Consider the following 134,729-nt stretch of genomic DNA (forward strand, 5'->3'; position numbering starts at 1 on the left):
GGACTGCAGGATCCGTGAAGGTAGGGACTGGATCTCCCTTGGTCACAGTCAGATCCCCAGCTCCTGGACCACAAGGTCTGACAAAAGCAAGCATTCAGTAAATGTGTTAGAAATCCACAGATTCCGTGCCAGCCCCTTTGCCAAGCACCAGGGACATTGTTACATAAGACATAAGGGGAAAGTTCTCAAAGGCACATGGGATCTGGAGGGTGGTTAAGGGGAGTCTGTGTCCATTCCCGACTTCGGGATTTGGTGACCAAATCCTCCTGGAGGGCAGGGTCTAGCTATGTGGTTTCATACTATATTCCCAGGGCCTAGACCAGGCATGGTATACAGTAGGTGCTTAGTGGATACTCGCTGAGTCGATGAAATGTGGGGTCTAATTCTGCTTCTGCTTTTTTTTTTTTTTTTAAGATTTATTTATTTATTTGAGAGAGCGAGAATGAGAGAGAGCACATGAGAGTGGGGAGGGTCAGAGGGAGAAGCAGACTCCCCGCCGAGCAGGGAGCCCGACGCGGGACTCGATCCCGGGACTCCAGGATCATGACCTGAGCCGAAGGCAGTCGCTTAACCAACTGAGCCACCCAGGCGCCCTAATTCTGCTTCTGAAGAATGTTTTCTTCAGGCTGCTTCTCCCTCACGTGGTAACCTCTAAGCTACATTCACTTAACATCTGTCAAATGAATAAATGAAGTTATAGGTTGGGAAGGAAAGAATTGTCCTGCTCAGTGATTTCCACCCCTTGCAGCACATGTGACTCGGCTGTGGAATTTTCAGGAAAAAAAACCAAAACCAGAACCTCCCAAAAGAGGGGGGAGCTTCATCCGAATCACAGTTTATCACCTTCTGACCCAGGCTTGTGTACTTCAAGTGATTTCAAGCCCAGCCCAGGGTTGAGACTCATTATTGAGGTCACTGGTGGCAGAAAGAGATTCTGGCGCTTAGTCTCCAGCCGGTGCCCGTGGCAGACATCAGTAATTGATCTCAGGTCTCAGGAGTCTTAACTGCGCCCTAGGCAGCCATCATCAACCAATCCATCTGAGCTGTGGGAGGAGCTCAAGGGGACAGGAGCAGGGCACGGTGCTGCAGTCCGTTCTCTCTTGACACGGTGAACCTGAACCTCTCTGGGACTTGTTCCAGGCTCTAGCCTGGAGCACCTCTTCGAGGAGCCTGACTTGGTCTCCCAGGCGGCCCCTCCTCTCGTCCTGCGCCCCCCTTCACTTCCAGACACCCCCTCCCATGGCGACTCTGAGCCTCCTCCAGTTCTGTCCCTGCCACAGCCCACGTGTGTCAGACTGCTCACCTCCACGCAAGCCTCCATTGTGGCATGTGGCGGAGGCAGGTGGTTCTTGCCCACCTTTCCCAGGCAAGGGCTCCTGTCGTCCCCCCTTCCACTTGCCACACCCGCTTGGTCTTCGTGCCCTGCCCACCGAAGTCGTGTCCCCCCTCATCCTGGGCACCTGGAACAAATACCACCAGGGCTTTCAACCCTCCTTCCATGAGGGGCCTCTTCCACCCTCCTTACCACCGTCCGTACCCTCCCTTCTCCAGCCAGCTGAGGGCTGGTACTGCCACCCACCGTCCCAGCGGAGGAAACTGAGGCCCGCAGAACCCAGAGGCCATAGGATCAAGCCAGGCGCTCCCAGACTCCCGAGCCCACCCATCCCCAGGCCTCCCCCAGGACCCCTGACCCCAGCCCCATCTTCAGTTATGCTCGCCCTCTTCTTTCCCACCAAGTGTGCCCAGAGCCCAAGGCAGGTACCAGGAGGGGCAGGAAGACAGGACACCAGCCCTGAAGGGAGAAGGGGGCAGCAGAGTTGAGGAGGAAAAAGAGAGACTCATGCAAAGTGTTCTTTTTTATTTTCTTTCTTAGGCCAACTGCAGCTTCCGACCACAAAACCTCAAAGCACTACAGAAGGAGCAGATGTAGGGGTGGGTGCAGGGATGACCCTCTGAGCTCCAGGGCCTGCGGTCTATCCTGAGAGGTCAGGGCTGCAGGAGGCTGGGTGGGGGTTGGGGGGTGGGCCGGGGTCCCAGCACTGGAGGGGAAGGAGCCCACCCCCGTGGAGAGAGCAAATCTCAGCAGCTACATGTGCTCAGAGCTCGGCTGGAGGACAAGTGGGAACGACAGAAACCAGCCCCGTGCCTCAGCTGGTCAGGATATGGGGGACCAGATGCTGACCCCCACCCCTGGCAGCACCCACAGCAAATAAGTCTGTGTCAAAGAGTCTATGTTTTGGGGCAGAGAAGGGGCACCTTTGAGGGGCTTAAATAAATGGGTAGGAGGCGAGGGATGCAGCAAGAACAGAGGGGGACTGTCTGGCCAGCAGGCCTGGCCTCAGGGACCCAAAGCAGGGCTGAGCCCGCACTGTGGCTTGGGGAGACTCCTCTGCGGGAAGGGAAGGGAGGTCTCACAGCCAAGGTCTCAGCCCCACCTCTCTCTCTGGGCTCACGCGCTAGAGGGGCGCGGGGGTAGAGAAGACGGGGCAGGAAGACAGGTGCCAGGGGGCTGGGTGGGGCTTAGCGCAGGTCCTCCTCATCCCCCTGGATCGTCTTCTTGATGCGAAGCAGCATGGTGGTGAGCCACTGGTCCAGCCGGGAGATGGCATCGTACTCCTTCACCTGGGACACATGGGGAGGGGAAGGTGACAGTGGGGCCAGTCCCGTACCTGGTCCTGGCTCCCTGGCTCCCTCCTTGTCCCCAAGCCCAGAGTCTCTGGTCCCCAAATCCTCTACATGTGTCCCAGCCCGCCTCCCTGAGGAGGAGCAAAGGGAGGGGGCTCCCTCTAAGGCTGCCTTGAGAAAAAGAAAGGATGCTGCAGCATAAAACGGTCCAGCTTCCTGTTTCATGGGTGGGAAACAGGCCTGGAGATGTGAAGGCCTATTCCAAGCGCCACGGGGACGGGGCCAGAGGGAGAACCGAGCCCTGTCACCCTGCCCCGGCCCCGCTCCTCCCTTCTCTGTGGCTGAGCTTCCTGACGTCCTGCCACCGTCCGGGGCAGGATGGACTGGAGGGACTTTGGTCTCTGTCATTGTTGGTGGTGTAGGATTCCCGAGGGGCACCCAGGAGACAACACTTGACAGATGCAGTCTAGACGACTGGATTAGGACTGGAGCTGGGCCCAACCAAGTTCCGGATTGTTCAAAAGAGAGTAAGGAAAGGGAGACACACCTCTGTGGGGTGGTTCTACCAAGGAAGCTGGTGCCGGAAGGGGCCCCCCCCCTTCCACAACTCGTCTCTCTCCCTCCCTGCTCCTCCCAACTGCTCACCAAGGACACTCACTGGTGCAAAGACCTTGGCCTCCAGGGACAGACAGACATCAGGTCTGCCTCCCAGCTCTGCCCCTAAGGGATGGAGGATGAGTCTCCTCACCTCCCCCCAGTGCCATCATCTCTAATAGGGGGAGGACACCTCCCGTACCTCCGGGGCTCCCCGTGAGGATCCTGGAGTGACTGGAGAAAGGGATTCACAGCCAGGACGGGGGTCAGAGAAAGGGTGGGATTCATGGGAGAGTGTGTCTGTACAGGGCGCCCCCCACCCCTGCCCCCAGCCCCGGCCACTCACCGCCTCGGTGTAGCTGTCAATGTTCTGCTCCTCATGGGCATCTAACAATTTCTGCAAGAAGATGGCAGGCAGGGGTCAGGGACCAAGGCTGGCCTGAGGCCTGACCTGGATTAGACCCACACATACACCATCCTGCGGGGGGCAGGTCAGGGGGCTCCCGTGCTGGGAGGGAGGAAGGGGCTGGTTCCACCCCTGCCCGGTGTGTGTGTGTGTGTGCACGCGCGTGTGCATGCTCATGTGAGAAATCACACTGCCCCTACCTCCATCACCACCTGAGCCTTACTTCTCTCATCAAGAAAACAGAGGCCCAAATGAGGGAAAACAAAACAAAACCAAAAGACCTTTAAGAACTGCTGTACAGGGCGCCTGGGTGGCTCAGTTGGTTAAGCGACTGCCTTCGGCTCAGGTCATGATCCTGGAGTCCCGGGATCGAGTCCCGCATCGGGCTCCCTGCTCAGCGAGGAGCCTGTTTCTCCCTCTGACCCTCCCTCCTCTCATGCTCTATTTCATTCTCTCTCTCAAATAAATAAATAAAATCTTTAAAAAAAAAAAAAGAACTGCTGTACAAACCCTGATGATTATAGTAACCAGAGCCCAAGCCTCCAGGTGCCCCCCCACCTCCAACACCCCAGTCCTGGCTGAGCCCTCCAGGCCCAGAGGCAGGGAAGGGGCAGGGAAAGGGCGGGGAGAGGGCTGCAGAGCGCCCAGCACTCACTTTCATCAGCGTGCACTCCCGGGACCCAGAGAACGCGGGGAACAGCTCCTCATACTTCTGGACAGCAAGCTGGACATCGCCAGGGTGGAAGGAGGGAAGGGGACAAGCTAATGAAGATGGGCCACTGGAGCCACCGGCCTGGCAGCCAAGGGGATCTGAGACATGAGACATCTGGCCCCGGTCAGCACCCTGCGCCCCTCCCCCAGCCTCCAGTGTCACCTGGCTTTGTGCCTGGAGGGCACCTCTGTGGGGCTGTGCCCAGCCAAGCCTGCTGCAGAGACAGCTTGTGGGGACGAAGCAGCTGGGGGGGGGGGGGTGTCTCCCAGGCCAGTGCCCACGGTAGGGGGCAGATGACAACTGCCTCGTACGAGCCCATCCTACGTGCCAGGGCTGGTGCTGGGCGCTTCCCACATTTAACCATCACGTGGACCCAGGGAGGGTCGAATGACGGTGACCCCTATTCTGGAAGTGGGGAAGCGCACAACGACCTGCTCAGGGCACAGGGTACATGGGGGCGGGGACGCGAACCGGCCCGACGCCAGAGCCCAAGCTCTTACCCACAACGGGAGCAGGGGTGGTGGAGGGCAGTGCAGCTGGGGCCCCGGCAACGCTGCCCCCAGGAAAAGTCCAGCTCCCCCCTGGGCTGTTCCCCACCCCCTCGCCCAGCACGGACCCCTCTCTTGCCAAGCAGCCCTGAATATGGGTGGTGTGGGCGTGCATGCTATGGTTCTGATCATGACACTGGGAGTCAAAGACCTGGAATCCAGCCATGGGGCCTTGAATAAGGGTCTCTGGTCTCAGCCTCAGCGTCCTCATCCGTAGGACAGGGGACAGTGACGCTGACCTCAAGGAATGCAAATAAGGATTCAAAACATGCTCTCACTGAAGACAAGGCCTGGCACTGAGTGAGCCCGGAGCTGGATAAACTCAAAAGCGGCAGAGACTGGGCAGGTGACACCAGGGCCAGGAACACACCAGTGAGAGCACGCATTTCCTGTCTGCAGCTGTCGGGTGTCGGACGTGAGGGAGGGGCTCACCCCTATTAAGGAGTTAGAAGGTGACTTGGCCTAGTGATGGACACCACGCTCCGAGGTGGTCCCTGGGAGGTGGGGGAAGCTCTGGGCGGGCCCACGGGGCCCCAGCTCACCTTGGCATTGAGCATGTCGATGCAGAAGTGGCAGAGGGCCGCCTTGAAGAAGTAGTCCTTGGCGCTGTACTTGAGGAGGGGGCTGTCCATGGCGTTGGTCCCCACCTGTGACCATGTGGAGGCGGCACCATAAGCTTGGGGCAGGCAGCCAGAGGGCCAGGGTCACTGCCAGGCACCTGGGGGCCAGCTGGGAGCCACATGTGTGTCCCGGGGGGGGCCCTGCTAACCCGGAACCCCAAGGGCAGGGAGGCCAAGGACCAGCCCCAGGGAAGTCAGCTGGTGGTGTGTGGGCAGCCAAGGCCCAGGGTATGACAGGAGATGGGTGTTGCCACAGGGCTGAAGCCAGGTGTCCGTAGGCCCCGAAGCACCCACGACGCTGGGGAAGAGGCGGCCCCGCTGTCAGGCCCCATGGGAGGCTGGCACGCGGTGGGCAGAGGGACGGCAGGCTGCGGGAACATGAGAGGTGGCGCCCGCCCCCCTCTCCTCCAAGGCCAGCTGCCTGCCTTTCTCTTGGCCAAACTGAACCCACCAGGACAGCCTGGCCCGCCCAGCCCTCCCCACACAGCCCAGGGGAGCCTGCGCACCCACGTGACGTTCCCTCCCTGTCCCACCCACCACGTTCGGGACCATGCTTCCTGGCCCCCTTCCTGCAGGCTCCTCAGCTACCTCCGGCCACCCCAGGCCTCACTGATTCATTCCCTCCAGGACCCTGGGCCTCCCCAGAAGCTCCCTGTGAGAAGCGTATAGGGAGGGGGCGGTGAGACCGTGTGGGGTCATGGGTGGATAAAGGTTTAGCCAGCAAGGACAGGATGAGCGCCAGGGAGGTGATGGAGGGAGGCATGTGACAGAAGGCAGGGGGAGGGAGCATGGTGCAGACGTTGGGCGTGGCGCCCTCCCAGAGAGCAGGGCTCTGAGCCCCACCTGTCCCCACCTGTTCATAGATGTCAACAGCCTTCTGATACTGCTCCAGCTGAGCGGCATAACCAGCCACCTTCAGCAGACACTTGTTGGCTGAGCTGTGTGGGGTGGGCGGAGAAGACAGAGGTCGGTGGTGGCCTGGGGCTTACTGGGGCCTGGGGAGGACAGGGAGAGGGGAGCCTGCGGCCCGTACCTGTTGGATTCTTCCCCTTTGTAGTAGTCTGCAGACTGCTCGTAGTGGGCGATTGCCTGGGGGAGACACGGGGAAGGGGCAGAGGGCAAGGAGGTGGCAAGGTGACCGCTGTCCACCATGGGCCCGACCCTGGGGCCTTCACGCAAGTTCTGCCAATGCCCCACGCCCCTCTTCCAGTACTCAGACACCAGAAACCTCCCAAGTAGACAGAGCAGAGAGATGAACCCCAGTCCGAGGGGACCGGCCACTGTGGTCCTCCCCCACCGTTGGCCAGGCAGGGCCGACGGCCACTCACCTTCTCGATATCCACCAGCTCTGTCTCATAGATCTCGGCGATGGAGATGTGGTGCTTGGCCGCGATCGTGAATCGGCCCTGGGTGGGACACAGGGAGGGGCCCTCTGTGACAAGTGATGTCCCCAGCGCCCCACCCCAGCCTGCTCTTGCCCTTCTGGGTCCCCAAAGCTGGTGGGTCCCTGCCCCTTAGCCGCACCAGTGAGGTGTGCACAGAGGGTACCGAGAGCCAGGGGGGCATAGGCCTTTAACAGGAGGCTCGACTGAGAGGCCTGGGTCCAAGTGCCGCCCTGACGGGTTGACCCTAGGCACTTGCCTCCCCATTCAGCCTCCGTGTCCATCCTGTCCACAGGGACACGGGCAAACAAGGCAATGCCAAGGTCATGGGGGCACGGGTACCTGGTGAAGGGCCCGGCCTGGGGAAGCATTTGACAGATGGCCCACAGAGGTGGAAAGACCAGCCTAGAATTGCCTGGTAAAAGCTCTGGAGAAACCAGGCTGACGGGTGGGCATCCCTACTGCAGAGGGGACAGCCTTTCTTGGCCTCCCCCTGGCCCCCAGTGTGGCCATGGAAGCCGCCCCCGACCCAGGCCAACCCCCAGCTTCCCCCATAGACATGCACAGTTCTCCCGAAGGAGGCCTGGAGCTCCCAGAAGGGCTGAGCACAGGCCACCAGCCTCCCCGCAGTGGGTGTCCAGGTGCCTGGCCCTGCCGAGGGACATCAGGAAAGGGCGAAGCTCTGGGCTCAGCTACTCCTGTTTGTGGCCATGTGTCCCTGGGCAAGTCACGTCACTTGTCTGGGCCCCCCTTTCCTGTCACATGGGCGAATGGCAGGGAGGATTAAACCGCTAGCACTGTTCCATCTAGGATACTCCAGCATGGCCTGGGACCTGGCAGGGGAAGGGGTCCGACGAGACAGAGGCAGAGAGTGAAGGGCAAGTGGCAGAGTGGACAGGAGTCTGGTCCTGGCTCCCTGGCGGAGCTGCCCCTGGGCCTCCCCTATTATGGGGGTGCTCCCTGGGGCGGGGCAGGGGCTGGCCCAGGTGACCAGACTCCCGCAGCTCCCACTCCCCCTCACGCCTGCTCTTGGTGCCGAAGCTGGGACGGCAGGCTGGGGCAACATGGTGGGGCAGGAGCGGGGACAGGACGGGCAGCCACCCTTACCATGTCTGTGTAGATCTCGATTGCTCTCATCAAACAGTTAATGGCCTCTGGGGAGAGAAAAAGGGAGGTGTGGAGGAGAAATGAGAATGAGAAGTCACCTGGGCAGAAGTCAGGAGAGGGGGAGGCAGGGCTGTGCTCCCGTGGCTGGGCGGGGAGCTGAAGGGGTCCTTGAGCCGCAGGTAACGTGCTCAGAGCGGTGGATTGCAGGCCGTGACTTGCTGAGGGCTGTCACAGCGCCACCGCCTTCCCGGCGGCCCCAGGGACGGAACACAGACCGACAGCCAGCCTCCCATGGGCGTTCGGAGCCAGGCCAGCGAGGGCCCTACCCTCCACGACAAGAGGGGCTGGCAAGGGGACAGGGGGGACCAGAGGGGGCCGGGCCTGACATGTGAGGAACGCCCAGGTTTCACCGGGGCTCTGGCACCTCGGCACTGCCCCACGTCCCCTGCACCTGTCTGGCCTCCGTCTACAGCAGGAGGGGGCTGGACGCCGGGACACCCAGGTCCCCTGGGCTGGAATCTCCATCACGGTCTCCTGCCCACGTGTCTGCGTTCAGCAGAGCCCTCTGTTCTTGTCCCTTCCCCTGCCACCGGTCAGCTCCTCAAACCACAGGTCCCCCCAACACAGCAAACACCAGGAAGGCCCACGAGAGAAGAAATTCGGCTACCTTTGTGGTACTACCTCTTCCAAGACCTGAAATTTGGGTATGGCTTTTTTTTTTTTGACACGTTATTTGGAGGAGAGAGAGCAGCACGAGTGGGAGGCATTTTCTAGCAGACAGAGATGAGCTCTCAGGGTGGATTTTTAAAATGCATCTCCGAGGAAAAGGTGTTGGGGGAGGTGCGGGAGGGGAGGACAGAGAGCCCGGACAGAGCCAGGACTTGGGCTCTGAGCTGGGGCGGGGCTGCCAGTTCATCCTGCCGTCCAGGGCATCCAGCAGGCTCCTGGTCTGCCCCCCGGGGTCCCCACAGTCAGCCAGGCCCGCTGGGTGGAGAGGCCACGGAGAAGGGCCGCAGCTGGTACCTGCTCTTATGGGGCTGAAGGTCTCACTACCTGGGGTGGGGGGGGAACGGACATGTGAACAGAGGCTCTCAGCCTCGGACCTGTGGCTGGGCCTTCAGGGAGTCCACAAGCCCCCCTAAATTTACATGCGAAAGGTGGGTGTCTGTGAGCCCTCCTCTGAGGGAGGGAGGGCCTATAGGTTTGCTCCAATTCTGAAAGGCCTCCGGGGATGCCAGAAAGATTTAAAGAATGTACACCATTCGGTCAGGGTTTTGAGGCTGACAGCTGGAAGCCCGGGGCACCAGAGAAGAAAACAAGGTAAAGAGGAGGCAGAGGGAAAGAACGCACACAACAAATTATAGCCGGAAGACAGTCCGCTTGAACACAAGCACGTATTTTGAAACAGAGCATTTCTGAACTGATGAACCAGCAACGGGCTGGTTGCAAGAGGACGATAAGGCTGGTAAGGAGCTCGGGGGCTGGGCTGCAGGGAGGCGCCTCTGCACATCTAGCCCTGCTCCAGCCTCCATGCCGGTGGGGGGTGGGGGGGCGCCCTGTGGCCAGCAGGGAGACTCACCGGCTCCCTCTTCTGGGACGCCGGGGAGCCCCACCCGGCACCTGCGCGCTGAGGTGGCCCAGGCGGCTCCCAGGGAGATGAGCAGGGCCAGGAGGGGGACAGGCTGCGAGTTCCTCTCTGGCAGGACGCACTCTCCCACAGCGGCCGCCCCAGGCCTGCGGGGCCCCCCTGGCGCCGGAGCGCTGTTAGCACGGCATGGCCCTTGGGAGAGGCAGAGGGGGCAGGAGATCACTCCCAGGCAGCATCGCGGATTCACAGGGTTGAGTCCCCCTCACGTGGGCTCCTGGCTCGGGGACAGCCCAGCAAGTGCTGGTAGACCAGCCGCTGACACACGGGACACGGCAGGCTTATCTCCAGTCACCAGGCCCCCGGGGATGAGCGGCCAGAGCACCCCTGGATGAGATCCAGCTCTCTGCGGTCCAGAGCGGGGAGGGTGCTGGCTTAGGCACACTGGGAGCCGTGCAACCCAGGGCCCTCGCCCCACCTGCTGGGCTCCAGCGGCCAACGGGTCTGGCTGCCGTTTCCCACATCAATCCCAGGACTCAGCCCTCCTGGGTGCAACGGGGGCACAAGGCAGAGTCCCACAAGGAAGCGGACTGGGTTAGAGAACGCTACTGCCGCGTGTGGTTCGCAGGAGGCGCCCAGGAACGCGCGCATGCAGCCCAGGGCCCGGCTCAGGTGGCTGGGGTTAGAGGCCTCCCTGGCCTGAGTCCCTCCAGAGCAGCCGGTGGAGGCTGGGAAAGGCTGGGAAAGGCTGGGAAAGCCGGGAACCACCGACAGCTAGAGGCATCACATACCCCCCCCCCCCCCACCGCCCCCAGTCCACCATTCCAGGCAGACTCGCAGACAGAGCACGCTGACAGGTGCCAAATCCTTTCCTTCTACCCCGGCCGGCTCTGGCAGGCCTTCTGTGCGGGCTGGGCACCAGCTGCCTCTCGCGGGGAGGGCCCTCCAGGACTCCTGGAGGAGGTGGTGCTGACCCAGGACAGAGGCCTTCCAGGCGGCCGAGGGGACCAGCAAGGCCCCAGGGAGCTGGCCACCTGCTTGGGGAAGCCCGGTGGGGTTCCGAGTGGGCCCTCCAGCTCTGTTTTACAAGCCGAGTGGCCAAGGGGAGGAGGCCGGGCCTCTGATGGGGGCCACGGGCCACCCCTCATTAGAGATCTATCGCACGCCAGGTGCTGTGCTGGCCAAGCCTGTGCTTCTTCTCACACGTGGTCTCTGCCTTTACCAGACCAGGAAACTGAGGCCCAAAAGATGAAGTGATTGCCCGAGGTCACAGGGGAAGAGGCTCGGTCTAGACTCAGGAGACCACACGGAGCCACATGCTACATGAACCATTACCTGGGCGAGGAGTCCGTGAGGCGACGGTGCTGGGTCACTGCCCCGGTGCCCTCCCGCCCGCCCCCCTCAGCACCAAGAGCCTGGTGCTCCACCCAACGCACCCACTCCGGGCTGTGCCCAAAACAGGCTCCTCTCCGGGTCACTGCTCCTCTTGCTGCCTGAAAGGTCCTTCCCACCCCAGGCCCACCCCTCCCTCCCTGCCTCAGCTCCCGGGGCAGCAAGCCGTGCTTGCTGATCCCTGGAGACACCAAGCCGGCCTCTGGGGCCCCATGATGGCCACGTCAGCAGACCCAACGTGAGACACCCCTCACCCTCCGCACTTCCTGAGGCGGAGCACAGGGCCCCAGCACCCAACACACCCCCTGCAGAACCCTGCCTTGAGCTGGAAAAACTCAGGTCAAAAGCCACCGAAGGATTAAGGACGCACGCAACATCCCAGACGCAACATCGAGGAGCCGGTTGGGGGCCCATCCGAGGGACGTGCTCGGGTTTGTTTGAAGAGCCATGAAGGCTGGCACTCGACTTCTGCCCCAGAAACGAGTCCTTCCGGTCACCCCAGAGCAGCACAGACACTAGGGCGGCAATCCAGGAAGCCCAGTTCCCCAGGGAGCAGAGGGAAGGCTGGTGGTGGGGAAACGGGACACAGACGTCCCTGGGTGATTCGCGGTGGCCCTGGGTCCTCCTCACATGGCCGACACGGCCTGCTGCGGCCCACCCCGCCACAAGGCCTCCCCTCTGGTTCTCGCCGAGCCTGGGCCCACCGCGCGACCCCTCAAGCCAACCTCCGTGGGACACCCAGCTACACAGGCAGCGACTGGTCAAGTCTGGGGACACAGAGAAGCTACTTGGTCTACAGAGACCTAATCCCTGCCCAGGAACGACAGGTCGGTCCCCAGTGGTGGTAACGGATCCGCCAACAACTCGCCAGCACCAGGACGGGAACCGGTGCTTACCAAGCCTCGCAAACACCTCGGTGCCCAGCTGCAAACTGTCCTCTCTTGGGAAGGGCAGGTCTTTGTTCCAAGATGAGGCATCCCCCCCTTTTTTTTTTCTTAAAACATTCATGTATTCCCTATTCTCTCATGAGAGAATAGTAACAATAAATGGTTACCTAAAAAAAGTATCTTTGCTTGCTAAAATTAAAAAATCAGCAACCTGTGTCTGGCAGCGAGATGGAAAACAGAAATTAAAATTCCAGCTCCCTGAGACCCAAAATTCTGGTACCCACCGGGCTGCGCTTCTGCTTCGGGATAAGCCCGGTGGGACAAATGGTTTTCTCACCATGAGTCAGTCCCAAACCGGGCTTTTCTCCCCAGCGCTGCCTCATTTTAAGTAACTTGTTCTCTGGCAACTCCCATCTTGGGCTGTGTTCTGATTTCCCCCCCAGGGTGTAGGGAAGCCAGGTTAGGATAATTTCCGCTCCTTTTTCGGCAGCAACTCCTACCTGGCTGGTCTCAGAACCCCCTCCCACCCCCCTCTGCATGTTAATTCTGACAACAGAACAGATTTTCCTCTCTCCTTGGCATGCGGTGGGTCTGCAATGTAACTCCCACTCCCAAATGCTCCCCGGCTCTGGGAGGGAAGCGATCAGCTGCGCACACAAAGTAGCAGGGGGAGGCGGAGGCTTGGAGCGGGATGCAAATGCCAACCGGAAGGGAGCCAATTTCGAAGTTCAAGCGCAAGTGTCTCCCTGCCAGCCTGTGGCGCGTGTGTCCCTGGGGAGAACCGGCGCCTCACGGAAACCTGAGGACTTCTGTGGAAAGTGCTCAGCCGGCCCCCGAGACCCGTGGACGCTCACCTTGCGGGTCAGCTTTCTTGAAAGCGTTGCCGGCGTCCACAAAGCAGGTGGCCGCGTCGTGTTTGCTCTGGAGCTGCAGGTGCAGCCGGGCTGCCTGGCAGAAAGCGTTTCCGGCAGCTGGAACAGAGAAGAGCGAGCTCAGCCTTAGTGGGGCTCCGCTTGTCAGAAGCCACCCCGACGCTGGCCCGGGAGGGGCCTCTCCTCTCCTGAGAGTGCAGAGGGGGCTGGAGAGAGGAAGGGACTGGCCTGGCTCGGGGGGGGGGGGGGGTGCTGACGTGAAGGCCTCGCCCTGTCCACCTGAGGCCTCCTGACTCCTGGGCTGAGGCTCCTGAAGGTCCACGAGGTGGACACGGAGGGAGGAGGAAGCTGCCTCAGGGAGAGGCCCCTGAGCCCTGGGTATACAAAGAGAGAGCCAGGTGGGGGCCAGCTAAGATCCCATGGCCCTAATCTCAGCCTCTGCCAGTATTTCCAGGGCCACCCACTTCTAAAGATCCAAGGAGAAGGCAGACGGGGCCGAGAACTATGCAGGATACAGAAACTATCCCCAGTTGACCCCCGCAGTGGCCCCATGGGACAGCAGGAACTTGAGCGCACGGGGACAAGTGCCACTGGGCAAAGGGCGGTGCAGACCACATGGGAAGCCCAGTTTGACCAGTACTTGGCTGCAGGCGGTCATCCTGCACTGCTCCCAAGCCACTGTGGTCACCTGTCCGTCTCCTAAGTTGCCTGGCAGCTTGCAGAAGACAATGACCTGGCTCCTGCTCTGTGGCTGGAGAGCAGGGGTGGGACGGTCCTGATCGGAAGCTCCAACGCCCACCGCCAGCTCAGCCAACCCCCACCTGAGGCTCCACTGGCCTCCGTCCTCCTCCAGCCGCGTCAGAATCACAGAGTTCCGGAGCTGGAAGGAGACCAGAGGGTCTGGCCCCCTCCTGGAACTTCAGAGCAGCAGGAAAGACAAAGCAGCCCAGTTTCCATCATGTATGATTTATTACTTTTAAGGGCTCAAACGTGAGTGCAAAATTCCCAGAAAAGCAGTATTGTTGGGAGAAAAATGAAACACGGCCCTGGATTTTTGTTTGAATAGTTGGGGGTGGGGGTGGGAAGGAAGTAACACACTTTAGGGGCAAAGCGACATCTACGTGATTGAGAATTACTCTTTCTCTGATGGCGCCTTCTTAGTTTGGGAGCACGGAATTATACAGGGCACGTGGCTGTGTGCCCTATCTATTTGGTGAAAGCTCAGGAAAAACCCTTTTAGTTTCCAGGAAACTAAAAGTGTTCTCAGAAAATGAGGAGACTCCGTCTCACCGGGGCCTCCACCCTCTGCCTCCAGGGTCCCATTCCAGGCTGTGTCTCCTTCTGGTCAGAAAGTCCCTCCCAGGGTCCCAAACCCGTCTTTGCTGTCTTTGCTCCATTTCCTTGATCCAATCTCACTGAGGCTTGAGGCCGAGTCCTGCAATCAGCCCTGAGCAGCTCAACGCGCTAGATTTTCAAAGCTCTCCTCCAGGCCCTCAGGCAGCTCCCGACCAGCTCTTCCGGCCTCTCGGGCCTCTAGGAGCCCCTCCCTGCCTCGGTGGAGCTGGCCCAGCGCCAGTCTGACCACAACCTCGAAGCCAAGTCAGAGGAACTGCGACTCTGGTCTCACTCCGCCCACCGACATAGGTTCTGAGGGTCTCCGGAGGCGCATGACCTGGGATGGGGATGCCCTGTTCCAGGGGGAGGCCCTTGCAGCAGGTTGTGACAGTGTGTGAGAGCACAGAAGGCTCCGGCGGGCACCTCACAGCCACTCCTGCAGTTTGCTAATCTGCCGACCAGGGTCCCGGAAGAGCTCTCCTTGCACCCCGACGCGGGGAGGTGGGCTCGCAGGCATGACGAACACGGAGCTCGCGGCCACCACGTTTACTGAGTGCTGGCTGCCCCCAGTGGGGATGCCTGATCTCCATGAATGCCCACCGCGGCCCCACGGGGGTGGGACTGCCGCTGTCCCCGCTGTCGGACTCAGCAGGAGTTGGATTGGGAAGTCACCTGCCCGGGGTCCCACGGCCAGCCTGAGCCGTGCCACGAACCTCTGTCACTCCAGCAGCAAAGGCCCTGCAGCCACACAGAGGCCGCTCCGGACTCGGAGCTCTGCCTTCTGAGTTCTGGTTCTGTCCCTCACCACGGTGGCACCTCAGGCCCGGGGCTGAGCCAAGCCTCAGTCTCCAACAACGGGCATGTTAACAGTAGTGCCCCGACGATTCCATTCAATGCGCATGCTTGGCACTTAGGGGCGCGCTTGATAAATGGTTAAGGTGACTGCTGGAACCACGGGAATGGTCCGCTACGTCCAGCATTCAGACCTGATAAAAGCAGTAGGGAGGAGTTTCTGGGGAAACCGGACACTCGGAGTTTAAGGAGAAACCCCTCCAAGAGCTATCTGGATTCACTAATCTATTTATCCTTAGAGTCCTCTCGCCAAGGCCCTGTGGCCCAAGTAAAATGACCCAGTGGGCTCGAAGCGAGCCAATGGCAGGCCGACGGGCTTCCGGTGGCAGAGATGGCACGGCGAGCCCCAGAGCCAGGCCTTCAGGACTGGAAGTCAAGGGAGAAGAGGAGAAAGGAGCACGAAGGGGTTCTAGCAGAGATCACATACCACTCCAGTTTTTGGCCATTTTGAACATGTTTGCTGCTCTGGTGTAGATCTCACATGCTTCCTCTATTTTAGATGAGCCTCTGGGGAAAGAAGGGAAAAGGAGATGAGATGCACTAGTCTGGTAGTGAGGAGCAAGCCAGCGTTCTGTCCTGGTGACAGTGGAGATGTGCCCCTACCCCCCATAAGGCCTCTGTGAAGCCCACTGCAGCCCAGGCCTCTGCTGAGGGTTCAGGGGAGACCAAACCTGCGGCCCCTGCTCCCCCCACCCCCGGCACAAAGGCACACTCAACGCAGGCTGGCTGGGCCCTCCCTGGGGAGGCCTGGGTCACCCCCACTCCGCGGGGATGGGGTGGGGGAGGGGGAAGACTTCCCAACCTCCCAGTGAGCCCGGCCTCTGACGGCCTCTTCCATTTCTGCTCAGTGAATGCTGGTTCCCAGGCTCTATGCAAATTCCCCCACCGCCCCGCCAAGAGATTGCAAAGCATTCTGGGGGAGGAGCCCAGCTCTGGATGACTTGTCCATTCCCCAATGCCTGAAGCCCGTGCCTTACACGCCGCAGGTGTTCAGGGAAGACCTCTCCACCATAGGAGTATGCCGTTACTAATCCAGGACGGAGCGGATATACACAAACAACTAGACTTTCTTCTCTAAGGTGGGGTCTACAGAACTGTGGGGCCAGGTGCAAGAGACAAGATTTCCTCACCCTACACTCCTCCTTTGTACTGTCTGAACTTTCTTATCTTCTGCCTATTTTATCTGCTAAAGTGTATTTATATAGAACACAGATAAGATATATTTGTCTTTTTAAATATCAGGATTTACATTTGGTTCTATGGTCCAGCAGTGAGTTACATGTCTAGCCATCTACCGCAAGAAACTAAGCAGAAGCGGTATAAGGATGTTCAGTGCAGGATTATTTAAAATGGCAAAACTACCTTCAAAGAACTTACTGTGCCAGAGTAGGGGCCTGAGAGATACGCAGCAGTACTTAAAAAAAAATCAAAGAGCATTCTGCTTAGGCAGCTTTACTCTGCCCTCCTGAGATCTCCAAGCGGTGCATCGGAAGCTCTTCCGGAACTGGGGGGCCCCTTCATGAGTACCTTGTCTGTGAGTCCCCACCATGTCTCTGTCCTTCCACCTCCAAGAATGCAACCCGCCTCAGCTCATGAGCTCTGTGGTCTCTGCAACTGTTCAAACACCCATGGCCCACATAAACCAGTAGGAAAAAACCCTACATGCTGAGTTCTACCAAATGGATTTCGGATCCTCTCTTCGCTGACATCAATCAGTGTTTTGTGTCGAACGAGGAGAAAAGGGAGGCATTTTCCAATAGAAAGCCAAACAAATCATCGTTCCTGTCCCCCCGACCCATGTCCACTGGCCCTGGAAATCGGCCAGCCCCCGCTGCAGCTGTGGAGAGCCTCCGGGATAATTTTGGGAGTCGTGTTCACAGCGTTCCTTCCTTCAGTCCATTCCTTTGAATCACTGGAGCTGCTAGTTACAGTGATCACACCAGGTCCCCCAGGCACCCTCCTGGAAGATTTCACTCAGTAGGTCTGGGTGGGGCCTGGAATAAGGCTTTTCAAACAATGGGCCCAGATGAATCAGAAAGCTCAGGTGAGTTTGGGAGGAAAAAGCTGATGTAGACCCACCCCAGCGACCCCTTCAGGCTGTTTCCGTTTGTAAATATACCCCAGGGCAGGCCAGCTGGCTGGCTAGGACTGGAATCTCAGCCTCATGAATCCACATCACGGGAGCTAAGTTTCTTCTTAGCTGAAAAGTCTCTGCCTTCTGGGGCTGTGCTGATGTGGTCTCCCCTACCCTCCGCTGTTCCACAGGAAGTGGCCCCCTGGGGAATGCACTCCTATGCTCACTCTGCTGGGTCGCAGGGTCTTCCCTGGCCAGCCTCACCCCAGCTGGCCCAACACACCTTGGGCTCGGGGCCCCTGCTTGGAGTGACCTCTTTAGAACCCACTCCTGGCCTTGGAGAGGTGAGGAACTTCACAGGCAGTAGGGGGGGACGTTCTCTAGAACGTTCTCTGACTTAAAGGGGATGGATGCGTTCACAGACCGAAGTCATGTCTCCCCGCTCCTTGGATCCCCTAGCTCATCCTTCCCTTCCTTGTGGGAACAACGAAGTCCTATCCAGATTGAGCCAGTCTCTGAAAAACCTCAGGCTCCTGGATGAGCAGAAACGGCTTGTCCCACCGAGAGGCCCAAAGCGGGGTGATCGACAATGAACAAAGTCAGCCCCAGCTGGTTTGTTTCAGCTCGGTGGGACAGTGTGAACACAGCACACAAAGGCTGTCAGCTGCCGGGCTGCAATTCTGTGATCCCAGGCCAGCCCTGCGCTGGGTCAGTGATTCTAACTGCAGAGTGGGAAAACCAGAGGGATTAATGTCTGTTCAGGCCTGCCTCCTCCCTCCTCTCCGGACTTGGGTCCTGGCCATTTCCATGCCAGATGATGATCGGGGAATCTCTGGAGTTCCATTGTCTCCTTTAAGAGATGGGAGTGGAGTTCCCAGAGGGGGACAGGTGACTCGTCCTGGGTCACTGGCAGATCTTGAGACAGAAGCCCTTCCCACATCCACTCATTCACCTGGGGAACAAATGTGAGCATTTATTACGTGCCAGACGCTGCAGATACTAGCAGTAAACCATGGAGAAAGACCTGGCTCTCAGTAAACAGGAAATCAGCAAGGTGATTTCTGAGTGAGTAAGCACTGGAGGCCCTGGGGGAAGAGGGGCCTCTCTGGATGGGCAGATCCAGGCCGCCGCTGTGAGGATGTGACAGTCAAGCTCGGTCCTCAAAGACAACTAAGGAGCCACCGACAGAAAGAGGGAGGAGCACTCCAGAGGGCAGTCACAGCATGTGCAAAGGCCCTAGGACACCAACAGGCGTGGCCAGTTCAGAACAGCAGCGCCCCGGCTGGCTCCGGTGCAGGGAAGGGTAGGAAATGAGGCCAGAGAGGCAGGTGGGGGACCCCCATACTGGAGGCCAGGGGAAGGGGTGAGGCCCTATCATACCATAACAGGCAGGTTTCTGCCAGGGCCAGCGACCAGAAGGAGGAAGTCCCCAGCTCCAGTGCTCTACCAAGCTGCCTCCCCGCAGGATAAATCTGCAGTTTACCACAGGACTTCTCCCCGAGGTCAAGGCGGCTCTCAGAGCACTCATCGGACAGTGGCAAACTCCCTTCAAGGAAGAAACCAGGCCTCCTCCAATGCCTCCTGCAGGAGATCCAGAAAAGCTAGTTGGGCCTGCCTCTCACGAAGAGCCCAGTGGCAGCACAGGCGACAGCTGACGGTCCCTCCCCCACTGACCTCCCCCGAGCTGCCTCTGCTTAGCGGCTCCAGCTCCGAGTCAGGCCGGGAATAGAGGGAACTGGTTTGGGCCAGCCTGGTGCAGGGCTGTCTATAATTACCCACTCGGCTCTGCTTTCTGCCCCCTCCCCAGGCGGAGGAAGCAGTCTCAGGGCTCCCAGGCACAGCCACCAACCTCCAGCGACTGCCATATGGAGAGGCGCGCGCGGTGCCAGCGACGCACAGACGGCCCGGTGGGCCCCGGGCCAGGGGGGTCTGCAGGGCAGAGTCTCAGCCTCCCTCCCTCCCTCCTCCACCCCCTGGGCACCTTCTGGCTCCCGGAAACATGCCACCCGGCCCACCGGCACTCTCCTAAGGGCTGCAAAGGGCAGGGCGGATGGAGTGATTCCCATTGTAGGTCCTCGACCCTCCCTGGCCCTCCTGTGCCTCCTGAAGGCCGCAGCCACTGCCCCTCAGTCCTGTCCTGTTTCTCTGCTTCTCCAGTGTCCCGGGTGGGCAAGAAGGGACCCCAGGGCCTGTCCCACCCTTACCGTGTCTCAACATTCTACCCACCTCCTTCACGTGATTAGAATGGCCTGGTAGGAGCGCAGAGTTCTTCACAGTAACGCTCTGGGTATTACCCCTGCTCCACCGAGGAGGAAGCTGGGGCTCAGAGGGGTTAAGGGGCCTGCCCACACTTATGCTGCCAGAAAGTGGCAGGGCCCAGAAACAGGACTCAGGCCTGGAGATCAAGTGCTGCCTTGCGTCTCACTCACTCAGTGACCTGGGAAGCTTCCTTCCCCACGTCCAAGGGTCTTCTGGAAAACGAGAAGGTGGACAAGGTCCCTGCCTGCTCTCACCTCTGTTCTAGATTAAACAGCCAACGCTGTGCAGATTTCCCTCCCCTGATGAGCAGACGCTGCTCTCTGCTGGAGCTGCGCTGAGCACGCCCTAGGCAAGGGAGGGAGTTAAACCAGCCCCCCACAGAGGCCCCTGTCCGTGCTGCAGGCCGAAGGAACGTTAGAGAACATGAAGGTCCACCTGGCCCAGGGAGCAGGCGGCCACCAGCCCTCTTCCTCTGCTGACTGCACTGAGCTGTCAGAGAGCTGCGGGATCCCCCGGCATCTCCTCCCGCACCCCCTGCAAGGCTAAGCCCTTCACCGCCCCCCCTGCTCAGTAGTGCACCCCCTCACCCCGGCCTGATGGGTATGGCCTCCTGTGGGGCAGGGCCTGGGCGCCCCCCCGCCACAGTGTGCACACAGGCCCCAGGAACGACTGAAGACTAAAGTTGTTATGCGTTAACGGCTGGGTTCTTTTTTTTTTTTTTTTTTTAAGATTTTATTTATTTATTTGACAGAGAGAGACACAGCGAGAGAGGGAACACAAGCAGGGGGAGTGGGAGAGGGAGAAGCAGGCTTCCCGCTGAGCAGGGAGCCCGATGCGGGGCTCGATCCCAGGACCCTGGGATCATGACCTGAGCCAAAGGCAGACGCTTAACGACTGAGCCACCCAGGCGCCCCTAACGGCTGGGTTCTGCAACCACCCCAGGTCACTCTTGTGACACTCTCGTGACACGTCTGTAACGGGTTTCTACAGAACAGACCTGGGGGCCAAGGGAGGGGCTGAGGCCAGTTTCGGGCACTTTGATAACGGCGTGACTTCGGGCTGGTGATCAGCAGAGCCTCAGTTGCTTTATCTGTAAAATGGGAGACAGGAGCCAATCCGGGAAGCAGGCTGTGGGGATTAGAGAAGACGTATGCGCCGTACCCAGCACGAAGGGCAGAGCAGAACAGGTGCTCAAACGGCTGCTATTATGTGAAGGAGGAGAAACATGCTCTGAGGGCTGCCGGCCACCTGGCAAGGGGAATTCTAGAGTCACGAGGGCTTGGTGGAAAATCGAGGACTGCAGTTAGGCCTGGGCTCGAATGCAGGCTTGTGGCTTGCACGTCCCGGGTCCCTCCGTGACCCAGGAGGAGACGCCGTCCCTGGTGGCGCTGCTGGGGGCCCTCGCAATCTTGCAGGTAGCACCTAGGAGAGTGTCTGCCCCATGGCAGGCGCTCAGCTTGGCTCTTATCAGGCTGGCAGAGAGGGCATGTTCTAGAACTGTTTACCTATTTCCACTCTCAGCATGAGCTTTATCTCCCCTGCCCCCAGGCTGGCGAGGTGGCACCCTCCTCTGATTTCCACAGAGCCCTGGGCCTCCAGCCTCCCCACCGCCCTTACTACATCCTGCGGACAGTGCTTATTTCTGGGCCACTGCCTTCCTGACAGTAAGCTCAATGGGGGTGGGGAGGGGGCACGCCTGCGCACGGTGGGGTGGGTACTCCTCTAGTTCTCCTACTGATGCCCCTCCGCACCCCAACAAGATGACTTCACTGCAGCTCAAGAACTGAACGCGTTTCCTTTCCTTAATAGATGTTTCCGAAAGACCTCGGTCTCTCAGCTGTCCTGTCCCAAACAGGAGCACTGGAAGCTCTGTACAACCAGGCGGCAAAGTCCCCTCCATCGAGAAAGGCAGAACCCTGGGACTGCAGCAAAATGATGGCCGGGGTACCCCCAAACCTTGCATCCCCTCAGGAAGGGCTCCACTCTGACACTAGGCGAGGGACGCCCGAGTTTTCAGCCATGGAGCCTGGCAGGGGCAGGGCGCTCTGAGTGGCCACAGTGATCGCCGGAAACAGGCGGCCGGTCAGGTTGGGCTCGTGCAGGCTCTGCAGTGGAAGGTGGTCCAAAGCACAGCTGGAAGCTACGGTTCCCACACGGGGCTTGGCTAAGGGCCCACCCACCCTACCCAGGCAGCCATTCTTCCCCTACAAAAGCCAGCCTCCAGCGCTCCTGGGGGTTGCAGGTGCCTGCAGGCAGTTTAAACAGGACCTGATTGGTCAGGACCTGATTCCATCTTTAGGAACAGGCTCTCGGTCTACGGAACACCCTATCATCCCTGTTTCTCTGGCGCCTCCCACCCAACTTACAGTAACAGCACTTAATGATAACAGTGAGCACTTAAATGCTTACCAGGGCCGGGCGCTGTGTGCTCATCACTTCACAAGCACGTTCTCCGTTTCTCTTTAGGACCACCCCATGAAGTAGGTATTACTATGATTTTCATTTCACACATGCAGAAACTTCCTATCAACGTTGGTATCCAAGTGGAAAAGTTTTTGTCTTGGATGTCGGTAGGCGGGGGTTGGGGGGTGAAGGTGGAGGTGTCAGGGATGAGGACAAGCCCCAGGGAACACAACCACTGTTTAGAACTCGTACCATTCCAGAGGGAGCACAGCGGGGAAGTCTGTGGATCCATCTGAAGCCTCAGGGCAGGAAGAAGAAGGCATACCTCCCCTCCCCTTTCCTGCGGTTTCACTGTGCTTTACTCAGGAACTCTCCATCTTTTTGCTTCCAGAGAGAAGTCTGGGCTGCCCACCCCCCATTCCCTACAGCTCCCTGCCGCAGGGGCATGTGCTCTGGCTGGGGACTTGAGGGAGGAGGAGGGAGCCAGAGGGAAGGTACACAAGGAGCTCGGATCTACTAACTGGCTGGTACTGCCTCCCCCGCGGGCCGCTGGTGCCCAAAAGTCCTCTAGTGTCTGGGAGCCCAGAAACAGTGAAGAACAAAGAAGGCCCTAACATCCAAGGATTCGGGCTTGCCCCAGATCCCAGGTGGGCGCTATCCTACTTGGCCCTCTGACATGACCAGAGACCTCTCAGTTTGCAAGGTTACTGCTGAGGTTTCTGAAAGGGGAGGGAAAAGCACGAGGGACAAGCTGAGCCCCAACACTCCCTTCTCCGGTCCCTGAAGCCACTGGGGTCTGTAAGAAAAGGCAGCTGTGAGATGCTGAACACATGAAACCCCAGCTCCAGAGGGGAGGAGGTGCCCGGAGTGGCTGCTGGCCAAGAGGAGTCCTCTGGGCTGACCTGTCGCCACACTCCCTGCTCTCAGACGGACAGGTTCCCGTCAGTACCTCTGCCCTCTGCTCTCGCCTTGCCCACTCCCCTCTCAGCACCATCTCAACTGCTTTTGGAGCTGGAAGGGACTGGGATGAATACACCGGCTCTTTCACTTAAATGTCTGGAGAAAACTGCCATGTGGGGCAGGGAGGGAGGAGGAGTTATAGGGTAGGAGCCCCCTGAGACACCGAAGTCTGCCAACATCCTTCCTAAGTGTTGTGTCCAGAAATGGGCACGAGCCTCGGGGAGAAATGAGTGTGGCAGCAAAGACAGCTCTGGGATCAGACAGGCCCAGGTCTCCCACTTACTGAGGAATCAGGCAAGCAAGTCTGTCCACCTCCACAGGGATGTTGTGAGGATTCAATGCAAGGACACAGGTAAGGTGCCTGAGCCAGGTCTGACTCAGAACCAGAGCACTTAATAAATATTATCTGGTATTACTACCATGACTGCCTTCACTCTCCCCCCACCAGCTGCTGCAGTCCTTTCCAAAAGGCCAATGGGAACTCTCCAAGAACGGCCCTGTTATGCACTGAATGTGTCCTCTCAAGATTCATGTGTCGAGATCCTAACCTCCAAGATGACAGTACGCGGAGATGGGGGCCTTTGGGAAGAAATTAGGTTGCGAGGCAGAGCCCTCCTGACTGGGATAAGTGCCTTTACAAAAGAGACTCCAGAGCGCTAGTTCTCCCCTTCCATCCCCTGCTTCCACAATGTGAGGACACAGTGACAAGTCCCCTCGGAGAACGCAGGCCCTCATCAGACACGAAATCTGCCAACACCCAGATCTTGGGACTTCCAGCCTCCAAACTGTTAGAAATAAATTTCTGATGTTTGTAAGCCACCCGTTCTAGGGTACTTTGTCATAGCGACCCAGACAAACTAAGACGGCCCCCATTTAAAATCCTCAATGCTCTCCAGCACCTCAAGTCCAAGGTTCTTTCTCCAGTTCATGCAGCCTTCTCTCAGGCACCCTCACACACCTCAGACCTGGGCTCATCACTCCCAGGATCACCTTAGCCCTGACTCCCTCAGCCCCATCGCCCAGAGCTCATGCAAATCCACTGCGGTTCGCCTTGGAAAGGTCAATCCGCTGGGCAGGTGTCCTCGGTCCCGGGCCCCGCCGTGCCCATCAGGGACCCTTCAGACAGGTTCTCTTAGAACTCCCAAAGACTCTGACCTGGCTGCCCTCCCACTCCAGTCCCCTTCGGGGCCTCAGACCGTGCTGCCAAGGCCCAGGTTCTCCTCCGGCCTCTTGGCCCATCTTCAGCTTGGGTCCCCTACCGCCTCAAGACGGTGCGGCCTCGGTTTGGGTGCCCTCCGCCCAGGGCCCTCCCAACACCTCAAACCATCTCCCCTCCAACCGTGTTGCCACTGCCTGGGCCCCCTGCCCTTAGCCTGGGTCCCCCTCCGCTACTTTAGACCCCGGCACCTCCTCCCGGTATCCCCTCCGTTCTCTAGGCTCGAGCCGTGCGACTCCGCCCCGCCGCTTCAGGCCATGACTCCTTCGTCCCCTCAGTGGAGGTCCCAGCCCACCCCTCGGCGTGGTTCTCACCCAAAGAGGCCCGAGAAGAAGGACTGCGAGTTCTTCACTTTGCGCTCCGCCTCGGCCAGCAGTGCCATCGCCTCCGCTTCTTTCCCGGAGTTGTCCATGGCGGCCGCAAAGGTGCTCAGCAAACCGCCCGACCCGGGCCCGCGGGGGACTCGGCAGAGGCCCGGCCGCGGTAGACAGGCCGGGGGAGCTTACAGGGCTGCGTTGACGTCGCACCGGCACGCACCCCCCCACCCCGCTGCCCGGCACCATGTGATGTGCGCCGGCCAACCAGCGATCTGGTAGGGAGGTGCGCGCCCTGCCGGCCACGCCCCCGCCAGCCGCCGACCCCGCCCCGTGACTCACGGCCGCCAATCGGCGACGCGATGTTTCAACGCTTGCGCATACTTCCGCGTAGGACACTCCACTCTTCCTGGTGCGCTCTACGGCACTCCACGTGATTCGCATAAGCCAATCGTAGTCCCTACCATCAAAGACTCGTCCCGAGGTGGGGCTTCTGCTCCACCAGTCAGCAGGATCCCCCGTCTCAGCCCGTACCTCCCCGCGGAACTTGCGCCCCAGTCAGCTGACCATTGACCCTCACATGACAGCTCCCGGCCCCGGCCGGAAGATACGCCCCGCCCTCCTCCGGGTTTGACAGGTGTCCTGCGCACAGCTCAGTCCCCGCCTCCGCCCCGTAACTCGCGCGTTCTTCGCTAGGAGAGCCGTAAGCGGTGAGGAAAGCGTTGTGCCTTTTCTTGCGCCCTCTGCTGACGGATACTGGAACTGGTTTGGGACGGCCCGTAAAGTCCGTAGACGGGGAAAGAAAACTGAGCGAGGGCTCTCTCTGGATTCATTAATAAAAACAAACACAAAAGCTGGAGAGAGCGTGTCAAAAATTCACTCAGAGCCCAGATCTTTGTTTTTAATGCCATTCTCCAATAAAAGGAACCAGGACTCCTTGATAAATGGCTGCTTGGAGGCTCGGGCAGGAAATTACACAGGACGAGCCTGAAGGATCTTGTAGTGCCAGAAAGGGGGGTGGGGGTAGAGAGTGAGTGTAGTGTGTGTTTGTATCAAATGGTAGGGTACGTCAAAGAGACACAGGAGCCAACTGAAAGAGCTCCCAATAGCCAAAGCTGGAACATTTTGAGCAACACAATAAACAAAATATCCCTGAGCCCATGCTGGTGTTAAGGGAATGACTGAACAAACAAACGGGGAAGATGGACAAATACTTCATGCAGAAGAGTTCTGAATAGTTCATGTAGACTCCTCCCTCCAGAAGGTGGAGCGTAACTCCTCACTCCTCAGTGTGGACCACCCAGAGACTTCCCTCCAGAGTGTGGTGTGGGAAAGGGACGGGGAAACTGCTTCCAGTGGAGAAACCTGACAGTCTCAGCCAGGTGACAGGTTAACATCAACAGTGGTGAATCACACTGATAGAAAGTGCTCTCAATAGTGTGATGTGAATGGCACGTCACTTCTGTGAAGGATGGCTCTTGACATCACCCTCTCCCCATCTAATCACAAACATCAGACAAACCCCAGTTGAGGCATGTTCTCCGAAACACTTAACCAGGTCTCAACGCTGTCAAATCATTAAAAACAAGGAAAGCTGGAGACACTGTCCCAGCCCAGAGGAGCCTATGGAGACATGCCCACTAAATGTAATTTGATGTCCTGGGTGGGATCCTGAAACAGATGAATGTTAGGTAAAAACTAAGGAAATGTGAATAAAGTATGGACTTTAGTCAATAATAATATGTCAATATTGGTTCGGTAATCGTAACAGATGTACCATACTCATCTAAGATATTAATACGGGGAGCCTGGGTGGCTCAGTTGGTTAAGCGTCTTGACTTTTGGTTTCAGCTCAGGTCATGATCTCAGTTGGGCTCAGCACTCAGTGGGGAGTCTTCATGAAGAGTTCTCTCTCTCCCTCTGTCCCTCCCCGCACTCGAGTTCTCTCTCTCTCAAATAAATAAATCTTTAAAAGAAGTATTAGGGGGAACCGGGTGTGGGGTATATGGGAATTCTCAGTACCATTTTCACAATCTTTCTGAAAAATCTAAAAACGATTCTACTATGAAATCTTCTTTAAAAAAATTCAAGTTCCAGGGCCCTACCCCCAATGATTCCAATTATGAAAGTCGGTGGCAGGATACAGGAATATACATTTTCTTACAGGACTCCCAGATGATTCAGATGCAGATAACCCAGGGACCACTGGGTGAGAAAAAGCTGTTATTTGGGGGTGAGGATGGGGCTTAGCTGAGGGGGAGTAATTCACAAGAAACGTTTGCGGTGTCATTCAGAGACTCTCCACCTTCTTCTTGTGGTGGCCACTGTATTCTGACCGCAGATCAGGTGGGGGTGGTGGGGAGAGTCTGGATTACCACAAGCAGTTTCGGTTCCCTGTCCAGCCGAGTGGTGCTATTTATAAAAGCTCCAGTTTGTTTAACGCTGTTAAATTTCAGGACGATTTGTTATGCAGCACTAGAGAACTAACATACCACCCGCCCATTAGGTCAAGGTCTTTCATTTCCAGCAGCTGAGCTTGTCATTCAGGGCGGGACCCAAACAACAAGAGCAGGAGGACCCATTTAATGGCAATGGCTCTGTTCCTGCGGTGCACCCTGCCAAACGGTCATTTATGTCTTTTCATTGAACCTGGACGTGGGGGAAGGCACTTCCCATCCCGTTTCACAGACTGAGAACACAGAGGCTGAAACAGGGAAGGTGACTTGCCCAAGATCACAAAGAAAGAAGAGTTGGGCTGTAAATTCCGGCTCCTAGGAGACCTGAGCCTGAGCCCTTTCCCTTAACCACAAGGGTCCTAAGTCCTTCAAACTCAACTTGCTCCTCTGCTCCCCCTCCTGCCCCGGCTTTAAGATTTATTTAGCCGCAACACGGCCCCCCTGGGATGGCTCCTGACACCATGCTCTGCCCTGCTCCCCCCCACCCCACAGTCCCTCAGAATGCAGCACCCACTATGACAGACACAATCGCACCTCGAGGCGATCAGTCTTCTGAGGTATCCCCGCTCTTCCCCATCTGATTCACTGACATCTACTCAGGTGCCGAGCCCCAAAGCTGTCATGCTGGCCCTGACCTGTCCTTTCCCTTACCACCTCTCCCTGGGAGGGGACCCACCAGCAAGGCTGAGTCTACCCCTAAGATGCTTCCCTACTCCCCGAGTTTCTGTCCCTCCTCAGACCAGGCCACTGTCTCACCTTCTTACCACCATGCCTACTGTGTTTGCCATCTTGCCTCTTACAAGCTCCACAGAGCAGGTGGAGGCTCTTGGACCACCCTCCACTAGCCATCCAGACCTTGGCCCCAGCAGCCTCCTCGGTAGGGCCTTCCCTGGCGGGCTACCGTGTGCCATGCCCCGGACACTGCCCAGGACTTGGCCCCCTGCTTTATTTTCTTTATGTCACCCTGTGGTGGACACACCGTCTCCCTGCCCGGTAGCCCTCTCCGCGTCCTCTCCTTTTCCTGGCAAACAGAATTCCAGTTTTGAGCCAGTGGCAACAAACTTGAGGGATCACACTGGTTTCCCCCGGTTCCTGGAGACACAGCCTGAGTGTCCAGGAAAACCGTGGCCATTTTCCTTCCAGCTGTCGGGGATCAGTGGAGAAAGAGCATGGGTTTTGCCAGTGGGACAGGAGGGGCGTCCTGCGAGGGGCTGCTACAAGCTCTCCTGGCTCTTCCAAAGGGACAAGAGGGAGGGACGCTTTCTCTTCCCCGCAGCCTCCGAAGGTCCGGGTGTTGGCAGAGGAAGAGGTGATTTTTGCTGCTGCGGCAGCCGACAGGCTGAGGCTGGCCCCTGTGGGCGCACCTGACCTCACAGCTGAGCCACGGGAGCCACCACACATCCCGACCCCTGCAGCCTGTGCTGCCTCCCCTGCTCCCGTGGCCGTGAGCATCCCCACGATCAGTATCTCAAATCACCTTTTCACTCATTCATCACCGCGACTCTCTCACTCCGACAACGGAAGCCCCACAAGGAGAGGGGCCTTTTTCCTCCTGCATCACTGTAGCCCCGTTGCACAGACTGGGGGCCGTCAGTTGGGCTTATGCTCTAAGGTAGGTGCTTACTAAATGCTGGCTGAGTGAGCGTACGAGCCCCCCGGTTCCTGTCCTCCGGGGCCGGGACTCAGCTTACTCATCTCTGTGGCTCCATCAAGTAGCAGGGGCTCAAAAGCCTTTGTCAGATCAACAGGCCAGGGAAGCCAGAAGACAGCTGCTCAAGAACCCAATTTAATAAGATTTACAAGTCGACACGTACAAAAAAACCTAACAATGTACAAGTCATCGCAAGACTAGGGACTGAATCTGGAATGCAGAGAGACTCCCCTGGTGAGGGCGCCCCAACATGTTGGAGATCTGAAGGTATCTTCCCACTGATTCTCTACGTCTTGGCCTTATCTAACAAATGTAACCAAACCCCAAAACTGAGGTGAAGATTTTAGCGCTACCCAGATCTACCTCATCCCCCCCGCCCAAGCCTCCCTGCTCTAGGAGGAGTGGAACTGAAAGAAGGGGAGAGACTAATTAAAACCTAAGGAGACTGGAGCCTCTGGCACCAGCCAACAGTGGTCTGGCGACTGGGGGCTCCTCCTGCCTATTTATGGCTGAATGCCCACCATGTTTCCACACCAGGCTGGCAAGTGAGGGAACGTAAGGGTGGGGAGGAGGCAGAGGGGTACCCCAAACCCACTGGAGAGGCTGAGGGGAAAGGTGACGAGGCTGGAGGCCCCCATCCAGACTGGCTGCCTTGCCCCAGTTCCCCTCACCCCACCCCAATCACCACTGCAGGGGGCCGATGTCAGCCCCTATCTCCTCCTCCTCCTCTTCTTCCTCCTTCAGCTGGAAGGGCTTCACAGGCCACTTCACCCTGACGATGGGCTCCACATGGTCCTGAAGCCGGTGGCGCTTCATGTGGGCATTTCGACTCTTGATTTTGTCAAACACCCTGAGAAGTCACCAAAGGACACAAGTCAGAGCAGGGGGAAGGCGGGTCACCCAAGGGCCGCCAGGGGGGCCGAGGGGAGGTGGTGTGGGCACATCCAGGGACAGGAATGATACCTCTCACACTCTCTGCAGGGAAAGACACCCTGGCCCTCCACACTCCCCGGTGGCTCAGGGGTCCGCTTGGGGCCGGCATTTGGGCTGGAGTTGAGAATGGACTCCCTCCTGTAACTCTTGGTCTTTATCTTGAACTCAGGAGTGGGACGGTGGCTGGGTCTCTCCCGAGGGCTGCAAATGACCTGCAGAGGGACAGAAACGACGATGGAAGGGTGCCAACCCTCCACCCTTCTCAGGGAGCCTCTAGGCTGGGCAGGGAAGCCCGTCCCCCTTCCCTGACTTGGATGGGCAGTGCCATCCCGATCTGCGCCAAACTCCAGCCCCACCTTCCCCCGGACCTTCTACCTTTGCTTCTGTCCTGTCTGCCTCATCTGGCTCTCTCTTGACCCTCTTTTCCAGTCCTGGGGCTCGGCCACAGTCAAACTTGATCATTTTTTTCCAGATGTAATAATACTCAACACACTGGGCTACAGTCTTTGTCTGAATCTAGTGAAGGAAAACAGAAGGCGGCTATGGGCACCACCTCATGAGCAGCCTCAAGTGTCGCCATGACACCCTAAAATCTCCTCCCCATGGGGCCACTTTTTGAAAGCCTTCCTGAAATGTCTCTCTGCGTCGGCCTGGTGTGCCCCTTCACTGCAAGGGGCAGAGAATCGCAAAGTCCTCACAGGTGACGAGGGGTTCAGGGTGAAGCCCCCACAGCCGACACTGGCTAAGCCCTACACACCCCAGGGGGCAGGTCCATCCCAGAGATCCTGCCCTATGGGAAGGTGCACTGGGAGGCATGTTACAAGGATGCTCATGGCGCCATCATGCCTAGGAGCCACGTGTCTGCCAACTGGGACTCATGAAAGCAGAATGCCCTGAGGCAGTGGGGGCCACACAGCCTTTGCGACAGTGAGGCAGGGCCGTGAAGTCCAGAGGGAAGTGGCCCATGAGAGGAGGAAGAGGTTCTGAGGGCACAATTTGATCCCGGCCATTTAGACCCCACTGTTTGCTCCTCCCTCCACTAAGAAGTGATTCCGTTAACAATAAAATCTGTAAAAACAAAACAGGATGGAAAAGTTTATTAATTGCTCCAGAAGGAACATTTCTCAGGTAAATTCAATTGGCCATTTAGTATCTGGAGCTCACTTCAGAAAATACCTTCTCTGTGTGAATTTTTTCAGCTTTGTGTGTTGTCACAAACTAAGAGTCAAAATAGTACATCCCCTGCCCATCTAGGAAATAGCACTAAGTTAAAAAAAAAAAAAAGCCAAAAAGTTGAACTTCTGCTTCTAAACAAGATGGAGCAATAGCAGGAGCTAGATCTCCCTCCCATCCCAAACAATGAAAAGACACAGGCAAAATATAGGAAACAGTGGTTGGTAAAACCCTAGGCATCAGTCAAAAAACATCTTTCTGAGAGGTAGAAAATACACTACCACCTTGGGAGAGTTTCCAGACCACAGCGCAGGGGTAGGGACCAGCAGACTCCTTAGCTGAGAGGAGCCTAGTGCCTGGGGAGACCAAGGTGGCAAGAGTCCACAGGACAGAGGACAGCAGAGCAGACAGCAGCACGGAGAAAAATGCCAGAGATCTGGACAGAGTTCCCCTCAAGGATTCAGTGAAGTGGGTGTGAAGAGACAAGCCAATGCTAAGTAAAGATCCATCTGAAAGGATCAGAGGGAAAGGCGCCTGTGGCTCTCAGGGGCCAGGAATGGTGCCTGTCCCCACCAGCTGGGGGTGGAAAACCTAATTCACGGGACACTGGTAGAGTAATGAGAAGGGTTTCACCTCAGAAATGAGAAATAATTAACCCTAGACAAAAAACTGTTCTGGTACCGCCTTAAGAAACCCAAAGCAATACCCAAAAGGAACAAGTTGTTTTCAAGTAACTGTGCCAGAACAAAGGTCAAGAATATTTATAAGATGCAGGGGCACCTGGGTGGCTCAGGTGTTAAACGTCTGCCTTCGGCTCAGGTCATGATCCCAGGATCCTGGGATCGAGCCCCGCATCGGGCTCCCTGCTCGGCGGGAAGCCTGCTTCTCCCTCTTCCGCTCCCCCTGCTTGTGTTCCCTCTCTCTCTGTCAAATAAATAAAATCTTTAAAAAAAAAAAAAAAGAATATTTATAAGATGCAAAAATATCCAGCACCCAACAACCTAAAATTCACAATGCCTGGAATCCAGTGAAAAATCACCAGGCATACAAAGAAGCAGGAAAATATGACATGTAATGAGAAAAATCAACCTGTCAGAATCAAGTCAGAATACTTGCAGATGTTTGAATTAGCAGGGAAGGACATTAAATTTATTATATCTGCATAATATTTAATCAAAAATTTAAGTAACGACATGGAAGATATGAAAGAGACCCAAAGAAAACTTTTAGGGACAAAAACCATAATGTCCGAGAGGAAAACTGCACAGCATGGGATTAATGGCAGACTTGGCACTGCAGGAAGAAAGATGACTGAACTTGAAGATACAGCAATAGAAACCATCCGAAATGAAACACACAGAGGAAAACAGATGGGAAAAATGAAAAAGAGCATGAGTGAGCCATGGGGCAAGTGCAGGAAGGCCCCCCCCCACGTCGATGGAGTCCTTGAAGGAGAAGGGAGGGACACAAATATCTGAAGAAAGAAGGCCAAATTTCCCCAAATTTAATGAGAACTACAAACCCACAGGTCTAAGAAGCTCAACCAACCCCAACCACAAGAAAAAAATGAAGAAAACCATACTGAAGCACATCATAATAAAACTGCTCAAAACCAGGGATGAAGAGAAATTCATATAAACAGCCACCACACAAACAAACAAACAAACAAAATACATGTTTTATAAAGAGGAACAGAGACAAGGAAATCTGTAGATTTCTTGGTGGAAACAACAAAATCAAGAAGAAAATAGAGCAACATCTTTAAATGACTTCAAGAATTAAAAAAAAAAAAAACTGTCAAACTAGAATTCCATACCTAGCAAAGATAGCTTTCAAAAATGGAGGCAAAATAAAGACTTTTTTCAATACACAGAAGCTGGAAAAAATCCATGACTGCAAACCTGAACCACAAGAAGTGGTAAAGGATTCGCATCTATTTCTTTCTGGAAAATGATGCCAGATGAAAACACAGATGTGTACAAAGGGATGCAAGTGCAGTAAAAATGCTAACTATGTGGGTAAAAATATAAGACTTTGTATTTTACTTTTATTTATTTATTTACTTATTTATTTTTATTTAAAGGTTTTATTTATTTGACAGAAAGACAGCCAGAGAGGGAACACAAGCAGGGGGGGTGGGAGAGGGAGAAGCAGGCTTCCCGCGGAGCAGAGAGCCTGATGCAGGGCTCGATCCCAGGACCCTGGGATCATGACCTGAGCTGAAGGCAGACGCTTAATGACTGAGCCACCCAGGCGCCCCAAGACTTTGTATTTTAAATCTCTCTAAACATAGTTGGCTGTTCAAACAAAAACAGTAACAAGGTATTGAGGGGTTCGTAACATATATAAAAGGCATAACAATCACAGTATAAAGGCCAGGAGGAGAGATGGAAGCCTGCTACTCTGTGGTTTTCATTCTGCACATGAAGTGCTATCAAATCACTTGAAGGCTCAACAGTGATAAGTTAATGATGCATAGTATAAACCCTAAAGCAACCACCAAAATAACAAAAGAGTTATAGCCAATAAGCCAACAAAGGAGATAAAATGGAATCCTAAAATTTACTACATTAATCCAAAAGAACGCAGAAAAATTGCAAAAAGGAGAAACAAAGAACAGATGAGTCAAACAGAATACACACAGCAAGGTGATGGACTTAAACCTAACCATCTCAATAATCACGTTAAATGTGAATGGTCTAAACACCCTAATTAAAAGGCTGGATATTTTTTTTAAAAAGCATATAACAGAATATTACTCAACTATAAAAAGGAATGAAATCTTGCCATTTGTGACAACATGGTTGGATCTGGAGAGTATAACGCCAAGTCAAATAAGTCAGAGAAAGACAAATACCATATGATCTCACTCATGTGTGGAATTTAAGAAACAAAAAAAGAAAAAAGACAGTTAAGACAGATTCTTAAACACAGAGAACAAGCTGGTGGTTCTCAGATGGGAGGTGGGTGGGGGGAGGGGGAAATAGGTGATGGGGATCAATAGCACACTTATTTTGATGAGCTCAGAAGTGCTGAATTATTATATTGTGCACCTGAAACTAATATAACACTCTATGTTAATTATACTTCGATTACAACAAATAAAAAAGCACCATCTAATACATGCTACTTATAAAAATACACTTTAAATATAAAAACACAAATAGGTTAAAAGTAAGAGATTATACCATACAAACACCCATTATAAGAAAGTTGGAGTAGTTGGCTATATAATAGCAGAAAAATAGATTTCAGAGGAAAGAATAATACCAGGCATAAAGGAAATCATTTCATTATGATAAAAAGGTCAATTAATCAAGAAGACATAAGAATCCTAAATGTTCACGCATCTAAGTCAGAGCTTCAAAATACACAAAGCAAAACCTGATAGAACTACAAGGAAGGGGCGCCTGGGTGGCTCAGGTGGTTAAGCGACTGCCTTCGGCTCAGGTCATGATCCTGGAGTCCCTGGATCGAGTCCCGCATCTGGCTCCCTGCTTGGCGGGGAGTCTGCTTCTCCCTCTGACCCTCCCTCCTCTCATGTGCTCTCTCTCTCTCAAATAAATAAATAAAATATTAAAAAAAAAAAGAACTACAGGGAAAAACAGATCCATAGTTACAGCGAAATATTTTAATAACCCATTCCCAATAATTGCTAGGACAAGGAAACAGTAAAGGGATGGAAGACCCAAACCACATTATCAACCATCTTGAACTGATATTTCTAGAGCTCCAGTCAACAGCAGCAGAATACAGCTTCTTCAAGTGTGCTCAGGACATCTACTAAGATGTAGACCATATTCTGGGCCATAATCAATGATCAAAAAATTTAAAAGGATTTGAGTCATATGAAGTATTTCTCTGACCACAGTGACATTAAATTAAAAGTCAGTAACAGAAGAACTCTGGAAAATCCTAAAATATCTGGAGACTAAATAACACACTTCTAAACAACTCATAGGTCAAAAAAGAAATCAAAAGGGAAGTGAAAATGTATTTTGAACTCAATAAAAATGAAAACCCAACATATGTATCAAAGCAGTACTTTGAGGAAAATTTGTAGCACTAAATACCTATATTAGGGAAGAAGAAAGGTTTCATATCAATGATCTCAGTCTCTACCTTCAAAAGCTAGAAAAAGAACAACAAATTAAACTCAAAGCAAGCAGAAGAAATGAAATAATAAACAGCAGGGGTGCCTGGGTGGCTCAGTCGTTAAGTGTCTGCCTTCAGCTCAGGTCATTATCCCAAGGTCCTGGGATCGAGCCCCGCATCGGGCTCTCTGCTCTGCGGCAAGCCTGCTTCTCCCTCTCCCACCCCCCCTGCTTGTGTTCCTGCTCTCCATCTCTCTATCAAATAAATAAAATAAAATCTTTAAAAAAAAGAAATAATAAACAGCAGAGCAGAAATCAATTAAATAGAAAAAAAAATCAACAAGCCAAAGCTGGTTTTTTTGAGAAAATCAGTAAAATTGATAAATCTCTAGCCAGACTGGTCAGGAAAAAAAAGACCAGTTACTGATATCAAGAATGAGAGAGGTGACATCCCTACAGTCAATGAATATAAAAAGCACAATATGAGACTATTATGAACAATTTTAGCTAATATATCAGACAACTTAGAAGAAACGAACAAATTTCTCGAAAGAAAAACCACCAAGAAGACATGATAATGTGAATCGCCCTACATCTATGAAATAACCTGAATCTGCACTTCAAAACCTTCCCACAAAGAAAACTCCAGGCTGAGGTGGCTTCACCACCAAATATTTAAGTAATAAATAAAGCTGATTCTAAACAAATCCTTCCAAAAAATTGAAGAGGAGGGAATGCTTCCCAGCTCATTCAATAAGGTCAGCATTACCCTGATATGAAAGACAGACAAAGATATTACAAGGAAAAGAAAGCTACAGACTAATATCCCTCACAAACACAGATGAAAACTTCTAAACCAAGTGTTAATAAATAGAATCCAACAATATATATACAAAGGACAAGACTTCGGGACCAAGTGGAGCTCATCCCAGAAATGTGAGGTTGATTTAACAATAAAAAATCAATATAATTGGCCATACTAAAATAAAAAAGAATAACCATATGAGCATCTCAACAGATGCAGAAAAAGCACTATCAATACAACCCCATATCCTTTACTGAACAAACTCTCAGCAAACTGGGAATAAGAGGAATTTCTTCAACCTGATCAGCAACATCTACAAAGACCCCACAGCTAATGTCATACTTAAGAGGGAAAATAGGGGCTGGTTTCCCTCTAAGATCATGAACAAGTCCAGAAGGTCCACTCTCACCATTTCTACTAACAAGGTACTGGACGTTCTACAGTGCAGTGAGGCAAGAAAAAAATCAAAGGCATCCAGACTGGAAAGGAAGAAATGAAACTGTCTTTATCTGCAGATGATATGATGGCCTATGTAGAGAACCCAACAGAATTTATAGCAAAAAAGCTATAAAAACTAATAAATGAGCTTAGCAAGACTGTAGAACACAAGATCAATATTATTTCAATCTTATTTCTATGTATTTAACAAGAAGCCACTGAAATCAGAATTAAAAAGAACCTTCCATAACAGCAGAAAAAGTAGAACTACTTAGGAATAAGCTGGAGGTCAGATGTGCAACACCTACACAGTAAAACTTTCCTCAAAACACCATGGACGGAAATTAAAGACTTAAGTAAATAAATATACTTCGTTCACTGGTCAGAAGATCAGATACTATTAAGGTATCGATTCTCTGCAATTGACCTAGAGAGTCAATGTACCAAACAAGATCCTGTCAGTTTTTTTAAAGAAATTGACAAGCTAATTCTATAATTCACATGGAAATGCAAAGGACCTAGGATAGAAAACACTTTGAAAAAGAGTAACAGAGTTGAAGAACTAACGTTTTCTGATTTCATGACTTATTATATAAATCAACAGTAATAAAGAGCATGCTAACAGCTTAATAGTAGGCCAACAGGGGGCGCCTGGGTGGCTCAGTCGTTAAGCATCTGCCTTCGGCTCAGGTCATGGTCCCAGGGTCCTGGGATCAAGTCCCGCATCGGGCTCCCTGCTCGGCAGGGAGTCTGCTTCTCCCTCCCCCGCTCCCCCTGCTTGTGTTCCCTCTCTCACTGTGTCTCTCTGTCAAATAAATAAATAAAATCTTTAAAAAAAAAAAAAAAAGTAGACAAATAGATCAACTGAACAAAACGGATAGCCCAGAAATAAACACATACGTATATGGCCAACTGATATTTGGCTGAGGCACAAAGACCGTTGAGTGGAGAAAACGTAGTTTCTTCAACAAAAGGTATTGGAACAATTAAATATTCATATGCAAAAAATGAACTCCAATCCATACCTTGCATATCAATCCAGAACAGGTCATAAATCTAAACCTAAAACTGAAAACCATAACACTTCTAGAAGAAAACATAGGGGAAAATCTTGACGACTTTGGGTAGGCAAAGGTTTCTTAGAGACGCCACCAGAAGCATGATCCATAAGAGAAAAATTAATAAATTGAGCTTACTCAAAGTCTAAAATTTTTCCTCAAAAGACACTGTTGAACCGAAACTGTGAAGTCAGAGACCGGGAACAAATATCTGCAAAGCAGGTATCTGGATGAAGAGTTTGTGTTCGGAACGAATAAAGAACCCCCACAGTTTAATAAAAACACAAACACCCCCCCAAAAAACATAGGCAAAGGATTGGGAGCAGACACCTTACCACGAGGCACAGCGAAAGCGAACAAGCAGGTGGAAAGATGCTCAGCATCGTTTGTCTTTCGGGAAGCGCAGTGAGAGAACGCTGTGTGCTCATCAGAATGGCAAAAAGAAGCCTGACCGCGGGGCGTGCTGGGGAGGGCGCGCAGCACCGGGAACTCTTGTGAGCGCTGCCCGTGGGCACGTCAAGTGCTACGACCTACCGCCTTGGATAACCATTTGGCGGTTTCTTCAAAGTGAAACATGACACTCACCATATGATGTACTCATTCCCCCGGCTAGGTATTTACCCGGAAGAAAAACAGTGCTGGTCCTTGAGAGCCCTGTATGTGAATGAGTGTTCACGGCAGCTGTATCTATAATTGCTGATATCTGGAAACCACCCAGATGGCAACAGGTGAAAGATTAAATAGATGGTGGTACACCCACGCAATGAAACATTCCCCGGCAATGAAAAGGGGTGAACGACTGGTACTCAGCAACACGGATGGATCTCACTGATGCTAGGTGTAAGCAGAGCACATGTCGTATGACGATTCCATTCATAGAAAACTCTGGAAAACGCAAACTAATTTACAGTGACAGAAAGGAGGCAAGGAGTGGACTAGGGACAGAGGTGGCAGGAAAGAGGACCGAGGGGCAGGCGGAAACGTGTGGGGGTGACGGATGTATCTGTGATCTTGACCGTGTGAATGGCCTTGTAGGTGTGTAAATACACAAAAACATCAAATGTTACACTTTGATTATGTGCGGTTTTGTGTACATCAGATTAACAAAAGAACAAAAACCCAGCAGGATATCCAGTGTGGTAGGATCTCAGCCTTTCATAAGCACGCACACGTATGCGTGTGAGACGTGCACGGGGAGCGCAAAGCTGAGGCGCACGAGCAAACAGGCCGACGTTAGCCACCAGAAGGAGGCCTTTACCGCAGCACTTCTCAAGCTGAGGATGGGAGCGTTCATTTATTTGAGCACTGAGCCTTGATGCATTTCTGGGCTGTTTGGAGGTGTTCACAACAATGGCGTTTTAAAATTATGAACCGTTTCTGAGACAAGCAGAGCATCACCCCCGACAGGCCCTTCTGCTCTAGTTCGGCTCAGCTGTGTGAGGCGAGGCCCTGTCTACACCAGCGCACCCACATTCACCTTACCGTCTTGTGTATCAAGTAGAAGTCCTTCTTGTGGGCACAGAATGCCTTCTTAAAAAGCCTCTTCTCCATGGGGGTCCAGATGTCTGAACCTATTAGAGAAAGCCAAGCACGGGGGGCGGGGAGGGGAGGACAGGGCTGACGTGCAGACCACCCTCCTTTTAAAGCTGCCATCACTAAGCACAGTTATGTGTCAAACATTCTGCTAAGCCCCTTAGTTCCTTTATCTCCTACAATCCTGACAAAAACCTTAGCAGGTAGGGCCCGTTAAGATCTGCACTTTACGGAGGCAGCCACGGCTTGCACTGGTTGAGAGACTTGCTGAGGCTGGGGGAGGGCCCCAGACTGCCTGACTCCAGGGCTGGCGCGCCCCACTGCTGAAGCTCAGCCTGCCTACGCCTCTCCCTGGTCAGGGGCATCCCCTTCCAGGTTGGGCACAGCCCACGAGGGAACCACCGGAAAGGGGATGGTAGGACGCAACTAGAAGAAAACATGCCAGAGTACCCCACCCCACCCCCACCCCCCTGGGAGAGGAGAGGCCTTTCTGGAAAGACAGATGAAGACCCCAAGAGAACTCCCAAAAGGCACAGGCAAAGCTTGCTGTTGGGACTGACTGTTCACAGGTCTTGCCTGGCAAAAACCACACCCACAGCCTCGTCCAGTCACCTGTGTAGCGGTAGTCGGCCAGCGGGTGAGTCTGCGGCTTCTGGGGTCCTCGGAGTAAGAGGGTCTCCAGGGCAATCTGGAACAAGAGGAGTTGTGGGCTACTTTACACAGGGAGGGAATGAAGAGTCTCCCTCCATTCCTTCCTTCCAAAGACACTTCTAGCTCTCCCTAAGGCCTTCCCTAGCCCTACTACCCGGTGTGTGGTTGGTCCACGGACCAGCCACCACCTGTAAACCACTTGTGGCCCCGCGGACCACACCACTAAGCAGACTGCTGAGTGCAGCTGACGTAGGTTTCTCACGGCAAGGTGCTCCTGATGCAGGAGACAGTGTATGGATTTATTCTGGTGCACACTCCTTACCATCAAGGACCAGCATTTGGAATAGCACTGCCCTTGCCCACTGCCCTCCTTTATTTCCTTCATAGCACTAACCACTATCCAGCAATCTTCTAAAACGTACTTCCTGTTTTGACTTTTTTTTTTTTTTAAGATTTTATTTATTTATTTGAGAGAGAGAGAATGAGAGACAGAGAGCATGAGAAGGGGGAGGGTCAGAGGGAGAAGCAGGCTCCCCGCTGAGCAGGGAGCCCGATGCGGGACTCGATCCCGGGACTCCAGGATCATGACCTGAGCCGAAGGCAGTCGCTTAACCAACTGAGTCACCCAGGCGCCCCCTGTTTTGACTCTTCTAAAATGTAAGCCCACAAAGAGAGGGATTTTGTCCTGCTCCCCTGAGGAACCACAGTCAGGTCCTGCCAGGGGATCTGTGGGACCCAGCACAAAATGAAAACGTGGGCCCTTGTTCAAAACTTATTAAGAATTTCAAGATGGCAGCAGCAGAGCACGAAACCAAGGCTGGGGCCCCCAAGCCGGCCCTGGCCCCAGCGCCACCACATTACCAAGCACTCAGTTGAACCCCATAAAGATGTGTTGATCACTCTGCTGAGCACCTACTACGTGCCGGCCGCTGCCTCTCGGCTCAAGAAAAAGCATGACCGTGGCACTGATTCTTGGGGACCGACCTCAGGTGATGGGACTTTTCCTCTCCCACTACTCAAGACTGTGAAGAGGGTCCCTGGAGGAGGCAGAGGCCATTCTACTGCATCAGAGGTTTTCATACATGGGTTTTTATTTTTATTTTTTTTAAAGATTTTATTTATTTATTTGAGACAGAGAGAATGAGAGACAGAGAGCATGAGAGGGGGGAGAGTCAGAGGGAGAAGCTGACTCCCCGCTGAGCAGGGAGCCCGATGCGGGACTCGATCCAGGGACTCCAGGATCATGATCTGAGCCGAAGGCAGTCGCTTGACCAACTGAGCCACCCAGGCGCCCCATACACGGGTTTTTAATCGAAGAGAGAAAGCTCAATAAGTAAACCCAATTAGCACAGGACCCAAGCTGATGGGTCTCTGGGGCGCTGACTGCCCAGTGCCCCCAAGATGTCTCCGAGGACCCCAGGGTATTGTTGCACCACCCAGACAGCTGACTCACTGAGCCCACAGCTGCGGCTCATAAGGACCACACCAATCCCAAAGCCACTGGGTCAAAGGACAGTGGCCCGCCTTCACTTTTCGTGAGCCGCAAACCCCCAAGCAGACTGCACACGGCATGCACCTGCCGGTCCCGGCCCCAGGAGGGGAGGGGGTTCCGCAGATGCCCCCTTGCCCTAACCCTGCCTCCACTTCACCTGAACGTTGCCCTGGGCTTCGTGCAGGCAGTGCAGCGCGAGCTCCAGGTTGGTGCCCCCTCCCGGTATCACGCTGGAGCAGGCCACGTTGCAGAGCTCAGTCACTGTTTCCGGCAGCGAGCCGTCCCAGCACAGGGGGAGAGAGGAGACACAAGGAGTCAGCGAGCTCCAGGGAGGAGACTTCCCTGACAGCACTGAGAGGGGGCTCCTTGTCACCGGCCTTCTCACGTCTCAGCTGAAAGCGGGATGAGAGAAGGGAGAGACAAGGAGAAAGGGCGCAAACCCTGCTCCTGGCACTTGCTCTGAACAGCGTGGCCGGGCTTGTGTGAGAAGGCAGCTGGGGGTAGGGGAGTGCAGCTCAAGAGAAGCCACACAGCACCAAGGGCGAGCCTTCCCCACCCCCTCACCCCAGGGTACTGCTTCTCAGCCGAGGGGAGTACGGGGTGGGGGGTGGGGGGTGGCGGCAGGGCCCTCGGGAATTTGGCCCCAAAGTCTCAGCCACCTCTGTCCTGCGTTTCTTGGTTGGTCATCACATCTCCCCATGGCTTCCAGACCAGAGAAGCTATGTGCTCATCAACTCCAGTCAGCGATCTCTCCTGGAGCTCTGGGATCTCAGCCTGGAACCGGCTTCCTATGTTGATGTGTCTGAAACAAGGCCACACACACAGACACGTGAGACATACACATGTGACCAAGACGGGAAATGGAACAGAGACGGGTGGTGTGCCCTGCTCTCCGGTTGCAGCCCTGCCCAGTGCAAACCCTCTGCCACTGCCAGACGTGTTCAGCATCCATCATCCCTGAGAGATATGTGCAGGCATTCCAGAAACCTCTCAAGGGGGGATTTCCTTCCTTCCTCTCATTTTCCTTATTGCCGTACCTCTGGCCTCAGGAGTCGCTTTGGGTCTAGGGCAGGGGAGGTATACGCTTACAGCCGGCATGCTTCTACACCCACGGCCATACCGATCTAGCCACATTCCACAGACACTCAAAAGTCTCACATGGTGGTACCACCACCACTTCTACCTAGGACCCCAGGGTCCTGGGCATTCTGTCCCCCTGGACCCAGCTATGGTATCTCTGGACAGAAAGAATACTGAGGGAGTTTCCCACATACACACGTAGAAGTGCGCCACTTCTCTCTTAGGGAGGCTCTGTAGCTAGACCAGATCCCCTATGATGAAGGTGCCCCTGGGAAAAACGGACACTGGCCCACAGGGAGGGTAAAAGCACCCCCACTTTGGAAGGACCCACCCTCAGGTGCTAAATCTGTTCCAACTCACGGTTCGATGCTGATCTTGGTGTCATCCTTTACCATGCAAATGCCGAAAGAGCCATCCACTTGATCTAAAAAACATACAACAACAAAAAGTCTCAAGAAGACTGACCGTAAGTGATCTCGGGGGCCCCTTCTGCCTGCCTTTGCAGAGCAGCTAAAAGCAGGTTCTTTAAAACTGCATGGTAGGGAGATTACTCAAAAAATTAGAAGTAGAACTACCATAAGATCCAGCAATCCCACTTCTGGGTATTTTTTTTTTTAAAGATTTTATTTGTTTCTTTTGACAGAGAGATAGAGCCAGATAGCAAAAGCAGGGGGAATAGCAGAGGGAGAGGGAGAAGCAGGTTCCCCACTGAGCAGGGAGCCCCAAGTGGGGCTCGATCCCAGGACCCTGGGGTCATGACCTGAGTCAAAGGCAGACGCTTAACCAACTGAGCCACCCAGGTGCCCCCCCACTTCTGGGTATTTATACAAAAGAACTGAAATCAATCTCTCAGGGATATCTACACTTCCATATTTACTCAGCATTATTCACAACAGCCAAGTGGAAACAACCTAATGTCCATCAGCAGAGGAGTGGGTAAGGAAAATGGTATTTACATACAATGGAATACTAGCTAACCTTTTTTTTTTTTAAAGGAACCTTCAATATGCAACAACATGAATAAACCTTGAGAACATCACACCAAGTGGAACAAGCCAGTCACAGAGAAGGAAATACTACGTGACTCCGCTTATGTAAGTATCTAGAGTAGTCCACTCCAGGGGCGCGTGTGTGGCTCAGTTGTTTGTGTCCGACTCTTGGTTTCGGCTTGGGTCATGATCTTGGGGTCCTGGGATCAAGCCCCACATCAGGTTCTGCACTCGGCACGGGGCCTGCTGGAGATTCTCTCCCTCTCCTTCTCTCTCTGCCCCTTCCCCCCACCTGCATGCATGCTCACTCTCTCGCTCTCAAAATAAATAAAAATCTTAAGAAAATAGTCCAATTCACATAATCAAAAGTGGAATGGTGGTTGCCAAGGGCTGGGGTAGTGGGACATGCGTATTTACTAATTTTTTTTTTTTTTTTTTTTAAGATTTTATTTATTCATTTGAGACACAGAGAGAGAGAGCATGAGCAGGAGGGGAGACAGAGGGAGAGGGAGAAGCAGGCTCCCTGCTGAGCCAGGAGCCCGACGTGGGGCTCAATCCCAGGACCCTGGGATCATGACCTGAGCCGAAGACAGATGCTTAACCATCTGAGCCACCCAGGCGCCCCGTGTATTTACTAATTAATGAGCATAAAGTGTCAGTTAAGCCAGATGAATAAGCTCTAGAGCTCCACTGTACAATGTGGTACCTGTAATCAACAATGATGTACTGCATACTTACTCATTTAAGGGGGACTCATGTTAACTTATCATGCTAAAACACAATTTTATTAAAAAAGATTTATTTGAGAGAGAGAGGCAGGGGAGAGGGGCAGAGGGAGATGGAGAGAGAGTAACCTAAGCAGACTTGGTGCTGAGCATGGAGCCTCATGTGGGGCCCGATCTCACAACCCTGAAATCATGACCTGAGCTGAAACCAAGAGGTGGTCACTCAACTGACCGTACCACCCAGGTGCCCTGATAACACACAATTAAAAAAAAAAAAAAAAGAGGGCGCCTGGGTGGCTCAGTTGGTTAAGTGACTGCCTTCGGCTCAGGTCATGATCCTGGGGTCCCGGGATCGAGTCCCGCATCGGGCTCCCTGCTCGGCAGGGAGTCTGCTCCTCCCTCTGACCCTCCCCCCTCTCACGTGCTCTCTCTCATTCTCTCTCTCAAATAAATAAATAAAATCTTTAAAAAAAAAAAAAGATTTCATGGAGGGATTGAACTTCTAAAAAGCAGAATAAGGAACTCAGCAAGACAACAAATTAACTGATAAAAATTATTTTTAAAAACAGAAAGTTAAAGTCTCTGGAAGTTGTCCTAAAGGCATACAGCATTTTAGAAAATACTATTTAAGGGATGCCTGGGTGGCTCAGTTGTTAAGCGTCTGCCTTCGGCTCGGGTCATGATCCCAGGGTCCTGGGATCGAGCCCTGCATCGGGCTCCCTGCTCAGCGGGAAGCCTGCTTCTCCCTCTCCCACTCCCCCGGCTTGTGTTCCCTCTCTTGCTGTATCTCTGTCTAATAAATAAATAAAAAATCTTAAAAAAAAAGGAAATAATCATTTAAGAAAATGACCAAATATTGGTAAGAACAGTGAGAGTCTGTGGCATCTGTCTGCCACCCAACCCCCAGCTCCATGTAACAGAAGCTCTACCTGGAGTGCCCTACTCTAGGCAGGTGCATCCAAGGAGATGGACCCCCTCTCCCTGTAGTATCCATGCTTAAAGAATTAAAGGGAGGTATGATGATTTCTCATCAAAGACAGAATACCAGTAAGAGACAGAAGATTTTTAAAAAGAACCAAATGGAAATTCTGGGGTTAAAAGAAAGTACAATAACCAGGGCACCTGGGTGGCTCAGTCAGTTAAGAGTCCGACTCTTGATTTCAGCTCAGATCATGATCTCAAGGTCATGAGATTGAGCCCTGCATGGGGCTCTGTGCTCAGTGGGGAGTCTGCTTGAGACTGTCTCTCTCCCTCTGACCCTCCCCCCACAAAAGAAATAAATCTTCAAAAAAATCACAATAGGGGCCCCTGGGTGGCTAAGTCGTTATGTGTCTGCCTTCGGCTCAGGTCATGATCCCAGGGTCCTGGGATGGAGGCCCGCATCGGGCTCCCTGCTCAGCGGGAAGCCTGCTTCTCCCTCTCCCACTCCCCCTGCTTGTGTTCCCTCTCTTGCTGTGTCTCTCTCTGTCAAATAAAAAATATATATATCACAATAACCAAGATGAGGCTCAACAGCAGATTTCAGTTGGCAGGAGAAATGATCAGCAAATCTGAAGATAGATCAAGGGAGTACCAGAAAGAGAGAAGAAAGGGACGAAAAAACATGTAAAGTATCATGGCATTGATACAACAGCTGAAATCCTCCCAAATTTGGTAAAACAAACAAAAAAGATATAATCCAGGAAACTCTATAAACTCCAAAGAGAACAAACATGAAGAGCTCTACATCTAGGCACATCCATCACAGGCAAAATGTTGAAAGGCAAAGATGAAGATCTTGTAAGTAAAAAGAGAAAAACAACTTGTTTCATGCAAGAGTGCCCCAGTAAGATTAACAGCTGACTTCTTGTCGGAAACAATGGAGGTCACAAGGCAGAAGGATAACATATTCAAGTTGTTGAAAGTAAAAAACTGTCAACCAGGAATCATATCCAGCAAATTACTTTTCAAAAATAACTGTGAGGGCGCCCGGGTGGCTCAGTTGGTTAAGCGACTGCCTTCGGCTCAGGTCGTGATCCTGGAGTCCCTGGATCAAGTCCCGCATCGGGCTCCCTGCACGGCAGGGAGTCTGCTTCTCCCTCTGACCCTCCCCCCTCTCATGTGCTCTCTCTCAAATAAATAAATAAATAAAATCTTAAAAAAAAACCTGTGAAATAAAGTCATTCTCAGATAAATAAAAATTGAGATTTGTTGCTATTAGATCTGTCTTATAAGAAATAGTAAAGGTGGAAAGGCACCCGGGTGGCTCAGTCAGTTGAGTGTCTGATTCTTGGTTTCAGCTCAGGTCATGATCTCAGGGTCGTGGTATCGAGCCCCGCGTCAGGCTCCATATTCAGTGGGGAGTCTGCTTGAGATTCTCTCTCCCTCTCCTTTTGCCCCTCCCCCCACTCTCTCTCTTTAAAATAAATAAATCTTTAAAAAAAAAAGAAAAAGTAAAGGTGGAATATCAGTCAGTCATAAAAAGGAATGGAATATGGACACATCCTGCAACATAGGTGAAACCTAAAAACATCATGCTAGGAGACAGTCACAAAAGACCACATATTGCAGGAATACATGTATATGGAATGTACAGATTAGCCAAATCTATAGAGACAGAGAGTAAACTAGAGGTTACCTATGGCTGGGGTTGGGGGACAGGGACAGGAGTGGCTGCGAATGAGGGTGGGGCTTCTTTTGGGGGTGATGACAATGTCTGAAACTTGATGGGAGCAATGGTTGCCCAGTTCTGTGAATGTAATAAAACCCACTGTATTACATGCTTTAAAGGGATAAGTTTTATGTAAATTATATCTCCATACCGGTAACAGACAACTAAGAAAGTTCTTTAGACTGAAAGCAAATGACACGAGACAGTAATGGGAATCAAAACAAAAAAACAAAGGGTGCTGGTAAAGGTAACTATATGGGTAGTTATAAAATTATAATCATATATTTCTTCTCTTATTGACTTAAAAAACAATTGTATAAAACAGTATGTATTGCGGGCCTATAAAATATAGAAATACACTATATGTGGCAATAATAGCACAAAGGGGTTGCATTAGAGTAAAGAAATAATAGCCCAGACAGTAACTTGAATCCACAGGAATAAATGAAGTTATCAGTAATGGTTAATGAGAAGGGTAATACAACAAACTCTATAAATAATGCCTGTTTTCCTTTATTCTCTTTTTTCATATAACATAAAATTATATAAAGTAATAATTATGACAGTGTACTTCCGGGTTTCTACTATCTACATACATATATAACATTGTTATATACATATACGTAACAGTAACAGCAAAGAGATTAGAAGAAACGGAATTAGATAGCAATGTTCCTATATTTTATTAAGTTAATACACAACTGAGTACACTCTGATAAATGAAGATGTATGTTTTAAGTCCTAGAGCAACTCCTAAGAAATGACTAAGAGAAAGTGAAAAATTAAAGGAAGGGATGTGTTGTACAAGAAAATAGTCACTTAATACAAAAGAAAGCAGAAAAGGAGGAACAGAAGGAGAAAATACCATGAGACATATAGAAAATAAAAAGCAAAATGGCAAATACAAATGCAACTGTGTCACTGGAACATTAAAAGAGAATGCTTAAACAAACCAATCAAAAGGCAGTTTGTCAGACTGGATAAAAAAATATGACCCAATTGACGCTGCCTGTAGGAGACCTGCTTTATTTTCAAAGACACAAACAGGGTGAAGGTAAAAGAACAGGAAAAACCACACCAAGCAAACAACAACCATAAAAGACATGAAATAGCTATACTAATGTCAGGCAAATTAGACCATTTTTTTAAAAAGATTTATTTATTCTAGAGAGAGAGAGAGAAAGAGAGTGGGAGGAGGGGGAGAGGGAGAGAGAGAATCTCCAGCAGACATCTGAGTGTGGAGCCCAACGCCAGGAGATCTCATGACCCTGAGATCATGACCTGAGCTGAAATCAAGAGTTGGATGCTTAACTGACTGAGCCACCCAGGTGCCCCTGCAAATTAGGCTTTAAAACAAAAAATATTACTCAAGAAAATGACAAAATTATTGTAATAATGATAAATGATATCATACCATAATGGTAAAAGGTCAAGCCATCAAGAAAATATGGCAATTATATAAACATAATGCACCTAAAACAGAGTCCCTAAATACATAAAGCAACAAATGACAGAAGGATAAAATGAACAATTAAGAAATAATAGTTGGAGGGGCGCTTGGGTGGCACAGTCCATTGAGCGAATGACTCTTGGTTTTGGCTCAGGTGGTGATCTTGGGGCTGTGGAGTCAAGCCCTGAGTTGGCCTCCATGCTCGATGTGGAGTGTGCTTGGGACTCTCTCTCCCTCTCCTTCTGCCCCCTCCATGCATGCATGTGCGCACTCTCTCTCTCAAATAAATAAATCTTAAAAAAAAAAATACTTGGAAATTTAAATACTTTCAATAATGCATAGGACAACTAGGCAGAAGATCAACAGGAAGTATAATACTTGAACTAACTACACATAGCAGATATCTACAGTATAGTCCATCCACCATCAGGAGAATACATTCTTCTCAATTACACATGGAACATTCTCCAGGACAGAACATATTCTAGCCCATAAATATGCTTCAAAAAATGTAAAAGCACGGAACTAATAAAAAGTATGTTCTCTGGCTAAAATAGAATTAAATTAAAAATCATTTTAAAAAAGGCAATTTGGAAAATTCACAAATATGTGGAAATTAAACGACACACTCCTTAATAATCACTGTATCAAAAAAGAAATCAGGGGCACCTAGCTGGGTCAGTTGGTTAAGCGTCTGCCTTCGGCTCAGGTCATTATCTCAGTGATGTGGGATCGAACCCCGAATCGGGCTCCCTGCTCAGCAGTGAGACTGCTTCTCCCTCTCCCTCTGCCCCTCCCCACCCCCACTCGTGCTCGCTCACTCTCTCTCAAATAAATAAAATCTTTAAAAAAAAGAAAGAACAGGGGCGCCCGGATGGCTCCGTCGTTAAGCGTCTGCCTTCGGCTTGGGTCATGGTCCCAGGGTCCTGGGACGGAGCCCTGCATCGGGCTCCCTGCCTGGCGGGAGGCCTGCTTCTCCCTCTCCCACTCCCCCTGCTTGTGTTCCTGCTCTCGCTGTGTCTCTCTCTGTCAAATAAATAAATAAAATCTTTAAAAAAAAAAAAAAAAAAAAGAACAAAGAAATCAGAACATACTCTGAGATAAATGAAAATAAGAATATAACATATTGAAACTTGTAAAATGCAGCTAAAGGGGTGCCCTGAGAGAAATCTATAGCTGTAAACGTCTGTATTAAAAAAGAAGAAAGGGCGCCTGGGTGGCTCAGTCGTTGAGCGTCTGCCTTCGGCTCAGGTCATGATCCCAGGGTCCTGGGATCGAGCCCCGCATCGGGCTCCCTGCTCCGCGGGAATCCTGCTTGTCCCTCTCCCACTCCCCCTGCTTGTGTTCCCTTTCTTGCTGTGTCCCTGTCAAATAAATAAAATCTTAAAAAAAAAAAAGGAAGAAAAATCTCAAATCATTTATGGTCAATTGGCTTTCCACAGGGTGCCAGGCCAATTCAAAAGGAAAGGAACAGTATTTTCAATAAATGGTGCGGGAACAGTGGATATCCACATGCAAAAGAATGAATTTGGACTCCCACCCTACACAATATATAAACGTTAAAATGGATCAGACATGAATTTAAGACTTAAAATGATACAACTCTTACAAGAAAACACAGACGTACATCTTCATGACTTCCGCCCAGGCAAAACCTTAGATACAACACCGAAAGCACAAGTGACAAAAAATGAATTGGATTTCATCGAAATTAAAAACTTTAGTCCTGCAAACAAGACCACAAATAAAATGAAAAGACCCTGCCCCAAACGGGAGAGAATTTGCAAACCGTGTATCTGATAAAGGGCTTAATTCCAGAATATATAAGAAACTTTTACAACTGAGTAATAAAAAGATAACAACTCAATTAAAAAAATGGGAGAAGGATCTGAAAAGATTACAAATGGACAGTAAGTACACAGAAAGATGCTCAGTCTCAACAGCCATCAGGGAAATGCAGATTGAAACCACTGTACACATACTAGGATGGTTATGTGAGAAGAAAGATCACAAGTGTTGACAGGGATGTGGAGAAGCTGAAACTTTCATACGACACCGGTGGGAATTTAAAATGGGTCCATCACTTTGGAAATGGTCCGGTAGCTCTTTAAGTGGTTAAACATAGAGCTACCCTATGACCCAGCAATTGCCCTCCTGGGAATATACGCGAGAGAAATGAAAACATATGTCCAACAAAAATCCGTACACGGATGTTCATGAGCAGCATTATTCACAGTAGCCAAAAGACAGAAATGACCCAAATGCTCACCAACTGATGCATGGACAGATAAAATGTGCTATGTCCAGACCATGAGATATTATTGGGCCATAAAGAGGCATGAAGCCGTGGCATATACTATCACGTGGTGAACATGGATGCTAAGTGAATAAACTAAACACAAAACGTCACCCACTGTAGGATTCCAATTATACAAAATGACTAGGAACGGGCAGATCCATAGAAAAAGCAGATTAGGGCGCCTGGGTGGCTCAGTTGGTTGAGCGACTGCCTTCGGCTCAGGTCATGATCCTGGAGTCCCGGGATCGAGTCCCGCATCGGGCTCCCTGCTCAGCGGGGGGTCTGCTTCTCCCTCTGCCCTCTTCCCTCTCGTGCTCTCTGTCTCTCATCCTCTCTCTCGCAAATAAATAAATAAAATCTTAAAAAAAAAAAAGAAAAAAGAAAAAGCAGATTAGCGGTTGCTCAGGGCTGGGGAGATGGGGGCAATGGGGTGTGCGTAACTGCATGGATACGGTGCTTCCTCCGGGGGTGACAAAAATGGCCTAAAATTAGGGGCGCCTGGGTGGCTCGGTCGTTAAGCGTCTGCCTTCGGCTCAGGTCGTGATCCCAGGGTCCTGGGATCGAGTCCCGCATCGGGCTCCCTGCTTGGCGGGAAGCCTGCTTCTCCCTCTCCCACTCCCCCTGCTTGTGTTCCCTCTCACGCTCTGTCTCTCTCTGTCAAATAAATCAATAAAATCTTTAAAAAAAAAAAAAAAAGGCCTAAAATTAGATGGTGTGATGGGCGCGCAACCCTGTGAATATACTAAAGAAATACCGTGTACTTTAAATGGGTGATTCATGTGGTTTATGAATTCTATTCCGGCGAAACTGTTAAAAATTACTCAAAAGGCAGGCAGAAGGGTGGGCAGGCTGGACGGTCTCTGCATTTTCTTTCTGGCTGTAAAACTCCAAGCACCTGGCCGGCTGCCGGTCCCAGAGGGTGCTGGGATACCTCCCAACAGCAGCAGGACTCACACCCCAGGCACAGCCACGGGCCAGAGAGCCTGTCTGGCCCCCGTGCGGCAGGAGAGAGTGGATCTGGCCCCCAGCAGGCCTGCCACACGCGGAGCAGAGACCATAATGATGCCCAGCGTCACTCACCGAGCATGTTGCTGATGAGTCTGTCGGGACCGGCATGAGCAGAGGTGGAACAGAGCGTGTTGAAGTACAGTCCCGAGCCCTCCCGGATGGGGCTGAGCATCGGGGGCGGCGTATAAGGAGAGCACTGGAACAATCCCTTGAGGAGGCGGTCCACGAGGAACACTGGAGACCGCAGACAGCTCTGGTGGCATCCTCCCAGGCCCGGCTCCCCAGATGAAGAGGGTGGAGGAGGGGCGAGCAATGCCTTGGGCTGGGGGCGCTTCTTCCGCTTCCTATGCTGGCTGCTCTCCTTGCTATCTCTCTCTTCCCCGTCTTTCTCTTGTCCCTGGGAAAGAAAAGAGTTCAGGACTCAGGGGATCACCTGAGGCCACCCACCACACAGCTCAGTCTTCAGGATAGCAGGAGAGTGGGAAAAGAGGACGGACTCCGGAGACAGAGGGACACACGACTGCAACCCGGCACATCCATGCCTGGGGCCCTCAGAAGAGGGAGCTGAGCAGGGCCCCCGTGCCCGAGCTGGACCCCAGATCCTAAGTAAACCGCTGGAGCCCTCCCATGCACCCGTGCCCTCAAGGAGAGGCCTTGACTCAGGGAAAGGTGGGAACAGGTGAGGCCAGTTTCAGCTGTTAAACTGCCTGGTCCCGAGAGAGTGGGGGCCAGACACCGCCACAGCACGACCGAAGGAGAACCAGCGACAGGTCCTGAGACGAGCGAAGGCATCCATGCACCTCGTCCCCGAGTCCAGCACAGGCTTGTCCAGCGAGATCCTCTGGTACGGCCTGAAGGGACTGGTCACTTGAACTTGCAACTCTCTCACCTCCATGCAATCGCCCCTCCTCTCTGCCAGTCTCTCCTCCTCTCCTCCAGGTCTCAGCTCCCACACCGTCTCCTCCAGGAAGACACCCCTGATCTCTTCAGGCGAAGTCCCTGGTGCCCCTCAGAATGCCCTCAGCTCTCTCTGCTCCCCCTCACAGCCCGGCGCACACTGGGGCACCACTGTCTGGGGACAGGTCTACTGACCACTGGACCGGCAGGCGCGGGGGCGCAGTCACCAGGGTCCGCAGCGCCGCCACCACAGACAGGCGCCGAGGACGCTCCGAGCATGTTAACGACTGAATGAGCGCGCTCCCCGAGACTCAGCTATTTTTCTGACGTTTGGTCTGGGCTCCCCCCGCCCCCCGCAGCTTCCGCCAGCAGGTGGGGGAAGCAGCAGGAAGGAAGCAGCCTGACCCGCACCCACCTTGGCGGAGCTCCCAGCGGGTCGGTTCCCTGGAACTACAGGCACAGGGATCCCCAAAGAGGCTGCAGCCGGGTTGTCCAAGGACTTCTTAGCTCCTGGGGGACTCTGCCCGTCCCCCTCTGGCCTCAACACCTGTCTCAATGGCTTGCAAAACTCCGTGCCAAACACCTAAATGCAGAGAATCGATGGCTTTTTAAGACTAACGGGCGGGCCAGAGGGGAAGAGCTGCTCCAGCCTGCAGTGCCGGCCCCCCGCCCCCACCCCCGGGAGCAGCATAGCCCTGACTCCTGGCCCCTTGCCCACACTTCCCCCAGCGGGACATCTCCGTCCTGAGTTAAATGACATCCCGTCACCTAATCCCTGAAAGCCTGCCAGAAACCCTGCAAGCACAGAGCCGACTGCACGCGCCCCTTCACCTGCTGCTCCTGCTTCCCTCGAGGTGACGGCCACTGGTCACTGTGGAAACACATGTGACTGCTCAGCCCTTTCTCTGTATAAAACATCTGGCTGCAATTCTTGCAGACATAAGTGCTCCTTGGCTCTGCCCAGTCTGCAGGGCCCCCATTTTGCTGGTTACTGTGGGGAAACATGGCAGGAGGGAAGAACGGGAGAATGGAACTTTGTCCCCATCACTAATTTCTCTTTGTTTTTGTTTGTTTGTTTTTAAGTCTGATCCACTGACAACTCTTGATGAACCCTAAGAAGTGGAGAGAGAATACCCCAATTCTTCATGGCCGGGTGCATACCTCTTCAGGACTGAAGCATCCAGAACTCGGTGACCCAGGCCCAGCACATGAAAGCCACCAGAGGAATCAGAGGGGCTGAGCGTCCCCGGGCTGGGCAGGGTATGGCTTCTGAACTTACCATCCACCTGCCACGTTCTCCTCCTTCAGCGGATGGGGGAGCCGGTAGATATTTCCACCCTGAAGATGAAAATACATCTGAGCCAACATATTGGAAAGGAGGCATGCAAGAGCTACAACTGTAAGACTCTGAGAAGAAAGCATAGGTGTAATTCTTCGTGACCTTGGAGGAGGCACTGGGGCCTTGGATGACACTGAAACGAAAAGACAGAACTGACAAATTTGACTTCATTAAAACTCAGAACTGCTGTGCTTTAAAGGACACCATCAAGAAAGTGAGAAGATGACCCCCGGAATGGGAGAAAATCACTACAAGTCACATACCTGACAAGGGAGTTGTATTCATAATACATAAAGAACTCCTATACAGCTCAGTAATAAAAAGTCCAATCAGCCAATTTAAAAACGGGCAAAGGACCTGAAAGGCACTTAACTCAAGAGGATTTACAAATGACCACTAAGCACATGAAAAGATGCTCAGCACCATCAGCCACCAGGGCAATGCAAATCAAAGCACGGTGATGTAATGCAAATCAAAGCACAGCGATGTGATACCACATCACACCCATGAAGGTGGCTGGGATAACAAGCCTAGAGAGCAAGCAGTGTTGGTGAGGATTTGGAGAAGCTGGAGCCCTCCTGTATTGTGGGTGGGGACGTTAAATGGTGTGGCTGCTTTGGAAAAGTCTCACAGTCCCTCAGATGGTTAAACATAGAGTTGCCATATGACCCAGGAATGCCCCACTCCGGTATTTCCCAAGAGAAATGGAAACCTATGTCCACACAGAACCTTGTACACGAACATTCACAGCAGTACTATTCACACTGGCTGAGAAGTAAGAACAACTCAAATGCCCATCAACTGATGAACAGATTAACAAAATGTGACACTACCATACAGTGGAACATTGCTCAGCCATAAAAAGGAACAAAGCACTGACAGGCGCCACAATGTGGACAAACCTTGAAAACACCACACTAAGTGTAAGAAGCCAGACTACAGAACGCCACGTGGTGTATGATTTCAGTTATATGGAATGTCCAGAAAGGGCAAATCCATCGACACAGAAGGTAGATTCATGGTTGCCGGGGGCCGGGAGGGCTGGAGAGATTGGGGCCGACAACTAAGGGTGTGGGACTTCTTTTTTGGGGTGATGAAAATGTTCTGGCAAAGAGTGGTAACAGATGCACAACCTTGTGAATATACTGAACGCCACTGGAGGGTACACTTTAAAATGGTGAATTAAATGATACGTGCTGTTAAGAAAAAAAAAGAGGCAGCTGTGGGGTGAGGGGAAGGATGCTGGACCTCGGGCCGTGGTAAGGAAGAGCGCCCAGACCCGGTGCCAACCGCAAGGACTGAGCTACTACCACTCGGCAGGTGCCGGCCGGCGAAGGGACCGTGACTCCCACCAGGTGAGAGACAGCATCACACGCAGAAATATTTCCGAGGCGAGATCTCTACCTTTATATCCTCTGAAGAATTTAAGGAGGCCAATCCAAAAGGAAGTGAAAGGCAAAAAGCAAGCAAGCTGGAAAAGCTTCGGGGAGAAAACGTCTCTGACAACTCTAAAGACCTCATTCTCAGCTCTTTCGGGGGGTGGGGGTGACAGGAGGAACCACAATCTCTACGAACCTTCCTTCCGGCCTATCTAAACCTGTCCCAGAGGAGCCCCTAAGATGAAACACAATGCCTGCCCAACCAATAAAGGCAGGAGCAAGTCACGAATGAGACTCCGGCCCAGAGCACCAGCAGGTGTCGGGTCTCGTGAGGGAGAGCCCAGGTACCTGGATTCTGTTGAATATGGTCAGCTTGGACTTGGAGTCCTGGGGAGGCTCTGCCGGAGGCCCGGCCGACGAGAAGGAGGCCATGGCTACCTGGCTTGGGGAGGCCGTGCAGCACATATCCATTTTCACCTTCTCCTTCCGGAAGCCCGAGAAGCGCTGGGACCTGAGGTTGCCTGAGAAGAGCCTGTAGCCTCCGCCCCGGGCGCAGGCCTGGCTCTTTTCACCTTTTGTGGCCCCCAATGCTGTGTCATTCTCTGCCTGGGCCTGCTTCCCTGGGAGCTGGGCTCCGAGGGGCTCCTCCCCACCTAACTGGGTCTGCCGTGGGCCCCCGGGGGAGAAGATGTCCCCCAGGTCCAAGGTCCCTTTTGTGGATCTCAGCTGCTTGGCCAGAGAGGAGATGTCTGGATTGCCGGGAGGGTCCAACGATGAGGCCGTGAGGGACGGCGGAGCGGTGGCCACTTTGGGTCCTCCCTTCGAGTCCCGTCTGGTGCTGGCTGGGGAGGCCTCCCGGGGGAAAGCGGGCGTGATTTTCCTCCTGCGGGCTGGGGACCCCTCTGGCTCCAGGTTTCTGGGGCCAGCATGGAGCGAGTCGACAGGGGGTGCCGGCGGCGGGGGCTGCTGTGGCCATGGCCCCGGCAGTGGCTTCAGGGCGGCCTGCTTGCCCTCAGGCCCGGGGAGCTGGGAGAAGATCCGCTGGGACTTGGCGATCATTTGGAACACCTGCATCTGCTCATGGCTCACCAGAGACTCCTGGGACTTCAGGAAGAGCTGCCGGAAGAGCGGCGTGGCATCCGACGGGAGCCCGCTCGGCTTTTGGGCATCCTGGAGGCCCGGCTCCCCAGGGTTTTGCCATGAGAAAGAGTCGCAGTCAAACTTGCTTTTCTTGGAAACCCAGGAGTCGTCTTCCCCGCCGGCATATCGGGAGTCACCGGAGGCCTCCCCAGGTGCCTTCAGGAGCGTGGCAGGGAAGGGCAACGTGTCCTCCAGACTGGTGGTACCCGAGCTGGGCGGGGGCTCTCCTGCGGGGGACGTGCTGCTGGGCCCCGGGCCTGACTCGCAGCCCTCCTGGGACGGCACTGACGGGGCCTTGTGGACCATGAACATGTTGTTCCCTTTGCTCTTGGGGCAGCTGGGCAGGTTCCGGAGCCACTGGAAGTTGTGGCTGGCTGGCTGGGAACTGGCAGGCACTGTCTGGCCTCGGAACAGAGGCAGGCAGGCAGGCAGGGGGCCACCCTCAGGCCAGCCCTCCAGGGTGGGCGGCAGCGGGAGCACAGGGGGCTCGGACTCGGCTGAGTCGGTGCTGCCGTTCTCCACAGCTCTCGAGTGGACGGCCGTGAACATGGCAGCGGCAGGCTCCTTCCTGGGGGGACGAGGCTCCTCGGGAACGTCCGTGCCCAGGTTTCTGGGGGCCGCCGGGATGCCTGCCGGGGTGCAGGAGGAGGGCCCGGAAGAGGGTGCGCAGGGACAGGCCGCGTTCCTCCCCTCCCCGCCGTCTGAGGGCCCTGTGGCTGCTGGGACGGGGGAAGGAATCTTCTGGTGGACGATGCTGCTCACGATGCAGCGCAGGAGGTCTCGGTTGGGCAAGAGGGAGCCCGGGGACCTGGCTTCCGGGGGCGCCAGGGATCGCGGGCCAGCGGCTGTGGGCTGGCCGGCCGCCTCGTGAGCGTGAGGGGAGTCCCCGCAGGCCTCCTCGTCCGGGGGGGCCTCCTTCAGGATGCACAGGCCGTGCTGCACCTCGTAGTGGCGGCGCAGGGAGCGGTAGTCGCAGTAGCTCTTGCTGCAGCCCTGTTCGATGCACACGAACGGCTTGGTCTTCTGGTGGGTGAGCATGTGCCCGGTCCTGGAGCCACACGGGAGGAGCAAGTCAGCAGGTACCTGGGCCGCTGCTCGCCGCGGGACCCCAAGTGGGTCCCCAAGGGGCAGTGGTGCCTCCATGTCACCAGTCAGAAGCTACACTCGCCCCCCCATGAGCAAAGACCCAAGCGGCCCCTCCGATGGCCAGGGCAACACAAAGGGTTCTCCTCTCCCCAACCTTTCAGCAAACCCCTTATTGGAGGGGGGAAAAAAATCAAAGAAAGGCAGACTGGCGTTCCCCAAAGTGAGTTCCCAAGGAACACCAGTCCTCCAGAGTTGCTCCCTGAGGACATGGGCTCAGCTGGCAAGGAAGTTTTGAAAAAAACACTCTTTGCTCCTTGGAGGTTCAGAGTAGCAAATTTAAGAGCCACACAGGACACAGACGTCTCTCTCACCTCCCATGTCTCTCAAACTTACTTGCCCGCAGAACCATCTATTCAAATAGCCCTTTTTAGCATCCCTGAGGACCAACGTTCTGCAGGATACACTCGAGGAGATACTTACTGGATGGAGCACGACCCTTCCCTTAGCCAAAGAGTCTTTGCCTTCCCATAGCACTCCTCTAAGGACACACCTACCTGGAACCTACCCCTGGGGAAAAAAAATTTACAGATGCCCCATCAGTAAAAACTTTCTAGCAAACAGCCAAATGTGCCTCCTGTAATTTCTGCAATTATAAACGAATACGAATATGTACTACGCTTACATCATACTTCCAGCTATGTTAACATATCGTAGGCATAAACAAATGAGTAAATCCCGCTCTAAGGTTCCCAACAGTCCTACCCTGGCCAGTCTAATACAGCCCTCCCCCCAAAGCCCTTCTGAGGGGAGCTGCAGAGGACGAGTCGGGAGACCCAGTTTCTAGTTAGGAGCATCATAAAAATGCAAGGTCTTGCCATCTCCCACTGGCAAGTGTCTGGGTTTGAAAAAAAGTCTGCCTTTCCAGCCTCACTAGCAAGAAAAGCTCATCATTTCCAAGATACTGAGAACAAAGGGAATTCTGGCTCCTAACTCTTACAATAGGCTTTATTTTTTTAAATCAAGAGTTTTGTTTTGTTTTTAAAAAAAGGAGTTTAAAAAATACGTTAATGCTCCAATGCCAGGCATTTCAGAATTTCTCAGGCCCCCTGAGTTATTCCCACACACACTCCTCATGAGATGCAGATCTGTCCTCCTCGGACACCTGCCGGGGACTCCGAACATTTCTCTATAAAGTTAGCCCAATTCCCTGCATGACAAAATTGCCTTGGGAGTGAGCCCTTGTGTGTCTTGAAACCCTCAAGGGTCCTGCCTGCAATCGAAGCAGCGGTTTCCTCCCTGGTGTGAACGTGGGGGCCGGGCAGAGGGGACCTGTCCCCGGCAGAGCGAGCCCCACGGCTCGGAGGGCTGGCACTGTGAGAAGAACGGAGGGGGCTTCCGCGCACAGCTCACAGCCATCTGGGGAGGAGGGGACCCCTGCCGAGGGCGGGCCTGGTGGCCTGGCAGGGGTGTGAGGGAGATCCAGGAGCAGCGCGCCCATTCCCCACCAGCCCCCTAACCACACTCCTACATACAGGTGGTCCTGGCGCTTGAAGGCCTTGCTGCAGATCTTGCAGACGTGCTTCCTCTCCTGGCTGTGTGTCAGGTAGTGCTTGCTAAGGGAGCTGGCGCTGCTGAACACCTTCCCACAGAGGCTGCAGTCCAGAAGTGGGTTCTGGGGGGAAGCATGCTGCCGCTTTCCTTTCCTGGCACTCCCACAGGTGGCCCTGCCTCCTTCGTCAGCCTCCTTAGGTACCTTGAGGGCGCCGAGCCCCAGGTCTAAACAGAGGGAGAGAGCACAGGTTAGGGCCATGTGGGGACATCAGAGGGCACGGCCGAAGCACTCAGCGGGTCTCAGGGCTACAGCCCGCTGGGGCAGAGGGGCCAGGTCCACGCCCTCCAACTCCAGCAGCTTTGCGCACAAAGGGGGAGGGGGAGAAGGGACCCCAGTCAGGCCAGCCCCCTGGGATGGCCCTTGGAGGGACGGTCTGGGACAAGGTGACCACTGTGGGCCAGGCTTTATGGTTAGACCATCCATGGTGCTCTCAGAAGGCCAAGCCAGAAAAATAGAATCCAAGACCTTAGCAAAGTACAAATCCTTCCTTGCAGCCAACTCCACTTCTGGGTTGTTAAAGGAATAAATATAGATTTGTACAAAGAGGTAGCTGGTAAAGCAGTTAACAGTAGCACTGTGTTTCCTGTTAGAAACAACCTAGCATCTGACAAAAGGGCACGCAGGGGACCACAGGACGCTTTCAGTGGTCTAGGGCACAGCATTTAAGATAAAACCGTGGGAAAATATCTGACGACATGAACGGATATTCACGCCACGCTACTCAGTGAGAAAACAACAATCTGTTACAAAACAAAAAAAGACAAAACAATTTGAATAGAAAACAAGCTGAGAAAATGGCATAGACTGGGAGGATTATGGGCCACTTCTACTTTCCTCTTCTCGTGTATTTGAATGTGTTTCCGTGTTTTCTGTATCCCTTGGGGTAAAGTGATAAAAGGTATGTTACAAACCATTCACCTGGGGACCCAGGGAAGGGACAGGGAATGCTCAGGCGGGAGAGGAGCGGGGTCGTCAAGCATCTCAAGGGCCAGTGTGTGGGGAGAATACCGCCTGCTTCTGTCTTGCTCCAAGGGACAGAGATTAGGTTTGGTTTCATCCGACTAAAGAGAAGCAGATTTCAAATCACTGGACACATAGGGCCCATGGATGCAAGGACGCTGCGGGCTCCTGCTGTCCCCAGCGCCTGGAATTCCCTCCGGGCACTCGTGGTCACTCCACAATCGTCTGGTGGACAGACCAACTGTGGAAATATTCCTGCTCTTTAGATTGGTCTTCAAGATGGTTGGGACCACCTCATGAGATGGCAAGTTTAGAAACTGCCACTTCTCTTGGGCGCTGCGGGGGGGCGGGGGGGAGGCAGGAGTGAGCACAGCAGGTGCAGCGTGAGAGACACTGCAGGAAGGAGCCTGGACTGGAGTCTCCCAACTCTGTCCGGCCGTGGGCCGTCTGTCTCTCAATGTGCCTGCTCTCCTCTTCATGTACGAAATTACTGTGACAAGTGATCGACTGACCCCAACAGTTTAAATGCGGAATAAGAGGACTCCTGTCGGAGAAGTCCTCAGTCCTGCTAAGCTACTTTAAAAATGCTCATTAAAGCAACTATTAAACCGGAAAACAAAACGTTGTTCCAAAAAATTGGCAAGGACACTGAAAATCAGGCAGGGTCACCGGCCAAGGAAGCTGCCGGATCTTCACAGAACGCAGTGTTAGGAGAGTGTTATAAAACGGTGTACGTTCTCTGACAGGCAAACCTACTTGTTTTGTTTTTTTTTTTCCTTAAGATTTTATTTATTTATTTGACAGAGAGAGAGTCAGCGAGAGAGGGAACACAAGCAGGGGGAGTGGGAGAGGGAGAAGCAGACTTCCCGCGGAGCAGGGAGTCCGATGCGGGGCTCGATCCCAGGACCCTGGGATCATGACCTGAGCCGAAGGCAGACGCTTAACGACTGAGCCACCCAGGCGCCCCAGGCAAACCTACTTGGAGGCATACGTTCAAAGAACTCATCTGAAAGGAAGCTCGACATGTAAAAAGTTGTTCACAGAAACACGAACACTCTAACGAGCAGGAATATGGTCAAACAGCATGATGGAGGATGGAGTAGTTTATGATGACAAGGGAATACCTCACATAAGAAAGCAAATATGCTCATTTGAAAAACCTCAAACCACATCACACACTTAATGCACCTGTTTTTCTGAGTGTCTTAACTCGTGTTTTCCAAAATCTACGTGCAGGAGTCAGGCTGGGGAGTTTTCCTAATGTGACTTTTCTCTGTTTGCTAAGTTTTCTTTAATAACCGTGTATTACTTTCCTAATTAAAATGAATACAAGTGTATGCATTTATATCAACCTGAACTTAAGTCGGAGAAGTATAAGGAGTTAGAACTTGATAACGTACAGTGGACTCTTTATAAGGTAAAAAAAGAATTCAAGTTTAAAACACACCAGGGAAAGCTGAACTGTAACACATTTTGCAGGGAGGGACACAGACCCCCATGAAAACCTGGCAAAAGCTACAGTTTCTTTGCCCAGCAAAATGCGCACATATTTGCACTACCAGCATTCTTCAGGTGGTTTCTGTGGCCGGGGTTGAGGACTCTAATTCTTGTACCTCCCACAGGCCTGGCCCCATGCCTACAACACTGCACATGTCCCACGATTCTAAGATTTCATATCAGCCATCGTTCCAACACGGTAACAAGGCTGAGCCCTTGTCTACTGCATCTTGTATGGAGAGGGGGCTTCAGGAGTTTCTCATTGTAGCAAGTCTTCAGGACATTTCCTGAGCTGCTTATCCCAACTGACATTAACACCTGCTCTGCAGAGCCATCGTGGACGTGGCCTTCCGTGCAGGTGGTGTGAACATAACTATCAAAGAGCTCTAGCTCAGTTAACCCAACTAAACAACTTATCCATGAAAAGAGTTAGCAAAAATTGAATTTGGGGCGCCTGGGTGGCTCAGTCGGTTGAGCGTCCAACTCTTGATTTGCACTCGGGTCATGATCTTGGGGTCCTGAAATTGAGCCCTGAGTTGGGCTCTGTGCCCCAGTGGGGAGTCTGCTTGAGATTCTCTCTCTCCCTCTGCCCCTCCCCCCCTCAAATAAATAAATAAATCTTTTAAACAATTTTAAAAATCGGGATTTATCTTGTAGGGGAAGCCTGAAAGCAAACCAAATGAAAATTGCACCAAGGCCTTTAACTATCCCATCAGTCCTCCTTTTGCTCCTCCACTGTTGGAGAGAGAGACTTAGAACTGAATTGATGGACGGTCTGGGATGAACCCCACCGATTCTGATGGAAATAAGCACTATCTGTCCTGTGCTCTGCAGTCCATGCGATGCTTTTACATTCCTTTCTTCTCTTGCTTCTTACTGCTGTTACTCTGGGGGGAAGCAGAGTGAGCACTCTCATCCCCCCACTTCACGGATAAAGACAGCGAGGCTGGGGAAAGTTAGCCAACCAAGTGACAGACAGGATCCCAGGTCACTCTGCAAACATGAAAAGGGCCTCTGAGATGTAATCAGTAGGAAAATCTCCTGTGAACTCAAAGGTCTGCCCACACCACACACAAGATCAGGACATCCACAAATGGCCCAGTTTCTCAACATTATTCCTTAGGACCAGTGTTCTGTTTCCTTGACTAGGAAGTTGGAAACAATTCCCAAGTTAAAAAAGAAAGTGTCCCCTGTTCCCTATTCACCTGTGGAAGATAAAAATTTTCCTATCCAATCCCCAAGCCGGCCACAGGAGCTTCACACAGCCCTCTGGGCCCTCGGACCCAGGTGGACAGCCTCACCTTGTAAGGAAGCCTGGGATTCCGGGTCTACGTACTCCTCCAGCAGCTTCACGGAGTCACTGTCCTTCCCTGAGTACAGGGACAGTGTGTCTAAGTTGTCCTCCAGTGCCTCGCTGGCCATGTCGGGCGTTGGGAGGCTGGGGTCTAGGTCCAAACCACTCAGGCCAGCGTAGAGCAGGTCTCGTGTGCTGGGACCCAGATCCCGGTTGAGGGTGTCGCTGCAATTGAGTCCCTGGCTCTCGGAAAATGAAGGGAGATGCATCTCTGGAGGGAGGGCACCCTCATCCCCGAGGCTGTACTGGTCCATGGCTCTCCACTGCCAGGTCTTGGCCAAGAGCTACTCTCCAGACAAGCAAGGCCGTGTAAGGAGTCAGGGAGGAAAAGCTCTTGGTGCTGTCTAATTCCTGAAAATGAATGAGGAGGAATCAAAATTATGAGATGGCAATACGGCGTGATGGATGGAGCGTGGACTTGGAATTCAAACAGACCTGTGTTTGGGTCTGTTCTCTGCCACTTAACAGCCATGTGAACTTGGGCAAGTCACTTAAGCTCCACGAGCCCCAGTTTCCTCATCTGTAAACTGGGCATAAAAGTACCTCCATCATAAGGTTGTTGTAAGGAATAAATGAAAGGAATTCCGGCAACGTGGTGGACAGAACTGACCTCTTTCTCCAGCTATAAACACAGAGAAATATGACAAAAGATAATTTTTAATACACAGCCGAGCTCAGGAGACAGGCAAAACCCCATGTGCCAGCAACAATGCGAAAACACAAAGGCAACTGCAAGGCATTGGCTCAAGTCGGCCAGAGGGGAAAGTCAGACTCAGATACTGAGCCTGTTGTCCAACACGGTGGCAACTAGCCATACGGGCCTGTGAAGCACTTGACACATGACCGGCCCAAACTGAGACATGCCATAAGTCTAACCTGCACACTGATTTTGGAAGACTTAGTACCAAAAAAAAAAAAAAAAAGAGTAACTTTAGTATGTTTTTATATTATTACATGTTGAAATGATAATATTTTGGATACAGTGGGTGAAATATGTGATTAAAATGAATTTCATCTTCCTCTTTTTAGTTTTTCAAGGTGGCTCCTAAAAAACTTTAAATTATATATATATGGTTCATATTATATTCCTATTAAAGAGCATTACCCTGGAGGCTGGGACCCAAGGTCATAACAGACCTGGGAGAAAAGGAAACAGGGCCCTGAGCTTGCAGGAAGTGGAGATCTGGGACCTTGGAAGAGCCAGGCCATCCATGGGAAAACTAAACAATCAAAAAGAAAAACTGCACACGGGGTGCCCAGGTGGCTCAGCGGGTTAAGTGTCTGCTTTCAGCTCAGGTCATGATCCCAGGGTCCTGGGATCGAGCTCTGTATCAGGCACTCTGCTCAGCGTGGAGTCTGTTTCTCCCTCTCAAATAAATAAAATCTTAAAAAAGAAAAGAGGAAAAACTCTGCGCACAAGCCTAGAGAAGTACCCCAAGAGTTAGGAAGAAAACAGGGCAATGAGAGACAACAAAACCTAGCATGAAAAAAGAGTAAGTCAGCTCAGGGCAAGAACAAACAAACAAGTGAAACTTGCATGAAGACATTTAAATTAAAAGCTCACTTGGAAGGGCTAAGCAGCAGAAGAAACAGTGCTGAAGAGAGAAATAATGAACTGGCAGAGCAATCTGAGGAAATCCCCCCAGAATTCAGCAGAGAGAGAGAGAAAGGAATGGAAAATATGAAGCTGAGACAGTACAAATGGAGAAGTAAATGCAAAAGACTAACACCGTCCAATAGGGGTTTCCCCCTAAAAGAGGAGAGAATACAGAAGACACATCTTTTTTTTAAGATTTTATATTTAAGTAATCTCTGCACCCAGGGTGGGGCTCGAACTCACGACTCCAAGATCAAGAGTTGCAGGCTCCACTGACTGAGCCAGCCAGGCACTCCAGGAGACACAACATCTTCAAGAGATATTGGTGGAGGAATTTCCAGAATTGCAGGGACACCAGGCTTAAAGCTCATAATTCCTGAAGGTACATGGTTAATGACCAAGCACTGCAAGGCAGAGCAGGATGAGTAAAAATGAATTCATTCCTCAACACACAATAGTAGAACTGCTGACCATGAAAGACAGACAGAAAACCCTACAAAAGACCAGAAAGAAGAGGCAAACAGTCTACAAAGGGATGAGGACTAGCTTGATGGCAAACATCTCAGAAGAGCAGAGGCTAGGAGACAAGGAATAACACCGCCAGCAGAAGGGCAAGAGCCGGCACAGAACTCAATGTGCAGGGAAACTAGTATCAAGAGGGCGCAACAAAGACTTTTTCAGACAAGGCATAAGAGGTTGCCCATAAACCTTGGCTCAAAGGCTAATATAGGTTTTGAACCATTTGGAAAAGAAAAGACAATGATTAACTTTGTACTTTACCTATGCTAAAAGAATCCGGGGGTAACTACCGGAAGAAAAGGAATAAACTATGTAACATCTGAACTAGTAGAATTTATCCCGCCCCCAAAAAGAGAAAAAAGACTCAAATGACTCAAATTAGAAATTAAAGCAGAAACAAAACCAGAAAGGATTATAAAAGATGACTATAAACAACTGCATGCTAACAAATTAGGTTAACTTTGAGAAAAATCGACAAATTCGTAAAAAGAGACCAATTACCAAACTGACTCAAGAGGAAACAGACTATCTACATAGCCCTGTGAGAAGGAAAAAGACTGAGTTAGTAACTTTAAAACTTCCCACCCATGCCACCACAGAAACAATGAAAAAATCAACTTTATTGGAACTCTGGAAAATAGTCAAAGGTTTACTGCAAACAAACGACCCTTAGCAAGACAAAGGTGGATGAAACATGGTCCTGTGGCATTTTAACTTACTCCTATCTCATCCCCCAATTCCCCCCCCACCCCCCCAGCAGTGGTTTTGAAGGCAGAAGCCACGTTCTGGTGTGGGCTCCTAGTGCAGAAGGGAGCAGAGACGATCTTGTTCTCACACAGCTGAGCTTGTCTGTCCTGACCTGTCAGAGGGTTCCTGAGGGGCTAACATGGAGGTCTTGCCTTGATTTTGCCTAACTTGGAACTTTCTCAGCAGAGAACAGTCACGGGGATGGCACTTGTTGAAAACATTAAAGGCAATATTGTACACCCAAAATTAATATAAGCGTATATGAATTATACTTCAACTAAAAACGCTCAAAAATTAAAAAATAAAAGCAATGAAGCAGGGCCAACAGCAGATATGCCACTGAAAGCCAGGAGGAAGAGGTGAACAGTGAGAGACTTTGAAGCCTAAGGGCTTTGAAAAGCTTCCATGCTGGCAGTTTCTTACAAAGCTAAACACGGTCTCACCATACAATCCAGCCATCACACTCCTTAGTACCTACCCCAGTGAGCCGGAAACGTATGTCAACACAAAACCTGCACACAAATGTTTACAGGAGCTTTATTCATAACTGCAAACAACTAGAAGCAACCAAGATGTCTCTCACTAGGAGAATGGATAACCAAACAAAAGTGATCCTAAATGGCACATATGTACAATGGAATGTTATTCAGCAATAAAAAGCAAGAAGCTAGCAGCTTCTGGGTGGCTCAGTTGGTTAAGCATCTGCCTTTGGCGTGGGTCATGATTCTGGGGTCCTGGGATTGAGCCCAGCATTGGGCTCCCTGCTTGGTGGGGAGCCTGCTTCTCTCCCTCTGTCCTTCTCCTCCTCCTCCCCCCAGCTTGTGCTTGCTCTCTGTCTCAAATAAATAAAATCTTAAAAAAAAAAAAAAAAGCAAGGAGCTATCAAGCCACAAAAAGACATGGAGGAACCTTAAATGCATGTTGCTAAGTGAAAAAAGCTGGTCTGAAAAGACTACATATTATATGATTCTAACCATATGGCATTCTGAAAAAGGCAAAACTATGGAGACACTAAAAGACTGGTGGTTGCCAGGGTTCGAGGGGAGGGAGGAGGGATGAATAGGTAAAGCACAGGAGGGACTTTGAGGGGAGTGAAACTACTCTGTGTGATTCATGTAATAGTAGGTACATGACATTATACATTAGCCAAAACCCACAGAACTACACAACACAAAGAGTGAATCCTAATGTAAACAATGGACTCTAGTTAACTAAGAATAAAATAAATTTTAAAAATAAAAACCGTCCACGTATTTCAACGACTCAAGAATGCCATGTGCCCAGGGCAGGCACATGCTCAGAAAACACTTGTGAAGGCTCTAAGCTCTCACTTCTGGCTGCTCGTCGGTTTGTGTAAGCAGGAAGTGAAGGTGAAGGCAGAGGTGCAAACTCCCGCTGAGCGCTGAAGGTGTGTCCCAACACTCACACAGAGCACAACCACAAAGACCGGGACTTTATTGGACTCCAGGCACTTAAGGAAATCTCTGCCAAATCATAGCTGGGCACAGACTAACAGAGCAGAGACTTTGCTCACCACACACGACAAAGAATACAGTCTGCAAAAAGAGTCTGCAAAAGTTACTAACCTAACATTACAATCCATAAGCAGCAGCAGCAACAAACCCTGGGGTAGGGGAAAGGAGAATCTGATTCCAAGAGTCACCACCACATTATAATATCCAGAATGCCCACTTTCTCAACAAAAATAATTACAAGGCAGGCACACAAAGTATGGCTCAATGAGAGGGCCCACCATGTCATACAAATGATAGACTCAAACAATATCAGCCTTTTATGTCTGGCTGCTTTCATGAAGAATAGCATTTTCAAGGTTAATCCACATTGCGGCATGCATCACTACTTCATTACTTTTTATCAACGGACAATACTCCACCATCTGCAGATAGCACATTTCCTTCAACCATTCATCTGTTGATGGGTATTTGGGCTGTTTCCATTTTAGGCTATTATGGATAATTCTGTCCTCACCTAAACATTTAGTAAACGCCTGATGACTCACTGGTAACAAATCTGGTGGATCCTAGAGTAACTGAAGTTTGGGTCTAGATTCCTAGGCTATTGGTTTCTACTGTTTTTAAACTTTCCATGTTGAAATGTAATAGAAAAGCTGTGCCCACAACATCTGCATTTCACGTCATGCATCTACCTGCATGTCTGTGTGGAGCCTATTGGGGGAAACTCAGAAGGTGAATACAGGCCCACAACAGTACAACTCTGAGACCCAAGTGAGTTCTAGAATTCAGAATATGGGGTAAATCAATGAAAAACACTGTATTTTAAGTAACCTTCAGTGGGTCTGGCAACCAAATCACTATTTCTGCATCGAGACTTGTGACGACTCAGAGTAAATGGAATAAATACTATAAAGAATAACATGTGAGTTCTGGTTTGCCCACCAAATGAGGTCTGTGACACCATGGCATTGTCCGAGTTTTTTGGGTTTTTAAATTGCAGAGAAGGGAGTGGGGACCATTGAAATTTATATTGAGGCAAAAAGAATTTCTCTGCCAATTCTGAAGTTCCTTGCACAGTGTTGCAATAAGCTCTCTTTAGCACTCCAAAGAGGAAAGAAGCCATCTCTTTCTTCATATTCCAATAATAAAAACAAGCTAATAAAATAAAATAGAAAGCATTGTTCAAAATAAACATGAAGCAATATTTAATAAAATAAAATATGAAGCATTTTCTCCTTCTCAGGCATTGCACTAAGAGCTTTCCATGCATGGATTCACTCCCTTCTCTCTACAACCCAGAGGTCGGTGCTGTATTACTTCTGTTTTACAAAGAAGGAAAGGGACTGACTGACTCTGAGATGCTAAGTAATTTGTCCAAAGTCACTTGTCTAACAAGGAGTGGAGCCAGACCTTAAACCTAGATATTCTGACTTTACAGCTTGTGTTCTTACCCACTACACAATACTAATTCACCATAAATAAATTTACACTGTGCTGGGCGCCTGGGTGGCTCAGTTGGTTGGGCAACTGCCTTCGGCTCAGGTCATGATCCTGGAGTCCCAGGATCAAGTCCTGCATCGGGCTACCTGCTCAGCGGGGGTCTGCTTCTCCCTCTCCCGCTCCCCCCTCTCGTGCTCTCTCTCAAAAAAAAAAAAAAAAAAAAAATTTACACTGCGCTACACCAATTAATCTAGAAAGCACAAAAGGTTCTGGATAGGGGCAGAATTCCTCACAGGCCAAATCACCTGCTTTCCAGCATACTCCCATAGTCCACAGAACAAACTGGTCTCATTACCACTTGGGGCAGGCACGCCCAAAGTCCAAAGACCATGTTTTGATATTTACATCCTTTTTCAGTTAGTAAAGCAAACCCCCTCTTCAGCCAATATTGAACTTGTTCTTGTTCTGTCAACAGATAAATTCAATTCAACAAGTTTTAGCACCTTCTATGTACAGGGCTCCCCACTAATCCCTGTGGGGCGGGGTTTGTGGTCCCCTGGAACCTTGCAGACATTCCCAATTCTTTCCAAGAATTTTATAATTTTGTGCTTTCACTTGGAGAACCACCTAAGAGAAGAAAATCAGTCTATGCAGATTATTGATTAACTACCTTATAACCCAGTACTACCATTTGGTTTCAGTGCCTGGGGTATGTTTTAATTGCACAAATGCCAAAAAGGATGATTTTAATTGCCACAGGCTAATGAGAAGAGGACAGAGGTGGATTTAGTTCATAATAATGCCTTCGGGGTCACCTAAAGCCAACAGACATCATGGTACAAATGGAGGTCTTGCTGCAGTTGGAACTGAGGAAAAAGGACAGGAGACCGGAGGACATCACAGGGTCTGCCTTGGGCAAGATGTTTGTTTCAAGAAAGCTGTTCGGTCTCAGCAAAATAGCACCCCTCCCACTAAACTCAGCAAAATAGCACCCTTCCCACTAAACTGATGTTTATAATTTGAATTACGTTGGTTTGGTTGCTTTGTTTTACATTTAATTTGCAAATTGATTTTGGCTTTATGGGGCCACAAGAACTGTAAACTTTAGGAATATATGCCTTGTTTTATCATCATTTATGTCTTGTTTAATAGTTTAAAAAACAATTTCAGCCAACGCTAGGGATCCAAAGCAATTTTAATGTTTTTTTTTTTTTTTTTTTTAAAGGTCTGCCATTCTATGACTGGTGGGAGCAGGAGGTAGGCAGGGATTCTCCTGTGAAATGCCATGGCCTCTTGGGAAATTACTCTTCCATACCTTCTAGCCTGCAACAATAGGCACACAATCTGGTAAATAACACTTACCGAGCCGTTGTTTGGATGGAAAGGAGGCAACAATCTAAACACTTACCGCCTCCATAAAGAGGTTTTATTTCACCACAGTTAATCTGAATATTTTTCTATTGGTTATCAAGTCGAAAAATCTGTCCGACTTCTTTTGGACAGAGCAACGCTGTCCAAAAGAACTTTGTGTGCTGATGGAAACGGTCTAAGTCTGCACAATCCGAGGATAGCCGCCAGCCATGAGCAGCTGATGAGCGCTTAGAAATGCAGGAGATACAACTGAGCAGCTACACTATGTATTTTACTGAAGTTTCACTGAATGTAAATGTACCTAACTACAAGTGTCTGGCAGTTCCCACACTGGACACTCACGGCAGACCTAGAGATTTCTCACTGAAGTAAGGCTTTCCAACTTCTATTTCAAAATCTTGGAAAAGGGGTGCCTGGCTGGCTCAGTTTGTGGAGGATGTGACTCTTGATCTCCTGGCCACCAGTTTTAAGCCCCATGTTGGGCACAGAGTCTACTATAAATAAATAAGTTCTAATATTTAAAAAAAAAAATCTGAGGCTCTATCAACTGCAATAACAATTTTTTTTTTAAGATTTATTTATTTATTTGAGAGAGCGAGAATGAGAGAGAGCACATGAAAGGGGGAGGGGCAGAGGGAGAAGCAGACTCCCCGCCGAGCAGGGAGCCCGATGCGGGACTCGATCCCGGGACTCCAGGATCATGACCTGAGCCAAAGGCAGTTGCTTAACCAACTGAGCCACCCAGGCGCCCGCAATAACAATTTTCAAGAGAAGCCTTGCGATCACAAGGGAAGTCATGGGCTGGAGCTGAGAAGTGCAGGTGCTTTGGACAGAGCAGGCACTCTCCGGTTTGCCAGAGCCCCCACCAACGCCTAATCTCTCACCCCCTCCCGCCTCACTCATTTATATGCCCTGCCAGGCCCCCCCGGAGACCTCTTCCCTTAGGACCCTGATTTGTGCAGTTTCCCTTGACCAACCTCTCTCTACTTAGATTTACCGAATGAAACCCTTCAACTGCAGGCCTAAGGGGCCCCTCCCAACATACCAAGTCTGAGACTACCTCTCCCTCCTTCGGAACTCCATAAGCACCTGTCAGGCAGGCCACGTCACACTTACCCCAAATGGTTTTGGAATCTCATGATCTCTCAAGTTCTTCTGGTTTTCCCCAGACTACAAGCTCTAGGATGCCTGTGCCTCTGCCTACGTGTCCATATTCCTCACAGCCTCTTGTCTGGCACAGAACTAACTCCGATCAAAGAAAGCTTTCTGCATTCCTTTTGCAGATGTGTGACAAAATCCCACTGTGCCACCTCCTTTCCTCTTTGAAAAGCCCCAACCTACTCTTCTGTCTGCTTTTCTTTCTTTTTTTTTTTTCTTTTCTCCAAGCACCATCTTCTCCTTTCCCTCTCTGCGTCAGTGTTACCAGGGAGAAAGTGATCACGTCCGAGTAAGATCAGACTGCTGGAAGCTGGGAAATAAGAGAGACTTGCAGCTTCTACCCCAACTATGCAAATTCTTTCCTTGTTTTCCCACTCCAAACATTATTGCAACTATAGGCCTGTTTTGTTTGGCCTATGCGGTGTCTTTCTGCGATTGCGTTCGTCACCAACATTTTTTTTTAACGGGAAGATTTCAACTAAATGTATTAATTTCTGGCTTCTCTTGAAAATTGTTAGATTTTGCATTTCCTGATAGTTATCAGTAGGAGAGAGGTGAGGGACAATTGCCATCTCCGAAGAGATGTTCCCACAGTCCTCACTTTCTTCCTCCCTGACCCCTATAATCATCATCGTTATAAATATCAACAATAGCAGCAAATACTTCTCAAGGCTTTGTCATGTGCCAGGCACTCCTAGAATCACTTATGGATCATCAGATTCCCACAACATCCCTTTGAGGCACATCCTCTGTTCTTTTTTTTTTTTTTTTTTTAAAGATTTTTATTTATTTATTCATGAGAGACAGAGAGAGAGAGAGGCAGAGGGAGAAGCAGGCTCCCAAGGAGCAGAGAGCCTGATGCGGGACTCGATCCCAGGACCCTGGGATCATGACCTGAGCCGAAGGCAGACGCCCAACCATCTGAGCCACCCAGGCGCCCGAGGCACATCCTCTGTTCTTAACCCTATTTTACAGATGAGGTAAATAAAGTCCAGAGAAGGTAAGTAACTTGCCCAAAATCAAGGTTAGGATTCAACCCCGGGTAGTCTGACGTCAAAGCCCTCACATGTAACCACTCTCTATGCTAGGATTCCGCACCTGAGCCTGGGACTCCTGCCCCACACTCTGCACCTACTTTCTTAAGCTGAACAACCAAAGGACACTCCCTCCCCCAGCCATGGAACCGATATAACTTTAACCAGAAGGTTAACTCATCTCCTCTGATAAAGAGGAGATTTATACCTTACATCAGGAAAGAGAAAGAAGATATGGGGGAATCAGATGGCTAGGACTATGCTTTCCAGGAAAATTTTTTACACAGAATTAACTAAGGGAGGAAAAGAGACCTTAAAGCTTCTCATTCCAAAAGCTGATCCTAGCATAAAATGCAAATAAGCATTAAAATCTAGAACAGCAGTTTTCAAAGGGAGGTGGATGGGGGTGGAGAACCCTGGGGTCCTCAAGAGTCTTTCAGGGGAGTCTTCAAGGTCAAAACTATTTTCATAATAATATTCAGACATTATCTGCCTTTTTTACTCTCAGTGAAACTTTCCAGAAGCTACAGGGAATACCTCAAAAGGCTGAATGCAAAAGCAGAAATGAGAGTCCAGAGGACTATAAAAGCGTAAGACAAGGCCACTATTCTCACTAAATTTTTTGTGTTCTGAAATAGTCTTTTTAAAAAAATTTAAAAATTAGTCAATTTTGTTAATATATGTTTGTTACTGTTATTTTTATATGAATAAATAGTTTTAAAACTTATTAAACTTCCAATACACCAAATATCAGCATATATAGTTCGCATGCACAAACTCTCTGGGGTCTTCAATGATTTTTAAGTATAAGGGGGTCCTAAGATCAAAAGTTTGAGAACTGCGGCTCCCAAGAGGAAAAGTCCTGCATGTACACACACTGGAAGAAACCCTAAACCAAATATTCCAAAGTGGTGGCCAGCCGACATGTTTTTGTAAGGGCTTCACAGTCTTTAAATGCCTTTTAAAGTCATTGTCACCATTTAAAGATCAAAAGGTTTCACATAAAGACAGTGTTCTGGTCCCTTCTCAAAAAAAAAAAAAAAAAAATTAAGTTCTGGCAACACTGTCCTGGCATTTCCACTCGGCCATTTCCACAGACTGGTAGGTACCACTTAGATGGGAAACACGATCTTTGGTTCACCACACTGCAGGCCTTTAACTGCCTGTACCTGGAGGTATCTAAGTTGCTACCCTAAGCCAGAGGGGTGGGGGGGGGGGAAGCATTTTTGCAACCAACGATGAAACATACATCAATTTAATAAATGTCTGCATTCTTCCAGAGAAGTCAAGATGCACTATAAATAACCTTTCCCTTATCTGACTTCCCCAAAGCAGCAACTGGTAATGGTTTCACCATTCGTACAGAGACTCTTAGATCAATTAGAAACCCTTTTGAGAAAGAAAGGAATCCATCGGACAAAAAAAGGTATCTTTGGACACGGGCAAAGGGAGAAAACTCACCAGGAGAAGAGCAAATGAGTGAATCTCCGGGGAACTGGAGGGCCCAGGTTAGGCCCCACAGGGAGGGGATTCAGGTGATCGTCAGACCACTGGCTATTTCCTCCTGGAACTCTGGGTAGTAAATTCAGGACACTCATCCAACTTCTTTTGCCCTGAAAGCAGGTGGTGGAAAGGAAGAGGCATTCAGAACTTGGGTCCCCAAAGAAGCAAGCACACAGGTGTGAAACTGGAAAAGGGGCAATTTTTGGAAGAAGGAAGAAAGCAATACTAAATTGGGGAGATCTAGATGGGAAAAGGGGTTTTGTTGTTACGGGAAAGTTATTTTTTTCTTTTTTTTTCCTTCCTTGGGAAGGGACCTGGAGGGTTTTGCTGGGGAAAGCCTAACTGGGGTGGGACTGGTGATGAAAAGGAATTTTTGCTGAAGAGGCAGGGAAGAGGGTTGGAAAAACAAATACTACATGAGAAACTGGAAGAACTGAGTTGGTCTGTTATCAGTGGAAAGATACTACAAAAACGGGGACTCTTGGTGAGAAGAAACAATTTTTGCTGGAAAGTGATCCTGAATGGAGAAAGAATCTGGAAAAGAAAAAATATATATATTTCTATATGTATATATATATATATTTTTTTTTTTTTGCTAGAGTAAGTTCCTAAAAGGAGGGCGAGGGGTATAATCAAAGAAGAGAGGAGAGATTTTTGTTTTTGCTGGAAGATCCTAAAAAGAAACAAATCTGGGTCCCCTATTCAGAAGAAAGGGGATTTTTAGCAGAAGGCCTGGAAGCTAGGGCGAATGCAAGGCCGCGGTGCAGAAAGCGCGGAGGTCGGTAGGGCCCCGAGGCGCGAGCTGGGGTGCTGTGAGGGGGCAGTTGGGGCCTGCGGGGTGGGGGGAGGAAAGATAAAGGGGATGCAGCGGACCAGGGGCCCCTGAGGAGAGTCTTCTCCAAGCGGGGAAGGGCTGCGGGGGTGCAGCAGGGCCCGGAGCTGTTGGGGTGCAGAAGGTGCGTGCGTGACGCGGGGTGAGGGGCGCCCGCCGCGCCTGCTGCGCTCCTCGAAAAGGAGATGGGCCCCCTAAAAAACAAATATATAAACGAATTAGATTTTAAGGGGGGGAGGGGGTGGAAAGGGGGGGGGGGGGGGGGAGGGGGGGGTAGGGAGGAAAGGGAGGGGGCAGGGGCAGCAGCAACCGGGTTTTACCCGCCCCGGGGGCTCGCGCGCCGGCCTTGAGCCTCGCGCCCGGCGGGCCTCCCAGCGGCCCCCTGCCTCCCTCGCGCCGCCCGCCGGCCGGGCGCGCACGCGCAGCCCGGCCCGCCCCCGGAGCGGCCCGCTCACCCGCGGCGTGGGCGCGCGTGCACGGCCGAGGGTCGCTCCACGACGCCCAGGACGGCCTCGCGCGCCCCTCGCGCCGCCCGGGCTCCCGGCGCGTGCCGCCCGGCGGCGAAGTCTCCGCAGCTATTGGGCCTCCGCCGAGGGGCGGGGCCACGCGAGGGGCGGGGCTTTGACGCGATCAGGTGACCAGCGGCGGGCGGGAAAGGAGGCGGTTGGTGGCCATTTTGCGGGGAGGGCCGTTGAGGGCGGGAGAGTGTCAAGGCGGGGCCCGGGAAGGGGCTGCGGGGGCGGCGGGGAGGGGCCGGCCCCCCAACACCCGCTCGCACACGGAGGCCGAGAGTCCGGCGGCCCTGGCCATTGTTCCTGGAGGGCGGCGTTAGAACGCAGCGGCGGGGCGCTCGGGCTCCGTGCGGCTGCTCAGAGCTGCGGTGGCCCGCGCTGGGGGCTGCGAGGGCGGGGGCCGCCCTGGCCGGGTCGTGGGGCCCAGCGAGGCAGCCCCGCGTGTTCCCGAGGCAGCCGCGGCGCGAGCGGGCGCCACGGAGACCTGCCCTGGGGTGGGTTGGGAAGAGGCGGGGCTGCCCCGCTTTGCTGTGCCGGCGCCAAGCCGTCTGTGGGTCCAGCTCCGTGCTGAGCCGTGTTGAGGGAGGGGTGGAAACGGGGTGCGCAGTGGACGGAGGGCGCTGGCTGGTCAAGGAGTTTGAACCCTGGCACAGCTGAGACGGGGAGTTCATTCCCTAGAAAGGGAACGCGAACAGCTCTGGACTCGAAGTAGCTTTGCGGTCGCCTGAGGGTGGGAATGGGGATCCATACCTGAGCACGAGGGGGTCTCACTGGGGCGATGGAAAGATTCTAGAAGTGAGTTACGGCGATGGTGTGCAACGTGGTGGGTTTACCAGAAATCCTTGGATTGTACACTTAAAGCGGGTGACTTTTATGTAAATTATGCCGCAGTAAAGTTTAGTTGATTTCAGAAATGGATCGCTGGGGTAGACAGAACAGAGAGGAGAAGAAAAAGACCGGCGTTCTACTTTTGGATTCCTTTGTTGAGCAAGTATTTATTGAGCTTCTTTCTGAGATAGAGCAGCGTCTGAGTCAGACCAACATCCCTGCTCTAGCTTATGTTCTGGGGTAGCGCTGTCGCATGAAACAATACAAAAACGTGAAATTAACTTTAATAATACAACTTAACCCAAAATGTTATTTCAATATGTAACCAAAACAAAATTTTTAATGTTAACTTTTTTTTTTTTGGAAGTCTGGACATCTCAATCCAGACCTGTCACATTTCAAGGGTAGTCACAGGTAGGTAGCTACTGGCTCTGGTACGGAACAGCATACCTCTAGTGGGGGACAGGCAAATACATTTAGAATGCAATGTGGAAGGAAAAAATAAGGAAAGAGGATGGAGCTCGTCAGAGGATACTGTTTTTTTTTTTTAAAGATTTTATCTACTTATTTGACAGAGAGAGACACAGCGAGAGGGGGAACACAAGCAGGGGGAGTGGGAGAGGGAGAAGCAGGCTTCCCGCTGAGCAGGGAGCCCGATGCGGGGCTCGATCCCAGGACCCTGGGATCATGACCTGAGCCGAAGGCAGTCGCTTAACCAACTGAGCCACCCAGGCGCCCGAGGATACTGTTTGATACAGTCAGTGAAGGTCTTTCTGGTGAAGTTACACTGAGCGAAGACCTGAAGGAAATGAGGAAAGGAATCTATAAAATATCTGGGGGAAGAGCAAGTGCAAAGGCCCTGAGACAGGAGGATGTGGATCCATTTAAAGAACAGCAGAGACCAGTTTGACTAGATCTATGTGAGTAAAGAGTACACTAGGGACAGATCATATAGGCCTCCATAAGTTATGCAAAGATGGGAATTAAACACCTGCTTTCAATTGAGGAGAGATGTTTCATTTATTTAGCAAACATTTAAAAATAGAGTTTCAGCAGTGTGATCTATCCCCTTAATGGAAATAGGAACCCTGGTCACAGGACTTAAACTCCTGAAATAAATTGATATCTTCCTGTCCTCTGACAAACACTGAACACTTTATGGACAAAGAAGACACTTGCAACATGTAACACAAAGAATTAGCATTCAGAAATTATTTTAAAAGACTGCAAATTAAAGCAACAGCCAAATTAAAGAAAAAAAAAAAGATGAAGAGACGTTTCATCCCAGAGGAAACCTATGAAAAGCGGCCAAACCACAGTAACAAGAAATGCAAGTTAAAATAGGAGGTATCATGTCATGTCCACCAGCATGGCAAATTTTTAAATTTTTCTATCAGGTAGAGCAAGGAGAACTCATACAGTACTCATAATGGGTAAAATTGGGACAGTCACATTGGAGAACAAATTCGACTTATTGAATACAATTAAAGATGTAATGTATCCCATGCCCCAGCAAGCCCAGGGGTTCATTGTAGAGAAACTTGACTCATATACATTAGGAGATGTGTACAGGAGTAATCATAAGCAGCAATGCTTTCACAGCCCCCCATAAGCCTGGATTGGATGATCCTAGAACAGAAAAAGGACGTTAGTGGAAAAACTACTGGAATCTCCACAAAGACTGGAAGTCAGTTAGCAATGTATCAATGTTGATTTCCTGGTTTTGAAAATTATACTATGATGATGTAAGAGGCTGACATCAGAGGAAACTGGGTGAAGGGTATATGGAGGTGTACATCTTTCCAACTTTCCTATAAATCTAAGATTTTTATCTACAGGATACTGGAAAAATTATGATGCATTTACTCAATGGAATATTATACAGCTGTGAAAATTAGTCAATTTCAGTCACAACAGTACAGCTGTGTTTTCATTTACTTACAAAGTTTCAAAAGAGGCAGAACCAAACAATATAGAGTTAGGGACACAAAGATGTCCCTGCAGATGATGATTATTTTTTTATGTAGGCTCCATGCCCAGCAAGGAGCCCAATGTGGGGCTTAAACTCATGACCCTGAGATCAAGACCTGAGCTGAGATCAAGAGTCAGACGCTTAACTAACTGAGCCACCCAGGCACCCCTGTGGATTATTTTTTTAACGATAAGATAACACAAAGATAAGATAAACACAAAGTTTAGCAAAGTAGTTACCTCTGAGGGGTGACAGAAGGGAATGAGAAGGAGGAGGGCCCACAAGGAAACTTCAGAGGAAATGGAATGTTTTCTTTCTTAAATTGGGTGGTGGGACCATGGCTGCTCATTTCGTTCTTATTCTTTATATTTTATGCATGCATATATGTTTATATTATATATTTACATTATATATATGTGTATTTGATCTTTAAGCACCTACTCCATACTTAAGTTAAAAACAAAAAGAAATTTTAAAAGAAATAAGAGTTAAGCTGGAGAAGCAAGACCATGGACTTGAAACAATTCAAGTACTTCCTTCTATCTCTTCTCAAACATTGAGAGCCTTCTGAGTGCTGTTCTCTGAGGAGGATACAAAATGAAGAGGGTCCACTGGTCACAGGCAATGGGGGTCCAGTTAGGCAGGAACAGTTTTTAAAGCATTGTTCTTTTCATCATTTAGTAAACATGAAGAAATACCAAGGCTGTGTCACTTGCACGACACCTGAGCCGGGCAGTCAAGCAGATAAGGACACGGGGTCCTGGCGGTTGAGAATCTACTTACAGGAAGTAGCACTTAACTGCTGAAATGATCCAAGAACAAGCCATTCCTTCTTCCCTTAAGCAGCACTTTTGAGCGTCTGCTTTATGCTCTACTCAGTGATCAGCTTTTCTATGAAGGGACTCATAGGAGGCCAAGAGACTCAGGAAGGAGGGGGCCCTGGACGAGGGAGATGACAGTCCACTTAGCCAGAGGGGACCGAAACTCGAGGAGTGAAATCACAAGGATTCTTGCCTTTAATTAATAGACGTTAAGAAATACTGAGAGCCTGTCTGTCTTCTGCTCAGAGTTTATGCTGGCAAGGAAGAAGAAAATGCAAGGAGCCTAGTAAAAGCTGAGAAGTCACAGAGAAGGATTCGGGTCCTTGCTTCACGATCACATACTGGTTGACTAAGAGCTTGCTGTGGGCCCAGAGTAGGCTAAGGGAGAGCTTACAGCCTCACGAGGGCCCGGCATCGCCAATCTCTGAGGATACCTGCAGGAGGAAGGTCATTAGAGCCGGCCTCAGAATGGGTGTCTTGTCTCTGTCTGGAAGAGAGGCTGGCATCTGTGCAAATGACCTTTTGCCCCCACTTTCAAGTGGAGACTTATGTTTAAGGTTTGTGTGTGGAAGGGCATTTCCCAACAAGATGGCCCTTCCAGATAAAAATGCCTTAAAAAGCCCCTCGGCACTCATCAAGATAGCCAAAAGGTGGAAACGACCAAATGTCCATCTACCGATGAATGGATAAACTAAACGTGGTAGATCCAGACATTGGAATATTATCCAGCCATAAAGGAAGTGAAGCACTTAATGTTATATCCCCATGACTTATTTCGTTCATCAGAAATAGGTTCAGCATCAAAACAGGTAAACACACTGGGGCGCCTCGGTGGCTCAGTCAGTTAAGCGTCTGCCTTTGGCTCAGGTCATGATCCTAGAGTCCTGGGATCGAGTCCCACATCGGGCTCCCTGCTTCTCCCTCTCCCTCTGCCCCTCTCCCCTGCTCATGCTCTCTCTCGAGCGCGCTCTCTCTAAAATAAAGAAATAAAATCTTTAAACAAACAAACAAATAAAAACCCCGAAACAGGTGGACCCGGCTGTGGTAGAAGCAGGACTCTAACCAGTACCGGATGGTGTCCAAGCCCATTGGTACTAACCACTCTCTTACGATACAATGACATGTGTCTTCAGGGCCTGGCACTCTGAATTTTTGTTTAACTGAATTTAATTAAATGTGGTGACTTAAAAAAGAAGAAGAAGAAGAAGACTGGAGCCCTGCTATGTGCTATTACATAGGTAAACCCTGAAAACAGGACGCCAAAATATCCAGAGGAGGCAAATCCATAGAGACGGAAAGCAGACTGGTGGGTGCCCAGCAGTGGGGGATCAGGGAATGGGGAGTGACTATTTAGCGACTACAGGGTTTCCTTTTGAGATGCTGAGAATGTTCTGGACCTCCATAGAGAAGGCGGCAGCTCAGCATCACGAACATATGAAGCACCACTGAGTCGTATACTTTAAAATGGTAAACCTCATGTGATGTGAGTTTCATTTCAACAAAAAAGTCCTTTAAAAAAAACCCTCTCAGTATCTTTAAGCTTTTGAAAGTAAAAAAGCACCCCTACATCTCTTTTACGGGAGATTTCCTTGGGCTTCCTCTGTCTAGCTCAGTGTTTCTCAAAAGTGAGCCTGGAGGGCTGACTCAGGTCTGGTGTGGGTGGGACCAAAGAATGTGCATTTCTCCGGTGGTGATGTGGCTGCTACTGGGTGGGAGGCCACACTTGGAGAATTACTATTTTGCACCAAGAATCTACTAACGTTGGGGGGTGCTCCATTAGACACTTTCACGGGTAGGGTGGCAGTCCCCCCACCGACTCAGCGCCATGCTCTGAACACAGCACACGTTCACCTTTGTGGGACGAATGAATCAGCGGGGTGACTGTGGCAGGATCAAAATGACTGGCTTTCCCCTACCCTGAAACCCAGTATCTGGGGACACTGGTGAGATGTTTCTGGTTGAAATGAGGACTTGAACAACCCTAATGCCAAGGGGGGGGGGAGCAAGCAAGCAAGCAAGCAGCCCTGCTTCTTAATATTTAGCCATGGAAATCCGAGTCTACGGAAGTAGAACACCATTCCTCTGGCTTAAAAAAAAAAAAGGAAATAGAACAGCTTCCCTGCCCGGATAAATATTGAGCCCTCCTGCAGCATTATTCCATTTGTGCTAGATCATCTTGCAAGTCATTCAACGAATGAATGCCTTTCGACTGTCTGCTCAAGCAAAACACTCTTTGGGGCGCCTCCTAGGGTAGGTATTTATATTGGAATAATCTTTCTAACTATTTCATGTGTTGCTAAATATTTTTTGTTATTTTTGTAATTCTTCTGCTTCTCCTACCAGACTATATATGCTCCTTGAAAGTGTGGTCTGGGACGCCTGGGTGGCTCAGTCGGTTAAGCGTCTGCCTTCGACTCAGGTCATGATCCCAGGGTCCTGGGATCGAGTCCCACATCGGGCTCCCTGCTCCGCGGGGAGCCTGCTTCTCCCTCTGCCTGTCTCTCTCTCTGTCTCTCATGAATAAATAAATAAAATCTTAAAATAAATAAATAAATAAATAAATAAATAAATAAATAAATAAATAAAAGAAAGTGTGGTCTGGCCTCACTCAGCAGATACTATCGTCTATAATAATACTATTATTAATAATATAGAATTATATCAGGATGACCAACTCATCCCAGTGTGCCCAGAACTTTCCTGATTTTAGCCCTGAAAACCTCATGTCCCTGGAAACTCCTTAATTCCAAGCAAATTGGAATTTGCTTGACTGTTGGTCCCCCTAATTATAATGAATGATATAAATAGAAAGCATTTATCAAGCTCTACTTGTATTAACTCACTCCTCACAACATGGGAATATAAGTATCATCCCTATTTTCCAGATGAGGAAATGGGCTCAGAGAGGTTAATTAATTTTCTCGAGTGTACACAGCCAGGAAGAGGCAGACTCAGGAATAAACCCATCCTTTTTACCACCACGGGTGTTTAGTAAATATCTGTCAATTGAATGAGTAAATCGAGAATCCTTAGGACCTTCGTATTTGACCATAAAATCTAGCTGAAGAGGTCAGACACTCTTACTCATCTTTGTATCTCTGTAACCTTGCAGGGCTGGGCACGTCTGTCCATCTGTCGTAAACCAATGTGAAATCGCACAGCTCAGGATGTTCAAAGAACACCAGCAGGGTTTGCTTAACTGCTAACAGAGGAGCTTAGCTTCCACGGGCTGTAGGAGGAAGGAAAAGGTTATGAGGACTGAAGCCGATTGAAAAAAGGTCTCAGGCCTAATCTGCATCTTAAAGGACCAGTGGATTATGGCATCAGTGGGCCCAGTAGCGATCAGTGGCTTCCCATGTACCCGACACTTGGCTGAAACGTATCCACGAAGGATGTGTGGTTGGGGGAGGAGGGAGAATCTCCCTGCACAAAGGGTATAAAAGGGAAAGTGAGGCTGGGAAATTCAAAGACTGGCCAGACTTCGATCTGGTGGCAGCAAACTCCAAGACCAATGGAATAATAATAATAATAATAATAATAATAAATAGTAATAATAGCAGCAATAACAAGAGGAAACATTTCAACAGTGACTATCATGTACCAAGCCTTCCTCTCAACATTCTATATGCAAATCTCACTTCATCCTCCCAACAAGCCCACGATGTAGGTACTATGACTCACCTCATTTCATGGAAGGGGAGACTTTGAATGGAAAGCGATAGGGGGAGGAGTTGCAGACTGTGTTCCTTGGGCCACAGGGAGTCCCCTGAGCAGAATGTTCAATCTCAATCATTTGGGGGGTCAGGTCCTTCTTGGTTTTGGGGGGCTGTCCTGTGCATGGTAGCATGTTTGGCCGCATCCCCAGCCTTCACCTGCTAGAGGCCAGGAACACCTTCTCCCCACAGCGTGACAAGCAAAATGCCTCCAGACCTTGCCAAGTGTCCTCCAAGGGGGAAAAAAAATCACTCCCGGCTGAGAGCCATTGCACTGGTGGTTTTTTGAACAGTGGAGGGATACCTAGCTGGGTCTGGAATGATTTCTCTGAGATCCCAGAATGACAAGTCTGAAACATGGGCCTAGATACTGGGATTGCAGGCTCTACGGCCCACCCTTCATTTGTCACTTGCTCAATACTCCAGCTTTCTGCCATACCAGCTCCAAGCTTTTAAAATGAGAATCAGAGTTGAATCCTGAGCAGCAATGCATTTTTGTATTTTTGTATTTTTTTTTTTCCTTCTACCTGGGGGAGAAGGAGAGATGAGATGTCCGAGGGCACTGGGCTTTCTCACAGGGCTTGGGGATAGGGAGGTGGTGGGGTGGGCAGGCATGACTGGGAAGGGATGACACAGCTTGTTAAGGACTGGACTGAACTCTAGGGGTCCCCAAGACTACCCTCAGGCTTAATGATTGGCTGGAAGGATGCCCAGAACCCAGCAAGGTTGTTGTACCCATGGTTACCATGTTACAGTAGAAGGAAGAGGTAAGGGGCGCCTGGGTGGCTCAGTCGGTTAAGCATCTGCCTTCGTCTCCTGTCATGCTCCCAGGGTCCTGGGATCGAGCCCCGCATCGGGCTCCCTGCTCGGCGGGAAGCCTGCTTCTCCCTCCCCCACTCCCCCTGCTTGTGTTCCCTCTCTCGCTGTGTCTCTCTCTGTCAAATAAATAAATAAAATCTTAAAAAAAAAAAAAAAAAGGAAGAGATAAAAGGTAAAAGGTGCACGGGGCAGAGTCCAAGTGACACCAGGCACAAGCTTCCAAGTAAGAAAGGGCTTATTTCTCCCAGGCACGATGTGGGACAACATGCATGAGCTGTTGCCAACCAGGAAAGCTCACCTGAGATTCAGTGTCCAGCGTTATCGTGTGCCTGACCTTAGTCTCCAGCCCCTCCAGAGGTCAAGCTGCCACTGGGTGGGCCAAGACCCTAGGTAAAGAAAAACACTCTTGTTGAGGACAGACAGACCAAGGGCTTAAAGGTTTTACCTCCTAGGAGCCAGGGACAAGGGCTAAATCTCCCTTTGCGATGTACAGGGTGCAGATGCCCCAGGCCTACTGAGTTAAGTCTATGCCGTACAAGAACAGAACAAGGTTCGGAGCCCAGTTTTCCGCTCTTCTAAGACCCTCTCCAGTCCCCTGCCTGTGTGAATAGAAGTAATTTCCAAAGTAGCATTTGAACCCACAGCAGCAACGCAAACCTCCATTCCTTGTCCACCAGCCTCGACAGCTGTGGTGGTACCAGATTAGCTCAGTGCCCCCGGGGCAGCCTGTGAGATGCTCGGCTCCCAGAAGGAGTTCTGATACGTGAATATTCTAAGGTTCTGAAGTCATTTACAGGCTCATGCACCCCTCTCTGGACTTCAGTGCTCTCCACCATCATACACGGAGTCCCCCTAGTCACCGCGGTGCCAGGACCTGGAATTTCAAAGATGACCAGCTATGGTGCCCACCACCGGAAATTCTTTCAAGATCCATCATCTCCTCCTGTGAACATTCATGTACAAGTTTTTTGTTTGAACACCTATATTCATTCTCTCGGGCATACACCTAGGAGTGGAATTGCCGGGTCGTATGGCAGTTAGTTCTGTGTTTAACTTCTAGGGGAGAATTGGTTTCGGAGGTAGAGGATTTGCTGAGGAGAGAGAATGAGATGAGGCAAAGCTGATTCCAGAATTTTCGAGCCAAGCAATTGGGTGACTGAGTGGCAGTGCCAGCCACAAAGATGGGAACACTAGCAGGAGGTGGGGGACAGATGGCAGAGTGGGGGACAGCCATGAGCTCAGTTTTGGACATGTTTGGACCCCATGAGCCAGGTCCTGGAGTGGTATATAACTGAGTCTGTCAGACTCTGCCCATGCAGCCCACAGGGGAGACACGACGGACATTAAACAAATAATCATGCAGCTGATCACGATGGTGACAAGCGCTATGAAGGAGAAACTGAGGGCCCATGAGAGGGAGAGGGTGTGCTTTGAGAATCTGGTCAGGCCTGGAGGCTCAGGAAAGGGTTGCTTAGCCAGGGCTATTTGAGTTGACATTTAAAGGATGAATAGGAGTTAACTAACGTTCTGATTTTTTTTTCTTCCTGATTATCTATTATTGCATAACAAAACTGCCCTAAAACAGTGGCTTAAATAATGACCATCATTTATTTTGTTCACAAGTCTGGGGCGAAGGGTGCGGGTTGGCTGGATTCAGGCTTGGGGCCTCTCATGCAGTTACAGTCACATCTGGGTGGGCTGGAGTTGTCTCCGAGGCTTATTCATTCGCTATCTGGTGTTTGACGCTGGCGTTGAACAGAACCTCAGCTGGGGCTGTTGGCCTAGAACACCAACATCTCCTCTCCATGTGGTCTGGCGTCTTCCCAACATGGCGGCCCCAGGGCACTGGGACCTCTTACATGGCAGCTCAGGGCTGCAAAGACCACATCCTAAGAGAGCTAAACAAATATACTGCCTTTTTATGACCATTCCCCAAAAGTCCCACAGAGCCCCGTATTCGTTTGCTAGGGCTGGTGTAAGGAAGTACTACAAACAGTGTGGCCTAAGCCACAAAACTGTATTTATTGTCTTACTTATAAATTCTGGAGGCTCGAAGTCCAAGATCAAAGTGTTGATAGGATAGACCAAGGTGTTGGTAGAGTAACCCTCAGGAGGAAGGGAAAACCTGTTCCTGGCTGTCTCCCAGCTTCTGGGAGTTTGCTGACATCCTTGGTGTTCCTTGCTTCTACTTCATCACCCTGACCTCTGCCTTCACCTTCACATAGTATCCTCCCTTTGTGTGTGTCTGTGTCCAAATATCTCCTCTTTATAAGGACACCAGTCATGTTGGATTAGAGGCGCACCCTCCTCCAGTATAACCTCATCCTAACTAACAACCACAACAACCCTATTTCCAAGTACGGTTACGTTCTGAGGTGTTGGGGGTTGGGACTTCAATGCAGAAATTTGGGAGGGGACGCAATTCAACGAATAACAAATCACTTCTGTTATAGTCTCAAACCTGCCCAGATTCAAAGGGAAGGAACATACAAACCCAACTCTTAATAGGAGACAAGTCAAAGTCACATTGTAAGAGCATGTGGGATGGTAGACGGTGTTGCGGTTATATTTGGAAAACACAAATGTCAAGTGTTGAGGTAGAGGCTGGGGTAGAGGTAGGCTTTTCTTGATAAGAGGTATGCTTAGCAGCTCTGGAATCAAACTATATCCATTAGGATGAGTTCATCTGTAAGAAGAAAGAATATTCAATTACCAGTGACTGGATGTAGGTGACCTGGGGCTGGTTCCACAGCTTGGGCACATCATCACAGATTTGTGTATCTTTCTGCTGTGGGCTGTCCTCAGAGTACTGTTATTTTTGATCCTCCTTGTTGTTGCCTCATGGTCACAAGGTGGCTGCTGTAGCACTGCATGTCACATATTCACTCCATCATCTCAAGTAGGAAGGACAAAGAGCAATAGCAAAAGGCTGTCTTCTTAAGACACTCAATATTTTTATCTGGACAGATTTGCTGTGGCAGATTGCAACAGCTGCCCTATTCTCCTCTTCCTGTGTGCTTGCCTTGGACTTTGGTGTGCCCTCCCACTCTGGCCTTCACCATGGAACTTGCCCTGGCCAATGGGATATTAGCAGATGTGACACCAACAGAAGTTTGAATTGGGCGTGTGAGATTGGGCTCACTCACTCCGGAGCGTCTGCCATCACCCTGAGAACATGCCCAGGCTAGCTTGCTAGAAGATGAGAGGGAGAGGCATGTTGCTCTAGTTGCCTGAGCCAGCCTCCATCACTCAACAGCCACTGACCACATGCGCATGGGCCCCGCCATGATCAGTAGAACCACCTAGCTTATTCCCAGCTGACTCCAGATGCATAAGCAATCAATGCTTAGTATTATATTCCATTGAGGTTTGGTGGTGGTTTTTCACGCAGTATTATGGTGGCAGTAGATAACTGATCACGTTTTTCAGAAATCCTCCAAGCGATCTTGGACAGGGCAGGGAGGTGGTGGGGGGTGAGAGGGTGCGGGGGGATGGGAGAGGGGTCACATATCCAAACACAACTGCATGGAGTCTGAGAAAGCAAGAGGAATGGGATGGAGCTGATTGGCTTGGGCCAATCATGATCAATGCCCTGGGATTACTGCCCCAAACAAAACTGAGGTTCTGTAAGCAAAGACAAGGGGGGTATGGCCCGGGGTGGGCAGCCAGCAGTATCTGTCCCCACTACAACTGAAGATACTGTTTTTGCTCTGGTAGGGGGGGGGGGGGGGCTAGATGCACGCGAACGTATACAAGGCTGTCAGAGGACCCAGAAATGATGGTGGTTCCTTCTGGCAAGGGGACTGGGATGGGAGACGGACCGAGGAGAACGTCAGCATAATCAGTAAGGATTTCAATTTTCTACAAAATTTTAAAATTTTAAATAAAATGTACTAATGAAACTAAAATGTATTAATTACACTAAAATATATGAATTATGATTAAAACATACTAAAATTACATTAACACTTATTAATTAAGCAAAAACCTACGAATAAATGAAAAGTTATTAATTACAATTACATTAAATTGTACTCTCAAAATTAAATTAAAGCGTATTAATTTAAGTGCATTGATTAAAATTAAATTGGAATTATTGATTGTAATTAAATTAAAATGTGCTCACGAAATTGAACTTAACATTTAGCAATTGGATTAAACCTTATTGATATTTAAATTAAAATGTAGTAAATACAAAAATTAAAAAGTTAAGTTCAAATGAAATTTTAAAGTATTAAAGGAAATAACATCTTCCAGTGATTGTCTTCCACAATTACCATCCTATAATCGAAAGAATTCTTGCAGCATGTATGGGGAGATACCAAACGCAGTGCCTGGTGCACAGGGGGTGCTCAGATGGGTGAGTTAGGAGGTAGGACTGAGCTCAGGCTCAGAGGGTAGGGGAAGAGCAACCTCCCACCAGAGACTGAATGCTTGGTGGAAGGAGCGTGAGATCTGGGGTCACCCATGCTGTGTTTTTGAAGTGCTTTACGTATATATATATTTTTAAAGATTTTATTTATTTATTTGAGAGAGTGAGAGAGAGAAAGAGCACAAGAGGGGGGAGCAGGAGAGGGAGAAGCAGACTCCCTGCCGAGCAGGGAGCCCGATGCAGGACTCGATCCTGGGACTCCAGGATCATGACCTGAGCCAAAGGCAGTCGCTTAGCCAACTGAGCCACCCAGGCGCCCTGAAGTGCTTTTCGTATATTAACTCATTGAATCCTTATAAATGTCTGCTGAAGCAGTTACTAATATTACCCCCATTTCCCAGATGAGTAAACTGAGGCCCAGAAAGATTAACTTAGTAAATGGAGGAGTCAGGATCCAAAGATCTGGATTTGAACCCAGGCCCCAACCCACAGGTTAAATGGCCTCAGGCAAAGCTCAGTTTCTGCCCCAGAGATTGAGGACAGTGACCCATCCGAGTGGGAGGGCTCAGGGAAAACGGGAAGACTGTGTAGAAAGCCCTCAGTGAATCATGAACAGTTGAACGTATGTCAATGATCAGGCAGCGGGGAGGGAGGCTGGCAGTCCCGGCCGGGAGAAAGGCATGAGCAAAGGCACTGAGGCCTCACTGTGGAGGTCAAGCCAGTATCACTGTGCTGGAAGTTGCCTAGGAGATGGAAAGTGAGGTGTGTCTGTGCCCTAAATCCTGGATGCCTCCTGGAACAGCCTTTTCCTTCTGGTGCTTAGTGAATGTACCACAGCTTGGGGGCCATAGAGCAAGGCACTCCTCTGGCTGGCAGCATGACTCTGGGGGGTCAGCTCTTTGGGTCAGGGCTTCCCACCCTGAGGACATGTCCTGTTATCCCAGGCACAGCCTCAGAATTCCCCTAAAACTGCCAGAGAAAACTTACCTCAGTTTAGGAAAATGGAACAGGACACAGAACTGGAAAGGAGCAGAGCGGCCATCTGGTCCAACCCTTTCAATGTGCACAGATCTGGAAGCTGAGGCCCAGAGAGGGCAAGGGACTTGCCCCAAGTCACACAGCAAGTCCGTGCAGAAACAGAGCCAGATGCAGCTATCCTGACTTCTGGACCTAATGCTTTTCCCTCTCCCCCCGGGATTTGTGTATGGGGGCATCTGGGAGTTTGTACGAACTGGACGGTTGAGGGCAGGGGAGAGGGGGCTACCAGCCATGTTGCACTAAAGGAGGATTAGGCGGTATTCGCCTTGACGATGCTCAACCACCACTGCGCTATTAAATTTTTTTCAAGTTTGACATTCAGCCATTGTAATGAATAAACATGATTCAAGCACATATTTACTAAGTGTAATGTGTTTAGCACCATAGGAGATGAGAGAAAAAGACCCATCCTGCTATGGTCTGAGTGTTTGTGTCCTCCCTCAAATTCCTATGTTGAAACCTACCCCAGTTGCTGGCATTAGGAGGTGGGACCTTGGGACATGATTAGATCAGGAGGGTGGAGCCTTCACCAATGAGATTAGGGCCCTTTTAAGAGACACCAGAGAGTTCCTTACCCTTTCTGCCACGTGAGGTAATAGTGGAAAAACTACCAAATCTGCCTGCACCATGACCTTGGACTTCCCAGCCTCCAGAACTATGAGAAATACATGTTTCTGGTTTGTAAGCTACCTGGTTTATGATATTTTTTGCTATGGCAGCCCAAACGGACTAAGACACACCCTTACCGACTTTAGGATTGAGAGACTGTAGACAGAAAGAGAGACACACAGGGGCGCCTGGGTGGCTCAGTCGGTTGGGCATCTGCCTTCAGCTCGGGTCATGATCCCAGGGTCCTGGGATTGAGCCCTGCATCAGGCTCCCCGCTCAGCAGGGAGTCTGCTTCTCCCTCTCCCTCTGCCCCTCCCCCTGCTCATGCTCTCTCTCTCTCTCAAATAAATAAATAAATAAAATCTTTAAAAAAGAGAGAGGGACACATAAAATAATAAATAATAAGTATTAAGGTTAGGATTAGCCTTCTTTAAAAATAACCCACCTCGGGGTGCCTGGCTGGCTCAGTCGGTGGAACACGTGACTCTTGATCTCGGGGTCCTGAGTTCAAGCCTCATGTTGGGTGTAGAGATTTACTTAAAAAAAAAAATTAAGAAAAAAAATAACTAAGTCTAGCTAAGCCTTCACCATACTCTGTGACACCTCCATTATCTCATTATAAGTGTGAGTTTGCCCTTCAGTATCCTCTGGTCCAGGACCTTCTCTTTTTACCACTGAGTCCCCTGCAGTCAGGCATTTAACAAATACAGAGCACCTGCTCTGTGCCAAGATGCCGCCGTGAACAAGCAGACAATGTCCCTGGCCTCCTGGGTTTAAGTTCTTGTGTCATAGGCATAAATCAACAAGAAAAGAAGCAAGTTAACTCCAAAGTGCGATGAGAGCTATAAAAGGAAGAAACATGATGGTGATGTGTGACAGACCAGCCCTGGGTGCTTTAGACCCTTTGCTACTCAAACCGTGGTCCACAGACCAGCAGCACTGGCCGCTTGCTAGAAAGACACAAGTTCAGGCCCTATCCCAGACCTCCTGAATTAGGAGGCCTTGCATTTTATTTTAGAAAGATTCCCATGGGATTTGTGTGCACCTTGAAGGTTGAGAAACACTGCCTTAGATAGCATGGCCCATGAAGGCTTCTCAGAGGAGGTGGCATGTGAATTGAGACCTAAAGATTGAAAGAGTCATGCAACGCGCAGAGCACAAATTCCAAGCAAAGGGAACTTCAAGTCCAAAGGTCATGGCACCAGGTAGAGGTCTGAGGAGTTCCAAGGGGACTGGGGCGGTTCGGGCAAGCAGGTCAGGGGTACTGGCTGAGGTTAGGGAGGCAGGTGACAGCCCCTGGTGGGCCCTGGGAAGGGATTTGGATAGCTTATGCCATCCATGGAAGGGCCACATGGGGGGTGGGGCACGATCTGATTGACATTTACAAAAATGTCCCTCTGGGTCTGGTTCATACTGTGACAACTTAGCTCTGTTGGAACAATGTTTCTTTTTTTTTTTTTTTTAAAGATTTTATTTTTTTATTCATGAGAGACAGAGAGAGAGAGAGAGGCAGAGGGAGAAGCAGGCTCCCAAGGAGCAGGGAGCCCGATGCGGGACTCGATCCCAGGACCCTGGGATCATGACCTGAGCCGAAGGCAGACGCCCAACCATCTGAGCCACCCAGGTGCCCATGGAACCACGTTTCTCAGAATTTCCTTCCATGTGTGGTTCTGGGTGAGGCTTGGCCAGAAGAGAAATGTGCACATGAAGACTCACTCGGTGATTTTTATCTAACATATTGTCCACGTTCAGATTGCCTCAATTGTCCTCCAAATATCTCACCTTAAAAATATTAATATTAAGGGACCCTGGGTGGCTCAGTCGGTTGGATGTCCGACTCTTGATTTCGGCTCAGGTCATGGTCTCGGGGTCGTGGGATCAAGCCCCACGTTGGGTTCCGCGCTCAGCACAGAGTCTGATTGGAATTCTCTCTCTCCCTCTCCCTCTGCCCCCACTAAAATAAGTAAATAAATAATTTTTAATAAATATTAATAATATGCTGGGTGATGATGAGAGCTGTCCCAAGGTTGATTATACATAATTGCAGAGGAGAAAGTGGGAGGGGAGGCAAAATCACCATCTTCCAATAGCTTCTCCCCTGGTGTGACCAAATTTTGCACAACCAACCCCAAACGGAACGGCGAAGGAGGCAAGTGCACTGAGGGCCAGCCCAGTCTCAGGCCCGGAGATGGTGAATGAATTGAGCAGGCGTGGACCTGGGCATTGTTTTGTCTTGTTTTTTAAGATTTCTTATTTATTTGAGAGACAGAACATGCACACGCACGCAAGAGAGAGAGAGCACAATCAGGGGGAATGGCAGGCAGAGGGAGAAGCAGACTCCCCGCTGAGCAGGGAGCCCGATCCGGGACTCAATCCTAGGACCCCAAGATCATGACCCGAGCCGAAGGCAGACTCTTAACCGACTGAGCCACCCAGGCGTCCCAGCATTTTTTGTTTTAAAGCTCTCCAGGTAACCCTGGTGTGTAGCAGGTTTGGGAGTCACTGCAATGACCACAGGAAACCTGCCCGTCTCAGGAGTCAGACCCTCCCCACACTCTCTCTGGGGTATTAGTGGACAGGCCTGCCCCCATGGTCCTTTTGCCTCCCACCACTCCCCACCTGCCTGCAGACCACCTCCTCTTTGCAACAGGTTGGGACAGTGCTTCTCACACTGGGATCAATGTTATCTGTGGTCACCGAGCCCTTGGAAGGCACAGTAAAGGGGAGGCGAGTGGTGGGTGGCCAATCTGAACTTGGAAAAGTGTAAGCATTCAAGGAGTCAATCAGTGAGGACCCTGAAAAGGGGGAAGCAGAGAAGTAGAAGGAAACCCATGCAAAAGGAAGCCCCAGGGAAGCCGAGGAAGAAGATGCTCTCCAGAAGGATTGAGGGGTCCACCCTGACCACTAGTTTCTCCTCTATACCACCCTTTCTTCACCTCTTTGCTTGGCTCAGCTCTTCTCTCCTTGTTTCATTTTTGACTCACTTCCTTCGAGCACCTCCACACTCCTCGCCCCCTCATTCTCGGAGGTACACACCTGGCCAAACCCCAGCCATCTGTTTTCTCCCCCAGCTGAACGCAGCAGGAAGAAACCAGCCAGCCAGCCCAACGGGTTTTACCTGAACCAGAGAAATCACAGACCTCACACAGGCACAGGGCATTCTCTCCATAGGCTCTGGTACCTGCTTGCTCAAAAGAAGAAAGGTGTCCTTGCAGGCCGCCCCCACCGCCCCCCACCTGCCGTCCAGCTGAGGACCCGGTCCCACACTTCCCTGCGCAAACTGAAGTCACCAGACCAGATCCCCTTGTTGCCCATCCCCAGGGCACAAGCCCCTTTTCTTCTGCCCCTTCTATGCCCCCTCCCTTTCAACCCACCAACCCCTGGCTTCCCTCCCCTTTCTTGGGATCAAGGTTATCCCCATTCTTCCTCCCCTCCTCTTCCCTTCCCTTTCCTTCCACCTCTCTCTTTTTTTTTTTTTTTTTAAGATTTTTATTTATTTATTTGACACAGAGAGACACAGCAAGAGAGGGAACACAAGCAGGGAGAGTGGCAGAGGGAGAAGCAGGCCTCCCGCAAAGCAGGGAGCCCAATTTGGGGCTGGATCCCCGGACTCCAGGATCATGATCTGAGCTGAAGGCAGCCGCTTAACCGACTGAGCCCCCCAGGCACCCCCACCTCTCTCCCTTTATGACTTCAGCTTCTCCATCTTCTCCTTGTCTTTCTCCCTCACCCTCACCTCCCTGGACAGTCTGGCCCCACCTCCACCTGCTGCAGTCCTTTCTGAAAAGCAAACGGGAACCTCTCCATCCTGCTCAGAAGAGGGGCCAGGAAAATCGAGGACAGAGTTCAGCTACCACAGGCGGTAACCGCTAGCGGTCTCCAGTGTGAAGGAGCCTCTTCTCTGCAGCCGTCGGGAGGGGAGGCTTTGAGACTATGTGAGCACCCTGCTCCCCACCAACCTTTCCCCAGTGATTTTAGCATCAGCTGCTGAGTGAGCCTCTGCTGGAACAACATGGCAATTGGCCATGTCGGAAGTATCAGCAGCCTGCACTCAGTTAGTAGGGACAGTGATGGGGAGAGGTGCTCAGATTCCAGTTTTAACTGTAATTAAATCACTCACCATGTAACAACGTACTAAACATGTGTCTCCTCTGCTTGTTCCGTGAGGACAGGACCCAGGCTTGTCTTGGTCCCTGTGTCCCCTACCTGATGGGGCTTTCAGTATAATAATGACAACAAAGCTCCAGGTACTGTCCCAAGCCCTTCACATCCGCTCCGTCCTGAGAGGAGGATTGTTACAGATGGGGAGACTGAGGCACAGAGCGGTGGGTGACTTACCCAAGGCACAGAGCCAGTAGGTGGCGGAGGTGGGAAACAAAGCCAGAGGCCTCCTTCCAGAGCCTGCCCTCTTCACACAAGACTGGCCTCAGAAAGAAGCCACCATAAATATCTTTGATTAATGGTGTGTGTGTCGGGAGGTGGGGGGGATGTGTTGACGTGTTGTGGGTCATTTCCGCTCTCTCTCCTTCCGCTCTGTTTTCTGTTTCATTCAGTGATGGTCAATGTCATCGGATTCCTTGCAGAATGACTTTTTTTTTTTTTTTAAAGATTTTATTTATTTGAGAGGGAGAGGGAGAAGCAGACTCCCCACTGAGCAGGGAGCGCCACGCGGGGCTCCATCCCAGGACTCCAGGATCACGACCTGAGCCTAAGGTAGATGCTTAACCGACTGAGCCACCCAGGCGCCCCCGGAATGACCTTTTCTAAGTACAAGCAGCACCAGCCCAGACCTGGCAGATGGGCCCATGCTCTGATACATTATGTCTGTTTAAGGCACAGGCTCAATGATTCCAAAGTACAGCTCCTTCCTTGGGGAGCACAAAATCGGAGCGAATCCTGTCTCTGAGGACACCGAGAATATTCCTTTTCCTAACAGAAGGATCCAGGTTCACAGATACCCTCCCTTCCTTACCCAAGTCCTCGTGGTTTCCTTGTGAGCGATCCAGAAAAGAAGAAAGGACGCATCCAAGGAGACGTGGGTCGAAGCCATCTTCGAACTGGTGACATGGTAACTGAGTTTGGTGCTGCTCTGCCTTCCTCCTGGACCTATCAGTTCATTTCCCGAAATTCAGCAAGATCACCCGTCCCTTTGAAATTAAGACCATTGTTCCTTTACTTAAGTGGTCGTGATCGCTCCCAGCTCATAAACAGCACAAGCTCCCAAGCCATCATGCTCTGACCACGGTCTCTTTCTTAAAGTGTTAATCCAGCATTCCTACAAGGGGGATATATTGTATTTTTAGCAGCAAGAGGAATCTGCATTTTGGAATAAGAGTTTGAAGGGGAAGTTTGAAGGAAAGAGAGGATTTTGGATTTCCTTTGGCATTCAATAAATCGTAAAGTACTGGGTATGGGGGATGCCCACACCTTTATCTTAGCTCTTAGTCTGTTCCCTTGCTTCAGTCAGCTACCGCTGCCTAACGAGCCATCTCGAAACGGAGTGGCTTAAAACAACGACTGTTTATTATTTTTTTTCTCACATGTATTTGGGTCATCTGGACAGTTCTGCTAATCTGGTCCAGGCTCGGCTGAGCTGGGCGGGGCTCACTCCTGACTCTGCCATCCTCTGGCAGGTGAGCTAGAGGCTGGCTGGTTTGGAATGACTTCAGCTGGGATGACTCAGTTCTTCTCTCCCTCTCCCTCACATCCGTCCAGCATGCTAGCTAGCCCAGGCACGCTCTCGGGGCAAAGGCAGAGGAGAAAGAGAGAGAAGAGAAGCACTCAGACATCTTGAGTCCTGGCTTGGGACTCGGGTCTGCCGCTCTGCTGCATTCTGCGGGCCAGAGCAAGGCGCAGGTTCCAAGTTGGGATGGAGAGATAGACCCCACCTCTTGTGGGAGGAGCCACAAAGTCCCATAGCAAAGGGCTTGTACTCTGGGAAGGGCGGATAAGGGTGGCCTGCCGGCAGAGGAGAGGGATGCTTGCTCTTTCAGACTTCGGCTTCCTTTCTCCTGAGCTGGCCAAGGCCCGAGTCCCATTTGCCACAGTTGCTTTGTCTGCCCAGCGCTCCTCATTTTCTGGCTTCACTCTGTTCTCCAATTTGTCCTGTGAGTCCCTTGGGTATCCTTTGGGGACTCTCTATCTCATTCCTCACTCCCCAAGCCTCCAACCTCACCTCCACCCATCCCGGGAGGCTGAAGACCATCCCCCACCACCCCGACATACTTCAGCATTGGGCTTCTTCCGGTTTTCCAGGCTGTTCTTATTCCTTCCATCTGCAAGAAAGTATTTCTCCTCAAGTGCTCTGGAGGAGTTTGGCCTGGACTTCTGCTTTCTCAGCCCCCTCCCCAGTCAGTCACTGTTTTCCCTTCCTGGGGGCCAGTCCTCTGTTTCCATCCCCACGTCTCCGCCCTGGGCCAGGCCCCCATCATCTCTTGCCTAGACCGGCAACAACCATACATATGGGTGGCGGGCCAGGGTTTGCGTGTTAATCCTGGTTCTGCTGCTGACTAGTTGGGTGGTCTCTCTGTACCTCAGTTTCATCTTGCTGTAGACCGAATGTTTGTGTGTGTCCCCCCCAAACTCCATATGGTGAAACCTACCCCCCATATGATGGTATTTGCAGGCCGGGCCTTTGGGGGGCAGTTAGGTCATGAGGGTGGAGCTCTGCTGAATGAAATTAGTGCCCCTATACAAGAGACCCCAGAGAGGCCCCACACCACTTCCTCCAAGGGAGGACACAGGAAGAAGCTGGCTGTCTATGAAGCAGGAAGTGGGTCCTCACCGGACGCTGAATCTGCCTGTGCCTCGATCTTGGACTCACCAGCCTCCAGAACCGTGAGGAAGAGACTCCTGTTGGGTAGAAGCCACCCAGTTTGGGGTGTTCTCTTAGAGCGGCCAGAAAGAACAAACACGTCTCCTCTATAAAGCAGGGATGATGGTAACACCTGCTTCTAACGTGGTTTTTTTTGTGAGGAGCCAAAAAAGGACTTCTGAAGATCGGGAGCACCTGGGACTGTTCTGGGCCCCGGGAATTGGTGGGAATAAGTGGGGATGACAGGATGTGTGGGGGACTGGTTCCCTCCAAGGTGCCGGGGCTCTGCTCTCACAGCGAGGCTAGGGGTTGGTCCCATTTTTCTGATGAGACACCTGAGTTTCCATCACCTGGCCAAGGTCACAGTTACTGAATCACTGGGCCGCAATTTGAACAGAGATCCATCTGGTTCCCAAATTTCTCTTTCTGACTGAGAGCACCACCTTCTCACTGGTCTCCCTGCTTCCTCTCCTCTCCCCATGACAAAGGGATGCACTGAAGGGGTAAAGCTGATCAAAGCTCCCCCTTTCCTAAGACCCTTCAGAGATGCGACTCAGGACAGTGCATGATCCGGGGCAAGATCCTGCACCGGGGAGCACATTGCTGTATGGGACCTTGCGGAGGAGAATGGAAAGATGTGAATTTGTGGATTAAACAGTGGTATTAGTGCGGCAATGTTATACTTCCTGATGTCGATAATGGTCCTGGGGTTTCTGAAGAGAATCTCTTTGTTCTGTAGCTCCATGCCAAAGTGTTTATGGGGATCGAGGGACACAATATCACCTCAAATGTTCAGAAAGGCATGACATAAAACAACTGCGGCAAAATGTGATTGACTAATGAATCGAGGGAAGGGGGGTTCTCTTTATCCTTCCTGCTAGTTTTCTGTAATTTGATCTTCTTTCAGGTGAAAAACAAGACAATAGGGGCACCTGGGTGGCTCAGTTGATTAAGTGCCGGACTCCTGGTCTCAGCTCAGGTCTTGATCTCAGGGTTGTGAGTTTGAGCCCCGAGCCCAGCATGGAGCCTACTTAAAACAAAACAAAACAAAACAAAACAAAACAAAACAAAACAAAACACCACATAGGGGAGCCTGGGTGGCTCAGTCAGTTAAGTGTCTGACTTTGGCTCAGGTCATGATCTCAGGGCTGGGATTGAGCCCCAGGTTGGGCTCCGCACTCAGCAGGGAGTCTTTTTCTCCCTCTCCTTCTGCTCCTCCCCTCCTGCTCGTGCTCTCTCTGTCTCTCAGATAAATAAATAAAATCTAAGAAAAGCCAACAACAACACATAAGTAAATAAATAAAAACAAAAAACAAGACAACAAAAACAAACCGTTCATCCCGCTCCTTGGTCGATACCCAAGAGAAATGAAAACCTATCTTTTCACAAAAACTGGTACATGGATGTTCAAAGCAGCATTATTCCCAATACCCAAAAAGTGGAAACAGCCCAGATGTCCATCACCTGAACGGGTGAACCAGATGTGGTGTATCCAAGTCAGCGGAATATTACTTAGCCATAAAAAGGAATGAAGTACTGATCCCTGCTACATGGGTAAACTTGGAAAACATTATGCTAAGTAACAGAAGCCAGACACACGAGGCCACCTTCGTATGATTCTATTTATGTGGAATGTCTACGACAGACAGATCCATAGAGACAGAAAGCAGATTGGTGGTTGCCTAAGATTGGTGGGGAAGGGAAATGGGGAGTGACTGCTACTGAGTATAGGGTTTCTTGTTGGGTGATGGAATGTTCTGGAACTAGATAAGGGTGATGGTTGCCCAGCCTCGGGAATGTACGGAAAACAACTGAATTGTATGTACACCTAAAAACGAGTGAGTTTTATGGTATGTGAATTGCATAGTGACTAAAAGTGACGATGCTGACAGCAAGTCTTTCAATGACTGTGTATCATCTTTGGGATCAGATCCCAAATCCATGGTATACCCACAAAGCTGTCCAGTCCCTCGGCCTCTCTCAGCCAAGCTCCTGACACTCCAGCAGCCTGGCCTGCCTTCTTGCCCGGCCACTTCTCTCTCTGGGCCTTTGCACCTGCTCTTCCCTTCTGCCCTTGTTGGACAAGCTCTATTCACCTTGGAGTTTTAGCTTACAACTGACTTCCTGCAGGAAGGTCACCCCTAATCCCCAGAGACCAGGTCCTAGGCTCCCAAAGTAGAATCTGAGATCATTTCCAGGTGACTTATTTTCATGATCATGCATTTATTTTAATGCATGCTGTGGGGAGAAAAAAAGGAACCAGCCCATCACACCTGTGATTTCATGACTATTGGTGCTTAGGATGAGCCTAAGGTAGCCCCATGGGAACCCATGTAATGAAGAAAAAAACCAAGTTGGTTGAAAGAACAAATTAAAAAGATAAACAGTAAACGCAGTACTCTGCACAAATTGTGAAATGGTCCTTTGGGAATCCCAGAAGTTGAGAAGCCCCTGGGGGCTGGGTTAACTCTGCCTGACCTCCCATAGCAGCCACCAGGCTAATAGTGGTCACTTGGGGAACGACTTGCTTTATGTCTGTCTCCTCCCACTGGGGTGGGGCAGGGCTGGGCTGTCCCTGTCACCAGGGTCCCCAGCATCACCTTGCACAGGGTGGGGCACAGAGTAGGCGTTCAGGGAATGTGTGTTGAAAGAACAGACGCCAAGCTGCCTCAGGGTGTGTGGCCTTTCCACCAAGGGCACTAGGGAGCCCTAGCACGGTTTCAATCAGGAATGTCAAGGTTCATCTGCGTTTTAGGAACACTGGGCTCTCTCTCTACTCTGGCCCCAGAAAATCAACACTCCTCCCCGCACTACCTTTTCCTATCAAACACCTCTTTATCAATTCTCCTCTGCCAGGGAGACTTTCTGAACCCCAGGCTGGGGCAGCCAGCTGCTCCGGGCTCCCATAGCCCCCTGCCATCTCCCATCCCAGCCCTGACGACCTTGGGGATAGGTCTGTATCCTCCATAGACCTGGGAGAGCTTCATGAGGTCTGCCCTGGGCTCTCTGTAATCCCTCCAGAGCAGGTGCACTGACTGAATCTCACTCCCCTACCACCTCCCCCGATGTCCCCCTTCTTTCCCTCCACCTGGCCCCTCTCCAGCTATTTCTGGCTCCTCTCCTTGTATACACTTTCATGTGCATTACTTTTATTATTTTTTATTGTATTATTTTTTAAAGATTTTTATTTATTTATTTATTTATTGACAGAGAGAGACACAGCGAGAGAGGGAACACAAGCAGGGGGAGTGGGAGAGGGAGAAGCAGGCTTCCCGCTGAGCAGGGAGCCCGATGCGGGGCTCGGTCCCAGGACCCTGGGATCATGACCTGAGCTGAAGGCAGATGCTTAACCACTGAGCCACCCAGGCGCCCCATGTGCATTACTTTTAAAGTTGCCTGTGTTCAACACCACTGCTTTCCTTCTTACCTGCATCTTACAATTTTTAACCTTTTAATTTTAAACAATTTCCATCCTGAAATTTACCATTTTAACCATTTGAAAGTGTACGCTGCGGGACAATGATGTACATTCACAATTTTGTACAGCTTTCACAACTAATTCCAGAACATTTTCATCACCCCAAAGAGGAAAACCCATACCCACTTAGCAATCACTCTCCCTTCCTCCCTCCTACCCCCCTCCCCCAGCCCCTGGCAACCACTGATCTACCTTCTGTCTCTATGGATTTGACTATTCTGAACATTTCACACAAATAGAATCCTACAATAGGTGGCCTTCCGTGTCTGGCTTCTTACACTTAGCATGATGTTTTCTTTTGTTGTTGTTGTTTTTAAAAACTTTATTTATTTGTGAGAGAGACAGCGAGTGAGAGAACAAGAGGTGGAGAGGCAGAGGGAGAGGGAGAAGCAGACTCCTCGTTGAAAAAGGAGCCTGATGCAGGGCTCCATCCCAGGACCCTGAGATCATGACCCAAGCCTAAGTCAGATGCTTAACCGACTGAGCCTCCCAGGCACCCAGCACGATATTTTCAACGTTCATTCACGTTGCAGCCATGTCAGTACTTGGTTCCTTTCTGGGGGCCGAATACTACTCCGTTGTATGGATACACCCCATGTTGTTTATTCATTTATCAGTTGATGGATGTATGGGTTATTTTCACCTTTCGGCTACGGTGAATAGTGCTGCTATGAACATTCTTGCACAAGTTATTGTTTGAACACGTGTTTTCAATTATTTGGGGGTGTATACCTGAAAGTGGGTCTATGATGATTCTGTGTGCAAATTACTGAGGAAACACCAAACTGGTTTCCAGGTTGGCTACACCATTTTACCGACCAGTGGTGCATGACGGTTCTGATTTCACCATATCCTTGCCAACACTTGTTCTTGTCCCCTTTTTTTATTATGGTCATTCTAGTGAGCGTGAATGAGTGCCTCACTGCGGTTTTCATTTGCATCTCCCTGGTGACTGCTGACTTTGGGCACCTTTTGCGAACTACCCACAGCCCCCACCAACCTCCCTAAAAGCCATTTTCTCCACGTTCACCAATCCAAAGGTTTATCTCAGCTCGCACTCTTTTTTTCTAAGATTTATTTATTGATTTGAGAGGGGGAGGGGCAGAGGGAGAGAATCTCAAAGCAGACACCCTGCTGAGCATGGAGCCCAACGTGGGGCTCAATCCCAGGACCTGTGAGATCACGACCTGTCAGCTCCCATTCTTTCCTCTCTCCTAGCAACTTTGGACACCTTCCTCTCTCCAGCCACATCCTGCGCATTCTTCTTGCTCTTCCTTTTCTTTTTTCTGGAGGGAGATGCGGGACTGTGGGCCAGTTTATTTAACTTCTCTGTACCTCAATTTCTTCATCTATGAAATGAGAATGGTAACAGTTTTGACTTCTGGGTTGTTGCAATGCTTCAATGAGCTGATGTATAGGAAAGGCTTAGAAGTGTGCCTGGCACACAGTAAGCATCAGATAAATGTTTAATGGAGCGAGGGGTAAAAGGGCCAAGGGCAAAACGTTTCCTCTGTGAATGGTACTTAAAAAAATTTAAAAGTTTAGGGCGCCTGGGTGGCTCAGTTGGTTAAGCAACTGCCTTCGGCTCAGGTCATGATCCCAGGGTCCTGGGATCGAGTCCCACATCGGGCTCCCTGCTCTGCGGGGAGCCTGCTTCTCCCTCTCCCACTCCCCCTGCTTGTGTTCCCTCTCTCGCTGTGTCTCTCTGTCAAATAAATAAATAAAATCTTAAAAAAAAAAAATTTTTTTTTAATTTAAAAGTTTGCCCTGTGTAGAATTTTAGAAAGAACCACCTGAAATTCTTTTATTAAAAACAAAACAGAAGTGCCTGGGTGGCTCAGTCGGTTAAGCATCCAACTCTTGATTTTGGCTCAGGTCATGATTTCACGGTCATGGGACTGGGCCCCCATGATGGCGATGATGGGCCCAGCACTCAGCAAGGAGTCTTCTTGAGATTCTTTCTCCCTCTCCCTCTGTCCCTCCCCCCGTGCTCTCTCTCTCTCTCTCAAATAAATAAACCTTTAAAAACAAAACCCAAAAAACTCTCTACTGCAGAAGGTGGATGCAAAATAGTTCACCTCCATGAGGACAGAACAGTTTTTAGGGGCAAGTGTAATAAAGCAGTTAAAAGTATGAGCTTTGGGCGCCTGGGTGGCTCAGTTGGTTAAGCGACTGCCTTCGGCTCAGGTCATGATCCTGGAGTCCCGGGATCGAGTCCCGCATTGGGCTCCCTGCTCGGCAGGGAGCCTGCTTCTCCCTCTGACCCTCCCCCCTCTCATGTGCTCTCTGTCTCTCTCATTCTCTCTGTCTCAAATAAATAAATAAAATCTTTAAAAAAAAAAAAAGTATGAGCTTTGGAGCAGGGCTGCCTGGGTTCAAGTCCCCGCGAGGCCTGATCTTGGCAATTCTGTAACCTCTCTGTGACTCAGTTTCCACATCTGTAAACCAGGGATGATATTAGAACGTCCGATCTGCTAGGAATTGATTGGGCATTCATTGACTTTATATACCAGGGCTGGCGGAGCCACTCAAGCTTTACTTACAACTACAGCTTGTAGGGGGGCAATTTTCACTCTAGGCTTGGGTGACTTTCATGGGAAACTAAATGTTTCACAAACCCCGGATCATCGAATTTATACAGAGGAAATCTTTGCAAGTAAGAACCCCAACAGTCCCAAACTCATTAGTTGCAGGCAGCTGTTCTCATCCTCTTCTCTAGATCTCCCAGAACAGGGACGCCTGGGTGGCTCAGTCGGTTGGGCGTCTGCCTTCAACTCTGGTCATGATCCCAGGGTCCTGGGATGGAGTCCCGCATCGGGCTCCTTGCTCAGTGGGGAGCCTGCTTCTCCCTCTGCCTGCCCTTTCTCCTGCTTCTGCTCTCTCTCTCGCTCTCTATCTCTCTCTGACAAATAAATAAAATACTTGAAAAAAAAAATCCATCTCCCAGAACACATGAGTATTAATGTAAATCCAAACCCGGGACAACTCTCCCTCTGCCCATGCACTCCGTGGACCTCACAACTTCACAAGGTTTATCAACGAGGCCAACTTCCCTTCTTAAAGGGGCCTGACCTAGTTTTGTCTTACGCTTCTTTCCTAAAAGGGCTTGGTTAGGCTTGTTTCTCCTCATCCTCCCCCAAGAATGGTTAAGGCAGCCCCTTAGGATGTTAAATCCCTGGTTATCACCAAATCACTAAAAGCAACAAAGCCACTCTCTTCCTTGGGTCTGGCTATCCCGTGGTACAGGAGCCATTGAGGACACTCATTCTGAGCCAGGCTCTCCCCAACCCCCAAGGTTGGGGGTACAGGGGGCACAGGTCGGGGACCCATGGCCTCTATAGCCAAGTCAAGAGTTTTCCTAGGGGCAGTAGGGGCAAGATGGGAGGGTACAAAGGGAAAGATGGGAGGGTGCAAAGGGAGAGTTCTCAGAACCCAGTATTTTTGTTTACTTTATGTATTTCTTTGAATGGGTGATACAAAGATCGAACCTTACAAAAGTACAGAAAGATCCACCCTCCACCCACCCTGTCTTCCACTCCACAGGCAAATGCTGCTACCAGTTTGTTTCTGCTTTCGAAGATATTCTGTGCATTTAACAAGCAAAAGCTTGTATTTTTTTTTCACCCACGCCCCCACTTTTAAATCATTATACACTCGGCTCCCCTCTTTGCCTTTTTTTTCTTGCCTGGATACATAGCTTGTTCGGTGTCGGGTCGGGTATAACTTCCTCATTTTACGGTTACTTCGTGTCCCATTACGGGGTCCCCCATCCAAGGACAGCTAGGTTGTTTCCCGGTTCGTGGTTATTTTTTCCTGACAGGCGTTTTTATAAAAACAAAAACAATGCTCCCCAACCCGACCCATTTGTCGAGAAACGAGCGGAAGCCCCAACCTGCCCACCCCCGCTGCCCGCATCCGCCGAGGGTACCCCCACCGCCTGGACCCCACTGCTCCGGCCGCGCGTCCTGCGCGGGCCCTACCTCCTGAAGCTGTCAGGCGCGGGCCCGGGCCCTCCGAAGCTCCGCCCCGCGGCTGGCCCGCAGTCGGGCCGATTCAAATCCAGCCAATGGCAGCGTGTAAACAAACCCAGGCCCCGCCCTCCGATGAATAATTCCCCGAGCCGGCGCGGGGCCCCAGTAACCCGGCAGGGTTTGGGGGCGGGACAGTGCGGTGGCCCCGCCCCCAGGCGTGGACCAATGGGAGGCCAGACCCCGCCCCCCGCACTTGCCGCGCTGAGGACCCGAGGCCGGGCTGGGCTCGCAGCTGCCTGATTTCGTTGCGGCTCTCGGCGTCTGCCTTGCGAGCGGGCTAGTAGGGCCGGGAGCTGGGGCTGCGCACTCCCGCTGTACGAGCCATATTTAAAGGGCGCGGTCAGAGGGCAGAGGTGGGACCGGAATCAGTGCCCTCTGATTCCCTCTTCTTTCCTCGCCTCGCGGTGAAAACCCGGGTCCGTGGGGAGGCCTTGGATGGAAACTTTCTCTCCTCAAACCCCACTGAAACGAAACCTGAAAGGACCGCAGGGTGTTTTAGGATTGGGCAAGGCTTCTTGTTTTGTTCCCTCTTGTTACTCAAGTGTTCCATACATACAGAAAAGTGCATGAATCCTAAGTGTGCGGCTGAACCGAAAACCAAAAACACCCATAGCACCGGCAACCTCCCAGATCAAGAAACAGAACGTGGGTTGGCAAAGTTTTCAAATTTGCAGCTGCCGGTGCGAGGGAGGGCGCGCCGGGCCCGGTTTTGACTTTCAGAGGGACAAACCACTTACTTAAAAAGAAGAAAAAAAGAAAACCCACCCCCATCTCTGTAGGGAGATGGCGATCAGGCCAGACGTTGGTGAGGGTCCTCCAAGGTAGGAGCTGGGCTGCAGGCCGGCTAGGAGGGGCAGGCCTCTGTTAGAGGTAAAGGGGATTAGGATCTGGTTGGCAGAGCTGAGGGTGGGGCGGGGAAGGACTAGCAGTGGGACTGGATGAGAGAAAATGCGAGGGCGGGGGGACGGGGGCGCGGCGGAGGAGAGCTCTCCTAGCTGGAGGGTTGGGAACGCAAAGGGGACTTGCAACCAGGGGGCTTACCGTGGAAAAAAGCATCAGGGCCCTGGGACAGGGCGGCTTAGTCCTCCAATGTACTGGACCCTTCCACATACAATAGTGGGTTTCCTGCTGTTCCTTTTCAGCTGCTCGGTTTTAATGAAAACCGTCCCATTAAGCGTTGAGATAAGGGCAGAAATCCCAAGTTCGTGTTGGGGCTGTGGGGTTTTAATAACCCCAGGTCCAATGTTTAGGGCTTTGCTTGCTGTTGAGAGGGCCACAACCTACAGAAGCCATTTTCCTTACAGCAAACTTTTTTGGACCCCCCCCCCCCTTATTCATTCAGCACCTGCCAGCCTCATGTTAGGAAAGAGGAGTTACTGTGACCCATATGGGATTAAGTCCCAACTTGGCAGGCAAAGACCCTGTGCCAGGAGCCCAGCAGAACACAGAGATGCAGCCTATTTGCCGGTTGAGGATATGTAGGTGCATCCTGTCTGGTCCTAATTTTTCACATCTGTACACTGCTTTGTGGCTACCCTCCAAGACCTTCTGGAACCTTGTCTCGTTTCATCCTCTCCATGATCTTCATATAAAGTTCGGACCCAGGGGACACCGAGCCGGGTTTGAATCCCAGGCTGTGTGACCTTGATCTGGTTTCTTATCCTCTCCGAATCGGTTTCTCCTTCACAAAGAGGATAGAATTGAGGTTTAAAAGAGAGTCAGCACTTGGCCCAGAGGGTTATTACACTCATCAGAGCATTGATCAGAGTGGGGAGTTAGCATTACCCAGTTAACCAAGTTAAAGGGGAGGTGAACATGTCTGTAACACAAGGACAAATAAGACGGATTTGATGGATGGATAGATGCACAGATGTGTGATAAAGCCAGGAGAGTAACATACCGATGGTCCAATCTAAGTGGCGGGTAATTAGGTGTTCACTCTGTTTCTACCACTTCTCCGCGTTTGAAAATTTTCAAAATAGAATGTCGGGGTGAGGGGAGATCTTGGCGTCTGACTATACACTCCCGTTGGACTGATGAGAAAGTGAAGGAGCTGGAAGAGAAGTGACTCACCCCAAGTTCATCTGATGACTCAGAGCCAGTTGGTGATGGAACGAACACCTGGGTGTACTGGGTTGGCCCCCATCCTGACTCAGTAGCCCTGGGACAAGGAGCTGAACCTATCCGGGTCTCGCTGCTCAGTCCTTAACCTAGAACTCACGACTTGTGTGGGATTCTCAAAGGGAAGATGGGTGCCATCCCCAAAAGACAGCAGGGCACTTTTCATTTGGGCCCATAATGGACATCTGATCTCCCAGGGCTTGGTCAGCCGTGGCTAGGTTTGGGGTTGACCTTTTCTTGGCTTCCTTCACACCCAGCCAGGACCATTCCAAGTGGCATAGCCTCTAGGACATCTTCCGAAGAGGTCGGGTGTGTCTGTGGGAGGGTGGGTATTCTCTCTTTGTTCCAAAGACCTTTCTTGAGCATCAAGTACCAGGCAGCGTTCTTGGGGTGGGGGATACCAGTGCACCCCAGCCATGGAATGCAGGGGGGGGGGAACTGAAGCTAGGTCTTTTTTGCTTACTTGCACATTGTCTGTGTTCCCAAATAGACTGTGAGCTGTGTGTGGGGGTGGGGGGTGGAGGTGGGAACCAGGGTGCTCTTGGTCACTGCTATAATCCTGGCACACACTAGATACTCAAACAATACTTTCCAGGGGTGCCTGGGTGGCTCAGTCGTTAAGCGTCTGCCTTCGGCTCAGGTCATGATCCCAGGGTCCTGGGATCGAGCCCCGCATTCGGCTCCCTGCTCCACGGGAGGCCTGCTTCTCCCTCTACCCACTCCCCCTGCTTGTGTTCCTGCTCTTGTTATATCTCTCTCTCTGTCAAATAAATAAATAAAATCTTTATTAAAAAAAACAAAACAATACTTTCCGCAGGAATGAATAAATGTGGACAGTCACCTCTCCCAATGCCTCAAATCTACTAACTTTTAACCAGTCTTCATGTGCTGAGCGCCCCCAGGGGCTGGCAGCTTTGACAGACCCAAGTGCCACCCAGCTCAAATCAGGTCCTACTTCCTGGTTGTGTGTGACTTTGGGCAAAAATACTTCCCCTCTCAAGCCAATTTACTTCTCTACGCTGTAAAATGGGATTCAAGGTTGCTAGAGGTCTCTTCCTGGTGGGCGGTACTGAGGCCTCAAAACATTGTGATTGGCACTAGTTAATGAATAAACAAGGAATAGCTCAGTTGGCTCACTCACAGCAAATAGAAGGGCAAGCTACATAAAAAGAAAGTCTAGGTGTGTATATTGCCCTTCTCCGAAGGGTCCCATACCTCCAGTATGACCCCTATATAATTTATGGATTCACCACTGTCTCATGTTTGGGGCAACCCATGTGATCACTTCTGAAGTTGATAAAGTTTACTTTTTATATAATAATCAATAACGGTCAGCACTTATCTGGCACTTCCTGTCAGGTGCAGATCTTCACGAGGGCTTATTTGGTCCTAATGACCTTGTGAAGTGAGGCCTATGATTGAGAGGAGGAAATGGAGGCACAGAGAGGTGAAGTGATTTGCCCAAGGTCACACAGCAAGGACGCGGCAAAGGCAGGATGGGAACCAGGGGCTCACCGGTTTGTGTCAGGGCCCTTAACCTCTGTGATCTCTTAAAAAAATATGAAGAGTACCACCGAGATACTAGGATAAACACGAAGGCTTAAAGCACAGGTCTCGATCACTAATTCATTCGACACACATTTATTAAGCAGCTTCTGTATGCACGGAGCTTTTTAGGGTACTGGAGAGGCAGAAGGTAATAAAAGACCCGAATAGAGGTCTCCCAGGCCTGTGCACCCCTTAAGGGCAGGCCGGTCCGGGCCATCTGGGTCCCCGCTGGGCCCCCAGCACGGCACAGGACACGCAGTAGGCGCCCACCCAGCGTTCCCCGAATGAACGCGGGAATCTAAGTGTCCCGCCCGCAAGGCGCTCACGGGCTGGTGGGGCGGAAACGGACCCAACACCACCGAGGCGTCCTGGGGCTTCTGGGAATCCCATCAGCGCGGGCCGAGAGGCCTCGAGGAGGCTCTGAAGTTGGACCCCGCGTTCCTGGCGTCCTCCCCCCTGGGCCGTCGCAGGTCGGCAAAGACCGACTGAGGTGAGTGATCAAGCCATGCCCGGGGTCCCTCCGGGCCGGTCGCCCCAAACCCCCCGCCGCCTTCCACCCTTTTCGCTCCCATCCCGGCTCCTCCGCGGTTCCACCGGCGAGGCGGCCACTCTTTATCCTCTACTCCCGCTACCTCTTCGAACCTTCGGCACCCGCCCTGGGCGCGTCCTCCCGCCCGGCGACTGTCCCCCGCGTCCGGCGCACAGCGCCCCTTCCCCAACGGGCAGGGCGCCCGGGGGCCGGGAGCGCGAATCCTTTTAGCCTTTCCCCCCAACCCGGAGCACCGTGCGAGGCAGTCGGCCGCCTCCACCAGAGCCTGCGAAGGCGCGACCCCAAACCCCCGAGACTGGGGGTTTGGCTGGGGAGGGGGCGGCGCTGGCGCGGAAGGCACCCTCCCGGGGCGTCCTCGGCCTCCCATTCGCTCGCGGGCCCGCCGCTCGGCGTCCGGAGCCGGGGCTGGTGTGCGGAGCGCGGGGCGGGGCCTCCCCCAAGCCCGTCCCCCGGCGAGGGCGGAGGGAGGAGGAGGAGGAGGAGGAAGGGGGGGCGGACACAAAACCTGCAAGGTTTTTTTTTTTTTTTCTTCTGCATTTAATTAAAAAAAAAATTTTTTTTTTCCCCAAACCCGAGGGGTCCTCCCCGGAGCGCGCGCGGGTCCGGGGCGCCCGGGCCGCGGCGCGGGGCGGCGGCAGGGGCCTGGCGGAGGCTGCCGGGCGGCCGCCATGCGATCAGGCAGTGCGCTGACCGGCCCGGCCGGTCGGCCCCTTCTGGGTCCTCCCTTTGCAGCCCGTGCGGGGCCGTCTCGGAGACCCCGCGCCGACGGCTGCTCAAACATCAGGGTGAGTTTCTCACAATGTAGCAATTTCTCTTTAAATCTCTTAACTCTCTCTACCTGCGAGTCGGGGCTGTGACAGGGCGCAAAAGCGAGGGGGGAGTGGGGGTTGGCGGCGAGGGTGTGTGTGGGGGGAGCCGGAGCCGGGGCCGAACCCACCCCCCCGACACTCACACACTCAGCCCCCCAACCGGGGCGCTGCGCCCGCTGCCTCTTCTTTTGCTCGGCGCCCACCGCCCCCGGCAGCCCCCCCACCCCCCGCGTCTCTCCCACCATCACCGCCGCCCCGATCCTGCGGGGACCCCCCCCCCGGCTCCCCTGCCCAAACCCGGCGCCCGGTGCCTCCCCGGCCCTCCCGCCGGCTGCCGGGGATACAATGGAGCGGCGGAAAAACGAGACCTAACGTTCCACGGGGGGAGGGGCGGGGAGACCCCCTCCCCCGGCCCGGGGGGCCCCCCTCCTCTCACCCTGCTCCCCGCCTTTCCGAGAAGAAGAGGGCAATGGGGCAGCGGTTGGTGCTCTCCCGGCCGGAGGTGGCGAGCCTTCATCTCCCCCTCTCGCCCGTCCTCTGCGCCCCCTCCCCAAATCCCTGCCGGGGGTGCCCGGGAGAAACGGGGCCTCCGGCAGGCTGGGGAGGGATGGATGCGGAAGGAGGCCATTGGGTCTCCCCCTCCCCACCGCCCCTAAACAATGAAAGGAGTTGACTTGGTCCCCCACCCCCCCAGCGCTGAAGGGAGTTGACCCCCTCCCCCGCTAGCTGGCTGGTCCCGGAGGGGGCCGTTACGAGGAGGGGGAGGGAAGGGAGGGGAGCCTTACCCCTGTCACCTCCCGAGATTTGGGGCGGCCCCCCGTCTCCACCCCCTCGGCCTGGGAATGGGAGGCACCAGGCCCAGCCCGGGCACCGCGCTCGGGTGGTGACCTTTAGACAAAGGCAACCCTTTCCCTGGGGTGAGCCCGGACGAGCCGGGCCCGCGGCCTCCCCGAGCCCCTGCGGAGGGCGGCCAGGCCCGCGGGCACCCGGAGGGAGGGATGGAGGAGGAGGGAGGAGGGATGGAACCATCTGGTTTTCCCATCCCTGGCTGCCCCTCGGCTGCTTCCCCGGCTCCTGTCACGGGCGGCCGCGGGGAGACGGGGGACCAGGGGCTGCCCAGGCCTCGGTCCGCGGCCAGCAGAGAACCGGGCGAGGAGCCGCGCCGGGGCTCCTGCTCGGGCTCCGGGCTCGGGGCTCGGGGCTCGGGGGCCAGCGGCGATTGGAAGGTACGGTGGCTCCTTCCTCTCCGCGCCCCTTTGTTTTGCTTTGTGGTTCTGAGCAGCTGAACTTCCTGGGAGGTGGGGTCAGAGGCCGCCGTGTCAGCTCTCCCCGGGAGGCCGGGGTGACAGGTCCGAGCCCTCTGGTGTTCCCAGACCGTGGGCTGCAGTCCGTGCCCAACCTCATGTCCGGACAATCAGCCCCTTTTGTCACACGGCCCTCCAACAGAATAATAACCATCTGGGGATGTACCGAGTGTTTGCGTTTCCCTCACGTCTCCTTTCTGCCGGCGCCTGTGGGGGGACACAGTTTGCTGGTTCTTTCTGTGCGCTTTCACCCGGGGTGGGCGTAAGGGGCTCCGGCAACTCTGACCTGCGGGGTGGCGGGAGAACAGGGGAGTTGGACAGTTCAGGAATCATCCCCTTCCCTCGTGCTGATGTCTGGTGGGACTTTCAGGGGCATGTTTACCTACCCCCACCCTCCCCCAGGGCTCCCCCACTCCCAGAAGCCGGAAATAACAACATCTCTCTACCCGGGGAGCATTACGGATTGGCTTCTGCTACACACTGGCCACAGCCCCAGGAGGAAGTAGGGACAGTTATTAGTCCCATTTTGCAGACAGGCTAATGGAGGCTCAGAGAGGTTAAGCGACTTGCCCAGGGTCACACAGCGCCAATTTGCAACCATTTCCGGTTTCTCCAACTCAGCTCAAAACTGTTAAGCTCTCCTGCACCCCTCTTTGGCACTTTGTCCTGTTGATTTCAGTTGACTTGGGTCTCAAATATCATAGTAACCTGGAAGAAGCTTTTGTCGTGTCCCCCGTCGTCGTCCGGCATGCCCCCCCTACTCCCCACCCCATGCTGGTTTCTGGGAAGGGGTAAAGACACCTGGACGTTGGGCTGAGAGCAGAATCATTTCACCCGCGGCTGGAGCAGAGCGTTTCCCGGGAAGAGCTGAGACTTGGAGGTGTGTGGGCTGGGAAGAGGTGCCACAGGCCTGGCTGGGTGGGGGACTGGGGGACACCCAGGAGCTGGTCCCACCGTCATCCTTCTCCTGCACCTGAGCTGGGACTTGGCCCGGCTTCTGCTACTTAAGCTCCGCCAGCAGGGACACCGAGCTGCTGTTGGGGACCTTCATGGTCACTCTGCCCTGCCACCCTCTGTGGTGCCCTGGCAGAGAACCTTCTTGCCCATTCTCCCTGTGGCTGGCATCAGACCCCCTGCCCCACTCTGTAGCCTTCGGCAAGTCACTTGAGTCCCTAGTCCTCAGTTTCTTCATCTGCAGGTGACAATAGTTATAGTTCCCTTAACTGACCTTGAGGTGGGTGAAGGTATTATCCAAACGTGTTATTTTTGTCATTCAGCAGATGGGATATGGCGTGCCTGTAGGGGCTGGGGAAGAATGTTGGGTGCTGGGCATTTAAGGACCAGTAGCAAAAGGCCTGGAGGAGGTCCCTGTGGCCCCGGGGCGGGGGGGGGGGTGAGGGCCATCTGTAAATCCGTGACGTGCCCCCTGCCTGCCAGCTCTCTGAACGGGGACCCTTCCCCTTGAGCACAGACTGGTGCTGGATAAACATGGGGGTGGGGTTGCTGAGGGAGAGGGACCGGGGAGGGCCCAGCTCACCCAGTGAAGAGGGTAACCAGGGTAATCTCGCCATTTTACAGATGAGAAAACTGAGCCTGTGGAAAGCCCGTTCCTTGGCTGGGAGGGGACTCCAACCCAGACTGCAGAGGGTGGGAGAGAGTGGGAGAGGGGTTCCACATTTGTCAGCAGGGCTGGGGAGACAGTGTTTGGAGAGAGCCCTTGTCCCTTAGCTGCTGTCCTGTCTTCCCGAGATGAGAGGCGTAAGTCATAATAAATCCTTTGGGGTTGGAGGAGAGGGGCTGTAGGGCACATACAGGTCCCTCAAGCCTGAGTGTTTCCTGAAAATAGGAACTGATTTTTTTTTTTTTTTTTTTTTTTTTGAGTGGAGAAGCATGAGTAAGGCCCTAGAGGGACAGGCCTGGGCTCCACCCCCCTCCCTGCTGACTTCCTTCCCAGAGGCCTCTGGGGCCTTCCCCCAGCCTTCCCTTGGGATCGTGGGGTCTTCCCCTCCCACCCCCAAAAGCTGTGGAAGGGGTCAGTGTCCAGCACTGAGCCCTGGTAGGAGGGTCCTGGGGTGGGGGGGGTTCCCCAGGTTCCTGGGGGCCGCCTTTTAGCCCCAGGCCTAGCCACCAGTGAGGAGTTCCCGCCAGGCCTCCCAGCTCTCCCCTGTGGCTGTCTTGATTCCTGGTCTCAAGAATGCAGAGGGCTGCTGCTGGGGGGGGGGGGGGGGGGGGGGGAATTGGGAACAGGAAAAAAAGGCATTCCTTTCCAGCGGGCCTGGGCGTGGAAAGCAGTGAGGGGCGGCCTTCCCCCCCCCCCCCATCCCGCCCTGCTGGGGAGAGGCGTAGGGGGCATGGTTATCTTGCTCTTGTCTCTTTTGGGTCTTCCCCTGCCACGCACCGTCTCAATGGAAAGAAGTGACCTGAGCTACATCCGTGATGTACACCCCCCCCATCAGAATGATTTGTTCCCTACTAATCCCCTTGTCATATCTGAGTTTTGTCCCCCCTGTTGGAACATGGAGGGGCTGCCGGAGTTGGCTGCCCAGAGTAGGATGCTTCACCCCAGAGACACATGGGAAATGTTTGGTTGAATTGTCCCCAAGGATTCCCTCCCTCCTTGTTCCTTCTGAGTCCTCCCCTGCCTGGAGTGCCAGGCATTAGAGTTTTGTCCCCATCGACTAAAGGCTTTGTGTCTCGGTGACATGCAAGAGTCCCCCAGCGGAGAGAGCGTTTTCTAAGACATTTCTCATTTGGTGACAATTACTTTTGTGCCAGAGTTTGTGCATTCGTGGTGGCATGGAATCTGTTGGCAGCGGAGGGCGCTTTTATTCCTAAAGCTTCCTTGAGGGCCTACTGTGTGCCAGGGACCCAGTCCAGGAGGAGACTGGAGGCAAGTGTTGTCTCCGGGGCTGGGTTTGCTGCTGTGGGATTCAAGCAGTTCTGTCTGGGTGGTCTGTGAGGGCTCCAGGGAGGAAGCAGCTTCTTTCTGTCTGGTGGTTTTTTTTTTTTTTTTTCTCCCTAAGTGGTACATGCACATGAGACATTCAAAATACCAAACATGGTAAGTCTTTCCCTCCTCCCTCCCCCCCCGGCGCCCCTGGCCCCTCAGCCCCCCACCCCTGCCCTGAGGCAGCTCCCCAGTCCTGATGTTCTGTGCACTCACTTTTATAACGGTGTGTTTTTCTTTAAGAATATTGGTTTGGGGGCGCCTGGGTGGCTCAGTTGGTTAAGCGACTGCCTTTGGCTCAGGTCATGATCCTGGAGTCGCGGGATCGAGTCCCGCATCGGGCTCCCTGCTCGGCGGGGAGTCTGCTTCTCCCTCTGACCCTTCTCCCTCTCATGCTCTCTGTCTCTCATTCTCTCTCTCTCAAATAAATAAATAAAATCTTTAAAAAAAAAAAAAAAGAATATTGGTTTGGGGCGCCTGGGTGGCTCAGTCGTTAAGCGGCTGCCTTTGGCTCAGGTCATGATGCCAGGGTCCTGGGATCGCGCCCCTCATCGGGCTCCCTGCCCTGCGGGGAGCCTCCTTCTCTCTCTCTCTCTGCTCATGCTCTCTCTCTATCTCTCTGTGTCAAATAAGTAAAATCCTAAAAAGAATGTTTCTTTTACATGCCCTCCTCATTGCACTGCACATTGCTTTTTTTCACTTTCTTTCCCTGGGAGACTGTGTTGCACGGCAGAGGGAGGATTTCCTCCCTCTTTTTCTTGGCTGCGTGCTACTCTGTGGTGTGGGTGAATCCTCGTGTACTTAACACGCGTGCAGAAGCGTTTCCCAATGCACGGTGCTGGAAGGCGGCATTCCCGGGTCATTGGGAATTAGGTATGCCTGTGGGATGTACTCCTAGAAGTGGGATCCCTGATCAAGAGTCTGCGATTTGTCATTTAGTTGCTCCTCGGAGGTACCTTTGCAGATGTGCTTGGAAGAAGTCATTCCTCTCCTGCTCTGGTGTCTTTGCCTCTTGTGACCTCCTGGCATCTTCATTTCTGCCCGTGGCCTGCGTTGTGTCCTTGCCACTTGGTATGGAGGTCAAGGGCCCAAGCTCTGGGAAGCCAACTGTCTGTGGGTTGGAACCCTTGCTCCGCCTCTTGCTGGTCAAATGGCGGCAGGCAAGGAGCTTGCTGGTTCTGGGCCTCCGTTTTCTCCTCTACTAAATGGGTTCATCTCAGTGCCAACTTTTGGAAGGTCTCGAGGATTATCTAACACCCATAAAGTGCATAGATAGCCTTATCGATTATTGGCGGTGTTAGCTGTCCTTCTTTGGCAGTTCTTTCCCCTGGGGCCGGGACCTGCCAGATTCTTGGCTGTGAACCCTAATTGGCAGGCAGGGGAGGGAAGGCTTGCTTTTCCACTTAATTGTAGTGTGACCCAGGCCAAATGATCCCTCTTTTGGGTCTCAGTTTCCTTATCTGTAAGATGGGCCCACGATGGCTCCCCTTGTAGGGTCTGCTGTGAGGGCTGAATGGGGCATCGCTGTCCCGAGCTGGGCCTGCAGTAGGCTTTCGGAAACTAGCAACGGATGTTGCCCTTATATTCACTGTGATTACTGTTCTGCCGTGGGACCCATGCTGACTTCTGCACTCTGAAAGGTCTTTCTTGTCTTCCCCAAAGGCACATGGGGAACAGTGTTGGCATAGTAAGCCGCATGGCAGCAGAGGGCACTGCTCTGGCATGAGGCGTGGCGGCGTGACCCTGGGAACAGACAGGGCTTCCCCACCCTGTGCCTCAGTTTCCCCAACTGAAAGACCACCTCCGGCTTCTCATGGACGTTCAGTGCCGAACACAATGCCTGGCACATGGCAGGTGCTCAAAAAATGTTAGCCCTGGGGGCTCCAGGCTGGCTCAGCTGGTAGAGCATATGACTCTTGATCTCTGGGTCATGAGTTCAAGTTCCACACTGGGCATGGAGCCTGCTTAAAAAAAAAAAATGTGATGATGATGATAATGGTGATTAAGAAAAGTAGTAAAGTCTCCTGTGGGATCTGATACCCAGGTCCGTACTGTCTTCCCCCTAAACCGTGGGCAATCAATATTGGCATTTTTTTTTTTAAAGATTTTATTTATTTATTTGACAGAGAGAGACACAGCGAGAGAGGGAACCCAAGCAGGGGGAGGGGAGAGGGAGAAGCAGACTTCCCGCGGAGCAGGGAGCCCGATGCGGGACTCGATCCCAGGACCCTGGGATCATGACCTGAGCCGAAGGCAGTCGCTTAACGACTGAGCCACCCAGGCGCCCCTCAATATTGGCATTTTAAAGATTTGTTTATTTATTTGAGAGAGAGAGAGTGAGGCAGGGGGAAGGGGCAGAGGGAGAGAGAATCTCAAGCAGATTCCTCGCTGAACACCGACCCCCCGATGCAGAGCTTGATCCCGTGACCCTGAGATCATGACCTGAGCAGAAATCAAGAGTTGGCCGCCCAACCAACTGAGCCACCCAGGCACCCCAGCGTGGAGATTTTATATATATATATCTATATATATATATAGATATATATATAGATATAGATATGTATTTTTTTTTTTTTTAAGATTTTATTCATTTGACAGAGAGACACAGCGAGAGAGGGAACACAAGCAAGGGGAGTGGGAGAGGGAGAAGCAGGCCTCCCGCCGAGCGGAGAGCCCGATGAGGGACTCAGTCCCAGGACCCTGGGATAATGACCTGAGCCAAAGACAGATGCCCAACGACTGAGCCACCCAGGCGCCCCTAGCATGGAGATTTTAAAGCACCCGTCGAGCGTTGAGAGAATAGCATAATCAGCCCCTCTGTGCCCATCACCAGCTTCAACAGATTTCTGCTGATCTTTTTTTTTTCTGTTACCCCACCCCCTACTCTGCACTTTTTTTTTGTTCTCTTCTGCTAGATACTTTTAAGCAAATTCCAGATGTTATATCATTTCAATTATATTACTAATGGTATTGCTATTTCTGGGGTCCAGAATCGGTTTCACCATCTCCAGGATCTGTCCTGTTCTGTGAGGGAGGAGACATGAAGCCCATTTCCCAGGTTGGGGAAACTGAGGTGGCGGGGAGTGGGCTTTGGCCAGATTGTCTTTTCTCTGTGTTCCCTTCTTTGGGATCTTGGTGAGGTCCCTGTCTTGGCCACCCCGGGCCTTGGACCCTAGGGGCTCTTTCCGATTACACAGGTTTGGGATTTACCCCTGGATATGTACAGTGTGGCCTCGGTTCTGCTGTTTGGTGCAGAAATTGTCCCCGTAACGGGCGAGTCGGAGAAGTTGGGCCAGTGCAGGCTGATGGACAGGATGATCCCGGAGGTGAGGGTAACTGGGTCGGCTGCCCTGGTTTGCATCCTCTTGCTGCCCTTCTAATCTTATGACTTGGGGCAAGTTATTTCCGTTCTCTAAACCCAGGTTGGAGAACCAGGGGCACAGGAATAATAAGAGACGCTTCCTCTGAGAGCCTTTGCATCCCTTTTGTAAGTCGCACGTGGAAAAGCGTTCTACAATTGCCTGGCTCCGAGGAGGCGCTCGGCAGCCGGTGGTGGTCGTTGTCATTGTCGCTTTTGTTAATTATTCTGTGTGTACTTGGACTGTGTATAACCAGATGTTCTTTCTAGGGGTAAGAGGGTAAAAGGAAGGGTCCCTGGAGCCCCGGCCAGTTTCAGCCGCCTCTGTCCCCTCCTCTTGGCCACTCCATCCCTCTGTACTTCCCCTTCCAAGTGCTTCTTATGCTTGGAGGGGCTGCAGGGGGCTGCTGACTTCTAGGTGACCCCCCCTTTTCCCAGCCTGGGTCCCCTAGGCCCCAGCCTGGCAGCCTTGGAAGCAGAGAGAGAGGAGAATGTCTGTCTGCGGCTGCCAGATCCTCATTCATGACCCCTGGGGCCCTGGGGGGGAGTCCCTATTGCTTTGCAACCTGGAGGCAAAGGGTGGTCCATCCCCCCCAGGACACCTGCAGGTTGTAGCTCCCAGGAGCCCCCTCTCCAAAGGATGGGTGCTACCTCTTGTCCCCTGTGTGGTGCTGGGCAGGCAGGTGCCTACAGCTCCTGCCTCACCGAGGGGTTGTGACATTTTACCGCACTGACACCTCCCTCCTGTCCTTTGTAGGACCTCAGCCATCCTCGAACATGGAGCCCCCGCCCCCCCAGGCTGGGTGAGGGGTTTCGTAGCTCTTTACCCTCTCCTGCCAAACTCTTGCCACACTGGCCCGACTTTTCCCCAGAATGTGCCCAGTGACTTCCCTGTTGTGTTCGCGGGAAAGAGTCGTACATACGTGTGCATGACATCCCCCCCCGTCCTGTCAGTGAAGGATAATTTACATGCGATCAAGTGCGGAGTCGAAGTGTGCATCTTGATGAGTCTTGGCAAACGTGGCCACCTGTGTCACCCACACCCCCATCAAGATCCAGAACGTTCACGTCACGGCCCAGAAGTCCCCTTGTTGCCCTTCCCTGCACACAGCTGCTCGGCGGCGCTGGTCCTCTTTGTCAGTCGAGGTGGATCCACGTGACCCCTTCTCCAATTGTACAGACTATTACGGTGTGTGGTCCTTTGAGTTGAGCATCTCTGGCTCAGCGGCATCATTTTAAGCTTCAGCTGTATTGTGGGCATCCGGAAGGCCTTCTCTTTTCTCATGGAGCAGGAGTGCAAGGGAAGCAGAGAGAGACCCCCTTCCCCAGGATGTCTCAGCCTCCAAACATCTCTCACCTGGCTACCCTGCCCAGGCCCCAGTTCACTGCCTGGCCCCCCGTGGCCCCCTTGGGATGTAGTAGGTCTTCTGTGAGCTCTTCTTCAGGCCTGGCTTTCTCACTAGACTCTAAACTGCAGTAGGACAGAAACAGTGTGCTCCGTGTTCTCAGCTCCTGGCACGCAGTTGAGCCCCGATGTTTGTTGAGTGACTGACTGACTGAATGGTGGGCATATCACAGGGGTAGAGAGAGGAGAGTACAGAGCCTGTGTTTGGAATCCCTATGCTGTTTCTCAAAACAGTGACGTACCTGCTTCCAGATCAACAGAGGTGTTTGTGAAAAGTGCCCATCCCAGGGCCCCAGCATGCAGGCACCTCACCTGGGACAGGGAGCCATGGGTCTTCCAGCCACACTGGACCCTCCTTCCATGGACATTGTCTATCCTGCCATCGCCACCTCCCCAATGCCTAGTCCGCGATCCCTGCATGCTCGCCAGTGGGAATCAAGCCTGTGGGGGACATCAGGACTGTGGCCAGCCCTTTGCCCTTGCCTGAGCTCGCCCCCCTTCCACAGTCCTGTTTTGTTTAGACCTTTCGGAAGCAGGGGAGCATTATCCCCATGTGTCAGGGGCACACTGAGCCAACTTCTGGGCCTGCTCTTCAGCCGCCACCCATGTTGCTCCTTGCCCATGAGATCTGTTCCTTCTGCTGCGGTGCGCCATCTGGGGCCATCATCGTGGCTTAAAATTCTCCCCAGGGCTAGACCCCTGGCTTGCCACCACTTCCCGGTCACACAGGCAGCAAGAAGTGAAGTGACTTGTCCAAGGTCACACAGCTAGCCGCTGGCAGAGCAAAGGTTTAAATCCAGGTACATGCCTCCGATTAACTCAGACCCACACAGTGGGTCACCTGTGTGCCTGGCCCCAGAGCTCTGCCCTCGGGAACAGGGGAGGGAGGGAAGCCACAAACACACCCATCCTCCCTGCAAAGTGAGATCCGTATCTCGGGGATGCCTGCTGAGCTGGGGGAGGTCAGGAGGAGGCATCAGGCCAGGCTTCCTGGAGGAGGGGGTTTCTGGGGGCAGGCTTTGGGCTCAAGGCCATTCCCAGCAGAGAGAAGGCACAGTGGTTGGTAGATGTTGGGATGTTTTGCACAAAGGTCACCAGCCTGAGCAACTGGATAGATGCAGGTGCCCCTTCTTGAGACGGGTAGAGGCATCTATAGTTTGAGGAGCACAAATCCCAGAGAGTGAGGCTCTAACACTCTCGTGGGTGGTGGAGGGACGCAGAGGGGTGAGAGATGCAGAATGGATGAGCTGTCAGGGTCACGAGTGAGAGATGGTGACACTGAGTGATCAGTCCCAGGGATGGGGAAGGTTCCCCAGGGAGAGGACAGGAGAGAGTCCAGAATCAGCTCAAACCATGTGTTGGCAGAACTTCTGTGGCCAAAACAGAGGGAGAGGAGGGTTGGAATCAGGCACCGTCCCTGTCTCAGGAGCAAAGGGAGAGAGCTTCTAGAAAGGTCTTAGCTTAAATGGACTTGAGGGGGGCTTCCTGGGTCTGAGAAGTAGGTAGGGGCAGGAGCCAGACTGGAATACGGTGAGGAGCTACAGGAAGGGGAAGGATGGCATCATGGATGGATGGATAGATGGATGGAAGGAAGGAAGGAAGGAAGGAAGACAGACAGGAAGACGAGAGCTCTTGGCAGCCAGACCTTTAAGAAAAATAAAATCTTACTACACTCTTCGGCTCCCTAGTGCCCTCAGGTAAGTCTCCTCTTCTGACAAAACCCTAGTCTGGTGGCCTGGATTTCCCCGACCTCTTTCACCTTGCCTTCTCAGTGCCCCAAGCTCTTTCCTGCCTCTCCAGACCTTTGCCCTTGCTGTGCCCTCTACCTGCAGTGCTCTTCCCCAACTCCTTCCTGTCTCCAGCAGGCCTCTGCTTATATACCCGCTCCTCCAGGAAGCCTTCCTTGACAACCGCATCCCACTTCCTTCACTTCACTGAGCTTGTTTCCGTGTTAGGATCATCCCCAGGACCTGACTCAGAATAAGCCTGTAATCAGGGTTTACTGAAGCAGTGAGGGCCAGGCGACCTTTACGTGGATCGTGAGGTGAGCACATTGGATCGGTTTTTTAGGAGCTGAGCAGGCTTAGAGCCTCAGGAGAGAAAAGGAAAGGAGTGAAAGAAGATTCTAGAAGAGCAGGAGGTGGGGTGGTACTGGGTGGGACTCAGGAGTGAGGTTTTCTCAAAGGTCAGGAGGTAAGGAGCAGGGTGTGAAGGCAGAAGAAAGATGTGCAGTTGGGAAGGAGTTCCGGGGGCCAGCATGGGGCTGCTTGGGGACAGGAGCAGAGGTGGCCTGGGGTGGGGTGCGGGGTGGCCCACAGTGTCGCCAGCTGGTGGCTGGGGGCGAGCCTTCCTGCCTGGGAGAGTCACCTTTTATTTTTGGGGGGCCGAGGTCTTAAGAGCATGTGGTTGTTCTCAATCTGGGAGAAGGAGGTTTAAGTCCTTTTGAGAACCTGTTCAGAGGCCAGTCAGGCCTTTCCCCAGAGAACCACACACTTGACTCCACATCCCAGCATTTGGCCAAGGATTTCAGGGGGCTGTGGATCCAGTTAGGAGCTTTACGCAGGTTGTCCCTATAGCAACAGTAGTAACAGCCAGCACCGTCCCAGGCACTGGGCTAGGCCCTTTACAGGTACTGACTCATTGCACAGGAGGACCTGCGGAGGTAGGTGAGTGAGCATCCCCATTTTACAGATGAGAAAGTTAAGGCCCAGAGCGGTTAAGTGACTTGCCCAGTCACACAGCTGTTAACCAGCAGAGTTCAGATTCCCCCCGGGTGGTCTGGCCCCCCCCCAGCCCAGGTCTTTAGCCGCGAACCTTGCTGCTTCCTGGTTACAGCCCCCCCCCCCCCCCCCCCCCCGCCATGAGCAAGCCCACAATCCCGGAAGCTGCCCTTCCCCCCACCACCGCCCTCAACCTTACCCCGGTTTGCCCTGAGATCCAGTTTGCGCCTCAGCTGAGCCAGCGGAGGCTCGGGCTCAGCGGGGCACCATCCCTCCCTCCTCTTTCTCTTTTTACCCTCTGTTGTGTCTTCATTAGCATAAGCGAGGAGGCCGCCCAGCTTCCTCCAGACAGCGGATGTGTTTGTGAGCTTGCTTGTGAGCTGATGTGAGTCAGCCAGACCTTCGAGGGGCGGAGGGTCAGGACTCCAGGCAGCGCTGGCCCAGAGCCACCCGCGAGCCGGGGAGCCAGGGCCCTCCAGCTCTCTGAGCCTCAGTTTCCCCATCAGTCAGCGAGAGGGGCCCGACGCCTTCCCCCGCAGAGGCTCGGTGACATCACCCGTCAACAGAAGCACTGCAGTTATGGCAGTCCCCGGTAGGCCTCGTAGGTGTTTGGAAATGCAGAATATTTCAGACGGGGAGCCCACACCGGGTAACGTGAATACCCGCCTGGCCGTGCCCCCGAAGGAGTGAGACAGGAAGAAAGAAAAAGGATGGTTGTCAGAGACATTTGGAGGTTGGAATCGTAGATACGGGGCCGTAGATCTAAAATACCTAGCTGGGGGCGCCTGGATGGCTCAGTCGTTAAGCGTCTGCCTTCTGCTCAGGTCATGATCCCAGGGTCCTGGGATCGAGCCCCGCATCGGGCTCCCTGCTCAGCGGGAAGCCTGCTTCTCCCTCTCCCACTCCCCCTGCTTGTGTTCCCTCTCTCGCTGCGTCTCTCTCTGTCAAATAAATAAAATCTATACAAATAAAAAAACAAAATAAAATACCTAGCCGGTGGGACCCTCCGTGGAGTCTGATTGAGCTCACGTGTGGTCAAATGTGTGGTGCCTCATAAGTATGTTGTAAGCGCTGCAGTCTATTGCCGTCTCTGCTCTGGGCTGTTACTGTTACCAGCCAGCCTTTAGTCTGGACCTACTGCTGCAGACAGCTTGGGCTGTGCCCGAGATCCACAGTTTCTCAAACCCGAGTTGGTTTCTGACAAGCTCCCCCGGGTGGGCGGGGAAGGGGGTGGCGGCGGGGGGGATCCACACACTTGAATAGCGCAGTGTCCGGTGGGTATCGAACGGTGTCTGAGTTGCTTCCAGGGTCCTGCAAATGGGATGGACACGTGGGGCCCCAAGGCTAAAATAGGATTCCTTCACTCTTAGCTTTTGGGGGTGGCTGTGTATGAATTATACAAGGAAGAAAGGCGTGTAAGTAACACCGTGATCGTCTTTTTACTGCCCCCCCATTCCTTCCCTCTCTACCAAGAGACTCTGCGAGGAATTTGGGGTTCATTCAGCTGCTCTTCTTGTTTTTTTCCCTTTGATCGCACAGACTGTGTGGATTCTTCCACACCTTACTTTTATGTGTTTATTGATCTGAATCTTTTTTTCCTATTGAAGTATGGTCAGCGTGCAATATCATAGGAGTTTCCACCTGTATTAGTACAACATAGCGATTTGACGATTCTTTGCGTTACAGAATGCTCATCACAGTACGTGTAGTTACCACACAGAGTTGTTATGATATTATTCACAATATTCCCTATGCTGTACTTTTCGTCCCCGTGACCTGTTTCGTCTGCCCCCCACTCCCCGACGTCTTACTTTTTAAATTGAACAAATGTCTTAGAGTTGGTTCCGTGTCTGTAGTCTAGAATCCCATTCTTTTATTTTATTTTTTTTAAAGATTTTATTTATTTATTTGACAGAGAGAGACACAGCGAGAGAGGGAACACAAGCAGGGGGACTGGGAGAGGGAGAAGCAGGCTTCCTGCTGAGCAGGGAGCCTGATGTGGGGCTCGATCCCAGGACCCTGGGAACATGACCCGAGCCGAAGGCAGACACTTAACGACTGAGCCACCCAGGTGCCCCTAGAATCCCATTCTTTTAGCAGCTAAGGAGCCTTCCCTAAATCATTTAACCTCCACTCTGCCGAGGCCCTTTATAGTTTAGTTCCAGTTTTTGCTGTGAGCCTGTATGTGTCTTTACATTTAAAGTGTGTCTCTGGCAGATAACATACAGTCTGAAAGTCTCCATCTGATGATTGGAATGTTGAGACCAGCACTGTCTAGTAGAAATAAAATGCTAGCCGCTTACACACTATTTTATTGTATTTTAATTACTTAATTATTTACTTAGAGGGCTTGGGTGTGGGGCAGGGCAGAGAGAGAGAAAAATCCTAAGCAGGCTCCACGCCCAGAGCAGAGCCTGATGCGGACCTCCATCTCATGACCCTGAGATCATGACCTGAGCCGAAATGAAGAGTCGAAGGCTTAACCCACTGAGCCACCCAGGCGCCCCTTACATGTTATCTTAAACTTTCTAGTAGGCACAGTAGAAAGAAACAGGGAAAACTAAAGGGAGTATATTTTATATAAACTGATATATCCAAAATACTATTATACTGACATGTGATCAATGTAGAAATCATTGAAATATTTACATTCTTTTTATTGCGGTAAAATACATGGAACATACACAATTTACCATTTTAAGTCTATTTTTTAAAGATTTTATTTATTGGGGAGAGAGAGCGCGTGGGTACGTGCACAGGAGTGGGAGGAGGGGCAGAGGGAGAGGGAGAAGCAGGCTCCCCACTGAGCAGGGAGCCCGATGCGGGGCTCGATCCCAGGACCCCGGGATCATGACCTGAGCTGAAGGCAGACGCTTAACCAAGCCACCCAGGCGCCCCCCATTTTAACTGTTTTTAAGGGTATGATTCAGTGTCAAGTCTGTTTCCAGCATTGTGCAACCATCACCACTCTCCATTCCAGAACTTTTTCTTCATTCCAAACAGAAACTCTCTACCCATTAAACACGCCTTCTCCCCTCATCCACTCGGAGCCTCTGTTCTCCTTTCTGTCCCCATGAATTTGCCTTCCCTCGGCACCTCACAGAAGTGTAATCATACAGTATTCATCCTTCTGTGTCTGGCTTCTTTGACTCAGCGTCATGTCCTCAGGGTTCATCCATGCTACAGCCTGGATTGGTGTTTATTTCCTTTTTAAGGCTGAATAATAGTCCGTCTGTATATACCCCTGTTTGTTCATCCGTTCATGCTTCGATGGCCATTTGGGTTGTGTCCACCTGTTGGCTATTGTGAATACTGCTGCTGTGAACGTTGATGTACATCATCTGAGTCCCTGCTTTCAGGTCTTTTGGACATATACCTGGGCATGGGACGGCTGCATCCTGTGGGAGTTCTGTTTTGAACTTGGAAGAACTGCTGATTTTCACAGTGGCCACACCATTTCTTGTTCCCACCAGCAATGCATCAGGGTTCCAATTTCTTTCTTTCTTTTTTTTTTTTTAAAGTAGACTCCATGCCCAGTGTGGGCCTTGAACTCATGACCCTGAGGTCAAGAGTTGCGTTCTGTATGAACTGAGCCAGCCAGGCGCCCCAAGAGTTCCAATTTCTTCACATCTTCGCCAGCACCTGTTATACCATCTCCCTCTCCCCCGACTAAATTTTTTAAATTGGTGTATATTTTATACATAGCACATCTCCGTTTGGACTAGCTGCATGTCAAGGGCTTGGCAGTCATGTGAGTCTGCTCAGCGAGATCAGCCCCCTTTAGACCATTTACGTTTATGGTCCTTATTGATGTGGCTGGATTTAAATCTTCCATCTTGCCATTTGTTTTCTGTTTATTGCCTATGTTTTTTTGTGCCTTTTCTTTTCATCCCCTGCCGCCTTAAGATTAAATGAGTGTTTTAGTATCCCATCTTCTCTCCATTATTAGCTGATTCATGCTACCTCTTTGTTGTTCTGGAGTTTTCATTTTGTGCCTTCGACTACCCTGTGGGCTTCGATTCTTAGTAAGGTGGGAGCCATGGGAGGCTTTTGAGCTGGGGAGTGACCCGACCTAACATTTCTGTATCCACACTTTTGTATTCAGTCACTTGTGCTAGAGTGTTTCTACCGGCCAGATTCCTGGAAGAGGCATTGCTAAGGCAGAGGGAAGCGTGCATTTAGACTTGGGTGAGCCCTGCCAAATTGCATTCCAGAAAGGCTTTACCATTCTCACCCCTTGCAAACAGCAGCCAGGATTTATTGAGTGGCTGCTCGGTGCCAGGCCCCTGCCGGGCCCTAGGGACACTGGTGAGAAACAGCCTGGGTCCTGCTGCTTACATGATTCTCAGGCCTCAAGTCCCAGGCCAGCTTCTGGAGCTGCCTCTGAGCTCAAAGGAAGGAGAAGCTTTCACAGGAACCAAAAAAGGAGTGGAGAGGCCAGAGAATATTCTAGGTGGTGGAGGAGGTCTGGCACGTCCCAGGTGGCCTTAGAGCTAGCTGGATCAGGAGACGTACTGTATCAGTCTGGGGACCCCATGTGTGGGCTCCCCATCAGTGTGGGGCACATTGGGGTGCTGTTGAGGAGTAAACTAATAGTACCTCCCTTGTGGGGCTTTGTTTGGGAAGATTTCACGGGAAGGCAGAGAGCACAGGGGTTGGTGTTTGACTGAATTATTACCAGAGTGAGGAGGGGATCAGCATCGGAACAAGTCGACCCGACGGGCCTGACCCAAGTTTTAGACAGTGTTTAAGGCCTGTGTCAGATCATCTTGGACTTGGTGTCCCAGCTCTCTTTCCTCAGGCAGGTTACTGCAGATCTCTGTTTTGTTTTTTTTTTTAAGATTTTATTTATTTGACAGAGAGACACAGCGAGAGAGGGAACACAAGCAGGGGGAGTGGCAGAGGGAGAAGCAGGCTTCCCACCCAGCAGGAAGCCCGATGTGGGGCTCGATCCCAGGACCCCGGGATCATGACCTGAGCTGAAGGCAGACGCTTAACGACTGAGCTGCCCAGGCGCCCCTCTCCAGATCTCTTTTAAAAGAGGATAAAAGTAGGGGCGCCTGGGTGGCTCAGTTGGCTGAGCGTCCCGCTCTTGACTTTGGCTCAGGTCGTGATCTAGGAGCTGTGAGATCGCCGCCCGCTTCGGGCTCTGCCGCTGGACTTGGAGCCTGTTGGAGGCTGCTTGGGGTTCTCTCCCTCCCTCTCCCCTCCCCACTCGCTCGCTCTCAAAAAAAAAAGGAGGCTAGAAGTAGAAGCCGCCTTCCCCCCAGGAGTGTGACAAGGGTCCTTGTCACTGCGATGCTGTCAGCACAGAGCCTAGTACCCACCAGGACCACAGTAAGGCTCAGTAGAGCTTAGCTGCTTTTACTATTGCACTTGGCATTGTTGCCTGCATTCGCTCAAGGCCTGTAGGGGAACAGCCAGATCCTTCCTTGTCCCCCAGGACCGAGACCCCCGAGAAATGAGGCCACTTGCCCAGGGTCAGAGCATTGCAGAGCGGGGAGTTGAAGCTCGGTTTGTCTAAACCAGAGCCCGTGGGCTGCCTCCTGCTGGGCCTTCGGGGAGCCTCCCGGGTTAGCTCACGGAGATTCTCCCCCTCTTAGGAGAGCCAGCGAGCCAGGCATGCCGTCCAGACGCCACCACCAACCTCAGGGATGCCGGCTCACCCACGGGGCCTCGGTGGGCAGCAAGACCTGACCTGAAGCCAGGCTGTTTATAGTCTGTCTTTATTGTGCTGCGTGTGACTGTTCATATGTTTGGCTGCAGAAATACTAGTGTTTGATTACAAGGTGCCGCCTCGGAGCTGAGGGTGTTCGAGGAGAGATGTGTGCACACTCTATCCACCTGCAGAGCCTGCAGGAAAGCTGCATTTCGGAACACATCTCACCTCCGGGGTTTTGAAGGAAGGATCGGGACCCACTCAATTGCGTGTAGGGGTTGCATGGTGCACGCACCGCTCGGCGTCTTCCTGCACTCTGCTGGATTATATTTACTACTTGTGTTCTCCGCTCGTTGCTAGACGATTCTAATGAGCAGCCGTGTCAAGCCTTGACGGGGTCTGCAGGCGAGGAAGCAGGGTGGGCGGCACGAGTGGGCGGTGAGCTTCTCGAAACCCGTTCTCCGAGAGCAGCCGAGCCTGGAGTCTGTATCGGGCTGTGGCTGGTGTTGAGGGAGGAAGGGGGGATGGAGTGATGGGCCAGAGGCGGGCCTGCCCTTGAGGCAGATGCTCCTTGTGGGGCCAGATCTGTGGGAACTGGGAGAGAGAGGCCAACTCCCATAAATGTCAGGTAGTGGGATTAAGGGCAGGCTTGCCAGGGCGGGGATCTTATTCCCTTTCCCCCTTGGTTTCTGGCACTTTGTGTCCAGTCTCTATCCCTCTGCTGAGCTCCCTACCGGCTTGTTTACTAGGCACCCCAGATTCAACGTGTCCAACACCCAGCTCCCCATCTCTCGCCCACCCTCGAAACCAAAAACCGAAACCAAACCCCAAAGCCAACCCAAACCAAGCCTGCTCCCTCTGGGCTGTCACCGTCTCTCAATGGCAGTGTGACCCTCCCAGTGGCCTGGGTTCAGTACTTTGGCATCATCTCTGATGCTTCTTTCTCTCTCTCTTTTAAATTTATTTATTTATTTTTTTTAAAGATTTTATTTATTTATTTGAGAGAGAGAGAATGAGAGACAGAGAGCATGAGAGGGAGGAGGGTCAGAGGGAGAAGCAGACTCCCTGCTGAGCAGGGAGCCCGACGTGGGACTCGATCCAGGGACTCCAGGATCATGACCTGAGCCGAAGGCAGTCGCTTAACCAACTGAGCCACCCAGGCACCCTCTCTCTTTTAAATTTAAATTTAATTTTTTTAAAAAGATTTTATTTATTTGAGAGAGAGAGAGAAAAAGCACAAGCGGGGGAGCGGCAGAGGGAGAGGGAGGAGCAGACTTCCCGCGGAGCAGGGAGCCAGATGTGGGGCTCGATCCCAGGACCCCGGGATCATGACCTGAGCCGAAGGCAGACGCCTAATGACTGAGCCACCCAGGTGCCCCTAAATTTTAATTTTTTTTTTATTCTAGGAAACAACACATAACATAAAACTTAACCATCTTAAACCTTTCGAAGTGTACCATTCAGTAGCATTAAGTATATTCACGTTGTCGGGCGCCTGGGTGGCTCAGTCGTTGAGCGTCTGCCTTCGGCTCAGGTCATGATCCCAGGGTCCTGGGATCGAGCCCCACTTGGGGCTCCCTGCTCCGCGGGAAGCCTGCTTCTCCCTCTCCCACTCCCCCTGCTTGTGTTCCTGCTCTCGCTATCTCTCTCTGTCAAATAAATAAATAAAAATCTTTAAAAAAAAAAAAAGTATATTCACGTTGTCGAATGGGTGTTTTCTTCTTCTCCTCTCTTCTGTACCAGGTCAGTCCCACAGTGTGGCCTGGGAGCTCTGCCTCCAGAATATCTCCAGAATCTGGCCTCGTCTCCCCCCCTCCACTGCCCCCAGCCACTGTCACCTCCCACCTGCACCATCACCTCTCCTCCTCCTCCTGGTGCTCCCACCACCCCATGCCCCCCAGACGGCAGAGGGACCCTGTTGTAACCTGAGGCCGCTCACGTCCCTCCCATCACTCAGAGTAAGAGCCAGAGTCCTTACAGTGGCCGCGAGCTCCTCTGTCCAGTGCAGTAGGCACGGGCCACGTGTGACATACACCCTAGATTTTAAAGTCTTAGAACGAAGTGCGTAGGGGGGATAAATGCTCTCATTAATATTTTTATATTGATTACACATGGAAATGATCATGTTTGTAAATATCAGGTTACATACAATATATTATTAAAATGAACATGTTTAGGGGTGTCTGGGTGGCTCAGTCATTTGAACATCCAACTCTTGATTTCAGCTCAGGTCGGGATCTCAGGGTGGTGAGAGATCGAGCCCCATGTCAGGCTCCATGCTGGGCAGCACGGAGCCTGCTTAAGATTCTCTCTCTCCCTCTGCCCCTCTCCCTCATTAAATTAAATTAAATTAACATTTAAACTCACTTGTTCTTTTCGCTAGAAGTTTTTTGGTTTTTTTTTAAGATTTTATTTATTTATTTGACAGAGAGAGACACAGCGAGAGAGGGAACACAAGCAGGGGGAGTGGGAGAGGGGGAAGCAGGCTTCCCGCGGAGCAGGGAGCCCGATGCGGGGCTCGACCCCAGGACCCTGGGATCATGACCCGAGCCGAAGGCAGACGCTTAACGACTGAGCCGCCCAGGCGCCCCTCGTTAGAAAATTTTTAATGACATAGGTGACTCGCATCATATTTCTCTCTTCCCTGGTTTAGAAGGTGCCTCTCTAAAGTCATTGAAGGAGCAAATGAATTAACATATGTACAGCTTTTAGCACAGTGCCTGATATATCCAACATGATATGAGTAAAGCGTTAGCTGCTTTGTAATTATGGTAAGATAGGCATAACATAAAATTTACCATTTTCACCTTTTTTAAGTGTACAATTGAGTGGCACTAAGTACCCTCACGGTGTTGTGTGATTATCACCCCTGTCCATTTCCAGAATGTTCTCATCATTCCAAACAGAAACTCTGTACCCATTACTCAGCAACTCCCCAGTCCCCCTCCCACCAGCCCCTGGTAACCTCTAATCTACTTTCTGTCTGTGGAATCCTACAATATTTGTCCTTTTGTGTCTGGGTTATTTCACTTCGCCTCATGTTTTCAAAGTTCATCAATATTGCAGCACGGGTCAGAATTTTGTTCTTTTTAGAGTCTGAGTAGTACTCCATTGCACAGATCAAGCACATTTTGTTCATCCATTCTTCTGTTGATGGGCTCTGGGGTTGTTTCTACCTTTTGGCTGTTATTATACACAGTCTGGTCCCTGGCTTACAATCTAACCTCATCTTCCACTAACTACTCACTCTCACTCACTCTGTTTCAGTCACACTGGCCTCCTTCCTCAAGTCAGGAAGCATGTCCTGACTTGTCCACCTCAGGGCCTTTGCACTTGCTTGTCCCCCTGCTCTGTGGCTCCCTCCTCCTCACCCATGCCTGCCTTTTTTTTTTTTTAATTAGATTTTATTTATTTATTTGAGAGAGAGAGAATGAGAGACAGAGAGCAGGAGAGGGAGGAGGGCCAGACGGAGGAGAAGCAGACTCCCCGCCGAGCAGGGAGCCCAATGCGGGACTCGATCCCGGGACTCCAGGATCATGACCTGAGCCGAAGGCAGACACTTAACCATCTGAGCCACCCAGGCGTCCCCCCATGCCTGCCTTTATCACCCTATTTAAAATTGTACAAATCCCTGGTCCTTCTATCTCTCTGCTTTTCCTCCATAGCACTTAGCAACTTCTGACATACCATCTATTTTACATTTTATTGATCTTTTTATCTATCAATATTTTATAATATTTGTAAATGCTTTTAATATAAATAATTCTGTACATAAGATGGCATTTCTATTTTAATATTTATAAATATAATTTATAGTGAGCGTTAACATTTTTATTTAATAGATAGAAATTAAATATATGGAAGTTTAACTTGTAAATATGTAGTATAATACGTTATATTACCCTTCTTTTCTGTGTCCATCCTCACCCTGGTCAAAAGCGTAAGCTTTGGGTGAACAGGGATCTTTGTTTTGTTCATGGCCGTTCTCTGCCCCCAACTCCCTGTGGTTTCTAGAACAGAGCCTGGCACACATGCGTCTTAGTCCTTAATTGCTGAATGAATGAATACTTAGTGAGCAAGGAACTTGGGAGGATGTGAATGAGCTGAAGGAAAGTGTACTGGGGTGGGGGTGGCAGGGGTGGGGGGGGGTAGTTGAGAACAGTTAAGAAAAGGCCCTGAGGCTTTTAGCTGGTCCGGGTCAGGCTCTGGATTGGGGGTGAGGGGCATTAGAAACAGACTGGCAGAGTCGGCAGGGCAAGTGCTTGGGGTTGGATCTTGACCCGAAACCTGGTCCCCTCACCCATTTGCTGGGTGACCTCAAGTCAGTGACATGCCCTCTCTGAGCCTCATTGCCTCATCTGGGAAAAGGGAAAATAGGAACTGTTTGTTTGTTCATTTATTCAACTGGTATTCCCTACACACCTCCCAGTGCCAGGTACAGTCCTTGGCCTCACTGAGCTTCTCTTCTAGGCTCCCACCTCCTGGGGCCCGTAGATAAATTGAGTATTTAAATGCCTGCCTGGCACATCTGTGGTGACCCGCAGTTCCTGTTGTCAGGTCAGCGGCTGTGGGTGTCAGCTTTCCTCACCTGTGGGATAAAGGGAGCTACTATGCTGGGTCGTCGGGGTAGCCCAGTACCTTGGGAATGGTACTGGTGGTTCATAAATTGGGGCTCTCATCCTTGGTGTGGTATCAGGCTGGGGATATAAGCTGAGCTTTGATCATGGAGTTGACGTTTCTTTTCAAAAGACAAACTTGACACGGCTGAGAGCATCTTGGGGACACTTAAGTCCTGGGCCCCAGATGCGGCCCTGAAGCTTTGCTGTAGGCTCTTCTGAGTCGGGCACACCTCTTAGACCCTGAAGCATGCAGAGACTCAGTTTCCCCTGCCCTCTCTTCCCTTTCTGGAACTTCTGCAAGAGGTTCCTCATTCGAGCAGGCTGCCAAGTTGATCAGCCTTCGTTTGGTGGGTATGTGAGTTAGCGGGGGTCCTGCTCGCCGCTGTGACAAATAGCCCTTTATTCGCGGAGGCTCAAGATGATAAAATTTTCTTCTTGCGTATGTTATAGACCAGCGAGGGTGTTTCTTGTCGGGCAGCCTCCTGGGAGGAACTGAGGAACCAGACTCCTTCCCTCTTGTGGCTCTGCCCTCCCCTAAGTCTGGGGCCCGCCGTGGATGAGGAAGGATGGAGGAATAGGTCATGTGCCGGGCCTGGAAAGTGCCCGAGTTGCTTCCACCTGCTTCCTGGTGGCGGGAGTGCACTCACGTGGCCACACCCAGCTACAAGGGTTGCTGGGAAATGTAGTCCCGCAGCGCACCTAGGAGGAAAACGTGGTTTTGGGGGAACACACAACAGCCTTCACCACAGTGGGTGTGTTTTTGTTGTTGCTGGTGTAGCCAGTGGACTGGATGGGAAGGACTCAGCACTAGGGGATGGGGCATCTGGATTAGCTGTTTGACTTGAACTGTATGGGCAACTTCTGGGCTCCTGAGCGGACTGCCTCGTGCCCCATGGGTCCCAACCCCAGTTTGAGAGCACTTAGAACAAAATCCACAGTCCTCCCATGCCTCTTCCCCACCCCCACTCTCTTTCTAACATCATTACTAATGCCCTGTACACACCACACAGTGATCTAGTTGTTCTCGGAGCCGACCGGGCACTTTCCTGCCCCGGGGCCTTTGCACTTACTGTTCCCTCAGCCCTCTGAGGTGCTTTCCCCCACATATTTGCATGGGTCTCTTCTTACTTCATTCTAGTTTCTGCTTCAATGTCACCTCTGTCCAGGACCCTATTTTAAAATTGAAACCTCCCTTTCCCCATCTCTCCCTCATCCTGTATTATGATCTCCTCCTAGCCGTTTACCACCAGCTGAGATTACGTTATAGATGAATTTGTTTATGAAGGTGTGGTGTGCTTCTTTACTGGGGGGGTCTCCCAGGGTGCAGTAGGTGCTCACTAGGTATGTGTTGTGGAGGGAATGAGTCAAAAGTGTTTGGTTGTGTTTTTCTCTCCACCCAGTGGGAAAGTGCAGGGTGTTGCGCTGGAAGGACAAGGTGGGGGGGCCCCGTTGGGAAGGACAGAAACCAGAGCCGGGGAAACCCTTCCCAGGAGCTCTGTGGAAAAAAAAGAATTGCTTACGAGCAATGTGGTTTTTCCCTCCTCCCTCCTTGATACCAGACTTAAACCTGACCTCTTATCAACTTAACCTCCTGAGGCACCACAAAGAGCAGGTGGTGGTAGATGGCGGGGGATGGGGGGGGGAGAACGGGGGAGGGGTCCCCGCTGGTCCTGTCCCTCAAGGCTGGTTTCCTGTGTGTGTGTGTTTACTTTTTAGCGAAGTATAACCATGTCCGTGTTTTGTTTTGTTTTGTTGCAGTATAAAGGTATTTATGCTTCTGAAATCAGCATTTTGCGCTTAGGAAATTCTACAAAGCAGGCACATTTCACATTCCTTTGTGGTTTCTATGTCTTCTTGCCCATTTTTGGCTCGGGTTGTGGGGGGAGAATATGAGGCCGAAACTTGGTGCCCACCCTCGTGGCGCCTCTACCAACTGTGGGTACAGAAGGAAGGCAACCCAGGATGGCTTTGCAGGGATATTCCTGCATCACGTAAGGAGGTCCCAGGAAATACAACCGGGACTGGAGGTGGGGGTTCCGGTTCTGCCATTCTTGACCAGGCCTGTGTGTTTGGGTGGTTGGGGGCTACGCTGACAGGAGATGCCCCAAGTGAGTGTACAGGCTGGGATGAAGAGTCAGGTTGGGGTGGTGAAGTGGGTCATGTGATCAGTTTCTTTTTTTTTTTCCTCCACTTAAAATTTTAAACAGCTTATCGAGACATAATTCACATACCATAAAACTCATCCACTTAGAGTTGTACAATCCAGTGGTTTTTAGGATATTCGCCATTCTCCAGTTCCGGAACGTTTTCATCGCCCCAAAAGGAAACCCCACACTCATGAAGCAGTGACTCCCTATTCCCCCCACTCTCGCCCCTGGCACCCGCTAATCTGCTTTTTGTCTCTATGGATTTGCCTTTCTGGAGATTTCATGTAAATCCTACATTTCGTGGAACACCACGCTATGTGGCCTTCTGCACCTGGCTTCTTTCACTCACCGGAATGTTCTTAAGGCCCGCCTGTACGGTCACCTTTCATCACTGTGTTCATTCCTGTTGTTGTTGTTTTTCTCTTTTCATTTTCTTTTTCACATTTGAGCTACCTACATGCTGTAAACGTCTCCTTTTTTTTCAAGTGTACAATTCAGTGGTTTTTAGTATATTCACAGAGTTGTGCAACTGTGACCACAATCTAGTTCTAGAACATTTTCATCACCCAGAAGGAAACTCTGTACTTAATTTCTCCCCCCACCCCCTGGCAGCCACTAATCTGCTTTCCATCTCTGCGGATCTGCCTGCTCTGGACATTTCCTATACACGGGATCCTACACTATGTGGCCTTCTGTGTCTGGTTGCTTTCCCTCGGCGTGACGTCCCCAGGTTCACTCGTGTTGTAAGCGCGTGTTAGGGCCTCTCTCCTTTTTATGGCCGAATAACATTCCATTGTATGGATCTACCACACTGCGTCTCTCCATTCATCAGCTGATGGACATTTGGGTAGTTTTCCAGTTTGTTGTCGCTTATGAATAAAGCTCCTTGGTGGCCATTTCTTCTGCCGAGGTGGGGGCTGGCCTTTCTAGCAGCTTCCTGCCCAGGCCTGTCCTTGCTTTGTTCTTGCAGGCACTCAGGCCTCCTCCTCCCCCTCTTCCCTTGCCCTCCTCCCCCTTCTTCTTCTCCTTTCTCTTCCTCCAGTTCTTTCTGTATTGTATCTCCCTCTCCCCAGCCTCAGCCAAGGGAGTATGAGTTTGGAAATCGTTCCCGGGGAGCCCTGGGTGGGCCCATGGGTCATTTCTGCTCTCCCTGGAGGGAGGCCTCAGCCCCAGTCTGGTGCCCATTGCCCACACAGGGGAGGGAGCAGAAGGGACAACCTGATCCTTCTAATCCAGCCCCAGGGGAGATGTGTGGGGACATAGCCATGCTTAGGAAACAGCTTTTCTTTGGGGCTTTTTAAAAATGTATGTGTTTATTATGTATTTTTGGGAGCAGCGGGAACACATGCCCAAGTACAAAAACTCAAATGGTAGCAAAGATTTCTAGTGGAACGTCTCCCTCTCTCCCCCCAACTCCCAGCTATCCTCTTCCTGGAGGTAAAATGCTTATAGTTTTTTTTTTTTAAGGTTTTATTTATTTGACAGAGAGATAGAGAGCACAAGTAGGCAGCGCGGCAGGGAGAGGGAGAGGGAGAAGCAGGCTCCCCGCCGAGCAGAGAGCCCCATGTGGGGCTCGATCCCAGGACCCTGGGATCGTGACCTGAGCCGAACGCAGACGTGTTACCGACTGAGCCACCCAGGTGCCCCAGACACTTATAGTTTTTAGACTTCTTTCCCAAGAGATGTTCTGTGCACATGTAAGCATCACACACGGGCACATGCACGCGCACACACACGTTTTTTTGAGGCACTAATAACGGTATTCTAACATTGCTCTGCCCTTTGCCTTTAATAATATATCCTGGAGGTTCTAACTTATCAACTTCAGGGCCTGTCACAGCTGCATAGTATCCCATCCAAGGGCCCTAACTTACTGAACCAGTGACCTTTTGCTGGATATTTAGGTTAGCTCCAGTCTCTTAGAAACAAGGCGACACTGAGTAACTGTACAGTGTTGATTTGCATGAATGCGAGTAGAGCTGCAAGTTAAAATCCCAGAGTTGGAATTGTTGGGGGCAAATTAAAAAAAAAAAAATTATGAAAATTTCCAGATGTACCTGAAAGTGGAGACGGCAGCGTAATAAACTCTTGTTCCTTGTATCCCCGAGTTCCACGTACATCCAGATTTGGCCACGCTGGCTTTATCGATCTCTGTTTTGTTGTTGTTGAAGGATTTTAAAGCAAATCCCAGATCTCTTGTCATTTTAATGTTACATACTTTAGTATGTATTTAAAGAACAAAAATAAGCATTTTCTTACGTGACCACCACATTATCAAACCTAAGAAAATTAAAAGTCGTTTGGTATCATCAAGGGATATGCCTTTTTTTTTTACATTTTTGTAAATGGAGATGTAATTTGCATGCCATTAAAATTCACCCCCTTTTTTTCTTTTTTTTAAAGATTTTATTTATTTATTTGAGAGAGAGAGAATGAGAGACAGAGAGCATGAGAGGGAGGAGGGTCAGAGGGAGAAGCAGACTCCCTGCCGAGCAGGGAGCCCGATGCGGGACTCGATCCCAGGACTCCAGGATCATGACCTGAGCCGAAGGCAGTCGCTTAACCAACTGAGCCACCCAGGCGCCCCTAAAATTCACCCTTTTGAGGTGCACCATTCAGTGATTTTTTTTTTTAGTATAGTCACAGGGTTGCGCAACCATCACCACATCGGATTCTAGAATATTCTATCACCCCAGAAAGAAGCCCACATTCACTGATCGTGCCCTCATTTCCCCAAGTCCTGCCTTTTCCCCTGGGAGCTCCTGGCAGCCCCGCATCTGCTTTCTGTTTCTGTAGATTTGCCACTGTTCTGGAGATTTCATATAAATGGATTCCTGCAACACCCAGTCTCTTTATCTTTTTTTTTTTTAAAGATTTTATTTATTTTTCAACAGAGAGAGAGAGACAGCGAGAGAGGGAACACAAGCAGGGGGAGTGGGAGAGGGAGAAGCAGGCTTCCCGCGGAGC

General features: G+C 51.4%; 3 protein-coding genes across 4 annotated transcripts in view; 1 reads left to right on the forward strand and 2 right to left on the reverse strand.

Annotated features, from left to right (window-relative positions):
* Positions 1–1,843: 1,843 nt before the first annotated feature.
* On the reverse strand, positions 1,844–24,382 carry NAPA (NSF attachment protein alpha). The gene is made up of 11 exons (XM_034986877.1): positions 24,144–24,382; positions 15,345–15,424; positions 12,713–12,829; positions 7,995–8,041; positions 6,834–6,911; positions 6,539–6,594; positions 6,359–6,443; positions 5,428–5,532; positions 4,281–4,349; positions 3,566–3,616; positions 1,844–2,622 (listed from the first exon to the last, which is right to left on the reverse strand). Exons 1-11 carry the CDS (start codon positions 24,239–24,241, stop codon positions 2,521–2,523), a joined length of 888 nt encoding a protein of 295 aa, XP_034842768.1. The 5' UTR covers positions 24,242–24,382; the 3' UTR covers positions 1,844–2,520.
* Positions 24,383–28,381: 3,999 nt separating this feature from the next.
* On the reverse strand, positions 28,382–62,146 carry ZNF541 (zinc finger protein 541). Its single transcript, XM_034986878.1, has 15 exons — positions 61,840–62,146; positions 58,002–58,245; positions 54,592–56,431; positions 52,805–52,863; positions 52,357–52,516; positions 51,941–52,108; positions 50,701–51,025; positions 41,868–41,931; positions 41,087–41,229; positions 40,585–40,688; positions 38,897–38,972; positions 38,234–38,322; positions 29,559–29,699; positions 29,214–29,395; positions 28,382–29,100 (listed from the first exon to the last, which is right to left on the reverse strand). The coding sequence occupies exons 1-15, from the start codon at positions 62,144–62,146 to the stop codon at positions 28,932–28,934; spliced, it is 4,071 nt and encodes a 1,356-aa protein (XP_034842769.1). The 3' UTR covers positions 28,382–28,931.
* Positions 62,147–106,330: 44,184 nt separating this feature from the next.
* Positions 106,331–134,729, forward strand: part of BICRA (BRD4 interacting chromatin remodeling complex associated protein) — an 82,062-nt gene continuing 53,663 nt past the window's right edge. The window contains exon 1 of one of the 2 annotated variants that reach the window (XM_034986882.1): positions 106,331–106,734. The gene's annotated coding sequence lies outside the window, so the exon portion shown is untranslated. Of the gene's footprint in view, positions 106,735–107,466; positions 107,580–134,729 lie in introns of those variants that run through there. The other variant, XM_034986881.1, reaches the window with a different exon arrangement.

The sequence above is a fragment of the Mirounga leonina genome, unplaced genomic scaffold (assembly GCF_011800145.1).
Source record: "Mirounga leonina isolate KUSES-001 unplaced genomic scaffold, KU_Mleo_1.0 Mir_376, whole genome shotgun sequence".
NCBI lineage: Eukaryota > Metazoa > Chordata > Mammalia > Carnivora > Phocidae > Mirounga > Mirounga leonina.

What these genes read in the sequence shown, in the direction of transcription:
- NAPA (XM_034986877.1), bottom strand. Translation starts at nt 24,241, where the DNA reads ATGGACAACTCCGGGAAAGAAGCGGAGGCGATGGCACTGCTGGCCGAG. An exon ending in CAAGAAAGCTGACCCGCAAG is followed by an intron (nt 8,042 to 12,712) that starts GTGAGCGTCCAC and finishes TTCTCTCCCCAG; the next exon opens with AGGCCATTAACTGTTTGATG. An exon ending in CTGTTGACATCTATGAACAG is followed by an intron (nt 5,533 to 6,358) that starts GTGGGGACAGGT and finishes ACATGGTCACAG; the next exon opens with GTGGGGACCAACGCCATGGA.
- ZNF541 (XM_034986878.1), bottom strand. Translation starts at nt 62,146, where the DNA reads ATGGACCAGTACAGCCTCGGGGATGAGGGTGCCCTCCCTCCAGAGATG. An exon ending in CCATATTCAACAGAATCCAG is followed by an intron (nt 52,864 to 54,591) that starts GTACCTGGGCTC and finishes TTTCATCTTCAG; the next exon opens with GGTGGAAATATCTACCGGCT. An exon ending in CAGACAGGACAGAAGCAAAG is followed by an intron (nt 29,396 to 29,558) that starts GTAGAAGGTCCG and finishes GTCCCTCTGCAG; the next exon opens with GTCATTTGCAGCCCTCGGGA.